Here is a 140,963-nt window from a genome sequence, read left to right as displayed (position 1 = left end):
TTTCTTGTAAGACAAGTTTGGTTAGAATGAACTCCCTTAGCTTTTGTCTGTCTGGGAAAGTATCTCTTCTTTATTTCTGAAAGACAGCATTGCTGGGGATATTATCTTTGATTGGCAGGGTTTTTTTCTTCCATATTTTGAATATACCATCCTACTCTTTCTTTGTCTATAAGATTTCTGCTGAGAAGTCTCTGCTAGCTGTATTGGAACTCACTTATATGTTATTTGTGTCTTTTCTCTTGCTGCTATCAAGATCCTCTCTTTGTTTTGGATTTTGACAGTTTGATTATAATATGTCTTAGCACATTCTTATTTTGATTGAATCTGATTAGAAACCTTTGAGCTTCCTGTATCTGGATATATTTCTCTAGATTCGGAGAGTTTACCTCTATGATTTCTTTAAAACAAGCTCTCAGCTCTTTTATCTTACTCTTTAGTTCCTTTGACTAGAATATTTGCTGTTTTGATGTCCCAGAAATCCCATAAGCTTTTCCATTCTGTTTTATTCTTTTTCTCCTAGAACTGCATAATGTCAAGTACTCTGTCTTAGAGTTCACAGATTCTTTCTTCTGCTTCATCAAGTCTATGACCTATTGCTCTCTGTTGCATTTTTCATTTCATTCACTATATTTTTCACTTCTGGAATTTTGTTTGAATCTTTAAAATTATTTTAGTCTTTGTATTACATTTTTCATTCCAATCACTTGTTTTCCTCACTTCATTGCATTGATTCTCTGTTGCACTTTGCTGAGCTTCCTTAAAATAATTATTTTGAATTATTTGTCAAGCAGTTTATGCATTTTCATTTCTTTAGGGTCAGTCATTGACCCTTTATTTTGTTCATTTGTGATGTCATGTTTTCCTGATTACCACTATTTTTTTTTAGATGAAGCTTTGATCATGTCACCCAGGCTGGAGTGCAGCGGTGTGATCTTGGCTCACTGCAACCTCTGCCTCCCCAGTTCAAGTGATTCTCCTGCCTTAGCCTCCCAAGTAGCTGCAATTACAGGTGTAAGCCACCATGCCCAGATAATTTTTGTATTTTTAGTAAAGACAGGGTTTTGCCATCTTGGCCGGGATGGTCACAAACTCCTGACCTCAGGTGAGCAACCTACCTCAGCCTCCCAAAGTGTTGGGATTACTGGCATGAGCCACCATGTACAACTTTTTCTTGATTATTCTTAATCCTTGTAATCATGTGTTGATGTGTTTGCATTTGAAGTATGTGCTTATTATAGTCTTCACAAATTGGCTTTTTTTGAGAAAGTTCTAAGCAGACACCCTGCTAGAGTGTAGCAGAAGCCCAGGACAGATGCAGCTGGCATAGCAGGCTTCTGCCCTGCCAGAAATCTAGGTCCCACTGTGGCTGGTGCAGCTTTGCCTAAAGCCTGGGGCCTGCTGTGGTTGGTGTAGTGCTGGGGCACATGAGAAGCCTGAGGCCACTGAGGGCTCCCTGCTGCGAAGAGCTGTATGAAGCCCAGAACCACTAAAATTAGCCTGATGGTGATAAAGAGATTGAGTCTACCATGCAAGCCTGAAACCTGGGGTATTACAAACCTGACTGGTGCTGAGACTCATTCTGTAGGTAATGGTCTTGTGTAAAAGACTGTGGGGAGGGGCAGCCTTCATGGTACTGAATTTTTCAATGGTGGGTCCAGTGTTGGAGCCCAAGACAATGTCCTAAGTTCATTCTCTTGTCTTTCCTGTAAGTGGACAGTATCTCTGTGCTCTGCTGCTTGGAGTTGGGAAGGGGTGACACAGGTAATGCAAACTGCTGTTTGTACCCTCTATCCTCTTCAATGCATCTTTTCTTATTATTGTGCTACAACCAGGCACTGTGATCTCTTATCTATTTTTCTTAGCTCTTGTGAGGGTATTCTGTGGGTAGTTCTGTGTGGGTAGTTGTTCAAATTGATGTCTCTGTAGGGAGAAAATCACTGGAGAGTACTGCTCTACCATCTTGCTCCATCCTTCTTCTAAGTTGCACTTTTTATCACATAGTCATTACACTTATTCTTCCATCAGTATTTAGCATTGTAAATCAATACCTTTCAACTATTACTGGGCCTAAAACTGGGCCTAAAACTTACTTTAGGCACGTACTAGCAATGCCTCTTTCTGGGTTTCATACCCAAGGATGCCGATTCAGTGGGTTTGGGAGTATGCTCAGATATCTGATTTTTTTTTTCACTTTTTCATTAAGAAGATTTTTAAAATAAAGCTGGAAAAAAGTACTAAAAATACTTCTATATGTTCTACCTTAATCCAACAATTTGTTGGCATTTTGCAATATTTGCTTTATATCTCAACTTGTATGAATGAGCGTATATGTGTATTCACTACATAGTTTTGTATTGTTCAAACACATGAAAGTAAATTTCAAATATTGAGACATTTCGGCTTTAATACTCCAGTATGCATCTCCTACAAATAAGAATATCCTCCTATATAATAGGAATACTATAATCACTCCTAAGATAATTAACAATAATTCTAAAATATCATCTATATTTTGCATTTTTTTCTTTTGAGATGAAGTTTTGCTCTCGTTACCTAGGCTGGAGTGCAATGGCGTGATCTTGGCTCACTGCAACCTCCTCCTCCTGGGTTCAGGCAATTCTCCTGCCTCAGCCTCCTAAGTAGCTGGAATTACAGGCACGCACCACCATGCCCAGCTAATTTTTTTTTTTTTTGTATTTTTAGTAGAGACGGGGTTTCACCATGTTGACCAGGATGGTGTCGATCTCTTGACCTCGTGATCCACCCGCCTCGGCCTCCCAAAGTGCTGGGATTACAGGAGTGAGCCACCGTGCCTGGCCCATATTTTGCATTTTAACAGAAGGTTCTGGATCTAGTTGTCTGTCTAAGTACAGTGGAACAAGTTTCAGACATTATGATGGGACAATGGAGAAGATTTTGGGGGAGCAAGCAGCAGGTCTTATGAGACAACCCAAATAAGCCTCAAGTTAGTGCTGGGTTGATGTCACAAAGTACATCAGGCAAATAGCCTATCTTGCCACCGCACTTGACACACAGTCTAAACTAAGCCAGTTAGGTTATGTGGGTCCTAGGAGCCACTCCTACATGCTGATTTCAACTATAAGAAAAGGGAAATACTTTTTCTTGCCCTAGGAAACTTCAAAGAAAATCCTCCTGCCCTCATTTTTATAATAAAAAGTTGACTGGCGAATGTACAAAAAGGCATCTCTATAATTAACTACATAACCTGGTTTAAGTAATAAAGTTTACTTCAGTGTAAATGATCAATCAAATACTCCCCTCTGTGATTAAAGAGTTAAAATTGTGGCCCAGCGTCATGCTTCAGGGCAGCTGTAAGGAATAGAAATCATGGGAGTTGTAGTGTGATAATTCTGCATGTTCTCTAATATTGTCTTCATAAAATAGCATCAGCTGCTGCTGCATACGGTATAATTTTAATATGCTCTTTTAATATTTACAGTGTGCCTATAAAAGATTTCATGATGACAGCTGGTGGTTCCCGTGGTAATTAATAAATGGCAGTACAACTGTGATCAAATGGTTTCAGGAAAGACTCTCTCAGAATGCTGGCTTTCACAAATCCAGGCCTGGGTATGATTTCCGGGTAAAGGGTTTTCTAAACCTGAGGTTGATCCCATTTTATTATTTGCCTATGCGGTTTTGTAGAGTTTTATCTCCAGGTTCTTCCCAAACAGCAAAGAGGGGGAAAGGAGCCGATGGTGCAGTTTCTTCCAGTGTGTATGCTAGGCTACCTGGTAGTTATGGAGGTGGTCTTGACTGAAGAGCTTGATGAGGAAGAGCAGCTGGTAAGAAGGCATCACAAAGAAAAGGAGTTGCAAGCCAAAATTCAGGGTATGAAGAATGCTGTTCCCAAGAATGACAAGAAGAGGAAGCAACTCACTGAAGATGTGGCTAAGTTGGAAAAAGAAATGGAACAGAAACATAGAGAGAAACTGGAGCAATCAAAGCTGACTACTAAGGAGAATAAGATAGATTCTGTTGCTCTTAACATTCAAATTTGTACTTGAGAATCAGCCACCTTGGATATCAAAAGCACAAAAGAGACGGGGAAAAAAAGCTGCATTGGAAAAAGATAGCTGAAACTGAAATTGAAAACTTATCAGGAGCCAGACATATGGAAAGTGAAAAACTTGCTCAAATATTGGCAGCTAGACAGTTAGAAATTAAACAGATTCCATCTGATGGCCACTGTATGTATAGAGTCATTGGAAATCAATTGAAAGGACTGTGCTCTGGCTGTGGTTGCCTTAAGAAGTCAGACCGCTGAGTATATGCAAAGCCATGTAGAAGACTTTCCGCCATTTTTTTTTTTTTTTTTTTTTTTTTTTGAGACGGAGTTTCGCTCTTGTTACCTAGCCTGGACTGCAATGGCGCCATCTCGGCTCACCGCAACCTCTGCCTCCTGGGTTCAGGCAATTCTCCTGCCTCGCCTCCTGAGTAGCTGGAATTACCCCCATGAGCCACCGTGCCCAGCTAATTTTTTGTGTTTTTAGTAGAGACGGGGTTTCACCATGTTGACCAGGATGGTCTTGATCTCTTGACCTCGTGATCCACCCACCTCGGCCTCCCAAAGTGCTGGGATTACAGGCGTGAGCCACCACGCCTGGCGACTTTCTGCCATTTTTAACAAACCCTAATACAGGAGATATGTATACTCCAGAATAGTTTCAGAAGTACCGTGATGATATTGTAAACACAGCTGCATGGGAGGTCAGCTTGAGCTAAGAGCTCTGTTTCACATTTTTCAAGCACCAATAGACATAATACCAGCAGATTCTCCTCCCATTATAGTTGGAGAAGAATATTTAAAAAAAAACACACTCAGACTTGTATATATGAGACATGCATATGGCTTAGGAGAACATTATAATTCTGTTACACTCTGTTGGTAAACACAGCTACTGAAAATTGCAGCTAATTTATACAATGTACAATTATGTTTTAATACAGTGTGCTGAACTATTTCTATCAAGTGTTGGGTTGTTCTAAATGCTACTGAAAAATATAACTACCTTAAATCGGTTTTATGGCAAAGTTACTAACAGGTGCTTTTAGAAATGTGTCAGAGATAAACTTTATCCAGTGTCTTCTTAGCAGAATTTAAAAAACTTGTAAGTCCATTGTAGAGAACATCACTCATAGATCAAGATAGTACCCTATTTGCTGATACTTTCATTTATATAGGATCCTGGACATTCTGTTTCTGTTGGAACAAATTTTCAATGTTTTTAATTCTCCACTTTCTTCCTGTTACTAAAAACTTTCAAAATAACAATTTCATTGTAATTTGTCTTGAAGAAGTTTACCCAATATTGCTGGCATTGCAATAATGTAGTATGATGAAGGACAAATTAATTAATGCTTATAAAATGAACTAGATTGCAGTAACCATGGTACTGATGAGATTAATGCATTGAACCTTTACTATTAATATATGTAGCCTTATCAAAGCATAGCTTAAAAGCTTGCCTTAATAATTAAGAATTTAAAAATATTTATTTAGATGGGATTCAGTTGTTTAAAGAAGTGAGACAAATTCAAAGGTAAATAGACATTCTTTGTCAAACTTAAACCTCTAAAGAATTAGAGATTTGTTTTTTATTTGTGTATAACTTTAAAAAGACCTAATAGATTACTGTCTTTTTAATTCATTTAGTATTCTTGGTGTTTTTTTAAGCAATGGACTGGAGTTAGTATCATCATGTCTTAATTTCTCTCATAACTACACATCTTTTTTTTTGAGATGGAGTTTCGCTCTTGTTACCCAGGCTGGAGTGCAATGGCTCAATCTCGGCTCACTGCAACCTCCGCCTCCTGGGTTCAGGCAATTCTCCTGCCTCAGCCTCCCGAGTAGCTGGGATTACAGGCACGTGCCACCATGCCCAGCTAATTTTTTGTAATTTTAGTAGAGACGGGGTTTCGCTATGTTGACCAGGATGGTCTTGATCTGTTGACCTCGTGATCCCCCCGCCTTGGCCTCCCAAAGTGCTGGGATTACAGGCTTGAGCCACTGCGCCCAGCATAACTACACATTTTTATATTTCCTTGTATGTTTTCTACTTTGCTTTCCTTGAAGGAACAAGCATTTTGTGGCCTTTACCTTGGGCAATTTTAGTGAGTAGCAGTGTACAGGGTCTAAGGCCACATTTACTTCTTCCTCTTTTTTAATCCGTCTTACAAGATATCTCCCTTTTTGCTTCATTCTTTAGGATTTGAAGAAAACATTTGCCACTTGTTATTTTGTTAGCCTTATTAATGTCACCTTCCCTTTAACTCAAAGAGTTGAGAATTTTTATATTACACATTTGAAAAACGTTGAAAGCCACTGTTTTGGAAGCTAAGACTTGTATATAGTAGGTTTCTATGTGAATGGTTTATTTAGCTCAGATTGCAGGTTACTCACAACAGCATTCTTTTTTAGAGGTTATATATACAAATGTCTTTCATAATTTATGTAAGAAAGTATTAGGAAAGGCCGGGCGCGGTGGCTCAAGCCTGTAATCCCAGCACTTTGGGAGGCCGAGGCGGGTGGATCACGAGGTCAACAGATCGAGACCATCTTGGTCAACACGGTGAAACCCCGTCTCTACTAAAATTACGAAAAATTAGCTGGGCACGGTGGTGCGTGCCTGTAATCCCAGCTGCTCGGGAGGCTGAGGCAGGAGAATTGCCTGAACCCAGGAGGCGGAGATTGCGGTGAGCCGAGATCGCGCCATTGCACTCCAGCCTGGGTAGCAAGAGCGAAACTCCGTCTCAAAAAAAAAAAAAAAAAAAAGAAAGTATTAGGAAAATAAGACTTTTTTGATTAATGTATTTTTCCCAAATTAGAGACATAACTAGAAAGATTTAGCATCATTTATAATATTAAAATTTTTGCTCCATGACTACAACTAAATTTATAAGTAAATACTGGGTTTATAATATGAAAAATGGGGTGTCACTTTTTCTACACAGCCAGCAGGTAACAATGTGGGAAACCGGTAGGGTCATTGATAGCCAGTATGTACTTCCTGAAGGCTTTCCAGTTCAAAAGAGTACAAGCCATTCGCCTGCCAAACAAAATATATTCTGAAGGATGCTTGTTTTGTAACCCTTGATCTGAATTTCTCGGTGTCTGAAATTTATAGAAGAATGAAACTGTAAAACATTAAATGCTTTGGGTTTATTTTGAAGTAATCTATTACTTTAAAATCAAAACATCAGCATTAGGAAGTAATAAAACAAGATATTATGAAACTCAGTATTATAAGTGTTGTCTACATCTAAAGTATTATAAAATAACTTATTGGCAGTTTTATTCTTTTTTTCCTTACAAGATTTAGAATTTTTTTGGTTACATGTCTGTTTTTCATTTTTGCTATATTTTTTAGTGGCCAATGTGATTATGAACAAGATTTGTATAGTCAGCTTCTGTTCTTTCCTAAAACTTCAGATAAATATCATTTTAGCTATAACCTAAAAAAAGTGTTTAAATAAAATGGCAGATGCTAATTTTTTAAAAAGTGGGAAAGCAGAAGGAGAAGTGAGTAAGGAGGTTGTCTGTTAGAGCAGGTATGAGCTTGGGAGCGACTTTTTGTTTTTGTGGTGCAGTCATAGTGAAAGTTATTCCTTGACAAATAATATGTACGTGTGTGAGTTTGGTAAGTATTGCTATCCGACGCAGCATAGGGAGTTAGTAAATCTCACATGCGGTCAGTGTCTTCTAAGTAGTTGGTCAATCTTTTGCCATTGATTCCACTGAATTCCTTGATTGTGTTTGCTTGCCTCAGGCTATTCATCCCGACATTCTGAGCATGTGATGGTATTTTCTCAGGCATCTCTATTTGCTGTTGCATCATTTTTATCATCTAAGGCTGTGAACCACATTTTTATCATCTAAGGCTGAGGCTTCCCATGATGTGTCAAAAGGTGAAATTCCAGGTGGTCTAAATTTTCCTATTTATTAGGTGTAGATACAATGAACTCAAAGTAGATTTGTTGAATTATTATAGTATATTTGTAAACCAACAAAACTTAAATCTCCAAAGTGTTTTGGAGCCATAAAATATAGTAGAAAGCATTTTTTAAAAAATTACTTTTGGTACCAGGATTTTCCTTGAAGGACTTGGAGATTCATTTCTGTATTCAACATTCTCTTCACCTGAGTGGAGCAAAGAAGTACTGTTTCCTTCTTCCTTTTCATTTCCTTTCCCAGAGCTCAGCATTCTCCTCTTCCCTTTCACTTTCTGAGAGCTCAGCACTTCCCACTCTATGTGCACTGTAGCTGAGGGTAGCCATTATATTTAAAGTCTCAGCTTTCCTCCCCAGTCTTTCAAATTCTCCCTCCTGTGTACTCACTGGCTCTTGTTTTGCTACTGACTCTGAAGAATAAGTACCTATTCTCACAGCAAAGAGAATTCTCTTATTTGGACTCTTGATTCTACTGGTGCTCTTGCCCCATACTTTAACTCTTAATTCTAACTTGGATTTCTTCTCTTTTTATAATCTCAGAGATAACTCAGGCTTCCTCATTCTAAAACACAAACAGGAGACAATTAACATTTCAAAACCAGCTTCTTATAGCTATGCCTACTGTCTCTGTTTCTAAATAATCTCTCTTCTCAGTTTAAATTACCTAGTTATTAAAAATCTACTCTTGGGTTTTCCAGGAAAATCCTAGTCACTAAATCTAATGGTCTTTTCTCATGCCTTATGATCAACCTTTCTTCAGATTTTCAGATTCTTGACCATCCCCCTGCCTGTCCTCCACCAATTCCCTCCCCTCCCTGGACTTTTGCAAACCCTTCAGTATCAAACACCAGATATAGACCCCTCCTCCAAGGGCCTGCCAACCACAGGCCCTTGTGTTTCATTGTGTATTAATTCAACCAAACTACCGAATACCTATAATGGATATAGCATTGTGGGAAGTTATGGAAAGACAAATAAGACTGGATCTATTCTTTCATGGAGTGCACTGTCATACTGCAAGTTCAAGGTTGCAATATGGCTTCAGGGAATCTGTGCCAGTGGGAATAATCAAGAACATAAGAGCGGATTCTGTCACCAAGAAATGGGATGAAGTAAAAGAAAGGGAAGGGCAGAACCTTGAGAAACAACTATGGTACCTTTAAGGATCAGACAGAGAAAGAAATGATTCAGGAATCTCCTATGTTCCAGTTACTTTCAAGTCAATATATGCAGCCCTGCACTCTACTGGGCTCCAGAGCCATAATTTCTAGGAGCCCCACTGGACGCTTGTTATGAGGGCTTAAACGGGTGCAAAGCCTGTAGGACCAATCATGAAAAATAAAAGAGAGTACTGTTGTTCTTACACATGTCAGGTTAAGGTTCTCTGTCTCCCTTCCTCTAGGAGACTACTTCCTGTTTGTTTGCAAGGAAAATAAAAAATACCTACCAATCTCTTGGATGCTAAATCTTACTAGTTATATCTCTTGGATAGTGCCCCCCTTTTTTTAATCTGTTTGCCCCTCAAGTATATCTAAGTCTTCGTTAATAACTTAGGGATAAAGTTGTCACTTTGTACCCCAGATAAAGCAAAGGAAGTGGTTTTATCATTGTAAGTGGTTTTATCATTGGCCCACAATTTCTGCCACAGGAAGAGAAAATGATTTAAAAAAAAAAAAAAAGGATCAGAAGTCTTTGCCTTGACTGAGAAGTTATCAGGGACATCTCTGCAGAGGTGTGGCTGTAAGACCAAAGGCCATACATCTATCCTTGTTACTTTCATACATGAAGGGAAAAATCACAAATTAGGGGTCCAGGCTCTTTGGATGTATTCCTTAAAGGATCAGATTTAGTTTTGTTGTTTTTTTATTCTTGAGATGGAATCTTACTCTGTTGCCCAGGCTGGAGAGCAGTGGCATGATCTCAGCTTACTGCAATCTCCACCTACCAGGTTCAAGTAATTCTCCTGCCTCAGCTTCCTGAGTAGCTGGGACTACAGGCATGTGCCACCACACCTGGCCAACTTTTGCATTTTTTGTAGAGATGGGGTTTCAGCATATTGGCCAGGCTGGTCTCAAACTCCTGCCTTGGCCTCCCAAAGTGCTCGGATAACAGGCATGAGCCACCACACCCAGCCAGACATAGTTTTAGCTTTGTGCTCTAGTCTTTGTGGAATGATTTAGTTCTGTCAGTGGATTGCCAAGTAGCCACAGACAATATGTAATGAATGGACACAGCCATGCAACAATAAAATGTTATTTACACGGGCAGAGTGATGAGCGTGGTTAGGTTTGTTTTTATGGAAGAGTTCGTGAGTGATATTGTGCAAAATGGTTGGGGTGGGGACAATATTGGTGATAGGAAGACTACTGCTGTAGTACAGGTAAAAAATAATGACAACCTGAACTCAGTGCTGTAGGAATCCACACTTATGTTCTTAATTATTCCCGCTGTCAGAGATTCCCTGAAGCCATATTGCAACCTTAAACTTGCTTCCCTAGGTCAGTCGTAGAGGCCCACTTTATTTATCTATTTTGAGGACATTTGTTTCCTTTTTCCTGTTTTTTCTATAATAAACTTTCTCAACAAAAATCTCACTCAATCTGTGTCCTTCATGCAAAGAGGTTGGTACCATCAACATCTTCCTACTTTAAATATGTTATTTACATTTTGATAGGGAAGGACTTTTAAAATCATTTTTCTAGACCCATTTTACTTCCTTATTGTCTTGGGACTCTGTTCGTTCTATTTACTTAAATTAAGTTGTTGTAAATAGATTCTATTTCGAAATTTTTTTAGATAGCACCAGTTTCCCCTGCTTTCTACATCAATCCACATTTCTTTAAAGGATGAAGTATAAGAGTGACCCACTCAAAGCATTATTGCTTCCTCCCATATTGGAAGAGTCCCTGTGTGAACTTATGAGTCTCATTACTTGAAATGGCAAGTAATTTATTGTGCTATTGACACAACAAAGTCAAGGGAGAGTCTTCCTTGACTTTGAGTCCTGACAGTGGAAAACTTTCATCATCAAATCGGTGTTAAAACCTAGAGGATTATGCCTGTAGCCTAACAAACTCAGATTTATTGCCTTACAGGAAGAGATGTCACTCCTAGGCAAGAGGGAGGAAGGAGGTGTCTTTTGTAAATTGAACTTCTATTGAAGAATTTTGAAGAGCATCTAAGGGAAGCAGGAATCCATTTTGGATTGGTTGTTTGAGGTGGGACTAGGAAAAGAGAGATTTAACTAGGATTGGATGCTGTCATGAGGGTATGATGGCTGAGCAATTGGACATCTCTAGCAATAAATGAAAATAGCCAGCAGTCTGGGGCATCATTGGTAAGAAGTCAGCAATCACCCAAAGAGGGTGTTATTATGGCATTTTATAACTGCTGTATGACTTTGGCAGAAAGTGTTTCCTGTCAATTTTGCAGCTGGCTTTATCTGTGTCTGTCCTCCCTGTCTGATTAGTGGCAGGGCTTCTTTTCTCTTTTCAGTCCAAATTGATTCTCACTCTTTTAATCCAAAACAGATTTTAACTCTTTCAGCATCCCGGACTCGTAACTCATCAGAACATTCACTGGGATACATTTCCCTACTAGCACTTAACCAAGTGTAAAAATCTCAGGTTCATTATGATTTAATAGAAACTTCTAGAGCCAACATCAAACAATCCAAAGTTGAGGCCTCTAAAGCAATGTGGCCTCACTAAGAGGTTCCAATGTAGAATATTTACAATCTTTCCAGATGCCCTGCTACTCTACCTTTTGATAATGCCACTGTCCTCACTAATATAGTCTTTTCCAGCTTGGAGCGGGTCATCACCTTTCACTAAAAGTCTAAGGGCTCTTCACTGGGAATAGCATTGTTTTTGAGGCTCACCATACTTGGAATCTGTTCTACCTTTCTGGCCCTCTCTCTTTCCATATATCCTACCTTTGAGCCACACCAGAGGGATTCCTGCACTTTCATTTCTCTATGTTTTTGCTCATACTTTCCTTCCTCCTGAAATTTCTTTCCCTCCTTTCTGTCAATCAAAATCCTGTTCTCACTTGCCTTATACAAGAACCATTCTCTAAGAAGCCATCCTTGAACCATCCCGTTGAAACTAGTAGTTTCTTTATTAGCACTTCCATAGAACATTGCTTGTAACTCTGTTTAGCATTGCTACTGTTTTTCTCTCTTAAGCACACAGTGTTTTTTTTCTTTTAGTTTTCCTTGATATTTGGGGAAAAATGTTTATTTAACCCACTCTCTACATCCTAGGGATATTTCTTAGCCTGAAGTTCCTGGTGTCACTGTGATCCTTGGAAAACATAGGAAGATGGGGCAACTTGTGAAACTTCATATATATAAATATGTATGTTCATATATATATATACATACATATATATATTTGTGTGTGTGTACTTTGCTGCAGTCCACAATTGTGTGTGCGCACTTTGTTGCAGTCCACAGCTTTCATCAGATGCTTAAAGAGATGTGTAACCCCAAAGAGGTTAAGGACAACTTTTAGAATATTAGATTGTTGTGGCACAGGCACTCTGCCACTCAAACAGATGGGAGAGACAACTATAGGCAACCAAGAAATCATGAATGTGCATCAAATGTGGGTGCTTAAGGCATGGTACCCAGCTGGGCAGGTGGAGGATGCCATCCATCCAAAGCTGCCAAGGGCTATTAGCCAGTACTGATTAAACTCTGGACTGCACTGACTTTTGGAAATTGCACTAAAATCCAGATCCTCCCTAGTCACAGCACAGAAGCATAGAAGTTGGCTGTGTTTACCTTCATAAATGCCCTGACTGTGCCTTTGTTAGAAGCTTGGTTGGCAGTGGCAGCAATGCTACATGTCCTTTTCTACTTTTTCTACTTCCAGATAAATATTTGATTAATAATCACATTCAGTTTGTCACAGGCCCTATGAAGTAGATTAGAATTCTGGATGGAAAAAATGTGGTATGATCTATACTGTCTTTTCATAATATACCCAGTAAATAGAAAATCTCTTCAAAAGATTACCTGATGCCACATCTCCTTCACTCCCTTATTGTTACCCAGGTGTCTGAATATATGGGTTGCAATACAATATAACCAACACTTAGCATGAATGATAGAATTAGATGACTTGATCTTCAGTGTAAGGGATAGGCAGGCCTTTGATTATACTTCTGAAATGCCCAGGCTAAAAAGTTTCATGTTTTCAAGGATGTTTTCTCCTGTCTCTTCTATCCTTCTATTCCCTTCCTTGAAAATTCTCTGTGGAGTTGATTTGGCTGATAAAAGACAGGTTAACTTATTTTAAAAAGGGATTGAAAAATCCATACACCTCCAATTGTCATGTGCATTCATGGACCTGGCAACTAATTCTTATTTTGGCAGTTTTGAGATCACTTGTCACAAATTAGTCCCTCTCAAAGGGCTATCTGAAGAGAAAGAAAAATAATATGCAACTCAAGTAGCTGGATTTGGGTGGGGAGGGCAGATTCCACATTTAATATGCAATCGGGTAGGTGGATTCACGTGGGGGATTCCACATTTCCTCTTCCTTCAGAGTGATTCTTTATATGTAATATTTCCTTCTTTTCAAACAAAGTTACAAAACTTCTACATCAAATGATTTATGAAAAATAAAGGTAATTCTACCAAAAGCAATTGTAACTAGTGTTTCAACCTAGCTATGCATAAATGGGGGAGTGTATTTGTTAACCTGAGAGGCAATAAAACCTGTTTATAGGTAAATCAATTCCTACCACTGGGTTCTTTTGGGGATATTTAGTAATATGGGTCAGTAATTCTAAAACTTGAGTGTGTATTAGGATCACCTAAAAGGCTTGTTAGATCACGGATTGCTGGGCTACACCTAAACAGTTTCTACTACAGTAGATCTGGGGCGGGACCCGAGAATATGGATTTCTCATAAGTTGCCAGGTGATGCTGATGCTGCTGGTCTAGGGATCCCACTTTAATAACCACTAACCAAACTCTTTAAGGTTACAAGGTGTTTGTAATTAGTTGAGAAACCAGCCATAACATGTTTAAAAATCTCTAGCAATACAAGGTAATATAAGGTCCCAAACAAGCAACGATATGTGCTATCTGAGCACAGAGGTGAGAGAACTCTGGGTTGGCAAGATTTCCACTCTCAAATCTGGAGAGGGGTAAGATCATCAGAGAGCAGGGCAAACTGGTTGGAGCAAAGACTAGCCTAGCAATCCATGATCTAACAAGCCTTTTAGGTGATCCTAATATACACTCAAGTTTTAGAATTACTGACCCATATTACTAAATATCCCCAAAAGAACCCAGTGGTAGGAATTGATTTACCTATAAACAGGTTTTATTGCCTTTCAGGTTAACAAATACACTCCCCCATTTATGTGTAGCTAGGTTGAAAGACTAGTTACAATTGCTTTTGGTATAATTACCTTTATTTTTCATAAATCATTTGATGTAGTAGAAGTTTTGTAACTTTGTTTGAAAAAAAGGAAATATTACATATAAAGGTAGGGATGTGCCTGTGGAGGACTTTTAATCACATCTTATAAGGAGTACAGATTTTATACAACAGGTAATATTTCTTCCATCAACACACTGCCTGCTCCTGTGGCACGTGGGCACAAAGATCTAGCTCCACATTACTGCAAACGGTTTAACCTTCCTCAAACACTGCTCAGCTGGGGTGAGGTGCGAAAGTTAGTAGATCTCTGGTGGTGAAGATATCAGGTTAGACTGCGAGGTAGATTGCTTGCATCGCTGAGTCCAAAAGTTGACGGCTTTTGCAGGGATGGGCAACTTTTGGAGGTCTCTCAAAATATAAGAAAAGATTGTTTGGGTATGAATTTAGGTTGAGGACAGGAACAGGAAAAATCCTGGGCTGTCTGAGCAACTCCATAGAGGGTCTGAAGTGGACGAGACCGTCCACTACAGTGCAGGGCTTTCCATCTTTAAGGTGCACCCCTAGGAGTCGCCTGGTGACCTTGCTGAAGTGCAGCTACTGATTCCGCAGGCCTGAGACTGTGCATTTCTAAGATTGTGAGTTCCCAGAGGATGCTGATGCTGCAGACCGCGCTTTGAAGCAAGGTACCATGGGACATCCAGAACGCCAGCGGGGAGAGAGGCCTGCTGGCTACATTCCCTGAAGCAAGGATACTTGCAGTCTTTTCAGCTAAGGCCCCCATCCTGCCTCTCGGGAGAGGGGAGCAGTGAGGATATGGGGACAAAGAGAAGGACGGCTCGAACAGCGCTGGGGAGGGGCAGAGGCGCCCTTGCATGCCAGATGCGAGCGCTCAGGCCAGTGCGGTCAGACGGGGCCCACGGCTAGGGGCCGCGGCGCGATTGCAGGAGTTTCGGCCCTCAGCGGCTGCCATCGCGGCTCCGGGTAGCGAAGGGAGACGGCGACGGCAGCAGACGGTCCCTCCTCACGCGGGTGCGCGGGCATGCGGACACCCACTCGGCCGGTCCAGGCGCTAAGGCTCCCGGAAGCGGAAGGGGCGCGCGGCCCGGCCTGGGCGGCGGCGCCGGAGGAGGCGGAGGTGGCGCCGCAGGAGGAGGGGAAAGAGCTGCTGGCGGTCGCGAGAGCGGCGGCGGCGAGAGGCGAGCCAGCGGCTACGGTGAGTGTGCGGGCGCGGGGGCGAAGCGGCCGCCCCCACCCGCAGCCCCCGCTCCGCTCCGCCCCGCCCCCGCTCCGCCGGGCCAGCCCGCCGCTCCTCGGTGCCGGGCCGTCCTCACCTGTCCCTGCACACACCCCACACCTGCCCTGCTTGGAATCCGTCTCGCTGCCTCCCCACCCCGGGCCTGGCCTTTCTCAGAGCGTCTTCTGCTAGAGCTGGAGCCACCTGCTAAGTGCCCCTCCCTCAACTGGGGGTGGGGAGCTCCTGCTCGAGTCGAGACGAGAAGATGTTGGCTAGTTATGATTTAAAAAAAAAAATCTGTATCCTGAATGACTCGCCTGTAAACTACAGTTTGTCTCTCCGCACCCCCGCCTGGAGACCAGCACTGGGATCCCGGGTTCTCTGTCCTATTCCAGAGCTTTTCATTCATTCCAGACCTCTGGTGTGAAGCTGCAGACTAGCAGGAGGACAGTTTGCTCCTTTATTGACCTTCTCACTCCTCTCCTCTCGATTCAAAGAGGTTTACAGGAAAATGTCTTATGGATGATAGCAGTTTGCACTTGTTATTATTCACTATAATAGGTCGCTGGATTTTAACTGCAGAGACCATTTAAGTTATGGTCTTTTTCAAGCTCTATGTGGGTCACATTTTAAGATCCCTTGAGAGTCAGGCAGGATGTCAGTATCACCAGGGCTGAGAGGACATTACCAGTTATTACTTTGAAATACTGTAATATAGCAGTCCCTAAAAGTACAAGAGAAAAAAAAATCAAGGTCATTGTGGGCAGGTTATAAATTGTAATGTAAAGTTACAGTCTAAAATAAAGGCGACTAAAGATAATTAAGTGCAAGTTAAAAAGATGTGTTAAATAGATCCTCAGCCTACTATGCTAATATATGCACTTTAAAAATTTCACTGCTTTCCTTGTGGTAAAAATAATAACACCATTTGATGACTGTTTAGTATGCGCTATTCCTGGATTAGAAAGCTTTTGGTGTAATATTAAGTTTCTTCCAGCTCGTCAGATTTTACTTATTTTAAAGATACAATTCTAAGAGATGCTCTATTTTTCCTTAGTTGTGCCATCTCTTAAAAAGGCAAAAAGATATTTGAAGAATTGAGGTGAGAAATCAATTGGAAAGAAAGAGCCAAATGAGATTTGGTGTTGTGGAAGGAAAAACTAGATTCTAGTCCCATTTCTGTCACTATACAGTTGTGTGGTCGTGGGTAGGGCAGTGACCCATGTTATTTTCTCTGTACCATCAGGGAGTCAGACTAAATCCTTTAAGGCTTATTTTAGCTTTTCCATGCTTACTTGTCAAATATTCTGTTTCTGAATAATACACGACCCTTTAACGTGTTGAAGGTACGTTAAAAACATTTATGAAGTATTTGTAAAATTATATCAAAGTATAAATTAAGACTGGGCACGGTGGCTTACGCCTGTAATCCCAGCACTTTGGGAGGCTGAGGCGGGCAAATCTCGAGGTCAGGAGATCGAGATCATCCTGGCCAACATGGTGAACCTCATCTCTACTAAAAATACAAAAATTAGCTGGGCCTGATGGCGCGCGCCTGTAGTCCCAGCTACTTGGGAGGCGGAGGCAGGAGAATCATTTGAACCCGGGAGGTGGAGGTTGCAGTGAGCTGAGATCGCGCCACCTCACTCCAGCCTGGCGACAGAGCGAGACTGTCTCAAAAAAAAAAAAAAAAATTATATATATATATATATATATATGTTAAAATGTATAATTCCATAATTGTTTTGGTGTGGTACTGTTCTAGAATTCATCATTTTCGATGGAAACAGTTATATTAGATCCTTTCACACTGTTGAGATTTCTGTTAGCATACTTGAGAAGCTGTAGTTTGAATAGAGCATCATTTAAAGAAAATGAGGACTGTGTCACTTTTGCCTATGAGGTGCTTTGTTTAATAAGAGAAATCTAAGCATTTAAAAATGCATACACGTAATCATCAGCTTAACAGGTAGTTCTGAGACAAGAATTAATTAATGAATCATAACATTTTTACTTGTTTGCCTACTGCCTCATGTCTTTAATTCGTAATGACCGATTCAGAACTTGTGGAAAAGCGCATGAATAAAACAATGCCGTGGTTTAGTGAAGAAACTGCTTGAGAAGTTTAGTAATGTCTCCATGGAGCTTTTTTTTTTCTGGAATTGTAATTGAATGTGAGTCAATGAAAACTTTTTTCAGCATAGAAGGCAACACAGTGGCACTATCAGTACTACCCAGCAAAATAGGAAAGGCAGAGAAGAGGCTGTTTTAATTGCCAAGAGGTTGTTCCCTAAATGCAGTTTTACTTTTATATTAAGGAATGTAACATTTTATGTTGTTTTAGTAAAACATTAGGGCTCAGATTCAACTTTTCAGATGTACTAGGTACAGTAGGCAATTTAGCATCTAGTAGAATGAGTGCTTAAATAACTTAGTAAAGTGAAAAATTTAGGTGAAATTGCAGAATTGAAAAACAGTTGTTTTTATTGTTGAAATAGTGATTTAAGAATTCTTGATAAATGGAATCAGACTAGTTTAAAAAGCATATTTTCATAGGTATGTGAATCATTGCTGTGGTCATTGATAGCTCCCTCCCTGAACAAAAATACCTTAGTATGATGGTAGTTTTTTTATTTGTTTCACTTTTTAGATCTATCCTGGGCAAAGTTGTGACATTTTGAAGTTTGCCTTCTGCCTTTAAGGCCTCTTTTTCCTCTGTGCTATTTTCGCTTACTGTAGATTAACCTTCTTCCCCATTTCAGAGACTCTCTTTACCTATCTGTTGCACGTTCTACAAAAGGGCAGGTTGGGTTAAATTGGTATTTTTCCATTCACTGATGAATTTCATTTTAATTCTAATGTAAAATGCTGAAGTGTGCTGTCACCAAGGCTTCTGATTTTAAGCCTTTTATCTGTAATTACAGAATGAAGAACTTTTTCACTTACTGCAGGATTTTCAGCTTCAGCAAGCAGGTGAGGAGAGAGTTTTCTTGTGGTCTTAGTGTTCTTAAATCATGTCTGTTTTGGTAAAGCCTGGTGTGAAGGAAATCTAATTTAGTATACTATTCCACCCTCTCCCCCCACCAATCTCTCTTGGTGCAGTGGGTACTAGAAGGTAAGTAGCAGGCTTCCCTTCCTTCTGGGAAGAACTTACTCGATTTTTTCATATCCAGGAAAAACCTGGGCATCTTCATTTCTGGCTTTACTGTATCTGAAGGTTTTCCCTTGTGCTGATTTTGGAACAAAAGTTACCTGTTGCTGCCTGTCCCTATCCTACTTTTAATTTTGCCCTTTTAGTCCCTTTTCCAACTCCTACTTCCCTGAATGAAAATTCCCGCAGAGACATTGTGTACTGACTGAAACAGTATTTGGTGGTCTTTAATTCGTATGGTCCCACACCTCCCAAGTTATTTCTACTTTTTCTTAGAAGATTCTGATGACGTGAGCTCAAGACAGGGAGAATGGAAACTGAGGTGGCAGTGAGCTGTGATTGTAGCACTGTACTCCGGCCTGGACAACATAGTAAGACCCTGTCTCAGACAAACACACACAGAACAAAACAGTGCCCCAGTTATCTACTTTCTCTTAAGTTAAAACAAGTTAATGCAAGTAGGGAAAAATAAATGTAAATGCCTGTATTCGCAGTACTAGTAGTATTAGTACTGCTAATGTAGGATAGTTTTAACAGTATTACTAATAATACTGCAGTGTAGTACTACTAATACAGACATATACATTTAATTTTCACTCATGAGAATGGTACACACAAAAACAAATTTATGAGAAGAGCAACAGCTTATGCTCAGTTTTGCCCACAATGTAATTTAAAGACTTAGTCTACAGAGTGGATTCTTGAAACCATTGATGGTGCATATATGTTATGCTTTGACATTTTGTCCACCCACATTTTTACACAGTCTTCCTGAAAAACTCAGCAATTGAATTTTCTGCTTGCATTACACATTCTTCATTAGCTTCTGAAATCAAGTACTGATTTTCTTTCACACTTTTTTCCTTTGCTCACCAATCCTGCTTTTAGTTGAAAGTGATTTGGTTTAGGGGCTTTAGTTCAGTCATTCTATTTTAGATCAAGTCTCTATTTTTGGTTTTCCGCTTAATGTAGCCCCCCAGCCAAGATTTAGAAATAACAGCTTCCCTATGGTAGTATGATACTAGCTGTAGGACTATAATAGTTGACTTTTTTTTAAAACTAATTCTCAGATTTTAACTTTAGAAAAGTAGATAACTGGGTCATTTTTTGTTGTTCTTGTGTTTTTTTGTTTGTTTGTTTGAGATAGGGTCTCACTCTGTTGCCCAGGCTAGAGTGTAGTGCAATCACAGTTCACTGCAGCCTTGGTCTCCATCTCTCTGGCTTAAGTGATCCTCCTACCTCAGGCTCCCAAGTAGCTGGGACTACAGGCATGTATCACTACACCCGACTGGTTTTCTGTTTGTTTGTTTTGTTTTGTTTTGAGATGATCTTGCTCTGTTGCCCAGGCTGGAGTGCAGTGGTGCAATCTCAGCTCACTGCAAACTCTGCCTCCCGGCTTCAAATGATTCTTTTGTCTCAGCCTCTGGAGTAGCTAGGATTACAGGTGCCCACAATCATGCCTGGCTAATTTTTGTATTTTTAGTAGAAATGGGGTTTCACCATGTTGGCCAGGTTGGTCTCAAACTCCTGATCCTCCCGCCTCAGCCTCTCACAGTGCTGGGATTACAGCATGAGCCACTGCACCCAGCCCCTGTTAGTTTGTTTTGTAACTAGAGACTAGGTCTGACTATGTTGTCCAGGCTGATTTGGATTTCCTTAGCTCAAGCAATCCTACCCTCACTCAACCCCCCGAAGTGTTATGATTAGAGGCATGAGTAGGCCCTGGGGTATTGGTAAATTGTACCATTACTTTAAATGATTGGGATCCAGAGACATTGTTTTATTCCGGAGTTTGTAAAACCAGAAGTAAAACTTATCTTTCACTTTCCCTTCCTCTCTTCTCTCCTTGACTTCCCTGTAAAGTTAGCATTTTGGAGGTGCTACTTTGCCAGGCAATTTCTCATTTAAGTGTGACAGCAACTGTGCAAGTTGACATTTTTATCTCCATTTTACAGATGGTCAAACTGAAGCTTGAAAAGAAACATAAGCTTGGAAAGTGAATAAGAGTCTGCATCATAATTTGCACATTATTCTCTTTTAACATCTGTAGAAGATTATTTTTTTAATATGTTGATAATGAATATGTGATATTTAAAAAATTGAGTTCCTAATTGGTAATGAGAACCTGATTTTTATGAAGAATTACTTAACTGCCACACTTGACCAGTTTTCAAAGTAGAATGATATCAGAAGTCAAAAACTTTTATAAATATGTTTAAAGGTATACAGTTGTAACTGCTTTCTAAATTCATTTTTAGCTGTAATTAATAAGTTTGAAATTTTATATATTCATCTAATAAGCATTTCCTCTCGACACTGTGGAAAAAAAATATTTGGTGTGTTTGAAAGCTTAGCTTGTAAATTATTGATTGTGTTCTTTCAGGCATAGCAATATTAAAAATATTTAAAGACATTTTATAGTTCTGAAACTTTGGAATTGTTTGGTTATTCAAATTTTTTGAATGTTTAGGCCCAGCATTACCTTTTTATTTTGTTTTTGAGACCGGGCCTTGCTCTGGCACCCAGGCTGGAGTTCAGTAGTGCAATGATGTCTGCTTATTGTAGCTTCCGCCTTCTGGGTTCAAGCTTCAAGCAATTCTTGTGCCTCAGCCTCGTGAGTAGCTGGGATTACAGGCAGGTGCCACTTTTGTATTTTTGGTACAGACAGGATTTTACCACATTGGCCAGGCTGGTCTCAAATTCCTGACCTCAGATGATCTGCGCACCTTGGCCTCCCAAAGTGCTGGGATTACAGGTGTGAGCCACCGTTCCTGGCCCAGCATTACTTTTGTTACCACATAAATGAGATTTGATTTCTCAGTGGTGATGGTGGTAGTGGTGGTGGAGGTGGTGTTGATCTAAATACTAATCTCATTTCAAAGCTGTGTCTGCAGTGTAGTTCTGATAACTCTAAATGTAATGTATTTTTTTTTTTTTTTTTTTAGATTTTAAGCCAGTGAGTAAATGGATTTGACTCATGGGTGATTGGCCTGTGCTGTTACCTACTAACGTTACTGACAGAAATTACTGTTTTGCTGAAAAAATTATGAAGCCACTCTCGAGTCATAGACTTAGCAGCATTATTGGTTTTTGGCCGTGTTTCAAAACGTTTTGTTGTACCACATTTAATTCTGTTTGAATTTTTTTTCTGAAAGAATTCATTTATTTTCCCTTGGGGTAGCACTCTTTAACTTTGTTTTTATTTTTTTTTACTTTTTTGAGATGGAGTCTTACCCTGTTGCTGAAGCTGGAGTGCAGTGGTGCAGTCTCTGCTCACTACAACCTCTGCCTCTTGGGTTCAAGTGATTCTTGTGCCTTAATCTCCCAAGTATCTGTGATTACAGGCATACCTCACCATGCCCAGCTTATTTTTGTATTTTTGAGGAGACAGGGTTTTGCCATGTTTGCCAGGCTGGTCTTGAATTCCTGACCTCAAGTAGTCCTCCTTCCTCGGTCTCCCAAAGTGCTGGGATTACAGGCATGAGTCATTGCACCTGCCTTTAACTTTGTAATTCTGTGTTTAGTCTCTAAGAAGCAAAGGTGCAGCCAAGGAGCCCACTTTAAATTAACTTAAAAAGTTAGAGTGGAAATAAAGTTCATTTGACAATCTTAACAATTGTGGACCGTAGAAAAGGTGACCCTGGGAGGAAATACAGGTTCCCTGCACCCTGCAAATGTATAAAGGAAACAGAAATGTAATGGTAATAATTTTGATGTATTTTTTACATCCTTAGTATGTAATAGTTTGCTGTTGCTGTGGTAACCAGCACACTTAACATACTTGTATCTCGTCCTTTGTTTTCTGTCTTAGAGAATGGTTTCACCCTTCACCCAGACCCTAAGTGTAAAACTTGGGAGCATAGAGTCTGCCCTTTGCTCCCAATTGATCACTAAGTCCTATCAGTTTTACTTAAGTTCTCCTAGATCTGCCCTTTTTCAGTGTGCCTCCTGTCTCAAGTGTTGCTACCCCACCCACTTAAACACACACACACACACACCCCATTCCCCTTATAAGTTACCATTTTAGGGGTGCTTACCCCATGTGTCCTCGTCATTTCTCACCAGTGTAACAGTCAGCCTACCTAGTTGCATGTAGTCAGTCTTAGTGCTTTATCAATCTGCCCAAATCCAGCCCTTAGATTGTGTCTGTTCTTTCTAAAATACAAATTTGATCATGGCATTTTACTGCCTAAAATCCCTCAGTGGTTTTCCACTGTGTTCAAGGTGAAATCCAAACTCATTGGCATGGTTTAACAGTATTTTTCAATCAGAGGATCTACCTATGGGTCATGAAATCAATTTAGTAGGCTGTCACCAGCATTATACATTTTTATTAAAGTAAAATAAACAGGTTGCAGTGGTACTCAACTGTAGTGCTAGCTACCCAGAAGGCTGAGGCTTGAGCCCAATGTGCTTTGCTCACACCTGGGAATAACCACTGCACTCCAGCCTGGGCAACATAGTGAGACCCAATCTAAAAAAAAAAAAAGTAAAATAAAATAGCAATATCAGTGTGTGTCATATGTAGTAAGGGTAAATATCACTTCGTTAAACTTTTTTAGTTATTTATATATATCTGTGTTTACTACTAATGTTATAAAATTTATTACTTAAGAGTTGGTTGTAGTCAAAAGGATGAATATCTGACCCTTTCTATATGCAGTGGTTCTTGTTATTTCAATTTACTTCAATTTTCTCTGCCTGCTTTTATGCCTTTGCTTATTCTGTTCTCTTGGTCAGAAGAGCCTCCAGTCTTCATCTAGCTAACTCACAGGCTTTATTGTCTTCAGGAATCTTTTCTGATGGCTATTTACTGTAAGAAATACATTTTGTATTCCATGAACCAATATCCCTATCGTATGAGATACAGTCTTTCCACCTTGCCCTCTGTCTTGTCTTACTGGTCTTGTCTGTTTGCTAGTTAGTCTCCACTGAAGATGGAGCCTCTCTTTTTCATCTATATCCTGTGTCAAAGCGTAGTATGTATAGTAGTTAAGAAGTGTTGATTGAATTAATAAAATAATGAGTCAGTATATGTTATATACAACACTTTACAGTATTATTTTTTAAAGCTTGAATTGTAGAAACTGACTTTTATGTTTGACTTTCTTAATGGTTTCATTATAGGAGGATTACTTTCTTAAAACATTTTAAATTAAAACTTCCGCATTAAGCTGTTTATCTTTGTTTCTGAATTGTGATTAGATATTTCTAGCAGAATCTGTTGTTATTTTGTGATTTGTGGTCAGTGAAGTGTGTGATGAAGCCCAGATACTGGACATATGATGATTATTTGATTTTATGGGAAGTGGGTGAATTTAAGAGAGACTGTCATATGTAATGGTAATCAGATGCATATTCTGAGGAGATGGATGGGATATGAAGGCACAGAATCAAATGGAGTTGAATTATTTTTTCTTATTTCTAAATTTAAGATGTTTGTAATTGGCATTTTCACAATTAGAATATTTAGTTGCTTATAATTTGTAATCTTTGTGAGAAATCATTATTTGTTAAACCATTAATAGGTTCTCATGGAGACCTGTTACTGAAGAGAGATCCATTTGGTGGGATATAGTTTAAAAAAGGAATGAATCAAGAGAAAATCTCTAAATGCAGGTACCAGAATTACAGCACATCTCAGTGAATTTGCAAGTGGTAAGTTTGCTTTTGATTTTACATGGTAATATAGTTTTGAATTATGTGCCATCATATCCTTGGAGTCCTATGCTTAGAAGCACTTAATTGTCAGTTAGCAAATGTAGTCACTTTATGTTTATTTAAAAGTTTTCATACTAAATTTTTACTAACCCTGTTTTCTTAAATAAGACTTTTTCCATAGAGAAAAATTATCTTTAAGTAATATGAGTTTTGTAAACATCTTTCCGAATCTTAAGTCTTATATGGCTTTACAGCGAGTCCTTCTGCACTTCATTTTTAAAAACAAGAATTTAAAAGCATTTACTATAAGGATAATTTATAGTGACAGACAGGTCTAAATTAAACATTTTGTTTGTAAGTTTAGTGTCTCTTAGGCTGTCTTTATTTTTCAGTTAATTGAAAAGAATTTAGAAGTACATGGTTGTTGATAAATTTACAAGATCACACAAATATTTGAAAGCCTTCCTTCTCGCTACTCCTTTCTCCCTCAGCCCACTGATAACAATTTGGCTGATCTACTTTCTTGTAGCCTTTTTTCTGCACTTTTGCAGAAATTACCTATGCATATACATTGCATATTTTTCTAACAAAAATGTAATATAACCTATTTTATAACTTGCTTCCCCCAATACTTCATTTTGAAAAATTTCAAACAGAAATATTCAAAGAATTTGATTATGTAACATCTGAGTACCTGCCACTTAAATTTTACCAAATTTCAGCACATACTCATCTATCTTTCTGTCTGTGTTGTTATTAATTTTGGGGATTCATTTCAAAGTAAATTGCAGACATCAGTATACTTCCCCTCTACATACTTCAGTATACATACTGCTAACTAGAGTTCAATATTGGTTTACAGTTACTTAAAGGTAAATTTACATACCATGACATCCAACAATCTTAAGTATACATTTGCTGAGTTTTGACAAATTCATAGACCTTTGTAACTCAGACTCTATTATCAGTAGAAACATATTTATTAGCACCACAGAGTGTTCCCTCATGCCTCTTTCTAGTCTTCCCTATCCCTGTCTCTCTCCAGAAACACTGGTTAAGATCTATTCCCTGTCCACGGCTAATGGATTTTGCCTACATCACTTGCTTTATTCACTCAACAGTATGTTGTGGGTAATTATATACAGATCTAAATCTGCCTTCTTTTCTGCCTTAAAAAAAATTGCAATAGCTTGGAAATAGTCTGCACTATCGGTACATTAGAATTTGTTTGATCATTCCCTTTTCTCTACATGGACATTTGGATTGTGCCATATTTTTGATTATAGAAAGTGCTGTATCCTTGTACATCCTTGTATGTATTTATACAGTCTCAGGAGTACTTTTATAGGTAATACTTAAAATAAAACTGCTGGGTAAAAGGGTTTTACGTTTTGATACATAATGCCAAATTGCTCTCCCAAGATGTTTGTGTCAGTTTCTATGCTCACCAGTAACATATGAGAGTGTCCTTTTTGCTGTGCACTCTCAATATTGGATATCATCTTCCTAAGTTTTTCAATACAATAATAAAAAATGTCCCTTGTTATTTAACATTTCTTAATCAGTAATGATTAGCCATTGGAATTTTTTTCCCTTTGTGAATTGCTTTTTTATATATTTATATTATATGCCTCTTGCTGGTCATGTGTTATAGTATTTTTTCCAGGAATGCTTTGTCTTTTAACTTTGCTTTTCATGTATTTTGGGCTTCAGATGTGTTAATTTTTATATGGACAGACATGGCCGATGGGTCTTCATTGTGAAGACCTTCTTATTCCAAGAATATAAAACCACTTGCTATTCTAATAGTTTTCCTTTTAATGAATTTAGAAGAAAAAGACAAATCATTGTGAACTGAGATGCCAGGAAAAATTTCAAATGGAGAATGAGATTCAAATTGGCCTTGAAGTCTGAGTCAGATTTAGATGGAGTAAGCAGAATGGTAGGGACATTTCAGACAGGAGGAATGAGTGATGGAATATGGTTGAACAGTAACGAGACCACTTGGGCTGAGGTGAAGAGTCATATAAAACTGTAAGTGTAGACATACATGTTTGGATGGATTTCTTGGTAATCATTTGGCTAATTGTTATGATTTTCTAAAATCTACATCTTGATGTTATAGTTTTCTGTCCAATAATAGTTTTCTGTCATTTTCACGTTGACTTGAATATTCTTCTTGAGGAGAATGTGTGGTGAAATACAGTTGCCTGAAAAGGCAAAAAATAGTGGTATTCCATTGGAATAAATTGAACATCATAAGTATTTACTGAGTCTAGTTTATTAGAGTTAAATTATATTTGTTTTTAAATATAATTTAATGTGGTAATTTACATCATTTAGTCACTGTAGTCAACTATAGTTACCAGATGGCAATCTTAAAAAATGTTGAAGTACCAGTATATCCACTAGTTACTTAATCAGAGTTTTGAGTTATGAGCTCACCATTTAATATACAAACTAGTATGTCTGAATCTCCTGCTAATGAAAGTATTTTATGAATGCTGTCCTTAAGAATGAGTAACAGCACCGTGTTCAGTTTGGTTGTTGCTCACGATGTGTAATAGTTTCTCTTCAGCCATAAGCCACGCCTGGTATATGTTAATTGAGTGGAGTGATCTTGCAACTCTTCCAGTTACGCATTTGTGGTTTGTCATCTGATTAGGAGCTCTTGGAAGATCACTGTTTTGTGTTCTACAACCCAGTTGAAAGGACTATGTGGCGCTAAGTTTTACCAATCAGGTATTTAAAAAATATATTAATCTTATTTGTTTGTTGTTTTATTTTTCTATCCTTTGCTCACTTTTCCTTGCAGATGCTTGCTCTTTTAGAGACTGTCATCTCTGTATCTTTACATCCAGGAAGAATGAACATATTTTAAACTATACTTTTCACTATGTAGTATATTTTATTGTGAGAGATCTCTTCTTGTGATAAAGAAGAATTTGTTATTCTCTAGTAGAGGAGAGTGAGAAATCTCTTCTAGTGATAAGGAAAAATTTGTTATTCTCTAGTAGAAGAGAATGAGAGATTTCTTCTAGTGATAAGGAAAAAATTGTTATTTTCTAGTAGAGGAGAATAAAAATAGAGTTAGAAAATGAGTATTTGATAATTTTGCTACTTGTTTTGCTGGCTCATGTACTTTTCTGTTTCTAATGTTAATAAATTTAGAAATAAGTAATGAAGTTACTCTCATATACTTAGTGAAATTTGTGTTCTGTTTTTATTCTTGAATAGAATTGAAACATTAAAAGAAAGAAAGGTACATAAAATTAATAATATCGAACATGTTGCGAGACAGAGCACTTGTCATTTCTTTTACCATTGACAAGACTAAAAAATTAACATTGTCTTAAATGTTTCTCTTTTCAGCTGTGTAGATAGCTTACCATTTGTATTTGAGATTCCTTTAATAAAATGACTCTTAGTAAATTAAATAGCATGCTTTATTCTCTCTGACTTTATTCATTTTAATGATACCGATCTGTCTTTTGATTTTTAAATTAAAAGATAAATAAATGACACTTTTTTAGTGACCTAGGCACTATTTCTGTTTTAAAATTCATACACAAGTTAGAAAGTGTCTGATTTAAACCATTGGGTGGTATTGCATTTGGGTTCTTGTTTTTGTTTTTTCCTGCTACTCCAATATTTGCAGGATCTAGGGATGAGAAAATGGGGGTATTCCTTTAAAATTAAGTATTCCTTAATCTCTTTTTTTGTTTGTTTCAGTAGCTTTATAGCTTTGAAGAACATTGGCAAGGCATCCAAAGGATGGTACACTGAGGCTTTTCAATTGGTGATGAATTATTCTTAGAATGAGGTAGACTGGGATATAGGCTGAAAATCTGGGAGTCACCCTTGACACTTTCCTCTGTAACACCTAATATCTAATCAACCAAAAAGACACACTGGTTTGAGTCTAACAGTTGATTCTTTCTGCAAACCTAATTTTGGCTTTTGTCTCTTCTTAGCCTAACTTATCTCTGTCTTTAATTTTATCCTTCACACCAGAGCTTCAATAATTTATTCATAGTACACATTTTGTCTTGTTAATCCCCTGCATCAATAGCTTTCCATTGCCAAAGAATTCAGTCTTAGCATTCTAACATGGCATCTTTATGTCCTTCATGATACAGGCCCGTGTTTCTTACCACTTTCTCTTCACAGAAAGCTTTATGATTTGTGATGGGAGGTTGTAATACCTCCCACAATTTCTACTCTTGTATACCTCTTGCTCTTCCTTCTGTTTGCAGTATTGTTGTCACTTGTTACTGCTTGGATAAATTTTACTAACTTTCTAAGACTGATCTCAGGTTTCACCTCTTAGAGGAAGTCTTACTAGAATCCTCATTAAACTAGTCCCATCTTCTGTGCCCTTACTAACCTTTTGTCCGCAAATCTGGAACTTACCACATTAAAACTTTTTTCTGATTCTTTTTCGTCTTTGACTGTTCCTTTAAGCAAAGACCATGTCTTCTTCATTGTATCTGCAGTGTCTGGAAGTGATGGGTATATAGTGGAGGCTCAGTGAATATTTGTTGAACTAAGTACCTTCTACTCATTGTGGTAACGTTGAAGTGTTAGTGAAACACATGGGTCAGTGGTTCCTAGAAACCAGTCAGCTGTTACCAGACTCTTGCAGAGCATTTTATATTTTATTGTTTTTTGAGCTTTATGAAGAATCACGATTCAGTAGATGTAGAATGGGGTCTGGGGACATGTATTTTTCAAAAGCTCTCAAGGTATTTTCGGTTTTCTTACAGGCTAGAGAACCATTGTCCTAGTTTATTATTATACCATTATATTTTATGTAAAAGGTGCCCCCTAGACCTTATACAGCAATTTATTATTTAAGCCTTGGAAGTTATATCTACCAAAGTATGGATGTATTTTAAGTCACTGTTTTGGTACCCTGTATATATAAGTATCTTAACTTTTTAAGTGTCTCATTGAGAGATCCGTTGGCATATTGTTAACTCTCAGCTAAAAACAGCTTTATTTAAACAGGAGTCTTCTTGAATTGATCATAATGAGATTTGTTGGGCTTCATTCTATGAATTTTAATATTTTTCACGATTTGTAATTACTTTTCACTTTTTATTCTAATTTTTCCAAATACTTTAAAATGTCGTATTGTAGTTTAAAGTCCACAAATCGGAAGTATATAGCTCAGTAAATGTTTACATATGTATATACCCATAAAGTACCACTGGGGTCAAAATATGGAACATTTTCCAACCCCTCAAAGGTTCTCTCATGTTCCTTTTCAGTTAATATATACCCCCGTCACTACAAGATAACCACTATTTTGACTGGTGTGATTAAAGCTGCTAAAAATTTTTGTACCTAATCTTTTAGTGGACTGGGTTAAGGACAAACTTGTGTTTTAAATTCAGTAGATGATTCCAGTTTATACCCGTGATAGCAATTCATAATGAAACACTGAAATTATTTGAAACTTATGATAAAATTTGAATATCTTGAAACTTCTCTGTTTTCCCAAATATTTACTGTAAAAATATATATACAAAGAAATATCAATAAACATATCAGCTATATGAAGAAAATATCAAATATGCAAAGAAAACTTAATGTCATTTTATAAGAGTTGCCAGAAATACAGTTTTTAGTCAGATATTTCTATGTAAGTAATTGTTTTCTTTGTTCCTTCTCCTTAGGATCATCCTTTCTTGTGGGTTAGCAGGCAGTTGTAAGATTGCAAAATGGGTCTCCGGATTCACTTTGTTGTTGACCCACATGGTTGGTGCTGCATGGGTTTGATTGTCTTTGTTTGGTTGTACAATATTGTTATAATTCCCAAAATTGTCCTCTTTCCTCACTATGAAGAAGGACATATTCCAGGCGTATTAATAATAAGTAAGTTTCTAGATCTTTATTTTCTTGTATAATTATTTTTCTCATTGTAAATGTTTTTGGAGTGTAGTGCCACTATGATAACCATCCTTTTAATATATTTAATATTTTAGCAGTGCTGTCAGTATTCAGTTATTTACAAATTTATGGACTTAGAAAAATAATGGCCTTTATAGATTTGTAATTAGATAAAAGTGATATCTCCATATTTAACTGGAAAGTATGTAAAGACCATTTTGTTAAAAATAGAAAACTGACACAGTAATGATAACTTATATGTCTATGTGTATTTTTAATATTGCAGTTTTGTACTTAATTACAAATGTTGACTTTTTAAAAATAGAGAATAGTATACATTACTGAGAAGTGAGAATTTCATGATAAGGAAAATATTGATGATGAAGTCTGTTATGATAACACTTTGAACTCTGGATGGTTATTAGCCAATTGGTGATGGCTTGCTTATGATTAAAATAATCAAATTGAAATTATATATTTTGCATGTACATGGCAGTTACAATTTTCATGTACATTACCTCATTTTGACCTCACACGAACTGTGGGAAATTCAGTCTGTTATACAAATGATAAAACTTACCAGTACTATGCAGTCAGTCCTGGATTGAGCACTCAGACTGTTTCCTTTTACATGTACAGTGTATTGCTTTTTATCCCCCCAGCAGAATTCCTCTATTCCTATTATTTAAAAATGTGGGATTATGGTGGCCATGTCTATTTTCCCTTATTATTTTTGCTATTAATTTTAAAATTTAAAAGTTTCTAAGTCTTCATTATCAAATTAATTATTTGAAGATCCATCAAAAGAAACAGATGAACAACACTAATTCAGAGTAATATTGAAGATAACCAATTAGTTAATGAAGAAGTTTAATTGTAGAATTTAAAATGGTGTTTTGATCCTTTCAAATATAGAACATGTAGTAATTAAAAGTGAGCCTACATAAGTCTGTGTTATTAAAGAATCTGATTTATAAAAAGTTTATGTTATCATGCAAAATAATAATTAAAATTAGTAATAATAATTAAAATTAGGACTATTTAAGATAGTCCTCTTGGCAGTATTATTTGGTGAGTGAAATCAATTAATTTATTTTTTAATCTTTAGAAAATGAATTCTCCTGATAGTGTTTATTAAAATATACATTTTAAACTTTAAATATGATTGTTGATAAAATGTTTTGAAGGGTAAGTGAACTAATTTATTTAATTAATTTATTTTAAAGTATTCTATGGCATTGCCATATTCTGTCTGGTTGCCTTAGTGAGGGCCTCAATAACTGATCCAGGAAGACTCCCTGAGAACCCCAAGATCCCACATGGAGGTATGGTACTCTGCATTTATCAGTTTTGCTGATTCCAGAATTATTGTCTTTATTTACATATTTTATTGCTTTTAATATACATTGGTTATATATGTCATCTAACACCACTTTATTTGCTTGTATGTGTCTTTTCCAAACTTCTCTACTTAAAATTGCAACCCTGTTCCCCCTGTACCCCTGTGGTTATACCACATCCATCTTTTGGCTTTCTTTTCAGTTTACTTGTTTATTTGTTTGTCTTCCTCCTCCCATTCTAGATCTCCATAAGCTCTGTGAGAGTGTAGTTTTTTTTGTTTTTGTTTTCTTCATTTACTCACTGTTATAGCCCTCGTGTCCAGAGAGCCTCTGTCATTTAAGATGTTCAGTACATATTTGTTGATTGATAAATGATTATCTGAGAAGTTATATTTTAATTTTATAAAGGAATTTTCTTGATGGTGACACTTATGTCATATTATAAACACAATATTGCTTAGAATAGATATTTGTAGTATTAAGGATACTATTGTCTGTATTCTTCCAAGTTCTAACAATTAATGAAAAAATTGGCAAGGATTCTAGTTTCAGTTGAAGGTGATTTTTGATTACTCTTGCATAATAACTATTCAGATGTAAAAAATGAATTAAAAATGTATTGCTTGTTGTATTACTTACTGGGTATATATAGTACAGCCTTATTTATCTTCATTCCTGAGGCTCACTTTTTGATTGTTTGCTATATAAGCTTTGAGAACTCTCTGAACTTTCTTTTAGTAAGAAATGTGTACGTCTGTGTAGTACATTAAAGAACCAAAATACTTTTTATAGTAAGTTAGTAGCTTCCAACTTGCTGCATATTAGAACTACCTGGGGAACTTCAAAAAACCTAAGTGTCCAGGTCATACCCCATTTAGTTAAATTTAGAATATCTGGGGCATAAGAACCAAGTATCAATATTTTTGAAAGATCTCAGGTGATTCTAATGTGTAGCAAAGTTTGGGAACCAGTGAAGTAATTTCTTATGAAATTAGATTAAGTGACAGGTTACTTATGAAGCCTTCTCTGAATTCTGATAGTTGCTTTTTGAGACCCATCATTTAGAGGCTTAGCTGGCTTTGAAAATTCAGAGATTAAATGGGAATATTACACTGATGTTTATATTGCTGTAGAAGTTTTTGAACACTACATTAAATATTAGTTTTTATTAATGTATAGCGTCAGTAGGACTGTCATTAGAAGTTGGTGTATGTATATGTGTTTTGCAGTGGGACAGGTGGGGAGGGTGGCACTCTGCAATCTGTATAGAATCACTTTTCTTCCCACCTGGCTTAGCCAAAACCTCTCTAAAATATTGTATACATGTGTTATCTACTTCAATTTTAAAATCCAGTGGCCCATGAAAATCAAAGAAACGGGTATTTTCTAACTTGAAGACCCGTTTCTGATGAACTCTTTAGTTTGCAGTGGTGAAAGAATGAAATGCCTACATGTTCCAGACACTGAAAATCAATGAGAGGGGCCAGGTAGGAAGTATTTCATATTAAAAATTTCATACCTTATCTGAAAGTAGTAGTCTCTACTCAGGTATAGCAGAATTATCATGCAGCTAGATTATTAGCTCTTAAAATCGTAAAGAGAACAGAGGGAGTCCCAATTTTTATGAAAAAATTTGTGATAAAAACAAAGATCCTAGAAACTAATTTAAAATATTAAGAATATTGTATGTACCACAAAAATTATATCTTTAGACCTAATTGAGTCCACATGTAACAACAATGTTGTCTTTAATGTCTAGACTGTAGTGATATACGACACCCTGGCATCTTGCTGTTTGGATATCTGCATTATATCTTGTTTCAGTTGACATGTGACCTGTTTTTCTTCCCTGAGTCCAAAAAACTTCCCATTCACTCCATTGACAAAAATACACTTACTTATCATATTTTACTGTTTCTCCAAAATCTTCAGATATCACATATTACATGATCCTTGTGATAATTGTATGAGGTAGGTAGTCAGGAGAACAGATTGTCCTTCCTGGATTAAACAGCTGGTTGTTGATGTGAGACCCAGCCCAGAGACTTAGAACCTTGTTTCCATCATCTTGTTACCATGGATCTATATACCGATTGATAATTTTAGCTTTTTATTTTGAATCTAGGGAAAATTTAAGTCATTATGTACTTTTTGTGCTGGTTACCTGATTCTTTTGTAAATATGATTTTAATTTAGTAAAAAAAAAAATACAAAATTTTAACACTGAAAAATAATATTAAATGCCTAGAGAGTTGAAACTATAGAATAGTGACATTTATTTAGGAATATTTGAAGGTTGAACAATTTCATTTAATTCTTCAGAAAAGGAAACTTAAAGCCCTAATACTTTGGTGATTTTAACTGTTTTTTAAATTGAATTACTCTGAAATATTTTCCATGCTTTTCTGCTTTTTTAAAACAATGATTTTAATATACATGTGACCCCTAAATATATGAGGCAATTTGAATATAAGGAAATGTTCCATTTTCCCATGAAAAGATTCCCAGAATTTGACTTTATAAGCTTTCAAGCATGTAGATGAAACCGTCAAATGAAATATCACAACTTTGTTTATATTATTTAAATTACTCACATGTGTATTTGAAATTAAAAAACATAAAATATAAGCACCTCGAGTTAGAAATATTTTTATCACTTTCATATTTTGTGAAATTTCATTCAGGCTCTTAACTATGTTTAAAAATGTTTTATTGAGTATAATTTACATTCCATATAATTTACCCAGTTAGAGTGTACAATTCTGTGCGTTTTAGTATACCCACAGTTGTGTAACCATCACTGTAATCAACTTTAGAACATTTTAATCAAGGTTTTCACTTGCATGTTCAACGTCAGTGTTTTTGTCATTACTAGAGCCATTTTTTTGTCATAGCGTTCCAGAGGAAATTCTTTGAAGTTGAAAAAAATGCATCATGTTTTGATGCAGTCTCTTGGAAAATTTACCCCAAGCTATAAGGATGCCTGTACTCAGTGATCAGGGTCATGTATTCATGCATAGTTTTGGTTTTATCCTCCCTCTTATATTGCTTTTTAAATGTGATCTTTGAGAGACTTATTGACACTTATTTCCTACATTGACAACTGATTCTTGTCAGGGAATCTCTGTTATGACTCAAACTTTATGTTGATTTAGGTAATTTTTTTTTCTCCTCAAAGCATTACTTTGGATTTTAAATAGATTAATTGGGAGAAGACCCCTTAAAATGTGAATCTTTTAAAAGACTCAAGTAGAGTGTGATTCCTTCCTTTCTGAGGGTTAAGCAAAACCAAACTAAGCATTGCATTATATTCATTCGACCATTTACAGCATTAATAAATATCCAGGGTAAACAAAATGATGCTGCTTACTCACTTTTTTTCATTATGCTTTATATTTTGATTTCTCTGTCCCTTAAAAATGTATCTGTTAGCTGTTAATATTTCTACAGCTATCATAAATTTTCAGTTGAATTCTTTTTCTCATAGGCTTTTATTTTATATCATTACATGAATAGCACAAAAATCATCAGATATCAGAATGTATCAATCACCAAGATCCTGTGTGAGCATGAGTAAAGGGAGGAAAGGGAAATGACCAAGAAAGACTTTAGAGATATGTAGGTTATGTTAAAATGGCTGGTTTTTTTTTTCTTGCTACATAAGGCAAAAACACCTTCTAGATGATCAATTAAATTCCTAGATTTTTTTACAATAGTGATTTCTCTTTTGTTCCTTAAACATATAGGGATGTACGTATTCGTATAGGTTTGTGAAACTGAGTTTTTACAGGTATTTCTCAATTTAGATACTTACATGGTATCTTCATGTTATCAAAGGAATGACTGAAGTTCTTTCTTTAAATTAGTTTATGGTCCAGACCATAGATTAGCAAATTAGCAAATAAATTCTTCTTAAGACCTGTAGTAAATATTTTCAGCTTTATGGGCCGTATAGTCTCTGTCACAACTACTCAGCTCTGCCATTGAAACACAAAAGCAGCCGTAGATGATATGTAAGTGATGGGCACATTAAACTTTGTTTATGGACACAGAAATTTGAAATTCATATGATTTTTACATGTCACACATTATTTTCAATAATTTAAAATTGTAAAAATTATTCTTAGCTCATAATGGTTCATACAGAAACAGGGGGTAGACTGGATTTGCCTGCAGACTGTAGTTTTTATCTGTGGTCTAGATTGCAAAATTAGAGGCTTTCTCTGACTATAACCAAGTGCTCTCTTTTCTGAGGATACATTTTAGATATAAAGTGAAGAATTTATTCTGTACGATATTATATGTTGATTTCTCAGAAATTACCAATAATGAACATACCATGTTTATGTTTTGAGGGGGCTGATAAAAACAAAGTTTGCATACTGCCTTTTAATGAAAATTGGCTCATTGTGGAGAGCCTCCTTTATGTCTATATTCCTTGCAGTGTGTAAATTCAAAGTTTTAACACTGGAATGTTTGGGAGCATTGAGTAAGTGGGGGAGTGGGATATGATATGTTTGTGACATTGTAATATGCTACATATTAAGTAAGTTTTGATTACACTTGCAGGTAAATAATACTAGTTTAACTGTATGTAAATTAAGCTTTAATATGGTTGCTCTCACATTTATTTTCATTAAAATAAATGAAAAAGGATTTTCTTTTACAACGAGATTTCAAGTGTAAGAAAGAATTTCTCAGTTTTCATATTATTGGAACAATTAATTTGATATAGGTTTTATTCATATTTTGTTTCTTCAGAGATATCCATAGTGGGAGTATTTTCCCAACGCTTCACTGTGTGAAAGTCCAACATGTTGATGTTGTTCCTGACCATTAAACTAAAATAATGGAGTTCAAATAGAGAATCTTTTTAGAAAATTGAATACCATCTACTATTATCTTTTATTTTATTTAGACTCTTTCATTTTTTGATTTTTAGACGTTTCATACATCGGCAAGCATTTAGTGACTACCTACTGTGTGCTAGGGTCCCATTCTTCATATGCTAATACTTACTCTGAATGTAGGAGTTAGGTTAATCTTATTATGGCCATACTTTTAATGAGGTTATGGGATAGTATCAACACAGAAGATGAAAATTAAAAGAATTTTGTAAAAGTAAAATTCCTTTCCAACATGTTTAAAAGATACATTTTTGTATAATAAGGCAATTGTCTTTTCTAGATTGCTGAGTCTTCCATAGTTTTCATGGATCTGATTAGGACAATTTTTAATGGAAACAAAAGCCTTTTCTCTTATGTAAACTTTGTGCTTTTAGCACGTAACTCAATTGTGTGCTCTTTCACCACAGATTAGTGGGAATTGCTACTTGGTGGTAGTTGGGTGTTTTGTAAAGAACCTCCTTTATTTTCATTAAAAATAGTAGTCATCTTACAACATTTTTTCTGACAACCTCCCAAACCCATATGATATCCTTATCTAACCTGTCCCATACATATTCTTAAATGAATTACTGATATTTTAAAAAATTAAATGATTTAAGGAAAGTGTATGTGGAGGGGTGTGCTATCTCTGTTTTTCAAATGAGTTTATAGGATTGATTTCAGCTTACTAATCAACTGAAACCAGGGTCAGCATTATTTCTTCTTTAGAGCCTTTAAAAATAAAATTTATAGAAATCAATTTGTTTAAATAAAATTGTTTTAGTATAATAATTTGGTTGGGCTTCAGGGTTTTGTCATTGGATTTTATTTACATTCTCACAGTATACCCAGAATACAAACACATTATTAATAGTGTTTTATTTTTATAGTCTTTTAAATTAGGAACATACAAAATAAGACATATATAGAATAGAACAGCAACATTTATGGCAAACACGTTTACACTGAAGGCTTAGAATAAGAAAAATCTCTTAGATTCCCATAAAATCTTCTAAACAATTGTTGCTAAATGTCTGCATTACCTACTTGCCTTCATTAAATGGATTTTAATTTTCTTCTCTAGAAAGGGAGTTCTGGGAATTATGTAACAAGTGTAATTTGATGAGACCAAAGCGTTCCCATCACTGCAGCCGCTGCGGCCACTGTGTGAGGAGAATGGATCATCACTGTCCGTGGTAAGAATAATTCACTTCTAGCAAAAAAAAAAAAGCGAGATTGGTAATTTAAATCTTATGACTTTAACAACTTTGAACAAAAGGAATGATAAAGTTATACAGGTTTACAGTATCTTAATAAGGATATCTTTATTTAAATTATATGGTTTTATCAACTCCCAAAGTAATTTTTCCATAGAAATCCTATTTTTTGTAGCAGAGAGATTTTTAACAAAAAAACTAAGAATTAACATGCTACCTAATATGCAAAAGGATTAAGGTGATTGTTTTAAATGAGACGATATATATAAAACATTTAGTGCAATATCTGACACGTAAGAAGTACTTAAATGGTAACTATTTCTAATTGTAATAAACCATGTACATCCAAATGTTTGTATCTCCTTTTCATTTGTTTAATTAATAACACATATCAGATAACTTGATAACTTCCTCCTTACCCCTTAAAGCTTTTTAAGCATTATGTATTGGATACAGCTACTGTCATTATGTACATGTTGGAAGTATGTGAGTGGTAATTAACTGATTCTGCAGAACTGCCTAGAGTTTTGGTCAATAGGGGGCTCTCTTGTAATATTTAAAGAAAATGCTCAGTTGAGAAATAGAATTTTTGAAAACAAATGCCATGTGAATTCTGTATTGTATCTCATTTTAAAGCTGTCACAAAAATCTGTGAACAAGATATTGTATTTAATTCTGTTTTCTTAGCATTGGCTCTCTGTATAAATATTTAAACTGGTATAATGTAGAATTTTACAAATATATCTGTACACATATATGTAGTATTTATATTTGTATACACATACATGCATATATGCAAATTTAACTACATAGTGGGCCTCTTAATTTATAATTGCATTTATTTAAAATTAACTCAAGTAGAATTTAGCTTTTTCTAATGTTAGTTAATTTAGAGTTTTCCTTATTTTTGGTAACTTATTTTGATACCACTAATTAATCAGCAAACTTTGAGTGGAAATTAGTTTTTTTGCATAGAGTGATTATTTAAATAGAAGATAATTTCCTGAAATAGGAAAAAATAGAGCATTTTAGATAAAAGCACTTTGTAACTACATAAAAATTAAAAAATTTTCTAAATCTGTCAACAAGATGGAATAGTATATGACGTGTAGTTGATACTCAGAAATGTGCCTTGAATCTAAACATATTCCCAAGTAATTTTCTAAAGCTCAGTGATCTGATATTTGCTATCACAATGAATGGATTTAAGAAAAGTTAGGTGAAACATGCTTTTGGATAATTCCTAATCATACAGAAAAGTTCAGTTTTTAAGCACTTTTTATAGTAGTGTTTCTTACTAACTAAAATATAAATGTTTATGATACAAGTGGATATTGATGCTTTTTTCCCAAAAGAATGCAGTAGTTTAAGATTAAAAAAATAATCAACTAGGAAAAACTCACTTATTGGTGACCAAATATGGTGCTGTTTAACCTTAATTCTAACCTTGGGATGATTTCTGTTTCTAGGCCTCTTGCTTCCATAGTTTTAGTCAAGTTTTCAGAAGTTGGTAGCAGTGAGGGGGAAGTAGAAAGGACTGCAGGATCAGAAAGGAGGGTAGACAAGGGACCTAAAGAGATTCAGGAATATTTATGATTGAATTTCCTGATAGAGCACTGCTGAAATGTTCAGAGAGAGGGGAAATGTACAGTGAAAATTGGAAGCAAGGAAAATTTTTGATGTTTTCAGAAATTGCATTACTTAACTGCCTGACACAGTTTTAGGTTTGGAGATCAATTTTCACATTGCCTTAAGGTTTTCTGGAGTCTCACTCTGTTGCTGCCCAGGCTGAAGTGCAGTGGTGCAATCTCAACCTCTGCTGCACTGCAACCTCTGCCTCCTGGCCTCTGGTTTTCCTGCCTTAGCCTTCCAAGTAGCTGAGATTACAGGCACATGCACCATGCCCGGCTAATTTTTGTATTTTTAGTAGAGATGGGGTTCCACCATGTTGGTTGTGCTGGTCTTGAACTCTCAAACTCAGGTGATCCGCCCCCCTCAACCTCAAAGTGCTGGGATTACAGGCATGAGCCACTGCATCTAGCCTGATCATTCTAAGTAGTTTAAATGTTACAAAAAGAACTCATATTGATTGAGGACCTTAATGCTTGCTAAAGCTGTTCTGATTAAGAAGAATGCTGTGATCACAGACATTTTTTCTCAAACTTCCTGGGGACAGGAAGGATGGAATAAGGATAAGTCATCTTTCAATCAACAGGTATTGAAGAGCATTTCTGAGTGTATATTAATACATAAGCACACTTCTTTTATAGTCTTGCTTGCAAATAACAAAGTGCAGTAGATTTTCGTTTACAAAGCATGCACTCCTAAGTCTAAGAAATGCCTCTCTGAGGTTTTTCAGTTCAGTTCTGTATTTAACTTTAAAAATGGTTTAATGACAAGTTAAAAAGAACAACTTAAATTAGGACTGAAACATGTTACATCATTCCTTTTTCAGTGACAGTATAATACTATTTTGAAGTGAAAACATTTGTGCAAAGTAATTTATAGTTTTGATCAAGGGTTTTTTTTGCTGGAATTTTAGGATACTTTGACAATTTGGATACAATAAATTTGGAGTAATAAAATATTCAGCTTTAAATAGCCGTGAAAATTTTTGATTATAACATTAATCATCTTTCCTAGTTCGGGTTCACTGTTATATTGCTGGAAGTATAACTCTATGTATCTGTAAATAGTTTTGAATATATTTTTATTTTCAGCAACCAGGGATAGATTTTTAAAATGAAAAAAGAAAAAGGTGAATGCTTAGCAGTTATGCCAGAGTGGCAAGTTTCAGCTGTTTTGCTTCAGTTCATTCAGCTTGCTTTCCACAGCTAGAATGCCGTAAAGGAAGAGCAATATATAGGGAAGCAGGATTCTTGCTCTCCTGGCCCCTGTCTCTTCTTACTATACATCCTCTGACTAGAGGCTTAACCCCTTTGTTCCTGTTTCCATGTCAGTGACACAGGAGGCTACTGTATGCTCTTCCTGTCTCGCTGAGTTATGAGTTGAAGGAGGATAACATGTGGACATCCTTTGTGAAGTGCTTTACGTATATAAAATGGTGTATTTATACTTTGCATAGTTTGTTTTGACCTTTGAGTGGCCTTAGCATATCTTCATGAAGTTAAGCATATGTGATATTATTTGTTTTTATTTTAGTCTTACTGATCCTGCGGCAAACTTATTGAAATTTAAAATAGTTTCTTTTTCATTTTTTTTTCTTTAGGATTAACAATTGTGTTGGTGAAGATAATCATTGGCTCTTTCTGCAGTTGTGTTTCTACACTGAACTTCTTACTTGCTACGCACTGATGTTTTCTTTCTGCCACTATTACTATTTTCTCCCACTAAAAAAGCGTAATTTGGTAAGAAATGTTTATATCCACTAACAGAGCACTAATATTAGCATACAGTTATTAATATGTGGTTCTTTTAAGTACAAAAGATTGGAAACAAAACAACAAAACCCTCAAATTGGTGACTTTTGAATTATATTGGGAGTGAGAAAGTGGTCCCTAGTCTGAAATGTCCTTTTAATGAAATTCATTTATGATTATTTATTAGTGTTGAGTGGCTTTCTTTAGAAAGCAACACATTGGATCTTTTAATATATGTGTCTTGGTTTAAAAATATCTAAAATAATTAAAAACAAAGATGAAATATTCTTTTTTCAGGAATAAAAATGTAGGATTTAATTTTAAAAGCTAACCAAATAGTTATGTTCTTAAGAAAGAGAACTTTTTTTCTCCCTGACTTTCAACAGTAATGATAAGATGAATTTGCAGGATGCTTTAAAAGTTATCCATATATATACCATTTGAGGCAGTACCTTCCCACTTGTAGAGGAACTGCAATAGCTGTTATGACTTGCACAAAATAGTGGTGATGATGATGATAGCAGCAGTTAGAATTTTTAATTCATTGTCAATATTGTGCTATGGATATCTCATTTTAATTCTCACTTTAGTTCCATCCATATATATATCTAGTGCCCAATATATAAGGTAAGACTAATACATAAGGTATTGAAGGCATAAAGCTAGGAAGTGATTATTCAACTGGATTTAGTTATAGAGCTGGGATTTGAATTGGATCTTGTATGGTTTTTGACTGTCATTTTTTCTATTTTATTTGGACTTGGATTGTTTTTTTTTTTTTAAAAAAAAACTGTGTGTGGGAGGGGGATGCAGACAGACAGACAAAGTGTGCAAGTACTCATGAGGATGCAAGGTAAGGAGAAAAAGAGGAAAGAAAGAATAAAACCCTTGATGGTGAAGCAAATTTTTCTTTCCTGTTTATACAAGTTTATACTTTTTAAATCTTTTATATTATAAAAAATAAATTTATTGGAGGTACATACAATTAAATTTTGGAATAAAGGAGAGAGGGAGAAAATGACTAAGGTATTTGGATCTTTTTAGTATACCTGATCATTTGCTATCACTGCTTGGGTGTATATATTAGGGGGGCCTTATGGTGAATATGCTCATTATATTTAGCTTGAGCAATTAAAATTAGAGACTAATAACTGCAAAAAGTTCAAAGAGGGGAATTTTAAATTGAGATGTTTGACATTTCACACTGAGAATATAATGCATGCTAGTGTTATAGTTGTAGAAATGTTTCATCTTATTTATAGATAAACTTCTGATATAATTGGCATTAAAGTTAGATCATGTAAAAGAATATACATATTCTCTAGAGTAATCTATTTCAAATAATTGAGCCTAATAAGAAAAGCATTAAAATAAAATTTCTCAGTAGAATTAAGGTAATTTTTTTTAAGTGGCAGAGAAGGAGAATTTAGTGGTGTAAATGAAAAACTAATAGAGGCTGTCTGAGAGGTAATAAATGCATTGCGGTATCATGCAGATTGGCAAACTGTGGACCTTGGTTTAAATTCAGCCGTCTGCCTGTTTTTTTACTGGAAAACAGCTACTCTCTTTTGTGTATATATTGTCTATAGCTACTTTTGTTCTATAATAGCAGAATTGAATAGTTGTGGCAGAGACTATGGTCTTTAAAGCCTAAAATATTAACTGCCTGGCTCCTTACAGTAACTTTGCCAGCCTCATGTAGTGGAAAAATTTTGTCTTTGTAAACAGACATACATACCTATTAAAAGCCTGCTTTTTCTTATTAAATGTATCAGCTTTGACACATTGTTTAAACTCTCTGATTTATAATTTTCTTCTTCTGAAAATGTGAATAATAATATTAAATGAGATAATGTATGTCAACTTACCTGGCATATAATAGACATTCAATTTATTCTACATTTGATTTTAGTGAAAGCTCTCAGAGGGAGGAAACAATTTTTCTTTGGCTTATTAATTTTTGTGAAAATTTTAGAGACCATTTTACAGTAACCATTTATTACTAGAAGACTGATGACCAACTAAGGAAATTCTGGTAATCAAATGAAGGATTAAGGTGTTTGAAATTACAACTAATTTTATTCCCCAAATGAAAGGTAGAAACTGGAGAAATAAATCGCAGTCACCTTTTTTAAAACTGGGAAATGGAGAAATGGATTATCAAATATAGGTTATATTTGAATATATATACTATATATATATATATATGTAAAACGTGCATAACAAATGTTGGAAAAAGATCAGTGTAGTAAATGTTTATTAAGAGATTAAAAATATCGAGAAGAAAGTATATAAAAAGTGAGTATGAAAAGTGGGTTTTGAAAAGTCAAACCAGATTTTCCTTAGAGCAACCAATTGTAGATATAATGCAGGTGATTTTTAAAATAAAAATCATAATAATGTGTTAGTAGCATTTTACCAAATGAGAATCAAATGATTATGTTGGTTGTAAGAAAGCTAGGAATAAAGCAGTTCTAGGAATCTGACAAAGTTATTTATGTCTAGTAGTGCTGAGCAGAAATTGTTCTCTTAGCCCAAGTCTTATAAGTTTCCTTGTATCAAGTGAGGTACTTTCATAAGTACCACCATATTAGCAGTAATGAAATGAAAAATCAGAGGTTATGAAATTTCCAAGATCACTTTGTTTCCTATTGAGGAATCGGGTAATTTTTAGTTTTGTGATATATTATCTCAGTAATTAATATATATTATCAAGTTAGGTGTATGGAGAGAAGAGCTTTACCACAGTATTTCCCATCATAAAAAAAGACAGTTTTGTTAGACAAATTTAAATACATAAAATGGAATGTTTATTAGCAGTGTTCTAACTACTTAATAGAGTAAAGCTAAATACTAGGACCAGAATTATAACTAAACTTGGAGAAAGTATTTTATAATCTATGTAGCTCTAAATATTCCAATGATCTGAAGCAAGTGAATGTTCAGTAGTTACTTAGTATACATTGAAATGAATTCTAGTCATTTAATTGATTTAGAAGTTGAGAACATGAAGCTGTATTAGTGACACATACAAACTTAGTTATATCTTCTTGGTGAATTGACTCTTGTATCATTATAAAATATGCCTCTTTATTCTTAATAATGATTCTTGCCTTAAATTTTATTTTCTGTTATTAGTTTAGCTATATCAGTTATCTTTTAATTAGTGTTTTCATGGTATGTCTTTTTCTGTCTTCAATACTTTCAACCTTTTTTGGTTACTGTGTCTTATATGTGTCTTATAGACAGTGGATACTTCATCATTAAAAACATATTTGTCTTTTAATATGAAATATTTAGTAAATTTTTGACTGGTATTTTGTCATCTTCCTATTTATTTACTATTTGACTTCATCTCTTCTGTGGTCCCATTTTTCTTCATTTCTTGCCTGTTTTGGAATTTCTAATTTAAAAATTTTTCCAATTTTCTATTTTTAATGACTTTTACTTTTACTCTTTTTATAGTTTGCCCCAAAGTGAAAACATTGTTCTCTGATTTTTTTTGAAGTCTAATGTAAGTTAATACTTTACCGTTGTGCACCTAATGAAAGCAGTGGCTTTGGAACACCCTTTATCATCATCATTTTTGGCATTGTGGGGTAGAAAGTAGATGCAGAACAAAATCACATGGTAACAAGACTTTATCATTGTTGCAAATACAGTATGTGTTATATATGTTATGTGTTACTGATAGTCATTATTTATTTTGAGTTATCTACTTAGGTGCTTTTTCTAGTCCTCCTTATGTCTGAGCCTCCTCAAGGCTTATTTTAGAGCAAGTCTGTTGGAACAAATTCTCTCAGTGTTAGTTCCCTGAAGATGTTTTTGTTTCTCCTTCATTTTTGAAGCATTTATGGTTTGTCACAGAATTGTAGATTGGTTGTTACTTTTGTTTAGTTTTTAAAAGACATTATTCCATTGTCTTATGGTTTCCATCATTTCTATTGCAAAATCAGTTGTTGGTCTTACTGTTACTCCAATGAAATGTGTGTTTTTCTTTGGCTGCTTTTATTTTTTATTTTTTTTGGTCTTTATATTTTAGCAGTTATTCTGTGATTCTATGATGTGCTTATTTTCTTTGCATTTTTTTCTGTTGGAGAGTTTATGTAACTTTGAATCTGTGGCCTGATGTCATTCTTAAGTTTTGGAAGTTTCTTGGCCTTTATTACTTCAAATATTACCTCTGCTCAATTTTTTTTCTCCTGCAGTTCTGGGATTCTGCTTACATGTACATGAGTTCTCATTGTGCTGCATATGTTTGGAATTTATTTCTTCACCTTCCTTTTTTATTCCCCCACTCTGCTTCATTCTAGATATTTCCTATCCAGAGGTTTACTCATCAGCTCTTCTGCCATGTCTATTGTACCCTTAAATCCTTCTTAATTCAGTTATATTTTTCACTTTTAGAATTTCCATTTGAGACTTTCTTTCATTGATAATTTCTTTGGTGAAATCATCCATTTTGTCATCTTTTTTTGAACATTTTTTAATACATTATTTTAATGTCTATGTTTGGTAACTTCAATTTTGAGATCCCCTTATGGGTCTGTTTCTGTTGACCTTTTTCCCTGTCAATTTCCAGATATTTGGTCCTGTCTTCTGACATGCTTAAGTTAGAATACTGAGTGTTTTATGTGACGAATTGTAGAAAATGTGTTTGATGTGTTCTTTTCTCGATTTGATTTACTCTTTTTTTTTTTTATAAGATATAAAAGAAGGCTTATTTTAATCCAATGAGGGGTTTATATAACAAATATTTCTAATGCTAAATAACAGAACATTGGTCTTAATCCAGAAGTTCTTGGGAAGATGCTGTTTATTGCATTTATTGGTATTTTGAAAGGAATCTTGATTGCTGGGTTTGTCTTTGTGAAAGACTGGTTTCAATGTGCCTTTATTCCAATAGTATAGTCTTTTGGGGTCTCAGCTGAAAAACTGAGGTGTGTATTGTGGAATGTGCCCTACAGTTACTGTTTTCCTGCCCTTGGAGGTTTTGTAGGATATTCTGAGTCTCCACTTCTACTTGGTCTTTCATGCAATACTGTGTGTGAATTGGGCAAGTACGTTCAGGTAAAGAGCAGTACAGAATATATGGCTCACCTTAATGCCTGTCTACTTTCTCTGAGATTTTGGCTTTGTAAGTTCTGGAAAGTTTGGCCAGTTGCCAGTATCTTCAAACAGCTGTGTATTTATTAATTAATTGGATTTTATCTGGCTTTTCATAGTGTTCTTGGTGTGAGGGTTGGTTTCATACAAACTATTTCCTCATAGGTGTCAATGGCAATAGCATTTTCTTTAAAAATTTCTTCCCAGGTGGTTTTAATCATTGCTGCCTAATTGAATAACTCCAGGAGGCAACACTCACATCATAGTCTATGTAAATACTATCCTGTGGAGTTGTGCAGTGCAGGACTTCTGTGGCCATAAGGTTTGAGAACTGCTGTACTGTAGGGAATGAGATTCATGGTAGACTTTATAGGTGAGATAGAGATGAACTAAATCAGGAGATGAAGGAAGTAATTGCTGGGCAAAAAGCAAAAGGCCTGAGGGTGTAACTGGAATAACTGGTTTTAAGGGCAAATCTGTTGTAAAATTTCAACTGTATAACAAACTCTGTAAAGCTAAATAATAAAATAATGTTCTTACCTTAGCAGTTCTTTTGTAAATGATATTTACTGTGTTTTTTCATAAATGTAGAAAAAATTTGTCTACAGCCATACCCACTCTGAACGTGCCCAATCTCATCTGATCTCAGAAGCTAAGCAGTGTTGAGCCTGGATAGTACTTGGATGGGAAAAAATTTACCAATAATTTCAGAACCAAAGTCATCATTATTACCGTTGACATTAAAAAAAAATAATGTTTTATGGTAGAATCTTTCTCCAGAAATTCCTGCCCCATCAGTATTTTTTGCAATCTTTTCCTGTTTCTTTCATTTTTCTCTGAAACAAACAAAAATCTATATCCAGCTCTTGATTATGTGTATAAAACTATGTATATATAAAGATGGTATCAGTAACCTTATTCATTCATCTTATCCTTTCTAATATTCAGGATGTGGAAAAGATCCCCAAAGTTCTCTATCTTTGGATATTACATGAATGATTATTATACATAATTTTTGTGAGAGTAATGATGCAGTTAAAGCATGCCCTCTTTTGACCCTGTCTTCTGTCAGCTAGACTGAAGGAAAGCTGTAGTCTGCTTTTTCTTTCTACCCTTTCAGGTAGATAGGTGGCAGCATAGTATCTTTTCTAGCCCATCTTTAAATTCCAAAGCTGAAAGGAATTGTCTGGGTTGGAAAAGAAAGTGTTAACTTTCTTGTTTTTCTTTTCTTGTTTTTTAAGATGAAGTGTTTATTCATTAAACAAACAAACAAACGAAAATGAGTTGCCCTTTGACCATTGCTGTAATGGCACTTAACCTGTATTCAGTAGAAAACTGGTACATTGTGGATTATGCTCATGCTCATGGTAAAGACAGTTGAGAGAAAGCAGTTTGTTCACAAATTCTGGGAAATGAACAGATTGGGAGCCTGATTTTCTTCCATTTCTCTCTTCTCCTCGCCTTCTGTTTTCAGGAGAGCTCTTTCTGAGCTGGATTATTTTAATTTCTTTGCAAGTGCCCCATTGTTTTTTATAGTAACTTAATGCTTTTTAGATTTCTTCTTAATCTTTACTTTTAAAATATTCTTTTATCATGGACATTCAAAGATTTATGTGTTTTTACCATGTGAAGTTTTGAGGAAATATTTGAATTTATCCTTTGTTGAGGGAAGGAAGGACTAAGACGTGCAGGAGATAAGGAATTTATAGTTTATCATGAATCAATGCCCAAATTTAGGATTTATTTTTTAAGCCATAGATATTGATTTATATTCTGAGTCTTATACTAAAAAAAGGCCTATGAACCTAAAAAGAATTAGTATTTACTATCTTCTTCAAAAATAGTAACTAAAAAATCCCAAAATTCTCAAAGTGTAAAAAATACGTATCTAGGAAAATTGCAGAAACTGAGTAATAGTTTTGTTTTCTAAATAAATGGAGATACATTAAACATTTTTGTTAGAATTCTAAAATCAATGAAGATTATAAACTTTGAGATGTTTGGAGAAGTTTTTCAGATGTTAGACATTAAATTAGTTTGCATCATTAGCATTTATCATTCCAGTATAATGTTGAATTTTACTTAAAATCCTTCTTGAAACTAATGTTTCATTTAAATATTTATTGGCATGAAAATCATTGTCTAGGTTCTAAAACCTGTAGATTGGGAATGATTTGGCATTTTAAGTGAATAAAATAGATGGATATTGAAGAAAATGAACTTTCATTTTTGACCAAGGTCCAATTTGACTTTTTCACTTTACTTTACTTTAAATGCTTATAAGCTGATGCCTAGTCATTATCAAATTATAATAATGTATTTCATTTTACTGCATACTGGTTATTTACCAAAACCAATACTAGAAAATTACAGCTTTTTAATTAAATATGAAGGAAAGTACCACTATATTTAAAGAGTATACCTTCTTAAATTTATTGTATGTTTATCCATGAATATTTTGTTGGTCAAGTGTTTTTATTTTTATATTATTCTGGATTTGTAAATTACTTGTATTAGTAGAAAATGTCTACTTATTTGAAGTATTCGTGAAAGGATAAATAGTATGGGTGCCATCTTAGAGATACATTAACTGAAATTCAGAGACGTTCAATACCTTCTGCAATCACAAAATTACCACTTGGCAGAGCTGTGGTTTGGGCCCATGTCCCTAAGTCATGTTCTTGCTATTACTGTATCCTATTCAAGCTTCTATTCAATACTATTTTTTGCATTTTTTCCTCAAATTTTTTAGCAATATTATTGTAGGATTAAAAAGTATGAAATATATTTTAAAATACTAAACTTCATAATATCTACTCTTCAGAGAAAAAACTCAGTGAATCTCTTGACTGGTAGATTAATCTTGACTGTTTTCATTTTTCATTGAGGCAGTCTGTTATATCTTATAAAGGCATCATAGTGGGTTAAAAATATTTTTTTAAATATGTACCTGCTGGAAATTGGATATAGGCAATGTTTACTGTTTCTCTACATGAGAATATACAAGCTTTTTTTAAAAAATAAATAATTTGTGGCTATTAATGTCAGATTATACAGCTAGTCTTTGATGACATACCACTTTAATTCTAAAATTATGTCTTTTAGCTTCTTTTTAGATGAAGTGTATTCAGATAATTTCTAATTATTGTATACTCATTTTTATGTGAAGGGAAAAAGCATACTAACTGCATTTAAGGCTATGAGAGCAGTGGGTGACAGAAGGGGAAGAGAGGAGAGAGAATTTCAATAAAGGAAATGCTGCCAAAATTCAGAAGAGGAAAATAAATAATGTTAGTAGCCTAGCCAGCTCTTCTGCTAGGAAGATACATTATTATTATTCCAATTGGCTGATATCTAATAGTGTTGCTAGGGATTTGATGTCAGCACTGTGCCTCAGAATTATTTGCCTAGGCTTTTGGCTAACAAGAAACAGAAATAGCCAGAAGACTTGGCTGCAGGTAGCTTTGAATATTGGTAAATCTTTTCATAATTTATTTTAGTCTTTTCCTATAATCAGTTTTAAAGTAGCCTGAGTACTTCTGCTATTTAAAAAAATATTGTAGGCTTAATAGTAACTTTTGTTTTCTTAATATCTAGAAGGGTCATTTCACTGAAGAATGGGAAAAAATTTCTGAAATATACATTTAGCTTTTTAGATTTTTGGAAAGAATAGCCAAGAGTCAAGAATAGCCAAGAGTTTTGTGGAATTAAAATTGATATAAGATGAAAATTATTTTAATGCTAATATAAAAGTAATTTGGCTTTTTTGTTCCTGTTTTCTGAGATGCTTGTAGATATATTATTCCTTAGTAACATTTCACTTTGCTTGAAAAGCATAATGTCAGATATACCATTTATATTTATAAAGAAATAAGAATATTATTCTAACAATTGCCAGTTTCATTTGTCAGTGTATCTCTATGCTTTTAGTGAGAGATGGAACACAGAAACCTTATAATAAATCTTAATCCTGTCCTACAATACCAGGTTGACTGAAAATATGTCCTCACTAAACATGTTTCCTTAGTCAATTGTAAATATTATAGCATTTAACATAATTTCTCTGTAAGACTGTTTCAGTTACTGTGAATGTAAATGGTTAAAACCTGGCAGCAGTTTTATTGTCTTACTCTTCTTTTACTTTTACCAAACACTGTAGCACTGCATTAAATGGTAAATATAGTAAGGAAATGTGTTATCCTGTTCTGTTATTGGATTGCCCCAACTTTTCTAAAATTTTTACTGCTAAAATATGGTCAGGCAGACAAAATAATGTTTCTGGAATACTTCACCCTCAGCCATGAACCTGACATTCAGATGCTAGTGAAATTCGCTTTGCAAGACCGTTGCATACATACATATGTGTACCAGAATTTAACAGATAATTCTGAACACTCACTGAAGGCGATTAGGGAGGTATAAATATTTTTTTCACATATCAATTGCCATTAGGATGTTATAAGACTGAAAAAAGTACATTTTATCTGAGGGCTGGGTTGGGGAGTGTGGAAGGGTTTTATGTAGAATAAGCTTGTAACTTCCTTGCCTTTGCTCTAGAATACAATAAACTTAAGGTGAGGCTCATTCCAGAAAGTGCTCATAATCATACAGATATCGTAGGATTTTATTTTAGGATTAAATTAAGATTGCTTATTTTAATGTCAGAGTATTTGCCTTATGAACCTACCCTCAGCATGTAAAGTTGGTTATTTAGTTGGTTTGAAAATTCGTATCTGTATGCTTTAGATATCTCAGATATGATCTGAACTATTTCTGTTCTTTTTATTTTTTAATTGTATGACCTATACTGCCTCCAGATGTTTCTGTTGTTGAACAAAAGAGAAAAACAAAATCCTTTACCAGTGGGTACAATGCTTCTCAATGGGGAGGTTGACTTTGCCCACCACAAAACATTTGGTAATATCTGGAGATGTTTTTGGTTGTTACAACTAGGGAAGTGCTACTAGCATCTAGTGGGTGGAGGCCAGGGATTCTGCTAAATGTCCTGCAATTCACAAGACAGTTCCCTGCAACAAAGTATTATCCAGCTGATTGTCAGTAGTGCTGAGGTTGAGAAACTCTTCAGTAGGAGGAATGTCACAAAGACTACTCTTTACTTTTCAGAGTAGTCTCATAAAAACACAGAAAACTACTTATAAACCATTGTTTATAAATAAAAATTGCTTCAAACTGATTGATAGGAAAATTGTCATTTATATATATAAAATTTTATTTGTAAAACATGTTATCCTAGCATTTTGGGAGGCTGAGGCAGGCAGATCACGACGAGGTCAGGAGATGGAAATTATCCTGGCCAACATGGTGAAACCCCGTCTCTATTAAAAATTCAAAAAAAATTAGCTGGGTATGGTGGTGCATACCTGTAGTCCCAGCTACTTGGGAGGCTGAGGCAAGAGAATCACTTGAATCTGGGAGGTGGAGGTTGCAGTGAGCTTCAGGCTGCACTCCCACCTGGTGTCAGAGCAAGACTCCATCTCAAAAAAAAAAAAAATCTGAAGAACATTTATTCAGTCTTTCAGTACATATTATTGAACTACTGTGTTCACTTCCCCTTTGTCTAGGCTCTGAAACAAAGTTCTTGTGTTTAAGGAGCTTACATTCTGATTAGAGAAAACAGGCAACAAACAAATATATGGTAAACAACGTAAGCATTATGATGTATAATAAAGCAGTGTACAGGGATGGATATAGTCAAGGAAGAACTTTCTCATAGTGACATTTGAACAGAGACCTGGAACTCAAGCAAGTCACTGTTGACATTTGTAAGGAAACAGTAAGGAGACCAGTGTATCTTGAGTGGAGTGAGTTAGGGTCAGAGCAATAGGAGATGATGAGAATAGTAAGGGCTGTGATTGGACTGGAGACTTTGTTTTATTAAGATAGTTAGTGGTTGGGATTTTGTAAGCTGTTAGAGGGTTTTGAGCCATTACACAATCTCATTTACATTTTAGGAGGAAAAAAAACCCTGATTGCTATGAAGAATAAAGTGAGGGACAAGGATAATATGCAAGAAGAGCAGCTACCAGGCCATTAGAATACAGTGCAAACATGAAAAAATTATAGTAGTGGAGGAAGCGTTTAGAAGTGGTCTATTATAGTTTGAAGAGCTAATAGAATTTGGTGATAATTTGGATATGGGCTATGAGATAGAATGTGAAAAGTAAAGGATATTTCCAAGACTTCACAGCCCAAACAACTGGAAGAATGGAGAGACCAGATACTGAGAGGCGAGCGTGAGGAAGAATAGGTTCTGGGAAGAAGTTAGAGATTTTGGTTTTACACATGTTTACTCTACCTATTTGACATCCAGGGGGAGATGTTAACTTAGCAGCTAGATATAAAAATCTGGATTTCTTTTTTTTTTTTTTTTTTTTTGAGACGGAGTTTTGCTCTCGTTACCCAGGCTGGAGTGCAATGGCGTGATCTCGGCTCACTGCAACCTCCGCCTACCGGGTTCAGGCAATTCTCCTGCTTCAGCCTCCTGAGTGGCTGGGATCACAGGCACGCACCACCATGCCCAGCTAATTTTCTGTATTTTTAGTAGAGACGGGGTTTCACCATGTTGACCAGGATGGTCTCGATCTCCTGACCTCGTGATCCACCCGCCTCCGCCTCCCAAAGTGCTGGGATTACAGGCTTGAACCACTGCGCCCGGACAAAAATCTGGATTTCAATGGGGTGGTCTGAGCTAGATAAATAAATTTGGGAGCTTTGATGGTATTTAAAGACATGAAAACTAACTGGAGGTTTTCTAGAAAGTAATTATGAATAGAAAGAATAGTTCTGAAGACCAAACTCTAGGTACTCTTCAGTTTTTGAAGTTAGAAAGATGAAAGGAACAAGAAAGGTAACTAAGACTAGACTGCAGCCAGTGAAACAGGAGGAGAATGGTGGTGAGAGAGGGTCAAGAAAGTTGGTCGTAAATTGAAGGAGAATTTATTATGATGGGCTGTGGAATATAAGCAAGTAGGGAGCTGAATGTATTGAGGGAAGCCAATGAAATGGTGGTTGGACCAAGGAATTGGAGGTCCCATTGAGGTTGAGAATTAGTTAGCATTGACAGTCTACAGGGAGTTAGCTCAAAAGAAAGCATGTAGTATTCATAAGGTGACATACTTGAAATTGTAATTATGTTGCGAGTTACAGTTATTATAAATGGTGAGGTATAGTATATAGTCTTAGAATTTGAATTGAGATTAGGATAGAAGATAAGATGATAGGAAGAAATGAACTCAAGGAATTCCCAGATCAAGTATTTAATTATCTGCTAGATCTTAAATAGCCAAATCTGACTCTTCTTTTCCTTTAGCTTGCATTAAGAGATGGTGCCCCACTACTGCCTAGTTTTGCAACATTAAAAACAATTTAAATTATATAATTCTAAAAGATTACCAGATAGAAGTATAGGAATATTATTAATATCTCATGGGAGTGACCCTCTCCTCTGCTGATTTGTGTGTAAGGACATAACTATGTTTATGTACATGTTGCCTATATGTTTCTTTTTCTGTGTTTATCGCTGTTATTATATGTGTGAAACAGTTCTTGTAGACATTATTCTCTGTCTCTTCATATGTTGAGGGAACAGACAGTTCTTTGTCCAACTTTCTTCGTTTTCATTCGTTCATTTAATAAATATTGGTTGAGCTGGAACTGATTCTACGTTCCAGGGACTCATCATTGAACAAGACAGGCGAAGGTCCCCATCTTCAAGAAACTTGCAAACTGCTAAGACAGTTAAACAAGAAATAGATTCATATCAGTTGGAGACAAATACTGTGAAAAAAAATATGGCAAGGAAATAGGGAATACTTGGATTCTTTGTAATTTGGTCAAGGAAAAAGTATCTGATAAGGCCATATTTAAGTAGAAACCTGAAGAAAGTGAGGGGAGTATGTGTGTGGTTGTCTGGGGAAAGAGTTTTCTTGGAAGAACAAATACAGCAGTCCCAATTTCGGAGTTTGCAGATATGTCTGAGAAATAGCAAGGAGGTTAGTGTAGTTGGAGGTGAGCCAGGAAGAAAGTAGTAGATGAGATCATAGAGCTGGTCTGACTCTTCCTCTCTTTTTTCCTGTCTCTCACATCCTTTTCTGTGTCTTATTTGACACATTTTTGTTTCTCTTTTTATAGGCCATTTATGACTTTTATATTTTATATGTATTTTAAGAGTTTAGTTCTAAAATTAATAAAAGTATTTGTATATTCTGTATTTCACTATCACAACTTTTTGTACCTTTTGTATTGTAAAATGTAATACACACATGGAGGAGTGCATGAAAATAAAAAGTTAAGTGAATCATCCTGATTCTTTTGGGCAACATTTGGAAGATTTAGATATAGTTTATTTTTGTTGTTATGAATATTGCTATATATATTTGTAATATTGAACATAAAGCCACTCATTGTGTTAATGGACATTTACATTGTTTCTAGTTTTTGGAAATTGTAAATAATAGCATTGTAAGCAGCCTTATTCATTCCTCTTGCTGCACATGTGCATATGTTTCACAATGTATAGCTGGAAGTGCTGGTGTTCAAAGATTAAGTGTATGTTCCTTTAGATATTGTTTTCCAGAATAGTTGTACCAATTTAAACTTCTACTAGTAGAGTATATACATTCAGATTGCCTCATATGCTTTGTAATACTTGTTCAAGTCTTCTAACATTAGCTTTAACAAGTATTAAGTCTTCTTAACATTTTGGTGTTTATGAGCACTACTTCATTGTGTTTTTAACTTACATTTCTCTGATGACTAATGGTACTGAGCTCCTTTTCATATATTTACTGACTATATGACCTGCGTATTTGGAGAAGTGGTGCCTGTTTAAGTATTTTGCCCATTTGACACTCTCTTGGTAATTGTAGGATGTTTTAGATTAGTCTTTTTTGGGTATGTGTTGGAAACATCTTTCACTCTTTGGTTTATCTTTTCACTCTCTTAATGGTATTTTTTGGTAAACAGAGGTTTTAAATTTTAATGTACTCCACCTTATCAACTTTTTCATTTTTGAGTATTGTTTTTTGGGTTTAACTTATAAAATACTTTTTTATCCTAAAACCAATGTAATTCTCCTTTGTTATCATCTAGGCACTGTATTTTTCTGTCTTTGACATTTCTACCTGGAATTGATTTTTTTTATTCTTGTGAGAGAGAAGTCAGGGTTTCAGTTTTTCACGGATGAATAGTCAATTGACTTAGCACCATTTATTGGAAAGATAATTATTTCCCATTTGTTCTGTAGTGCCATCTTTCTTATAATCATGATTCATGTGTGTGTGTGTGTGTGTGTGTGTGTGTGTGTGTGTTTCTGTTTCTAGTCGGTTGATCTAGTCTCTCCTTGTGGAGAGATAATACCACACTGTCATTATAACTATAGTTTTATAATAAATGCTATTATCCAGCAGAGCAGTAATTTTTAACCTTTTTTTTTTTTAATTCCCATTGGCCTCCTATGGAAATTTTCTCCTCTCACCACTCTCATGAAGTTAAATACTAAGGAACAAGATTTTGTCAGATAAGATTGACTTGTCTAGGGCCATAAACCATAGCAATAGCTTAGACTTCTTTTCTCCCTCTAAGAACCGGTTTTCTCCCACTTGAGATCAAAACTTGTCCTATCGAGAATAATGCAGTAGAACAGATCTTCTTACCTGATTTGTTTATATGAGTGTCATGGTATTCTTTGTGTTTGTTTTCTCCTATGAAATATAGAAACAGCTTAGCAATTTCTACATACTAAAGCAAAATAAAAAATTCCAGTAGAGTACATAGTATGTACTGTGTATATAGTATGTATGCACATACTGTATATATAGTATGTATGTACATATTGTGTATATAGTATGTACATACATTACTGGTGGGAGACCTTTTATTAGGATTGTATTAATTCTGTAGATCAGTTTTATATAGTTGACATCTTTATTGAGTTTCCCGGTCTGCAAACATGGTATAGCTTCAAGAGAAGAATTGCTTTAAGAAGAAGTTAGAAACATATGTATTTCTAATGATTAGTAAAAACTTTTCTGCAAAGAGTATTACAGGTTTACTATTGAGTTCTCACTTTATCAAACATGTAAGGAGACAATAATATCTATCTTACATAAATTCTTTCAAAACAGAAAAAGAGGGGATACTCCTCAGCTCATTTTAACTGTATAGTATGTCTTAGATTCCTAACCTCTCAATGAAAATAAAAGAAAAAAAGAAAATTTAGACTAATCTGATTATGAACAAAAGAAAATTTAGACTAACAAAATTTAGATTATGAAGATAGAGGAATAACTTTTAAACAAATATTAGCAAACTTAGTTTGGTTGTATATGAGCAACCTGACCAAGTTGAGTTTATCCTAGGAATGAAAGGTTGTTTTTGCACTAGAAAATCAGTCAGTATATTTTATCACATTAACAGATTAGGAAAAAAAATTCAAATGAACATCTCATTGTGTGAAGACAAAGATAAAATTCAGCATTTATTCATGTTACACACTCTTAGTAAACTAGAACTTAGGAGAACTTTCTTAATCAGATAAATGGTCTTTGTCCCCCTACCCTCCTGAACAAAAAAACAGAGTATCAACCAACTGTAGTATGCTAAGACGAAATGTTGACTTCTTCCCTCCAGGTTTGGGGTACAAGGCATTGATGCCCACTATCACCATTGTTACTATTTAACATAGCACTAGAAATTCTAGCCAGTGCAGTAAGACGAGAAAGAAAGAAAAGGTACAACTGCTAAATGAAATAAAATTGTCATTACACATAGATGGTATAATTGTGTAAATGATTTAGCTATAGATTCTTTGGGTTTTTAGGAAAGTATAAAAAAAGTGACTATGAAACAATATTTAAAAAAATCAGTTCTGTTTTTATATGCTCACAAACCTTTAGACAATGAAATTAATAGCAAATGCCATTTATAATAGAATCAAAAACCAGGAAATTACTGAATTAAATCTGACAAAGAAAGTGCAAGGCTTTTAGGAGAATTTTAATGAAAGATAATGGAGAGAATATATTATATGTGAATGTATGCCTGAGTATGCGTTGTAACTTGAAAATCTATCTTTAAAAGTTTTATGCAAATATAATTATCTGGAATAATCAAGACATTCTTGTAAAAGAATAAGATCGGATGACATGGCCTCCCAGGTATTGGAACTTTTTACAAAGCCGCAATAACTAAGACTATTGTCACTGTTACAGGGAGAAACAAATAAACCAAGGGAATAGAGTAGAGATTCCATGCATGTATGGATACTTGCTCTCAGATCACTGAAGAAATGACACCTTTTAAAAAATCATTCTGGAACAGTTGAATATTCATATATGAAAAGTAAATTCAGATCTCTATTTTTTACTGTGCACAAAAAATTAAATAATAATTCTATGTGAATTAGTGACCTAAATGTGAAAGGCAAAACTTATAAAACTTTTAAAAGGCTTTACAAGATAATATAGGAGAATGCCATTATTACTTTAGCATCAGGAAAGATTTCTTAAATGGGATATAAAAAGCACTAAAGGAAAAGATTGATACATTGGACTACTTAAAATTAAGACTTGAGTTTATAAAAAGGTGCCATAAAGAGAGTGAACAGGTAGTCTCAGAGCAGCAGAAGATATTTGCAATATGCAACTGAAACATAGCCATATCCAAAATGTATGAAGAATAGTTAGTAACCTTTATTTTGGATTAGGGTAAGGGAGAGCTAGCAATGGGGAAGGAATATATAGGAGCCTCTACTTTGTTTCAGATGTTCTAATTCTTGAGAGGATAGTGTTATTTTTCTTTTCTTTCTTTCTTTTTTTGAGACAGAGTCTCACTCTGTTGCCCAAGCTGGAGTGCAGTGGCACAATCTCAGCTCACTACAACCTCCGCCTCCCAGGTTCAAGTGATCCTCCTGCCTCAGCCACCCTAGTAGCTGGGACTGCAGGATGTGCCACCATGCCCAGCTAAGTTTTGTATTTTTTTTTTTTTTTTTAGTAGTGACAGAGTTTCACCAGGTTGGCCAGGCTGGTCTTGAACTCCTGATCTTAGGTGATCCACCCGCCTCGGCTTCCCAAAGTGCTGGGATTACAAATGTGAGCCACTGTGCCCGGCCCAGTGTTACTTTTCTTTAAACTGAACATATGATTTATGAATTTATCTGCATGTAAGCACATTTCTTAACAAAAATGGAAGAAATGTAAACAACAAATACATTTATTGATTATATTAGTTTGCTAGGCCTGCCTTAACAAAATTTAACAAACTGGGTTGCTTAAACAACAGAAATTCACTTTCTCACATTCTGGAGGCTACAATGCCAAGATCAGGATGTCAGCAAGTTTGTTTTATCCTGACACATCTGTCTTTGGCTTGCAGATAACCACCTTCTCTCTGTCCTCACATAGTCTTTCCTCTGGGGACATCCCTGGTGTCTTTAGTGTGTCCAAATTTCCTCCTCTTATAAGGACACCAGTCGGATTTCAATAGTGCCCATTCTAAGGGCTTCATTTTATTTTAGTCACTGCTTTAAAGGCCTTGTTTCCAACTACAGTCACATTCTGAGGTATAGGGGTTAGGGCTTCACCATATGAATTTTGGGGACCCATAACACTGATTATGTAGTAAAGATCTGGGATAGCAAATGGGTTCCTGTGATTTGGATAAAAATTTTAAAGCCAATTTTTGGATTCAAAAAGTGTTAAATCTAAAAAAATCTAAGACAGAAGTAAAGATGTACTCTAGAGAACAGTGTTAAGTGACTCAAAATATGGATTTAGTGCTGATGATGTTAATTATGCATGTGTGAACTTGGAATACAGTTGTTTTTTTGAAAATGTAAAAGTGATAAAAAGCAATTTCTAGATTAAAGTTTTTTACTACTGTATTTTACATAAATACTTTAAATATAAATGTATACCCAAATGAATAAATGTAATATTATAAGTAGATCTTTTAGTCTCATCTCCATCCTTGACATTTATAAATTGTCGTTGGCCAAAAATTATTTTAAAATCTTTTCACTGGGAGAGGAGTGGTTGGATTTTAGTTGGTCATAGATGGTAATTTTAGTACAGTAAGCTCTGCTATAATGCAATATGTGCATTCCTAAAAATCGCTTCACTCTGTAAAACCATGGATTAAAACCACAGGGTTTACTCAGGGAAGGGGGGCACAGCACTCAGAAACTTTGTCTGTGATGCTTAAGAGGATAGGAACTTAATAAAAACAGCAGCAGTCTTTTATAAATGTTAAATGATTAAGAAATCATACTATGATAAACATGGCACTTTACCTCAAAAAAGACCTGGAGTTTTCTTATGGAAGTGAGCATCAGGAAGGTTGCAGAATGTGAATTATCGTCAAGTGATGGAAGGGGAGGGTCTGTGAAATTGGAGGGAAAGTTGTAATAGTAGATGTGAGTGGGTGTGGCTCATAGCATGGAAAATAAACTGAGGTGGCTGGTAGATGGTTGATGGGTGAGTGTGTTTTGTATATTCCTGCATATTTTGGTTCATCTGGATATAATTTTTTTGTGTTTAGGATTTTTTTCACAGACAAAATCATGCATAAGAAACAATTATTGCTATGGTCAAACTGATGTTTAATGTATCAATTATATTGAAACAAATATGTGTTTTTAAATAGCATTAATGTAAAATTTAATTAATTTTTTATATCATCCACAGGCCTATCATTTAGGTTTTATATGTTTTATAACCATTCTGAATTGGGTTCTTTTTACTGAAGTTTTGAAATTATTGCCTAATATTTGTCCGCTACATAATGTTTTAAGTGTCTTGCTGAATTCTAAGTTTCTCTAGACTAATGAATAAGTAATGTGGATGTGGAATCAGATTTTTACCTAAGTATACACACAGAAAAGTAATAGTTCTTTTGTCTCAAGCAAGCATACTATCCTCTGGTGGCCTTCCTATTTTTGAAGTTGCTATTAAGATACTTTAATCCTTACCATGAATCAGTATAAAAGAAAGCATGTAGATGGTTGTGTTTGGGTGTCCTTCTCATCCACGTGGTGCTTTTATTTTCTGTGGTTGTTTTATTCCACATCTTAGCAAGAGCAGGTTTCCAGGAGAAGTCTCAGTTCTCTAGTTTTCTCTCCTTCCTCTAGTGTGATTGGTTGGTAACAGTGAGAGTGAATGAAATGCTTCTCGTTTTCCTGTCCTCCTACCACAGTATCTTTGGTTTACTTTCAGGACTGTCATTTTCAATCTCTGAGCCAGAAGACCTGCCTTTCACTCACAGCATTTCAATTCCTCCCTTCAATCTAGGCATTCTTTTATGTTTCTACAGTACTCTGCATGCATCGCTGTTATAGAATAGATCATATTGCTTTGGAGTTTTGCAAAATTGGGCTCTCTTTCTAAATAACCTCCGTACTTCTTAAGGCATGGACCATATTTTTATCATTTATACATTTCTGTTGTATAACACAGTGCTTGACAGTGGTGGTTGGATGACTGGATGGAAGAATGAATGAAGTAGGCTTGAAGAGAACTGTTCTTATGATCCTGTTATATATGATTTACCTTCATTTTGACTATGTTAATAATTTCTAGATCTCTTGGTCACTTGAACTTTAATAATATGAATCATGCTTGTGTATGCAAACTTTTTAGCAGAAAAATAATAAAATTCATTTTGTAGACCAAAGATTGTACAGCCATCTGTGTTTTGTTTTGGGTTTCTTTTTCTTTTCTTTTTTTTCTTTTTGGCTAAAATACGTTCAAAAAACAAACAAGGCTAACTTGCAATTCTAAGAGGAGTTTTAATGCAATAAAGGAGTAAATTTCTATATTTTTCAGCTTGCTATTGTAAATTAAAATACCTATTTTTGAAATTTTCAAGTATTTATACATTGATTTAAATAGAACAAGTTTAAAAGAGGAGAGATATTTCTTTTAAGAAATAAGGAAGATGTGTTATGGCTCAATTCTTGATTATTATTGCAACTGTAAGCAATATAAGCAACTCTGAATTGTTTTTAAGGTTTTCTTTTTATTTTCCTTTATAGGACCTCTTTGTTGTTAGACATGAATTGGCCATAATGAGACTAGCTGCCTTTATGGGCATTACTATGTTAGTTGGAATAACTGGACTTTTTTACACTCAACTAATTGGCATCATCACAGTAAGTATATTTTTAATGTAAAGTAACATTTATGAATATATTACCTAATTCTGAATGTAATTCTAAAAGTTATAGGAAGTTTAGAAATCAAAGGAGAAAATTACCCATGCTTTTTAATACTTTCATATGACTGTGCAATTTTAAAGTAGTTATAATCAGGTACAAAGTACATATAATTTTCTATCCTGTTTTTAAAAATTAACAAAATAGTATTTTTATATGACTGTAGGCATCATATTTGTAGTTTTTATTGATACACAATGTATTACATATTTATGGGGTACATAGGAATATTTGTTACATGCGTATAATATATAATGATCAAATCAGTGTTTGGAGTCTCCATCACCTTGAGTATTTATCATTTCTATATGTAATGAACATTTCAAGTCCTCTTGACTAGTTACTTTAAAATATACACTGTTGCTGACTGTAGTCACCCCACTGTGCTACTAAGCATTATAACTTATTTCTTCTAACTGTATGTTTATAACCATTACCTATATTCTCTTCATCCCCTGTTTCTACCCATGCCCCCTTCCCAGCCTCTGGTATCTATCATTCAGTTCTTGACCTCCCTGAGATCAGCTTTTTTGGCTCCCACACATGAGTGATAAAATATTGTATTTGTCCTTCTGTGTCCGGTTTGTTTCACTTAACATAATGACCTCCAGTTCCATCCATGTGGCTGCAAATGACAGAATTTCATTCTTTTTATGGCTGATACTATTATTCCATTGTGTATATGTACCAATTTTAAAAAATCCATTCATCTGTTGATAGAAACTCAAGTGATTTCATTTCCTTGCTATTGTGAGTAGTGCTGTGATAAACATGTAAGTGCAGGTATCCCTTTGATAATACTGATTTTTTTCTTTCCTTTGGATAAATACCCATTAGTGGATTGCTGGATCTTACAGTAGTTCTATTTTTAGTTATTTGAGACTTCTCAGTATTGTTTTCCTTAGTGATTTTACTAATTTACATTCCCACCAACAGTGTACAAGTTCTCTTTTCTCTGCATGTTTGCCAGCATCTGTTACTTTTTGTCCTTTTAATAAAAGCTGTTCTAACTTAGGAAAGATGATTTCTTATTGTGGTTTTGACTTGCATTTCCCTGTTGATTGATGATGGTGAGTACTTTTCATATACCTGTTGGCTGTGTATATATCTTCTTTTGAAATATGTTATTCATATCCTTTGCCCACTTCTTAATGGTATCTTTTTTTTATTGTTAAGTTGAATCCTTGTATATTCTGGACATTGTCCCATGTCAAGCAAATAGTTTACAAGTGTTTTCTCTTATTCTACAGGTTGTCTCTTCCTTCTGTTGATTGTTTACAGCTTTTTAATTTAATAAAGTCCCATTTGTCTGTATTTGTTGTCAGCACTTTGAGGTCTTAACCCTAAAATTTTCATCTAGACCAATGTCCTGAAATATTTTTCCTAAGTTTTATTCTAGTACTTTGGCAGTTGTAGGTTTTATGTTTAAGTCTTTAATATATCTTGAGTTGGTTTCTGTATATGGTGAGAGATGGGGTCCAGTTTCATTCTTCATTTTTATGCATATGGATATCCAATTTTCCCAGCACTTCCCATTTATTGAAAAGACTGTTCTTTTGCCAGTGTATGTTCTTGATGCCTTTGTCAAAAATCAGTTGGCTATAAATATGTGAATTTATTTCTAGATTCTCTATTCTGTTCCCTTGGTCTATGTGTCTGCTTTTATACCAACACCATGCTGTTGTGGTTACTATAGCCTCATAATATATTTTGAAGTCAGGCAATGTGATGCCTCCAGCATTGTCCTTTTTGCTTAAGATTGCTTTGACTATTCGGGCCCTTTTTTGACTTTATACAAATTTTAGGATTATTTTCTCTAACTGTGAAAAATGATGTTGGTACCTTGATAATGATTACATTGAATCTGTAGATTGCTCTGGGGAGTGTGGTCATTTAACAATAATAATTCTTCTGATCCATGATCATGGTATATCTTTCCTTAATTTGTCTCCTCCTTTAATTTCTTTCATGAGTGCTTTGCAGTTTTCCTTATAGGGATCTTTTACCTCCTTGGTTAAATTTATTCTTACAGTGTTGTTTTTGGAGCTATTGTAAATGGGATTGTGTTTTTTATTTCTTTCTCAGCTGGTTTATTATTGGTGTATAGAAACACTACCGATTTACTGATTTTTGTATGCTGATTTTGTATCCTGTGACTTTACTGAATTTATCAGATTGAAGAGCTTTTTGGTAGAGCCTTTAGGTTTTTCTTGATATAAGATAATATCATCAACACAAAAGGCATAGGTGGCCTTTATTATGTTGTAGTACATTTCTTCTAAGTTTGTTGTGAGTTCCAATTCCTTCCTCTTCAATTTTTTGAAATAGTTTGAAGAGAATTGGTGTTAGTTCTACTTAATTTAAAATTTGGTGGAATTGGCAGTGAAGCTCTCCGGGTCCTGAACTTTTGTTTGTTGGGAGACTTTTTATTACTACTTTGATATTATTACTTTTTATTGGTTTGTGCAAGTTTTCTGTTTCTACACAATTCAATCTTGGCAGGTGTATGTGTCCAGGAATTATCTTTTACTCTACGTCTTTCAGTTTGTTGATATATGTTTGTTGGTAGTAATCTTTGATGATCTTTTGTATATCAATGGTATCAGCTGTAATGTCTCCTTTTTCATTTCTAATTTTATTTACATGGGTATACTTTCTTCTTAATTAGTCTTGTTTATTTATTCACTTGTTTGTCTTTTCAAAACACCAACTTTTTGTCTTGTTGCTTCTTTGCATATTTTTTAAGTCTCTTTTTCTTTTACTTCTGATCTGATCTTTGTTATTTCTTCTACTAGTTTTGGGTTTGATTTGTTCTTGCTTTTATGGTTCCTTGAAGTGCATTGTTAGACTATTTACTTGATTATCTTTCTACTGTTTTGATACACTAACTTATTACTGTAAATTTCCCTCCTAGCATTGCTTTTGTTGTAGTCTGTAGGTTTTGGTATGTTTTGTTTTCATTTGCTTCCAGAAAGTGTTTGATTTCCTACTCAGTTTCTTCCTTGACTCAATGGTTGTTCAGAAACATGTTACTTAACTTCCATTATTTGTATAGTTTCCAAAGTTCCTCTTGTTATAGATTTTTAGTTTTATTTCACTGTGGTTTGAGAAGATACTTGATACAATTTATATATTTTTTTCATGTTATTTGAGACTTGTTATTTGTCCTAACCTATGGTCTGTCTTGGAAAATGTTCCATTTGCTGATGAGAACAATGTGTATTCCGCAGCTGTTGGATGAAATGTTTCGTAAATATCTGTTAGGTCCAGTTGGTCTAGAGAGCAGTTTAAATCTGATGTTTCTTTGTTAACTTTTTCACTGGATCTGTCTAAAGCTGAGAATCTTGTGTCCAAGTCCTCAACTATTATTTTATTAGAGCCTATCTTTCCCTTTAAATCTAAAAGTTGGTTTATATATCTGAGTACTCTGGTGTTGGGTGCATATTTAGAGTTGTTATATCTTCTTGCTGAATTGATCCCACTATCATATAATGGCCTTCTTCATCACTTCTTACTATTTTTAACTTACAGTCTGTATATCTGATATAAGTATAGCTAACTATTCCAGCTTACTTTTGGTTTCTGTTTGCATGGAGTATCTTTTTCTGTCCCTTTACTTTTAGTCTATGTGTGTTTTTACAGGTAAGATGAGTGTCTTGTAGGCAGCATATTGTTGTGTTATGTTTGTTTGTTTTAATCCATTCAGAAAGTCTATATGTTTTAAATGCGGAATTTAATCCATTTTCTAAAGATTATTATTGATATGTGAGAGCTTACTCCTGTCATTTTATTGATTTCTGATTGTTTTATATATCCTTTGTAACTTTTTCTCTCTTTCATTGTTTATCATTGTGGTTTGGTGGTTTTCTTTAATGGTAACATTAGAGTTCTTCCTCTTCCTTATTTGTGTGTTGGCTCCACCAATGGGTCTTAAATTTATTTATTTATTTATTTTTGAGACAAAGTCTCGATCTGTCGTTAGGCGCCAGGCTAGAGTGCAGTGGGTTGATCTCGGCTCACTGCAACCTCTGCCTCCGGGGTTCAAGCAGTTCTCCTGCCTCAGCCTCCTAGGTAGCTGGGACTACAGGCACCTGCCACCATGCCTAGCTAATTTTTGTATTTTTAGTAGAGACAGGGTTTCACCATGGATGGTCTTGATCTCTTGACCTCATGATCTACCCACCTTGGCCTCCCAAAGTACTGGGATTACAGGTAATGAGCCACTGCGCCTGGCCTTAAATTTATTTTTTATTAAAAAAAAATTGAGATAGAGTCTTGCTGTGTTGCCTAGGCTAGAGTGCAGTGGTGTTATCTTGGCTCACTGCAACCTCTATCTCTCAGGTTCAAGCAATTCTTGTGCCTCAGCCTCCCAAGAGTGGGATTTATACTTCCCTGTGTTTTTATGATGGTAGCCATCATCCTTTTGTTTCCAAGTATAGGACTCTCTTAAGCATTTCTTATAGGACCAGTCTAGTGGTGATAAAGTCCCTCAGCTTTTGCTTGCTATCACCTGCCTTTTTCTTTTATTTATGAAGGATAATTTTGCTGGAAATAATATTTTTGTCTGAAGGTGTTTTTTTTTCTGCACTTTGAATAATTATCCCATTTACTCCTGGCCTATACAGTTTCTCCCGAGAAATCCACTGTTAGTCTGATGGAGATTCCCTTATATGTGACTTGATGCTTTTTTTCTTGCTGTTATTACAGTTCTCTCTTTGTCTTTGACTTTTGATAGTTTGATTGTGATGTACCAGAGGAGACCTTTTTGCATTGTATCTGTTTGGGGATCCCTTAGCTTCCTATACCTAGATGTCTAGATCATTTGCTAGACTTGAGAAGTTTTCAGCTGTTATATCCTTAAGTAGATTTTGTAGGTTTTTTGTTTTCCCTTCTTCTTCTGGGACACTAAAAATTATTTGGTCACTTTATGGTGTTCAATATGTCATGTAGGCTTTTATTTTTTAAATGTTTTTTTTCTTTTTTTTCTGGGTTATTTGAAAATACCTGTCTTCAAGTCATGAAATTCTTCTCCTTGATTTGTTCTGTTATTGAGACTTTGAAATGTAGTTTATACTTCATTTAATGAATTCTTCAGTTTCTGTTTGGTACTTTTTTATATGTATTTGTTTAGTAAATTTCTCATTCAGAGCTGGAATTGTTTTTCTGATTGCTTCATATTTTCTGTTTCATCTTTATCTCTCAGTGAGCTTCTTTAATATTATTTTGAATTATTTTTCTTGGATTTCATAGATTTCTTTTTGATTGTAATGTTTTATTGGAGAATTACTCTGTTTCTTTAGAGTGCCATATTTCCTTGCTTTTTTATGTTTCTGTGTCCTTATGTTGGTATCTGTGCATTTGTTGTAACAGATGTTTCTTCTAATTGTTTGAATTTACTTTTGTAGGAGAGGACTTTTTCCTGAAGATGTATCTGTTGTGTTGGTGAGGTAGGGCCCTCCGGTTTTGATTCTGGGAATGTGCAGTATTATGGTTGCTGTATGATTTCTTTGGCTGTAAACAGCATCAGTGGTATCTGTGATTTCCTCAGTGGTTGTTAGTGGATGCTGTAGTGAAATTTTGCTAGGGACTAGGTTGCCAGGTTGGCCTGTTCCTGGTGCTTAGTGGTGGCAGCAGCAGGTGGGCCGGTTTTTGGGCACCAGGGTGGCATTGGCATTGCTGTTAGCAGGTCCATGCAGACCGATTATTGAGCCTTTTGGTGGCTTGGGTTCAGGTGCAGATAGTGGCAGTAATGAGCTGGGCAGGTGGACAGGTTCTCGGGTCCTGGGAAATGGGCATGTCTTGGGTGATGGCAACAGTATTGGTAGAACAAACCTCTGGCTCCTAAGTGGTTTGCACAGGTGTTAACAGTATCAGCGATGGGCTGGGTGGGCCACCCCTCAGACCCTCAGGTGACATGTGTGGGTGCCAGCTATGGTGGTAGTAGCAGCAGGCTGGGTGGGCCTGACCTCAGGCCCATGAGAGGAATGTTCAGGTGCAAATAATAGTGGACTGGGCTGAGGGTGGTTCCCAGGCTCCTGGACAGTGTGCTTGGGTACTGGAGTTTGGGGATGGACAGACCTAGCCTCAGGTTCCCTGGTGGTACATTCACCCGCTGGCTGTGGTAGGCAGTGGTGAGGTCATCTCCAGGCCCAAGGCAAAATATTTGGGTGGGGCTAATATCCACTGCAGCCCTGCTACTGGATTGCTTTCAGTGGCTGCAGCTGTATGCAGTGGGCTGGGGATTGCACACTTTGCTTGTACTTCAGCCTGGCAGTGCCACCCCTCAGTGGCTGCTGTGGGCAGGGGTTTGTCCATGTGAAAATGCACCCTGGATTTGCTGCTTTTTTTATGCTTATTGTCAGCAGGGTTTTTGCCAATGGTTTATGCTTCAGCCCTGGTGGTAGCAGCCATTCTCCAGTGGCTATGGGCAGGGAATATCAGTGGGGCTCCAGAAATGTGGAGGTGCAGGGGCTGTTGGACACTCCCTGGCAGGATACAGTCTGTTGGGGCTGGAATCTTAATATGATACCTTCCTGAAGCTGCTTAGGGCTCAAAGGCTGTGTAGGACCCAGTATGAGCTTCCTCTCTGGAGCAGTGCCTTCATGCATTCTCCAGGCAGCTCCCTATAATTAGTCTTGAGATTTGAGAGGGTCTAGGGGCTTTCCTCTAGCTAGGATGCAGGAGTCTGCAGTGGAAATGTTGGCCATTGGGGGTCACTCACTTACCGTTTTCCTGCACTGGGGAGCTTTTCCATGCTCCCAGCCAGTTCTGGCTAACCAGGCTGCCTTGCTTTCCTCTCAGTCCTTGCTTTAGGATGGTGTTTCCAGTCATTTATCTGTTGAATTCCAGTGTTCTCTCTTAGATGACATATTTTATGTGTGATTATCTACTCACTGTTGTGGTTCTTCTTTGTGAAGGAGGTGAGTACCAGATGTTTCTAGTCAGCTATCTTGAATACCACCTACAAGTTTTTGGTGGACATAACATTTTCATTCCTCTGGGGTATATAGAAGTGGAATTGCTGAGTCTAATGGAAACTGCATTTAACTTTTAAAGAATTGCCACTGTTTAGATTCTAAAGTTGCCGTGCCATTTTGCATTCCCACTAGCAGTATTTGAGGGTTGATTCCTCTACAGCCTTGGTGACAATCGTTATTACCTGTCTTTAAAAGTAAATGGTTGCCATCCTAGTGGTTTTGAAGTAGTACCTCCTGATGGTGTTAATTTGCATTTCTCTGATGAACTAATGAGGTTGAGTATCTTTTCATATGCTTTTTGTCGATTGCATATCTTCTTTGAAAGAAGATAGAAGATAGAAAGATTTGTGTATCTTCTTTGAAAGAAGTCCTTTGACCATGTTTTAATTGGGTTGCCATTTTACTGTTGAGTTAGAAAAGTTATTTATATATTTTAGATATAAGTCCCTTTTCAGATATATAATTTGCAAATATGTGATTTGCAAATATTCTCACATTCTCTTAGTTATATTTTCACTTTATTAATAGTGTCTTTTGAAGCACAAAAGTTTGTACTTTTTATTGTCTCAATTTATCTATTTTTTTTTGATAATGTATGCTTTTTGTGTCACATCTAAGATATCATTGCCTTATCAAAGGTCAACAAAATTCACTCCAGCATTTTCTTCTAAGGGTTTTATTGTTTTAGCTCTTACATTTAGTAATGTGATTCATTTTGAGTTAATTTTTGAACATAGTGTGAAGTAGGAGTGCATCTTCATTCGTTTACATGTAGATATCTAGTTGTCTCAGCCCGTTTCTTGAAAAGACAATTCTTTCTGCCATTGAATAGTGTTGACACCTTTGTTGAAAATTAATTGGTTGTTTTCTGGACTCTTAACTCTGTTTTATCTATATATCTATCTTTATGACAGAGATATCTTTATGTCAGTACCACACTTTCTTAATGATTGTTGCTTGATAGTAGTTTTGATTCATTTTTCGTGCTTTTTTTTTTTTTTACTGAAAATGCAGGAGTGAATTTTGTTGACCTTTGATAAGGCAATGGTATCTTAGATGTGACACAAAAAGCATACAGTATGAAAGAAAAAAAATGGATAAATTGAGACAATAAAAAGTACAAACTTTTGTACTTCAAAAGACACTATTAATAAAGTGAAAATATAACTAAGAGAATGTGAGAATATATTCAGTAAGAAACATTTAATTTAAATATGTATGCCATACAGGCATACTTGTTGTATTGCACTTTGTAGATAGTGTTTTTTTTTGTTTTATTTGAGACTGAGTTTTGCTCTTGTTGCCCAGGCTGGAGTGCAATGGCACAATCTTGGCTCACCACAACCTCCGTCTCCTGGGTTCAAGTGATTCTCCTGCCTCAGCCACCCAAGTAGCTGGGATTACAGGCATGTGCCACCATGCCCAGCTAATTTTTTGTATTTTTAGTAGAGACGGGGTTTCACCATGTTGGCCAGGAGGTGGGTGGATCACGAGGTCAAGAGATAGTGTTGTTTTTTTTAAAACTAGTTGAAGGTTTATGGCAACCATGCATTAAGTAGGTTTTTCAGTACAATATTCCCAACAGTGTGTGCTCACCTGTTGTTTCTGTGCCACAGTTTGGTAATTCTCATAGTATTTCAGACGTGTTCATGATTATTATATCTGTTACGATCTATGTTCAGTGATCTTTGATGTTACTATTGTAATTATTTTGGTGCACCACAAACTGCACCCATATAAATGGTGAACTTATTGGTAAATGTTGTGCATGTTCTGACTGCTGCATTCACTAGCCCTTCCTCTCTCTTTATTCTTTGGGCTTTGCTATTCCCTAAGATACAATAATATTGAAATTAGGCCAAATAACAACCCTGTGGTGGCCTCTAAGTATTCAAATTAAAAGACAAGTTGCATGTCTCATTTTAAATCAAAAGGTACAAATAATTAAAACTGCATGAGAGAAGCATATCAAAAGCTTAGATAGGCCAAAAACTAGACCTCTTGTGCCAAATAGCCAAGTTGTGAATGTAAAGGAAAAGTTTTTGAAGGAAATTTAAAATGCTACTTCAGAGAACATACAAATGATAGAAAGCGAAGCTGCCTTATTGTTGATATGGAGAAAGTTTTGGTGGTCTGGTTAGAAGATCACACAAGCCACAACATTCCATTAAACCAAGCCTAATTCAGAGTAAGGCCCTGACTCTCTCTTCAGTTTTATGAAGGCTGAGAAAAGTGAGGAAGCTGAAGAAGAAAAGTCAGAAGCTAGCAGAAATTTATTCTTAAGGCTCAAGGAAATAAGACATTTCCGTAACATAAAAAATGCAAGGTGAAGCAGCAAGTGCTGATGTAGAAGTTGCAGCAAATTATCCAAAAGATCTAAGATAATTAATGAAGGCGACTACCTAAAACCACAGATGTTCAGTGTATACAAAACAGCCTTCTATTGGAAGAAGATGCCATGTAGGACTTTTGTAGCTACAGAGGAAAAGTCAATGCCTGGCTTCAAACCTTCAAAGGACAGGACAGGCTGACTTTCTTGTTAGGGGCTAATACAACTGGTGAATGTAAGTTGAAGCCAGTGCTCATTTGCCATTCCAAAAATCCTAGGCTCTTAAGAGTTATGCTAAATCTACTCTGCCTTTGCCCTAGAAATGGAAAAACAAAGCCCAAGTGACCGCCACATCTGTCTACAGCCTGGTTTGCTGAATATTTTAAGTCCACTTTTGAGACCTACACAGAAAAATGTTTCTTTCATAATATTTCACAATGTACCAAGTCACTCAAGAGTTCTTATGAAGATATACAAGGAGATTAATGTTGTTTTCATGCCTGCTACATCTGTTCTGCATGCCATGGATCAAAGAGTAATAATTTCAATTTTTAAGTCTTATTATTTAAGAAATACATTTCACCGGCTATAGCTGCCATAGATAGTGATTCCTCTGATGGATCTGGAGAAAGTACACTGAAAACCTTCTGGAAAAGATTTACCATTCTTGATGCCAGTAAGAACATTTTTGATTTGTGGGAGGGGACCAAAATAGCAATATGAACAGGAGCTTGGAAAAAGCTGATTCCAAACTTCATAGCTAACTTTGAAGGGTTCCAGTGTTCAGTGCAGGGGATAACTACAGATGTGTGAGAAATAGTATTAGAAGTAGAGCCTGAAGATGTGACTGAATTGCTACAATCTCATGATCAATGTTGAATGAATGAGAAGTTGCTTCTTATGGAAGAGCACAAAATGTGGTGTTTTGAGATGGAGTTTACTCCTAATGAAGATACTGTGAACATTATTGAAATGACAACAAAGGATTTCTAAGGGTAGATAAACTTAGTTGGTAAAGCAGTGGCAGTGTTTGAGAGGACTGACTCCAGATTTTTGAACAAAGTCCTACTATGGGTAAAGTGCTATCAAACAGCATCGCATGCTACAGAGAAATCTTACGTGAAAGGAAGAGTCAGCCCATGCAGCAAACTTTATTGATTTAATTGTGGCAGCCACCCCAGCCTTAAGCAGCCACCACCCTGGCCAGTCAGAATCCATCCACTTGGAGGCGAGACCCTCCACCAGCAAAAAGATTGCATCTCCCTGAAGATTCAAATGATCATTAGCATTTTTTAGCAATAATGTACTTTTAATTGAAGGTCGATATATACATTGTGTTTTAGAGATAATGCTGTTGTACGTGTATTAGACTAGAATATAGCATAAACATAACTTTTTTTTTTTTTTGAGATGGAGTTTCGCTCTTGTTACCCAGGCTGGAGTGCAATGGCGCGATCTCGGCTCACTGCAACCTCCGCCTCCTGGGTTCAGGCAATTCTCCTGCCTCAGCCTCCTGAGTAGCTGGGATTACAGGCACGTGCCACCATGCCCAGCTAATTTTTTTTTTTGTATTTTTAGTAGAGACGGAGAGAAACATAACTTTTATATGCAGCGAGAAATCGAAACATTTTTGTTACTGGCTTTATTTCAGTACTCATTTCATTGTACAGAACGAAACCTGCAATATCTTTGAGGTATTTCTGTAAGTTATTTATGGTTTTTGTATATAAGATTTGATTCTGACTCTCTTCTATCAACATGTTAATTCTCAAATTGCAAGGTTTTTTTTCTGTAATATAGAAAACATTACATTTTATTAAGATAGATTGAGTTATGATGTGATATTTCTAAAACTGAATAGAAACCACATTTGTTAAATAATGCTCACTCCAAAACTTTCATCTGTTTCTGCATATACATGTAGTTCCCTCTCAGAACACTGTGTCAGACATTGCTGATATCTACAAAAATTATACATCTGTGAAATATTCAAAAAGAGCTAAGTATTAAAGAGAAAGCAAAAGGGAGGATATATTTGTTGTCTTAACCTTTAGTCACTTTACTTTCTCTTGAATACAAGTACTTTTTAGAATTACAATAAATTTTTAAGTCTCTTTAACTGGGATTTCATAGTGAACTTCAAGCATTACCCTTTTTGGATTAAAAAAAAATTAAAAAGGGTTTCCAGAATTTATTCCTCCTCACATTGGTCTTTGAGTCTTGATTATTTAAAAGTATAATGCATTCAGTGTTTAATTTTAAATCTAATGATTTATTAGCATTTAAATAAAATAGTTTTTTATGTTTTAATAAAGTTAAAATATAGATTATGCTTACTTTGTAAAATACATTTGCTGTTTTGTGATAAAATTAAGATTACCAACAAGAAATTTTATATTTGGACATATTTTTGTCATAATTTGAATCCATGGATCTCTCTTTACAGTGTTAAAGAAGTGATGAATTTCTTGGGTAGCATAAGAAAGAAGTGGGAGAAGGAATCACAGTAAATTTAATCCTTCCATTGCAGTCTTACTTTTCCCCTACTCTTGCACATTAAATATCTTCGAGGCATTTTGGGAAACTACTGGTACAGATATCGTTTCATTACATAAACTATTTTATTGCATAACTTGAATATAGACCAACTAGACATCAAACAAACAAAATAAGTGCTCTCTTTGGAGTTTAGCTTGAGGTTTCAGGAAACCAGCATATCAGTTTTCAGTAACTTTTTTTTTTTTTACCATTATTCATTTTTCCTTGGAATAAATAAATCATTTATCTCATGTATAGGAAGAAAAAAAATCTCATCTTCCTATTGATAGCAGGAAGGATAATCATAGCAGTGATAATCTGATGTCATTTTAGACCTAACAAGAGTAGATTATCTGTGACCCAGATAAAATAATTAGAAATTACTTTAACTTAAAAATAGTGGATTTCTAATCTCATTTTCAAGGTTAAAAGATTTCAACACAACCAGATGTTTCCATTAAATAGACTAATCTGAAGCCCAATTCAAAAGGATTACCTGTGATCATTTTTCAATTTAATTTTAAAAAGGATTTAAATGGCATTCTTTTTTATTAAGGGGAACAGGTTAGTCAAATTATTTTTTAGACTTCAGGCTGTGTAGCCTGTTTTTTCTTCTTTTTTGCTGTTTCTGAATGAAGTGGATAGTGATGGTGTTATTAATGTAATTGATGTTGTCTGAATTATTGAGCAGTACTTCACACACAGCCAACAATAATATCCATTCTGATGACCACCAGTACTAATAGTGCTGAGTGATTGTATTCGTCATGTTTTCAGTCACTGGGCTTGGAGAGAGTTAATCAAGAAGTGCTGTAACAGCTGGTACAGCACATTCTGGTGAGGTTCTGACAGTGAGCTATTGTGTACCATGACACCGCTCTGACAGTTTATCTAAATTTTATATACAAGCATTTTTGTTTTCTAGGCTCTGTGGAGTTTATATAATAGTGTAAGCTTTTGATGATGTCTCTGGAGCTTTTCTCAGTTGTGGTGAGGTTGGGGGTAGAGTGAGACAGATGTATTTAGTTGCAATTTTGTAAAAGACTAAATTCTCAAAAAAAAATAGTGATTTTTGCATTTGGTTTCACAGGTACTATCATTGGATTCTATTTGAATTACTAAAGATACCTTAAATCAAAGCTTTTCAAATTAAGAGGAAAATATTTCTCCCATGAATACTGGCTCATACTGAACTCACAAAGTTAATATTTACCTAAATACTGGAGAAATCACAAATGCAGGGGTGACAATTTTAAATAGGTTACCTTATGCAGTGAAAAGTATCTTATGTTCAAAATGTTAAATCAGTTTAAAGAAGACTATCTACATCATTAATAAAGATATCATTTTACTAATCAATTTGTTGACTTACTTGCCTTTTAATCTGTACACAGAAATGTAGTCCTGAAATTATTAATCCCTATAGTTAAATTTTGCCTGGTATTCTGCCCAATCATTGTGAATTAGCAGATTCAGTACACTCTTTATAAAAATTAGATTTCATCTACTCAACTCCAGGTCAGCATTGCAGACATGAAAATCATTGCTAATTATGCTGACCCCAGCTCACTTAGCCTTCTTATAAAGGGAACTCTCTATATCATTTTTATTTTCCTCTTTGAGTTTTTGCTTAACAGAAACAAAATAAATGTATTTCTAATATAATATTTCTAATTGTAATATTATATGAAAGATTTTATAGCTTTTTTAAAACCTAGAAAGTTGACTAAAATTTAAAATGTCCCTTTTTTAAAACATGCTTTTAACATCATATAGTAAAATTGGGTATAATTTTTTTTAGAATTTTGTATATAATAAAGAAGTTTATAGAAACTAGCTTCCCCCTTCCCAAAAATATTTGTTTAAATACTAAGTTACATTACATAATTGTATGAAATACTGTTTTAAAATAGAATTATTAAAATGTATTGTGATAATTGTGATGTGTGGAATGAATTGGACTACTCTTTATCATACATATGTTCCTGTTTATAATTTCTCTCTGCTCAGTGTAATAAAGTGCATGGATGTATTTTTGATAAAAGTAATTAAAAACATCTTTTTTTATAATTTTTTTCAGTAGGATAGTGCATTTACATTTTCTTAAATCACTACTAATTACTTGAGTGATTAAATAGATGCCTAAAAAATGTTGGTAAGGAAACTAAACATTTATGGATTTTCCTTTTACTTGCAATTTTCCCTAAATATTCATTTATTATTTTTGATCTGAATCTACACAAATATTTAATCTGACAGTAAAATATCATAGAATTGCAGGAAGCAGTAAATCTTATATTTATGGTTTGCTTATATTTTGTCACAATAATTTATGTACATTTTATTGATATATTATTATTCCCTGAATCTCAGCCAAAGGGGCATATTAAATGCCCATCTTTTTTCTACTGATAACTAAAAATCTTATCAAAGTAAAATTTTGGTGTTAAAAATGTAAGAGTAGTTAAATTTGAGTTTTGATTATAAACAGTTTTCAGCTGTTCCAAATATTCTAATTAGTGCAAGACTTATTTATACAATACATTATTGTGTATAATTTTTCTTGCTGGCTTCCTCTCTATATTCCTATATAATTATTTCTTGTATACTTGAATACTTTTACTAGACTGTAAGCTCCATAATGCTAAGGACTGTCATAGTAGATACTTAGTAAATTTTTGATAGATGGATAAATGAATAAATAAATCATGGTTTATGCATTTAGGACTTGTTTTTTCAACTGGATTATAAACTCTTAGAGGGCATAGAATTTTATACATGTAGTCTCTTGTCCCTATTATTTTATTTTTCATTATAAAACCACTTGTTTGTTTAAACATAATTTTGAAAGTTACATTTTGAGGTAATTGAGATATTTATTTCCAAGCCTTCTCAGAAAGTAGGTAGTAGGCAATATCAGTAAAATCTAGGAGTACCATTTATTTAGGAGCTATAAGGGGTTTTGACATTATTAACTCATTTAATCCCCTCAAAAACCTATGAGGTAAGCATTATTATTTGGAAACTGAGGTCTAGAGTTTTAGCAATTTTCTTTAGGTTATACAGTCAGAAAGTAGTGTGATGAAGAGAAATGTAGGAATGAAGAGAAATGTAGGGATTATTTTGGAAAGAGATTTTCAGTGGCTATAAATGTAAGATCTGTTGCCTTCTCACTTTTGTTCTATGAATGATTAGATGTTTATGTGAACTTTAGACCCCTAATAAAAGACGTAGCTGGTCTTTTGTTGGAAATGGGTGCTTTAAGAACCATTCATTTCAAATGAGGAAAGTAGTTCTGACTTAAAAGGAAGAGAGAGCGAGATGAGATTAACAGGACATTTTCCTCTTTTGATTGAAAACAAAACTAAAAATAAGGAATCATGCTGTTTCTGTTCATGTCCAATTAGTTTAGTGCTGAAAATTTACATTAAGTTGACCATTTTTTACCATATATGCTGCTAAGTGCTATGGAAAAATTTAAATTTAAATGAGCTACTGTTCAGAGGTGCTAAGAAGTGAAATGAACGTCTTTCTTAGAATTAAAAGAAATTAGTAACATATAAAGCAGGCAAATCTCTAAATGTGAAAAACTTACCTGAGTAGTGTTTTTAATCTTTAATTTTTAATTGACATATAATAATTATACATATTTATGAGGTACAATGTGATGTTTCAATATATGTATACGTAATATAATGATCAAATCAGTAATTAACTTATCCGTCATCTCAAACATTTATCATTTCTTTGTGGTGAGAACATTCAAAATCCTCTCTTCAAGCTATTCTGAGATATACAGTACATTCTTGTTGACTGTAATCCCACTGCTGTACAAGAGAACACCACAATTTATTACTCCTTTCTAATTGTAACTTTGTACCCATTGACCATCCTCTTACCCATCCTTCACTTCTTTCTACCCTCCCCAGTCTCTGCCAAGTACTGTTCTATTCATACTTCTATGAGATCAACTTTCTTAAGATTCTCTATATGAGTAAGAACAGTCAGCATTTGTCATTCTGTAACTGGCTTGTTTCATTTATCCATGTGATTGCAAATGATCATATTTTCATTCTTTTTTATGGCCGATTAATATTCCATTATGTATATATATCGTATTTACTTTATCTACTCATCTGCTGTTAGTTACAGATTGATTCCATGGCTTGGCTATTGCGAAGAGTGCTGTAATCAATATGGGAGTCTGACATACTGATTTTATTCCTTTGGCTATGCAGTTGTCCCTCACTCTCCATGGGATTGATTTCTGGACTCCACAGGGATGTCAGAATCCACTTATGCTCCTGTTTTTTATGTGAAATGATGTAGTATTTGAATATAACCTATGGACATCTTCCCTTATGCTTTAAATCATCTCTAGATTATTTATAATACCTAATACAATGTAAATACTATGCAAATAGTTGTTAAATATTATTTTTATTTGTATTATTATTGTTTTAAAAATTGTTTTTCTTAAAATATTTGTGATCCATGGTTGATTGAATCACAGCTATAGAACCCACAAATATGGAGGGCTGATTGTGTACCCAGTACTCTAATTGTTGGATCATATGGTAGTTTAATTTTCTGAGGTGTCTCCATACTGTTTTTTATAATGGCTGTATGTATCCACATCTTCCCCAAGAGTGTGTAAGCGTTCACTTTTCTCCACATCCTTGCCAACACTTACCATTTGTATTTTTTATAATAGCCATTCTAACTGGGATTATGTGATTTCTCATTGTGGTTTTGATTTACATTTCTCTAATATCTAGCAGTGTTGAACATTTTCTCATATACTGGTTGGTCATTTGTATAATCTTTTCTCTATTTTAGAATCAGATTTTTCTTTTTTTGCTATTGTTTGAGTTTCTTACGTATTCTGGGTATTAACCCCTTGTCAGATATATGGTTGCAGAGATTTTCTTCCATTATTTAGGTTGATTTTTTACTGTATTTTTTTTTTTTCTAAGAGACAGGATTTCACTCCATCGCCTAGGCTGGAGTGCAGTGGCATGATCATAGTTCACTGCAGTCTTGAACTTCTGGGCTCAAGCAAACCTCCCACCTAAGTCCCCCAAGTAGCTAGGACTACAGGCACATGCCACCCTGCCATCCCTGCTAATTTTTAAAGTTTTTGTTTATTTGTTTGTTTTGTAGAGACAGGTTCTCACTATATTGCCTGGGTTGGGCTTGAACACCTAGCCCCAAGCAATCCACCAAAGTCCTGGAATTACAGTCATGAGCCCCCACACCCAGCCATTCACTGTGTTGTTTCCTTGGCTGTGCAGAGCTTTTTTGTTTAATGTAATCTCGTTTGTCTATTTTTGCTTTTGTTACCTTTGCTTTTTATGTCTTATCTAAAAAATCCTTATCCAGGCAATGTCATAAAGCATTTCATCTGTGTTTTCTTCCAGTAGTTTCATAGGTTCAGGTCTTACATTGAAGTTTTTGATCTATTTTCAGTAAATTTTTAAAATATAGAATAGTGTTTTAAACTAGGTTAAATCACCATAGAGTCATTGGTTAGCTATATATAGCAGACTTAGAAGCATCAACAAGACCTATAATAATAAAGAATGCAGGTGATAATTGAGGTTAGATTGAACTGTCTTTAAGGAGGCTAATGAAAAGAATATTCTTACTTTCATCAGGTCTGTGGTTTGGCAGGTCTAGAAACTCCATTTTGAAATTGTTTGCAGGGTTAAACAGGCCCAGAGGCAATGGCTCTTATTTCCAGACTCAAAAGAGATAGTCAAGATAGTCATATAACAGATTGTTTATTCCTGTATGTGCAATTGTCAGGTGTGCCAAAGGACTCTTCAGCACATTCTTTTTCCTGTATAACAACATATGTGGCAAAGTGTTGCTTGGTGAGAATGAACTCAAAACAGGATGAGTTAGTTGGATGGATTGTATCATCAAGCTGTCTATGCCAAGAGGACTGGGTTCTCAGGTCTGTTTACCAGGAAACCGCTGGTGATAAATTCTGGCTCTTTATCCTGCACCCGCAACCTCCCATTTTTCTAACATCAGGCCAGTAGATATCTCTCTCCCTTTCTCTTACGAACCTTTTCTCCCATTCCAGGTATAATCTTATTAGTTAGGGTACAGTTTTTTTTTAATAGTCAACATAATTTTTTAGACTAGACCTAAAAAATAAAAATAATTTCTTAGGTGAGATCACCCATCAGAAGATAAAATATTAGGTAAACTAGGTAGGGCCTGTATTTCTGTATGTCTTGCTGTTTCTAGTTCATTATTTTTTTTAAAAACTTCCAGTTTTTAAAATAATAAATTATTCTTAAATATCTCTTAGTTATAGACTGATGAAAGTCTTAGATGTTCTGATCATTAGACTGTAATCAAGGCATAAATATTTCTCTATAAATGAAGTGTTCTCATCGACAACACATGGTGGAAATGTTATTCCTGGACAAGTGAATTTCTCTGGAATGCTGAGTTTTACATATCACTAAGAACTTATACTTTGTATTTAAACTCCTTAAGGATAATAGTTATCATATTGGTCCTTTTATGATGGGCACTAACCATGTTGAGTCTTCGGTATTGAATGAAGTTATCTGCACCAAAATATTTTAATTATTTTAGTGTTTTTTAAAATGCCAAAAGTATATTAAACTTAATTTGACATTTGAGGATAAAGTGTTTTTTTCGTATTCTTGCTGGTAGTAACCCCTGTTCTCTTCTAGTTTGATGTTTCTGTCCTACTTGTGGATTTGATAACTTAACTTATATTGCTCTGGGTGTGTTACGTGTAAGCACCAGTGCAAAAACTTGATGACATGTTCGGTTGCTGAAATACAAATTGTACTTATAACAGTATTCTGGATAGCGTTTCAGAGAGATGAGCATTTGCCATTTCCAGAGGAAAAATATAGCCTATTGTGGCCAGCCTCACAAATCCTACTCCTAAAATAATGGTAAATATCACATTGTTTGAAAGAATAACCATGCTTATGATGATTTAGTAGATGGTCTTCTAGTTATTTCCTGAAACAGATTTGGGGAAGGTATCAAAAACATTTGAAAATAAAAGCCTTTTCTGTATGAAATCTAAATCTGAAATCTTTAAAGTTGACTTTTCTAATGCCACAAATAAATCTCTCAGGATTATAAGGAAGTTGCAGTTTCTGCATAGTAAAAATTTCCCTTAATTTTAGCTGATGATAGTTGTCGGACCTTTTATTTGCCTTATATGCCATGGAATAGTTTCTAGTTTTTAAGTGTTGCCCACAACTGTGATCTTAGGCCATTCACATACCTTTCGTAATAGCATTTCTATTTCATCTTTCTCTTTGACTTCTGTTTCATCTTTTTCTTTGCACAAGCTGTTTCAATTGCTCTGGAACAACATGTCACCACCAAAACTCTAAGAAACCACTAAAATGATTTCATTTACTTCCTTTACAGCTGTGGAACTTGAGGCCCAAATTTCCTCTAAGACCCTAATCAGTGTTATATGTTTATAGACTGTGTTTTCATAAAGTCACACATTTTGAGGAAATTACAACAGAGCTGAGAAAGGTTAATTATTAATAGAATTATCATTGGATACCATGAATTATAATGTTTGATAGAAAAACTAATATAGAATATATAGCTAATCTATAGCTTTAAAAAAATTCCTGGAAAATCTGTAAATGAAACTGTGTTATTGGTTACTAGTTATCTTAAAAGTAGATCCATTTTCTCTAATTTCTTCTTATATAGGCTAACTAGTTATGCAACTATTCATAATGAGAATTTAATATGATGAGCTATTTAACGTCTCTAAAGAGTTGTTTTTGAGTGAAGGTGCTGTTTATTGGCATCATGCAAAAAAAGTTTTACAGCCAAGTAAGTTCTTGGGATTTTACTTGTAGCTGCAAGTGTTTGTATGAATAGTACTGCTTAATAAGTTCACCAGTGTATGAGCAAAGTGTTTAGGTAAAGGGATAAAAAGATAACTTCTCCAACTTTTGGTATGTTTGAATGAATATACTCTTTTGCACTGTTTCAAAGAATATTTAAAATACAAATAAATTTCTAAAAATAAGATTGTATAATTTGTGTTTTTATTATTTGGCTATTATCATAACGGTTTGCCAATCTAATGATCAGTCTTCTGACAACAGAAATTAAACCAGCATTTCTAGAAAGCAGTCTTTTGTTTGTTGAAATGTTTTTCTTATGTATTTGCATTAGAGCCTTATAGAAAGCATACAATTAGGGAATTGCATTATTATGAAAAAAGTTATTTTTCTGCTAAAAAAGAACTCTGGTCAGCTTAGTTTTCAGAGTAATAGATGCTGTAATATGGCAAATTCATAGATTGCTTTATTGAGTTTTGTTGTTGTTTACAGAAATCTAGAACCCGTAGCACTCTTCGACTCTTAGGCAGTTTTCAGTTCATTAGTTTATTTCAGATGTCATTTTTATATTTATTTTTAATGCGTATTCATTGACACTTAAGTTGAAAGTAGACTGTAGACTTTCAAATGAATTGTCAAGAAAGCAAATGTATTAAAAGGTTATATTTTAATGAAGTGCTACTCCCACAGTTTTTGTGAGGTTTTTGTATTTTAAACAGTACTAACCAAATCTTTTTTTTTTTTTTTGCATAATGTTGATTTTGTTTTTCCAAGGGGATTCCAGCAATGTGTGAAAGATAATTTAAATTTTATAATACTCATATATAAATGGTTTAAATGTTTAGAATAATCTCAGAATAACATTAAAAACATCATAGAATAGATATAGAATAAAGACAATAACTTTGTTATATCTGAAAATAATTTTTTGTTTTTGATAGGATACAACATCTATTGAAAAGATGTCAAACTGTTGTGAAGATATGTAAGTATAAAACTGAAATGTGTGGTATTCTTATTTAAAAATAAGACATATTTGAGAAATATGTGCATATTGTAGAAAGATAATATAATGATGGCTTTTTCTTGTTGCCTTGTCTGAGGCCCGTGCTAGACGAGCATACCCCAGTCTTACAGTAGGGGTCTTCCAGCCATGATAGTTTTCACACTAAAATGCTGTTCATTCTTTTGCCTTGTCTAACTAAAGTAAGTTAAATTATTTGTCCTGAAAGTACATCAAAAGAGATTTGCTACTGTGTTGTTGACACACATTCTGTTAATCCTGAGATTCTCCTCTGCTTCAAAAGTTTTGCTAGGTTGATTGACGACAGAGATACAATATCTGTTATCCAGAGTTAAAACTCAGCTGCATGCCATAATGAAAGAAAAGCTGTGTTTATGATGCTGGGACACAATTCATCAGAGTCCAGTAATGGATCCCCAGCCAACCTGTATTGTTTTAGCTGACTGAAGTGCACCATGGGAGTGCTGTCTTTCACTAATAATGCTGTCTTCTGTAGATCGAGGCCCCGAAAGCCATGGCAGCAGACCTTCTCAGAAGTTTTTGGCACTCGTTGGAAGATCCTGTGGTTCATTCCTTTCAGGCAGAGGCAACCACTGCGAGTTCCCTACCACTTTGCCAATCATGTCTAAACAGATGGATGGTGGGCACAGATGGGTCCTCCATGCTGGAAATGCGTTACAGGTTTTATGATAATAGAACTATGACAGTCTTCAAGTCAATTAAAATCCACCCACCAATCATAGGCATCATAATGTGCCCCAGGCTTTATTTTAATAGTGATCTTGATCCTGTTGTGGGACTAATACAAGATCTATATTTAAGTTTTAAAGCATGTTTACTTTCAAATTAGCTTTCCACAGGGATTTCTTTAAATGCTTTTGTTATTAAACTCAAAAGGCAGTGCTTGGGATGAAATAATGGTACATAATTTCTTTTAGTACTGACAATGTTACAGATTCTAATTTATGGTAAATTTCAGATGTTAATTTAAAATTTTCACTTTTAAACAGTACTAACCAAATCTGAATTTAATTTTTCAAGTTTTACAAAAGCTGATACACCTTCTTATAGTATAGATAAATTTTCTTTTTCAAATCCAATTTTAAATAACCTTTCCTTTTATGTATGCTGCAACATTTTTAAAAAATGCAGCAGCAAAGGAGTGAGCAACAGCAACAAAAAAGGGCAGTGATTTCCTAGGAGTGGCTAATGTTTTCTTCTTTTTTTCTTCACCAAAACCAAAATAAAAGTACCACTGAAGTAAAACACCCAACTACCTACCTGACTGTAAAGGAAACGTTAAAACTTTTTTCACAATAATTTTTCCATTTTCATCATTGCTGTTGTAATTATTGATTGTGATTAGAATATTTGCCCCCAGGAGAACTCCTGACCAGTGGGCATGTATTCCTGTTTTACCCTAAGATTTTAATGAGCAAAAAGGGGAGAGAATTTGCAATAACTTCACAATTACCTTTTCTAGTGCAGTTACGTTAGGATGCATATGTTTTTAAAATGCTAGTATAATTAGATAATATATAATGTACAGTATAAAGAGGAATATTGTGCTTTTGAAAAGAGTATACTTTTTACTTTTATTTATGTACTAATAGATGTAAAATTCCACATTGAAGGTTTATATATAGATATTGACCAACTCATATAGAAATTTTATTTATAAGAAGCTACTACTAAAAGAAGTTACTAATTTTTGTGTACTTATAATCACCTAAATTAAAATTAAATTTTAATTGTTTGGCTATAATTTGCATTGAGAGATTAGCTAATGTTAGGAAGTGACCCTAAAATAAAAAAATATAATGATCTGGGTTTATCATTATCCTTGCACAAATTTATATTACTAATAGTGTTGTTCTTTTGCAAGGCATAGAACATTTGTATGAAAAGACATTTAGTATGCTTTGAAAAAACTCAGCTTTTAATTTTTTTTCCATTAGAATACTGCAAAACTCATATATCTTTTAAAAGAATTTATGTGCTCACAGTCTTTCCCTTGAAGAGAAGATTGAAAAAGTCTGCTGTTGATGAACCATGCTAATATTTTCCTTTTAGTTAGTCTTGGAAGTAAGGAATAATACCTGGGAAATAATTAAACAGAAGGTTACCATTGTCAGCCAGTTGGCTGTACTGTGGTTAGTTCTTTCAGAAATTGTAAATATCTTATAAAATATTCTGAAATAATAGAGTAAGTCCTTCTCAGAGATGTTAATATTATGTTTTTCATGTTCTAATTAGAATACTTTATTACTTAAAAACTCAGAAGTGGCAGATGAACGTATTTATTGGTACTTAAAAAAGATGTAGTGAATTAAATAGAAGAAATATATTTATAAAGCTTCATGAAACACAAAATTAGAATGTTCATGTCAGGCAAATGGGTTGCATTTTGTGCGAGCTAATTGACCACATTTGGCTTGGTGACAGAACTGTTTATAAGGAAGTAATATATAGATAATGGAAGTAGATGTCAGTTGAATGCCTTATATTGTATGCATTCCTTTCAAATAAGGACCTTAAGAAAACAACAGAGCCAATGAACATCCCCTAAAGATCTCTGTGGCTGATTTATACTTTATGTGGTAGCAGTAGGTACACTGAAAGGTACTGGGTGGCATCTCTTTCATACTCTGATGATTTGTATTCTTATTTTTCCTAGATTTACCACTTCTAGGGTATATTCTTTACTCTTTTCCTCTTTACCTTCCCTCGTCCTGATCCCTCTGTACTCAATAACTTTAAATTATTGGACTACAAACGAATACACTAGAAAAGCATATGCTTATTTTATTTGAATGGCAGAAATGCTATCAGTATATTTACATAAGAATGTATATTAAAGTATATCTATATATACTTACTATGTAACTGTCAGTATTCCCAGGTTTGCATACCTAACCCTCCTGTGGGTTTTGTTAATTAATTCTTGTTAGACTACTAGAGAGAAACCAACTGGCAGTTTCCTAAGTATCTACCAGTGTTCTTTCTGCGCCCTCTTTTGGCTAATTGGTGTAATTATACTGGCACTAGAGATTTACTGCCCTTTAAGTAAATAAATAGTATAGCCACATTCTGAATATATCAAAAGTACAAACTTAGGAAGAGTGTATGTATAAAAATGTAAAATTTTATGAAAGTGAACATGTTGTTTTTATATTTCTAGTTCTTAAGAATGTGATGACTACTTTGCTTCATTTATGTATATTCTCATTAAATTCTTGTTATCGATCAGTCACAAATTTATATCAGATTAGGATAAACTAAGCCGTTTCATATATTTTATTTTAAACCTGATTTTGGCAGAGTAATTCCTTAGAATAGGAAAAGGTGTTACCTTTACCAATTTATTACAAAATAGAAATTTCTTGTAGCTACAAAAACAACCAAGCATCTACTGTGTTTTAATGAATAGCTAAAAAACTATATTTAGGGTTTTTTTTTTACTCAGTTTTGAAATGAATTGTTTTTACTGGCTCTATTGCCTTAAAATAACACAGAAATTAATGATTCTTTGTATACTTTTCCTTTTCTGTTTTTTTTTTTAACTTTCCCAGAGTTATATCTATAGTTTTAGTAATCAACTTATTATGTATTCTGGAAAACTATGAAAACAACTAAAGGTGTTGGACATTAGAAAATAATTGTGAGCGGTGAGATTACTGATGTAATATGTATGTTGGACTGAAGTATTTCTTTATAAACATTCTGTTTAATTTTAAGCAAAATGTATGTTAAAGGATGCTCTACATTAGTAGAGTCATTATTGGGCTTCAGGAAATAGAAGGTTTTTACTATAAGTTACTATACTATAAGTTACACCTCCTGAACAGTCATATTTGTCATTGTTTTCTGCAAACAAAAATATTTATGGCCTTTGCATAGGCTTAAGATTTTAGGCAAAAATGGACTCAGTTCAGGACCCCTCAACCAGTAGGCATTCAGTTAGAGAGCTGTTGGTACTTTGTAACCCAGATTTATAGTTTAAAAATACCAAGTTAGCTGATGTTCCATTATAATAAAAGTGCTATTTTGCTTAAGAGTTGTATTGAAAATATTCGTGCTTAACATAAGAAATAGCTATTTTAAATTGTAGTTAGCATATTAACCTCTTTTTCAGAAAAACAGTAGTTTATTTTAGTATTAATAAAATGGAGAACATAATATGTAATGTTCAGTATAACAGCTGAGTTAAAACGCCTGTCAGAATTAACATCAGTATGTTTTTGCCAATGCATAGAGGCATTTTTCTCTAAGTATGGTGGCTAATGATAACTATTCTTCGTTAGACATTCAAGTCACTTCCTTAACAAGTAACTAGTTGGCAATATGTTTCACTCCAAAGGGTGTATTAATTCTGAATGCTAATCATGAAGACTTAGGACAACACTTCCAACCAAGAAGTGTGAACTGATTTAGATTATGGCCACACAATTTTATGTGTGTTTGAGTGTTTTCATGGGGCAGTTTGAGGGTTTTCACGTGTATTGCTATAAAATCACAATGTATCAAGCTCTGGTTTAATATGCCGTTCATATTAATTAACAGAGCTGCTAGTCTCTCTCTGGAGCTTGCTCTAGTCTCTGCTTCTCTTGTGCTTCCTGTGACAATAGATTACTTAGCTCAAGTTTACCAAATTTAATAACCTGTAGTTACTTTATTAAATACGTTTCTGAGATGACCTCTAATATACATAGATATATCTAGAATTCGTTTGATAAAATTCACACATACTAACATTAAGTGGTTTGCTAATAGATAGAAATGTTAGATTTTCACACAACTCTACTACTACTGCTTTAAAAAATACATAAGTATTGGTAAATGTAGCTAATAAGCCGTGTACATTTAATGTGTTCTACTTGCTAGTATTATTAACTGTATAATTAATGAATGTGTTATTTAATGCCCGTTTGTTAACTTTTATTCTACAAATTATCCTCTGAATTTATCTATAAATCACAAATTTCATTGTGCTCTATAGACATTCTCAGTTGAATTCTAGAATATTCTACAGTACCATGTGAGAAAGTATTAGAACCAACTTGCTTGAAGTATTTTGAACCAATGTTGTAATTCTATATATTAATCAGTATTTAGCATTTCTGCTGCTTTTGAGGTGATGATGGTTTAACTTCAGGAAAGTGACATTTCTCTGACTTCTTTATCACTGTGCAGTTTTTAACAACAAAACTTACTACATCTTTGTTAGTTCTTCAGAGGTTGCAATACTGCCTGCTAATTTGAAACCGAAATAACAGTGATATTTTAAAAGTCATTGATATTACTGATATTTTCCAGTATCATTATTTTTTTACTATGATGAAGTTATTTTTGCCTTCTCTACCCTAGAGAATAGGTACAAATGAGTAGTGAGCATCTAAAAACTTACTAAGATGGAGAGAAGGCTGGATGGTGCATGAATAATCACCATCGCAGCAACAGAGTTGACTGGAGCCAGTTTCTGACATCAGAAGATCTCTTTGCTGTAATTATTTTAGCCTTATCTCTTATTTATACCGTTTTTACTGGAAGAGTTGTTAGTGCATATAAATATTTAGTTTGAATTATTTAACTTAAGGAATTTATATTGCTGTTTCTCTTCAGTTGGTCAGATGCCTTTGAGAAATATTTTACTTTTAAATATCATAATTGTGTAGAGTGTGTTAACATGAAGTGTTAAAAATAATGTTGAAAATGTAGCAATTTAATGCAGAGGAGAAATGAATAGGTTGCCCAAAGTTTGAAAAAACTGGCACCTTTTCTGGAAATCTCTTATTGCAAAGAAAAGATACTGAGTGTATAGAAAATTTTGTCAGTGGAGGAAAAATAAACAATATGCATATAAGGGTGGCTTTCACTTTAACATTTGAGATATTTTGGAGTTCTTGATACTTTTAAAGTCTCCATTTCTATTGGTATTTTGAATATCTGTAACATGTAATGTCATGCTTACAACAGTTCAACACTGATTGTTTTGGTATTGATAGCTTTACATGTAAACAAAGATGTGGACAAATAGCTTAACAAATTTGTGGGCTTTTTTGTAGCTTTGCCTGCCTGTTTGACTAAATACAAGGTTTAATTGTTTGCAGGCTGTTAACTAAAAAGAAACCTTATCTGCATATTGCAAGCTATATATTCTTGCCAGTATCCTTTGGATGATATTTTAACCTACTGGTGCCTGAAGTTAGTGTCTTACAACCTCAACAACTCTAAAACATCCTGGTGCTATTCACTTTAGCATTGAATGACATTTTAAATTCCTGTACCAAAGAGTTAATTTTCTTTTTGGTTGAATGAGTTTTCTTCTCACATCATTGTGTGTTTATAAAGTAGAATTTAATGTTACTAAGAACAGTTTGATTAACAAATCTTATTTTTTGCATGCTGCTGTGACAATTTAATGGATTTTAAATGTTTCTTATTTGGCCTTTTTTCAGTTAGGCATGTATGGATTTTAATTTTGTATTTTAATATAGCTTGGCTACTTTCAAAGGTAGTTTGATAGGCTGAAATTACAAAAGATTATTGAAGCACTTTTCACAAGTTTTTTATTTCTGCAACAATAAAAAAGTAAGAACTCTAATATTATTTATGTAAATGAACAGTATAGCTTATTGGGCACTTTAGTGAATACCAAAACAAAATACTAAAGTGAAGAGTTAAGGGTTCATTCTGATTACAGATCAAGAATTCAGCATATGTGTGTGTGTGTATAATCTTTAGTGGCTTTAAAGAATACTGTTGCCATTTGTCTACTTTGCAAATAAAGTAAAATAACACCCTTAAAATATAGGTATGTGTACATATATATACATATATATGTGTATAGATATATAGAGAGAGACATACGGAGAGACAGAGAGAGAGAGATGCTTTCCCAAGAGGAAATATATACCTTGATTTAAGCAAAACTGATAACAGAATATTGAACTTTATGAAAAGAGTCTGGATATTGTTATTCACTTTACATAGAAAGTTAGAGTAAGATTACTTTTACAACTAATTTTGCTTAGTAGTTTACTTTACGAAAATGAAAAGCACCCTTTAAGTGTACTTGTAATTTAAAGTACTTTTGTCCAAATGTAATACTGCTATGTATACTATTTTGGTTCCAAATTTTTCCCTTTAAAACTCTCAAAACACTCTGTGTCCTTACAACTACAGCTAAAATGGTTAGTGATTCTGGCAAGAAGGTGACAGTGTGTGTATTAGAAAAGTAGACAATCACATTTGAATATATTTCACATTATTGTTAGTCAGCTAAAATCAACCTCTCCTTGACTGTAGATACAATATGTGGTTTTGCAGTGAATTCTGAATGGAAAAAAAGAATCAAGTCTTAAATTTATGTGAAATGTGGCTTCAGGTCATTTGAACGATATGTAGAAATCTCGATGAACATATCATTAGAGGTGAAGGCAAAATTTGTTTGAAAGCCTAATGAGATGAAGCAACATTGTCTCTCTCTAATCTGCCAACAATATTCCCTAGATTGTGTTGCTACTATATTGATTCTGAGTAATTTGGCTTGTTTATGCATGATTTAAATGCATGTGGCTGTATGCAGTAATTTTTCAAGTTACTGGGTAGTAGAAAATTCACTTCTATTCACTGTCTCCCAGAGATGAACATTTAAAAGAAAAAAAATTCTACTTTACTATGTGTAAGAATAAAGCAACGAAATGATACAAAAGTAAAAAAAAAAAAATTCACCATATCAGAGATACTCAGACAAGTGAATTGCAAATCTAACATGAGGGGACAAAGATAGGCTCTTGCAAGGACGGAGCACACGTGGATCATGCTGTCTGAGCTCACTTTGTGTCCCTGGAATTAGTCTTTTTTGTATATGATCTGACTGGCAAGTTTAATGAATAGTCAAAATTTTGTGTTATTTTGAGGCTCCTAAAATTGCGTGTGAACCCCAAGTTCTGTCTAGCATTATATTTCTAAAATACTTTTATTTTAATAGTGGTATGTTCCAAGTGCCATATGATGATCTTGTTTTTAAATTTGTCAGGCATTTTTTTATTCAATGCATAATATGTATAGATCTGAGTGCTGTTTTCTTGCATTGTTTGTTATTTTTTACCTTGTCTTTCCCCTAAGAGAATGTAAAGAAAATCTTCACCAACATTTCTAGTGCTAATGGTAATTAGGAAAATAGTAGTTGAGAGATATAAGAATAGATTGAGAAGAGGGAGTAAAATGGGTGAAAATGACAAGTGGGAACCATGTAGCCGAGATGTATTTGTTTAAATGAAAAGTCTACACTGGTTCTTAATACGAAAAACAAACCGTGTATCTACCTTAAGAACAATGTGTTTTTAATTTATTGTAGTGATTTAGTTTTATTCATGTAATATTTCAATTTTCTTTGCAGATTGTTTTTAATTTAAATTGTGAAATTTTTACTTCTCAAAATGTATTACGTACTGTATTTTTTGAAATCTTATTTTTAAATAAATATTTTTTAAAAACATAGGACTGTTTTTCTCCATTACCTTTTTATTTAAGAAAATCAACCCAAATTCTAGATTTCAGTACTACCAATGTAATTGGACACTTTAAAAAATTTTATACAATGTGGATAATTATTCATGATTACTAGCCTTGGAATGTTGTTCTACCATAATCCCAAAATTTATTAAGTATTCAAAAAGAACTAGATGTACCTAGTAGGGTTGGAATTGACAAACACAGTATTTCTAGTTAGGCATATTTATCTTAGAGATATGTTGAGACCCAGATGGCTGGATTTAGTTACCCAATTTTTTTAACATTTATTCTGTTGTATAGAAGTATTTTTTCTTAGGGAAATAATTTACATACAGTAAAATCCAGAGACTTTGTTTATACCTAGGAACTATTTTAGATCTGGGAATATTGAATTAAAGCCTTTGTTCCTATGAAGTTATATTCTAGTAGCTTTTTGTTGGCACATTTTCTTTAAGCCTAAACTAAATGCTTTACTTGTAGGAAGTCACAAAGAAGTAAACATGAGTTGGCCAAAAAAGAAAAAAAAAAAAATCATTAGCTCTGAAAAGAAAATCAGCAGGTCTTACAAACAGTAAATTAGTAGAAACTGCCCTGAGATTGAAAAACAGGGGTTTAACTGTATTTTTAAAATTCTTTTTAAAATTTTTATCACCAGAAAAGTAATTTTGCAAAATATTCTAGATTAGTGGATAAATTAATTTGCTAAATTTGCAGGTAGAACTATAAATTTTGCTTTATTGGTAAGTCAAAGCAGATTTGTTAGGAAGTTTGCCTTCTGACAAACTTTTAAGGGTTATAAATCTTTAATCTTGTTTTTTTTTGCAATTTCCTTTGTTTTGATTCTAAGTAGCATTTATAATAATGCTTTCTTAGTGATTATATGTTACAGTAGTTCTCAAACTTTTTGGTGACTCCTTTACATTCATAAAATTCATTGTAGGCCCCAAAGAATTTTTGCTTATGTAAGTTGTATTTATCTGTATTTATTGTATTAGAAAATAAAACTGATCAGGACCTAGAAGAATTTGGGGGGAAAAAAAGGAAAAAAATTAAATAGCAGCTAATTCATTTAAACATAAAACTCATTACATGTTAACATTAATAACAAATATTTTTATTTAGAAACCCATGATTTTACATTGCTGCAGAGCTTTCATAGCTGCCTTCGTAGAAGTAGTTTGGGTCTCATACTGCTGCATTACACTAGTTGAATTGTTATTTTGTTAGAAGTATCTGGAGAAGTCTAGTCTTATGCCAATAATGTAGTTGGGAAAAGCAGTAGTATTCTAATAATCTTTTCAAGTAACTAGATATTCTACTCTGGAACTACACAAAAACTCAAGGGATGGTTTCTTAAAGTTTAGTTAGTTACAATGTGGAGTTAGAAACAATACCAGGAAACTTTTCATATTCTTAAAATTCACTGGTCTCTTTTTCATTTTGGAAAGTTCTTTTAGCCATACAAAATAAATTCATTAATATTACCACTGACTTGTCAGAAAAGTAAGTATTAGAAGGCAGTTAGGCTCATGATGACAGATAATATTTTTCACAATACGAATTTTCATGTGAATACTTGAATTTTATGACTGGCAACCACATACTGTCAGTAGTTGTCTTGAAGTGACAGATTACCTTCACTTATTTTTGAGAAGATGCTTGCCAAATACCCAAGTCTGAAAAAGTGTGGTTTGTTAGTCATTCCTTCAAATATAAAATGGTGTTTCATGAAAAGAAGTGGCTAGTTCAGCTTGCAACTCAAATAGTCACACAAGTTCTTTTCTTTAGTTGTACACAATCTCTGGAATTCACCTGACGTACTTTATGTGTACTTCCATTTTGTCAAACAGAATATTTAAAATGTGCTCAAGAACAAGCTTTAGTAAAATTAATGTTTTTTACTGTTTCATCAGTATTATTACTAAGTGAAAAATGGCTTGTCACTTTTTTTTTAATCTAAAGTGTGTTTTTATCTAGTTAATTTGGCTCTGTTTGGGGAGGAAAACAATGGGAGAAGTTAGAACCACATACATTTGAGACTAGATTCATTTACTCTGACAAGTGAAAAGAAACATCCACTGCATAAAAATAATTTGTATCTGCATATTCCAGCAGATACAAATTTTGAACATTTAAAATATGTATCCTTTACAGATTCACACCTACTTAGCCTTGTTATAAAGAAGCAAAAGTAAAAATACATGATAGTATTATAAGAGTGCAGAATCATTTGAGAAGCTGCCAGATACTGTAGATGAACAAATGCATACAAATGCTGCTCTAGGCTGACCAATTACCCATATGAGCAGCAATTATATTAGCGTGCAAGGGCAATTGGAGGGAAAATTGGACCCTGTGGACATTCAGCTGAGCAAACAGTACTGAGGAAGGATAGAGGATATGTGTTAGTTTGGAAAAAAACAAAGCTAACTTAAAAAAATATTTGTATCAGTCACAGCACATTCTTTGTATGTCCTCTGGATGACTAGTATTTTCAAATTAGGCCCCTTCTCCGAACAAGAAAGCACCTCTGCTTAAAGATCAAACACCATAAAAATAGCAATGTGTTTTGCATTTTTTAAAAAGCCAGACAATTGAGGAAATTAGGACCTTGAAATAATACAATTCCAAGCACTCAGATGGTACTGTAGATATGCATTTGAGTGTGTTTTTAGTAGTAAGTTTAATTGTAGCATAGTTTGGCTGATATTTATCCTTCTTAGTATTGAAATTTACAACTTTAAAAATTTAGATGTGTTCTTTCCTTCCCAAAAGTAGCTATGGGCCATAACTGAATGTTTGAGTACCTAATATGAGCTGGAGGTTTTACAGTTCCACATTGAAACTACGAGTGAGTAATCCTAGATGAAGTCATGCCCAACAAGTTAATGAAATTTGTTGTATAGCCTGTGTCAGCTTTGTAACTGTAGACCAGATATCCTCATTATGTTAAACAGGTTCATATTTTAATGCTATCTAGAAGTAACCAATATCAGGGATTTTTGGTGGTCTATACTTGTAACTTGATGTCTGTCTTTAAGAGAATTCTTCAGTGTTCAAAAGCATTTATTCTCATCGTGGAAAAGTACCCACAGTGTGGAAAATACTGATCCAGTCAGTACAGTACTGTGCTGTGAAGTGCTCTAATTTTTGTCATTTACTTTTCATGGGCGTTTTTTACATTTGAAAGTCTCCAATAATTTGGGTGATCACTGTTGTAGGAAGCTTTTCAGTGATCCCCATTTTCTGGTATTCAGACCCTTGTAGAATCTTCTTTTCCCTCCTCAGAGATGAACACTTTTAAATATGGCATATAACATTCTGATACGTTTCATACTTTATGTAAACATGAAAACTATTTTGTTTGATCAGTTTTTAAAATTTATATAAACCCTCCTACAACAGCCCTGATCTGTCTTTGCACTCCAACCAACATATATATCATTTCTTCTTCCCCCACATCCTCACTAACCCTTGATAACATTATATATAATGGATTTTTCCAATTTGTTATTGATCTATATTTTTGCATCATTTGCCAATCCAATCATTTGCCAGGAATCTAATGTAATTTTCTGGAAAAAGTCTTTGTAAATATCAAGAGAAAAAGTGAATAAAAACATGACTCTAAGAACTCAATAATTCATGAAGGATATATTTTCTTAAAAAGACAAGGGATGTGTCAACATCTCAGAGAATAAATAGGAATAAAAAATTATGCTCTTATGAGGTAGCCAGAGATAAACCACATTAAACAATACTTAGAGTTTGACCCTTACTCTAAGGTTCAGGGTCCACTTGATTATATTTGTTCCTTAATAAAGAGTAGTAATTCAATTTTTTTATCTTTCACAGGTAGAATTAATTTTGTAAAGTCCTTGTAAAACTAAGTATTGCCTTTTGAGACTGTATTTTTATATTTTGTCTAGCAAACCAAGATTAACTCAATAATTTATATATCATATGTGGGTGAATTAATGAGCTTTGGTTGCATTTATGTAAAAGTAGTTGAATCTGAATCTTTCACGTTACAGATGTGCTTGTTACTGGGTTTTCACAGGAGTAAAACCCACAATGCGGAAAAATGTCACAGCAATTTTTAGTTTAGTACATTTTTTCATATCTGATTTGCAGTGTCATTTGTGTCCTTGAAGTATAGCATATATTTAATTCTTCTAGTGGTTATGTTAAAAATTTTCGAAGCATTTACCCATATTTTTCTAATTGTAATATTCATGTAATATTCATTTAAGAAATGGTATTTGCTAGTATCCCCTCCCATTTGAAATAATAAATTCTCGTGCTATGTTTTTTAGCTCCATCAGGTCATTTATGTTCTTCTCTAAGTTGGTTATTCTAGTTAGCAATTCCTCTAACCTTTTTTTTTTTCAAGGTTCTTAGTTTCCTTCCATTGGGTTAAAACATACTTCTTTAGCTTGGAGGAGTTTGTTATTACCCACCTTCTGAAGCCTACTTCTGTCAATTCATCAAACTCATTCTTTGTCGAGTTTTGTTCCCTTGCTGGTGAGGAGTTGGAATCCTTTGAAAGAGAAGAGGCATTCTGATTTTTGGAATTTTCAGCCTTTTTGCACTGGTTTTTCTTTGTGGATTTATCTACCTTTGGTCTTTGTGGATTTATCTACCTTTGGTCTTTGATGTTGATGAGCTTCAGATGGGGTTTTTGTGTGAATGTCCTTTTTGTTGATGTTGATGCTATTCCTTTCTGTTTGTTAGTTTTCCTTCTAACAGGCTTCTCTGCTGCAGATCTGCTGGAGTTTGCTGGAAGTCCACTCCAGACCCATCTGCCTGGGTATCACCAGCAGAGGCTGTAGAACAGCAAATAATGCTGCCTGTTCCTTCCTCTGGAAGCTTTGTTCCAGAGGGACACCAACCAGATGCCAGCTGGAGCTCTCCTGTATGAGGTGCCTGTCAACCCCTGCTGGCAGATGTCTTGCCATCAGGAGGCATGGGGGGTCAGGGACCCACTTGAGGAGGCAATCTTTCCCTTTACAGAGCTTGAGCACTGTGCTGGGAGATCTGCTGCTCTCTTCAGAGCCAGCAGACAGGGACATTTAAGTCTGCTGAAATTGTGCCCACAACTGCCCATTCCCCCAGGTGCTCTGTCCCAGGGAGATAGGAGTTTTATCTATGAGCTTCTGACTGGGGCTGCTGCCTTTCTTTCAGAGATGCCCTGCCCAGAAAGGAGGAATCTAGAGAGGCAGCCTGGCTATGGCAGCTTTGCAGCACTGTGGTGGGCTCCATCCAGTGTGAACTTCCCAGTGGCTTTGTTTACACTGTGAGCAGAAAATGCCTACTGAAGCTTCAGTAATGGCGGACACCCCTCCCACACCAAGCTCGAGCATATCAAGTCAACTTCAGATTACTGTGCTGGTGGTGAGAATTTCAAGCCAGTAGTCCTAGCTTGCTGGGCTTCGTTGGGGTGGGATCTTCCGAGCTAGACCACTTGGTTCCCTGGCTTCAGCCCCCTTTCCAGGGGAGTGAATGATTCTATGTCATTGGTGTTCCAGGCGCCACTGGGGTATGAAAAAAAAAACCTCCTGCTGCTAGCTCAGTGTCTGCCCAAACAGCCACCCACTTTTGTGCTTGAAATGCAGGGCCCTGGTGGCGTAGGAACCCGATGGAATCTCCTGGTCTGTGGGTTGTGAAGACCATGGGGAAAGCATAGTATCTGGGGTGGAATGCACCATCCCTCACGGCACAATCCTTCACAGCTTCCCTTGGCTAGGGGAGGGAGTTCCCCAACTGCTTGTGCTTCCCAGGTGAGACAGTGCTCCATCCTGCTTCTGCTCACTCTCTGTGGGTTACACCCACTGTCTAACCAGTCCCAGTGAGATGAGCTGGGTATCTCGGTTGGAAATGCAGAAATTACCCATCTTCTCTGTTGATCTCACTGGGAGCTGAAGACTGGAGTTGTTCCTATTTGGCCATCTTGCCAGCTCCATAAAGGCACTTTTTACATGGCAGCAGCAAGGGAGAATCATGTTCTTTTTTTATGTTTATCTGTTTGTTAAATTTCTTACTCAGGGATGGGTGAGGTGACTCACGTCTATAATTCTAGCACTTTGGGAAGCCAAGGTGGGAGGATTGCTTGAGCTCAGGAGTTTGAGACCAGCCTGGGTGACATGGTGAAACCATGTCTCTACAAAAAAAAAAAAAAGAAAGAAAAAATTAGCCAGGCATGGGACCATGTGCTTGTGGTCCCAGCTACTAGGGAGGCTGGGGTGGGAGGATCACCTGTGCTGGGACAGTTTGAGGCTGCAGTGTGAGCCATGATTGTGCTACTGCACTCTAGCTGGGGTGACAGAGTGAGATCCTGTCTTAAAAGTAAATAAAAACATTAAATAAATTGTTCATTCAGATTATGAATTGTTTTTCTAAATTTTGTATAGTTTGTCTTCTGTTATATTTCACTGAGCTTCTTTAATATCATTGTTCTGCATTTTTACCAGGCATTTCATATATTTTTTGTTGTTGTTGGAATCTTTTGGTGGAGAATCATTGTGTTCTTTTGAAGTGTCACATTTCCCTGCTTTTTCATGTTTCTTGTGTCCTTACCTTGGTATCTGCACATCTCATGTAATAGTTGCTTCTTCCTTTTTTCTGGATTGGCTTTCATAGGGAAAGACTTTTTCCTATAGATGTATCTGTAGTGTTGGTTGAGTAGAGCACTTTGGTTTTGATTCTGACTGGGCGCAGTAGTGTAGTTGTATTTTTTCTGTGGGTGTAATCAGCATCAGTAGTGTCCGTGAGTTCACAGTGGCTTAGGCAATCGTTGTTAGTGAAGGGTGTGGTGAGGCTTTGCTGGAGATGAGGACACCAGGAGGGCTAGTACTCAGTCAACAGTGGTAGTTGCAGTTGGCCAGGTATGTTGGCCCTTGGGCCTTTGGACAGCATAAATGGACACTGTAGTAGTAGGTCTAGGTGGACTAATCCTTGAGCCTCCAGGCAGCTTGCTCTGGGCTGGTTGTGGAGGCAGTGGGTCAGATGGGTCGGTGGGCCCTTGGACCTTTGGTCAGTATGTATGGCTTTGATGATGCCAGTAGTGGTGGTGGGCCAACCCTCAGGCCCCCAAGCAGCATGTATGGGCGTCAGCTGTGGTGGCAGTGAGCTGGGCAGGCAAGTTCTCTGGCCCCCAAGTTGTTTGGAGAGGGAGGGAATGTTAGTGGTGGTGGGTAGAGCGGGTCAGTTCTCAGGTACCCAGATGACATGTCTGGGTATTGGCAGGCTGGATGGGTCTGTCTTTAGGCCCCAAGAAGGTAGGCACAGGTGGTGGTGGTGGTGGGCAGAGCAGGCCTGTTGTCAGGGCCCATGTTGCTGTGTGTGACTGCCAGGTGTGGCAGGTAGGGCAGATCAATTCTCAGGCTCTTAGATGGATAGAGGCAGCAGTGGCAGTGGTGGGACAGAACTGACCTCAGACCCCTGGATATATGCACGTGCCAGCAGTGAGGGCTGAGACAGACCTGTTCTCAGGCCCCTGTGTGGCACTGGGGCAAGCTGGTCCCTAGGTTCCCTGAAAGCACATGCAGGTATGCAGCGACTCTGCTGCTAGGGAAGGGACTTGGTTGCTGTCAGTGGCAGTGGCCCAAGGCCAGCTGCTCTCAGACTCTGAGGAGTGTGTGCTCAGCTCCCTTTGCCCCAGAGCACCCTCTCTGGTGCACTGCACTGTCTGTTCCCTGGGATGTAGGACACTGCTTGGGCTAGAGTGCTGGGTACCCAGCCACACTGCTGAGTCTAGCCACCATTGTGCTGCTGCAGTCCTCTTGGTGGATGTGGTAGAATGCAGCAAGGCTCCAGGGATGTGGAAGATGCAGGAGGGTGTTGGGCCCCAGGGAAGACTGTAGTCTGGTGAGAGCTGAGCTCTCAAATGGTGCCCTGCTATAGTTGCTTGAGTCTCAGGGAGTGTGTGGGACCCATCCAAAACAAACTCCCTCTCTGAAAATGCTATCGCATGGACTCCAGGCATTTCCCTATACTAGTCTCAGGGCCTGCGAGGGCTTAGGGGCTCTTCCTGGGCTAAGATTGCAAGAGGCTGCAGTGGAAAAGTGAACTACAGGGGGATTTCTCACTTACCTTTTCCCTTAACTGGAATGTTTCTCTTGGCTATGAGCCTATCTCAACCAGGCTGGCTACTTCACTTCTCTCTCCTATGTCTCAGAAGTTCTGACACTACCTTACTGAATTCCAGTGTTCTCTCTAAGGCACTCTATTCAATGTGTGATCATCTACTCACTGTTTTGGTCCTTTCTGGAGGAGACAAGAGCCTCTAGAGCTAGGTACCTCTAGCCACCAGCCAGTAATTTATTTTACTAGGAATTCTGGGATATTTTGTTCTCTGTTTTTTGGGTTTTGTTTTTTTTGTTTTTTTGTTTTTTTTTCAGAATTCTTTGCTTTTTCTTAATCAGACAGTTCCAATGCAATTTCCCGGAATGAAGCAATAGACAAAGGAAGTCTTCCTGTCTGAATCCAAGCATTTGTTGGTCAAGTTCTTGCTAGTTTTCTTATTTTCTCAGGGGCGAGGACCAGGAGGTGGTACCAGATCTTAGTCCCCACTGTTCTTCCCAGAAGGACCAGTGCATACTCTCACTGTTCTGCTCTTGGAGAGGAAGCCTATCATACACAAAAGCTGTGTGTGTGTATGTGGGAGGTTTTCTAGGGACACCACCTATTCCCAGCTACCTGTCCTCACCTTACACACACTTCTTCAGGGCACTGGGCCCCATCTCATCATACAAACACCTTAGGGGCTTTCGTGAGGTGCAGCCTCAGGTTGCCACTGAAGAATGATGCTGCATCTACCACTGCTACAGAAGGAGTAGGTGAAAAGACATTGGGGTCATATGCATTTTGCTGTTCCATTTTGTTGCTAGGCCAAATTCCATTGTTACCAATCCTCAATTTGTTATCTATTCATTTACTATAAATATTTGGGTTGCTTTCCATTTTTTCTACTATATATAAAACTTCCCTGAGCATTCATATACAAGTCTTTGTAAAGACATGTTTTCATTTCCCTTGGATAAATGCCTTACAGTAGAATTACTGGGTTGAATGGTAGGTTTGTTTGATTTAATAAGAAACTGACAGATTTTCCATGATCATGCCATTTTACGCTCCCACCAGCAATATATGAGTGTTCCAGTTGCTCCATGTCTTTTCCAGCACTTGGCATAGGTCTTTTTAAGTTTAAGCCACTCTAGTATATCTAGTTGTGATTTTAATTTACATTTGCCTGATGGCTAATGATGTTGAACACCTTTCATGTGCATATTGACTAATCTTGTATTTTCTTTTTTTGGAGATGTCTTTTCTCTATTTTTCCTTGTGGTATTTGCAGCCAATGGAGATGTCCTTTCAAATCTTTTGACCATTATTAATTGGGTTGTCTTCTTACTGAGTCAAAAGGGTTTGTTATATATCCTGCATACCATTCCTTTGTCAGATGTATTTATATTTTCTTCCTGTTTGTTACTTGCATGCTTTAAAATTCACCTATTGTATTATGCACAATTGAATATTTTTAGTAAATATATAGTTGTACAACCTTCACCAAAATTGAGTTTTAGAACATTTCCATCATCTTATAAAGACCCCTTTACCCAGGCAACCACTGATATGCTTTTATTCTGTATAGATTTTATTTTTCTAGGCAGTTACTGTAAGTGGAATCATACAATATGTAGTTTTTTTTATCTCTTTTCACTTAGTGTAACGTGTTTGAGGTTAATCTATGTTGTATCATGTGTCAGTAATCTATGCCTTTATATTGTTGAACAGAACTCCATCTTATGAATATGCCATATTTTGCTTATTCATTTATCAGTTTATGAACATATGGATTGCTTTCGGTTTTGGGCTATTATGAGTAACGCTGCTTTGAATTTACATAAAAGTGTGTAGACATATGCTTTATTTATGTGGGGTAGGCACCTAAAAGTGGAAATCTACATTGAATGTTATATTTATATTTAACTTTTAAACTAGTTTTAAAGGTGTATGTAACATTTTACCTGCCTACTAGAAATGTGTGAGGGTTTCAGTTTTCCACATCTGCACTAATAACTTACTAACTTTTTGATTATAGCCATCCTAGTGAATTTCTAGTAGTATTTCATTGTGGTTTTAATTTTAAATTCTCAAATGGCTAATAATGTTGGACATATTTTTATGTGTATGTTTATTAACCATTTGGTATCTTCTCTGATAAACTGTCTATTCAAATTTTTTGCCCATTTGTTAAATTGTTTACTTATTATTACAAGAATTATATGTTCTGCATACAAAGGCTTTATCAGATATATGATTTGCAAATATTTTCTTTTGGTTTGTGGCTTGTCTTTTCATTTTCTTAATGATGTCCTTTGAAGTACAAAATTTTTGATTTTGATGAATTCCAATTTATCATTTTTAAAAGTGGTCATGATTTTGATATTATATAAGAGCTCTGCGTAACCCAAGGTCATGCAGGTTTCATCTAGAAGTTTCATAGTTTAGAGTTTACATTTATATCTTCTGGGATCCATTTTGAGTTAATTTTTATGTATACTGTGAAGTGAGGGTCTTAGTTTTCTTTGTTTTGTTACATGTAGGTAATCCAATTCTGTTAGTACTATCGGCTGAAAAGACTGTCTTTTCCCATTGAATTGTTTTGGCAAATTTATTGATAATCAATTGATCATAAATTTAATACTTATTTCTAGTATTTGAATTATGTTCCATTGTCCTTATCCTTATATCAGTACCACTCTGAGCTTTATATTAAGTTTTGAGATAAGGTAGTATAAATCCTCCAGCTTTGTTCTTTTCTTCCAAAATTATTTTACCTATTCTAGGTCCTTTGTATTTTCATATGAATTTTAGGATTATTTGATCCTAATTGGTGCCACTTACCATGCCCATTGCACCATGTCCAGGTCACAGTAGGAACTTTCTACATCTGAAAAAAAAAGCTTTTCCGTGGAACTGGGGTTTTTATTCTCCAGGTTTTCAAATATCTTACGTAGCAACTTTTGAAAGCTTCCTCTATTTGCTTGAGGGCTGTCCATTTCTTAGATGCTGCTCTGTGGGTTCCTCGGTGCCTGTGCTGAATTGACCAGGAAAAGTTCAGAAACTGGGCCCTGTGCATAACTGTCTCCAAGCCAGGAACAGGGTGTATCCCCTTCTGCTCCCAGTTAATGGCTCAGTGAGCTCTTCCCTCTTAGTGGCTCAGGATCTCTGAGGAGACCAGATGGTCTAGAAGCACCTGCATCTCACCCTGGGACACTGCCATGCACCATTTTCCATCCTGGGTCATCTCTCTTGAATCTCCAGAACAGTGTTCATTATGAGGACCCAGTGGCAGTGGTTGGGCTGGACCAGCATGTGGCAGAGCTGTAGCTTAACCAGGGACATGTCCAGAAGTGACTGTCATTGCAGATTATAGGAAAGGACAGTCTTAAAGCTGACCAGGGTGCCTTTCATGTCTTCCTTGTCAACGAATTTCCTTTTCGGTCCTTGAGCAAACATTGTGTTGTGTGTCATGAGGTTGCCTGCCCAGCCCACTGTCTCCATCTCACTCACTGCCACTGAGTAGGGAGTGACATCTGGCCAGCACAGTGTGGGGAAGATCTATTCAGATTTTTTATTTCTTGTTAAGCCTACTTTGGAAATTTATGCCTTTTTGCTAGGAATTTGTCTGTTTTGTGCATGTTATCTAATATGTTGACATAAAGTTGTTCATAGTAGTCCCTTAAAATCCTTGCAATTTTTGTTGTGTCAATAGTGATGTCCTCTCTTTAATTCCTAATTTTGGCAATCTGTTCTCTTTTTTTGTTTTGTTTAGTTAGTGTAATTAAAGATTTGTCAATTCTGTTGATCTGTTTAAAGACAAACTTTTGTCTTGATTTTCTTTATTATTGTCATTTTCTGTTTCCTTTATTTGTACTATAATTTCTAATTTTCACTCTTTCTTTTTTTTCTACTTGCTTTGAGTTTAGTTTTTGAGATAGTCACTTAAGGTATTGGATTGAAAGCTTTATTTTTTCTAACATAGATTTTAAAAGCTATAACTTGACTTTCCTTCACTACTTTAGCTGTGCCACATAAATATGTTGTGTTCTTTCTTATTCAATTAAAACTGTCTTAATTTCCCATTTGATGCATTCTTTGATCAAGGATTGTTTAGAAGTATGTTGTCTGATTTCCAAATGTGGAGATTTTTCAAATTTGTTTCTGGTGTTGATTTTTAATTTAATTTTATTGTGGCTGGAAAACACACTTTGTATGAGTTTAGTCATTTTAATATATTAGGATTTATTTTATAGATTAGCATATGATGTATCTTGAGCAATTTTTCATATGTGTTTGAGAAGTATGATAGTAGTTCTGATAGTAGTAGTTTACAGCATTCTGTAAATGTCAGTTAGGACAGTTGGTTGACATGTTTGTTGAAGTCTTCTGTAGCCCCACTGCTTTCCTATTTAGGTTTTCTATTATTGAGAATGGAGTATTGAAATCTTGAAATATTGTCAAATTGTTATTTCTTCTTTTAATTCTTTCAGGTTTTGCTTTATGTATTTTAGAGCACTGTTGTTAGGTGTGTATAGATTTATTATTGCTATATGGTCCTGACAGTATACTGTACTGTTGGGTTTATAACAGAGAATACATGTACAAGTCAATATCACTTAAAAAGATCCTTCGTTAAGTGGTAAATATATATAAATATATATATTTTAAAAGAGAAAGAGGAAGGAAGGAAATGGAATTATATAGAAGCAAAGTTACTGTATTTTACTGAATTAAATAAGTATAATCCAGAATAGACTGTGATTAGTTACAATGGACATTCTAATTGTTACACTAACTACTAAGAAAATAAGCCAATAAAATATGCTTACAATCAATAGAGTAATTAAAATGGTACACTAAAAATAGTTGTTTAATAAAAAAGGCAGGCAGGAAGGAACAGAGAAAATGTAAGACACAGAAAACAAATAGTATTATGGCATGCAGACATCCAATTGTACTAATAATACTTTAATGTAAATGGAGTAAAAACCTCAACAAAAAGGGAAACATTTTCAGACTGTATAAAAAGAAAGATCCAACTATTAGCTGTCTGTAAGATAAAATTTAGATTCAGACATAAATAGGATGAAAATAAGAAAATTTAAAAACTACACATCATGCAAGCAGTAATCATAAGAGGTAGAATAGCTACCTTTATAACAGGCAAAATAGATTATAGGCTAAGAATTATTACTGGAGATAGAAGAATATTTTATAATGACAAGAGATATACTGAAATGTTATAACTTAATATCAAACATACATATATATATATGGCACTTTGGGTTCTGGGGTACATGTGCAGAACATGCAGGATTGTTGCATAGGTACCTACATGGCAATGTGGTTTGTTGCCTCCATCCCTCCATCACCTATATCTGGCATTTCTCCCCATGTTATCCCTCTCCAAATCCCTACCTCTGCTGTCCCTCCCTTTTCCTCCCCACAGCAGATCCCAGTGTGTGATGCTCCCCTCCCTGTGTCCATGTGTTCTCATTGTTCAACACCCACCTATGAGTGAGAACATGTGGTGTTTGATTTTCTGTTCTTGTGTCAGTTTGCTGAGAATGATGGTTTCCAGATTCATCCATGTCCCTACAAAGGACACAAACTCATTGTTTTTTATGGCTGCGTAGTATCCATGGTGTTTATGTGCCACATTTTTTTTGTCCAGTCTATCATCGATGTGCATTTGGGTTGGTTCCAGGTCTTTGCTATTGTAAATAGTGCTACAGTGAACATACGTGTGCGTGTGTCTTTATAATAGAAAGAATTATAATCCTTTGGATATATATATCCAGTAATAGGATTGCTGGGTCAAATGGAATTTCTATTTCTAGGTCCTTGAGGAATCACCACACTGTCTTCCACAGTGGTTGAACTAATTGACACTCCCACCAACAGTGTAAAAGTGTTCCTATTTCTCTACATTCTCTCCAGCATCTGTTGTCTCCAGATTTTTTGATGATTGCCATTCTAACTGGTGTGAGATGGTATCTCAATGTGGTTTTGATTTGCATTTCTCTAATAACTAGTGATGATGAGCATTTTTTCATATGTTTGTTGACCTCATAAATGTCTTCTTTTGAAAAGTCTGTTCATATCCTTCACCCACTTCTGAATGGGTTTGTTTGTTTTTTTTCTTGTACATCTGTTTTACTTCTTTGTAGATTCTGGATATTAGCCCTTTGTCAGATAGGTAGATTGCAAAAATTTTTTCCCATTTTGTTGACTGCTGGTTCACTCTAATGATCATTTGTTTTGCTGTACAGAAGTTTTGGAGTTTAATTAGATCCCATTTGTCTATTTTGGCTTTTGTTGCCAATACTTTTGTGTTTTAATCATGAAGTCCTTGCCTGTGCCTATGTCCTGAATGGTTTTGCCTAGGTTTTCTTCTAGGGTTTTTACAGTGTTAGGTCTTATGTTTAAATCTTTAATCTATCTGGAATTAATTTTAGTGTAAGGTGTCAGGAAGGGATCCAGTTTCTGCTTTCTGCACATGGCTAGCCAGTTTTCCCAACACCCTTTATTAAACAAGGAATCCTTTTCCCATTACTTGTTTTTGTCAGGTTTGTCAAAGATCACATGGTTGTAGATGTGTGACGTTGCCTCCAAGGCCTCTATTCTGTTACATTAGTTTATAACTCTGTTTTGGTACCAGTACCATGCTGTTTTGATTACTGTAGTCTTATGGTATAGTTTGAAGTCAGGTAGCATGATGCCTCCAGCTTTGTTCTTTTTGCTTAGAATTATCTTGGCTATGCAGGCTCTCTTTTGGTTTCATATAAAGTCTAAGGTGGTTTTTTCCAGTTCTGTGAAAAAGGTCATTGGTAGCTTGATGGGGATGGCATGGAATCTATAAATTACTTTGGGCAGTATGGACATTTTTAAAATATTGATTCTTCCTAACCATGAGCATGGAATGTTTTTCCATCTCTTATTTCCTTGAGCAGTGGTTTGTAGTTCTCCTTGGAGAGGTCCTTTACATCCTTTGTTAGTTGTATTCCTAGGTATTTTATTCTCTTTGTAGCAATTGTGAATGGCAGTTCGTTATTGATTTGGCTCTCTTTAAGTGTGTTATTGGTGTACAGGAATGCTTGTGATTTCTGCATATTTATTTGGTATCCTGAGACTTTGCTGAAGTTGCTTATCAGTTTAAGGAGATTTGGGCTGAGGCGATGTGGCCTTCTAAATATATAATCATGTCGTCTGAAAATAGAGACAATTTGACTTTCCCCTTTCCTCACTGAATACTTTTTATTTCTTTTTCTTGCCTGATTGCTCTGGCTAGAACTCCAATACTATATTGAATAGGAGTGGTAAGAGAGGACATCCTTGTCTAGTGCCAGATTTCAAAGGGAACACTTCTAGTTTTTGCCCATTAAGTATGATATTGGCTGTTGGTTTGTCGTAAATAGCTTTTATTATTTTGAGATACGTTCCATCGATACCTAGTTTATTGAGAGATTTTAGCATAAAGGGCTGTTGAATTTTGTCAAAGGCCTTCTCTGCATCGATTGAGATAATCGTGTGGTTTCTGTCTTTGGTTCTGTTTATGTGGTGAATTATGTTTATAGACTTGCATATGTTGAACCAGCCGTGCATTCCAGGGATGAAGCCTACTTGATCGTGATGGATAAGCTTTTTGATGTGCTGTTGCAATCAGTTTGCCAGTATTTTATTGAAGATTTTTGAGTCTATGTTCATCATGGATATTGGGCTGAAGTTTTCTTTTCTTGTTGAGTCTCTGCTGGATTGGTATCAGGATGATGTTGGTCTCATGAAATGATTTGGGAAGGATTCCTTCTTTTTGGATTATTTGGAATAGTTTCAGAAGGAATGGTACCAGCTTCTCCTTGTATGTCTGGAAGAATTTGGATGTGAACCCACCTGGACCTGAGCTTTTTTTGGTTGGTGGGCTATTAATTGCTGCCTCAACTTCAGCCCTTGTTATTGGTGTATTCAGGGTTTCAACTTCTTCCTGGATTAGGCTTGGGAGGGTGCAAGTGTCCAGGAAGTTATCCATTTCTTCCAGGTTTACTGGTTTATGTGCATAGAATTGTTTGTAGTAATCTCTGTTGGTAGTTTGTATTTCTGTGCAATCTGTGGTGATATCCCCTTTATCATTTTTTATTGCATCTATTTGATTTGTCTCTCTTTTCTTCTTAGATAGACCACTAATCTGACTAGTGATCTGTTTTGTTGATCTTTTTGAAAAACCAGCTCCTGGATTTATTGATTTTTTTAAGGGTTTTTTGTGTCTCTGTCTCCTTCAGTTCTACTTTGATCTTAGTTATTTCTTGTCTTCTGCTAGCTTTTGAATTTTTTTGATCTTGCTACTCCAGCTCTTTCAATTTTGATGATAGGGTGTTGATTTTAGGTCTTTCTTTGGTTCTCATGTGAGCATTTATTGCTATAAATTTTCCTCTAGACTCTGCTTTAAATATGTCCCAGAGATTCTGGTTCGTTGTGTCTCTATTCTCGTTGGTTTTGAAGAACATCTTTATTTCTGCCTTCATTTCATTGTTTATCAACATTCAGGAGCCAGTTATTCAGTTTCCATGAAGTTGTGTAGTTCTGAGTTAGTTTCTTAATCTTGAATTCTAATTTGATTACACTGTGGTCTGAGAGATTGTTATGATTTTCATTCTTTTGCATTTGCTGAAGAGTGATTTACTTCCAATTATGTGGTCAATTTTAGAGCAGGTGTGATGTGGTGCTGAGAAGGATGTATGTTCTGTGGATTTGGGGTGGAGACTTCTGTAGAGGTCTATTAGGTTTGCTTGGTCCGGATCTGAGTTCAAGTCCTGGATATTCTTATTGATTTTCTGTCTCATTGGTCTGTATAATATTGACAGTGGAGTGTTAAAGTATCCCACTGTTATTGTGTGGTTGTCTAAGTCTCTTTGTAGGTCGTTATGAACTTGCTTTATATATCTGGGTGCTCCTGTATTGGGTGGGTATGTATTTGGGATTGTTAGCTCTTCTTGTTGCATTGATCCTTTTACCATTATGTAATGTCCTTCTTTGTCTCTTTTGATCTTTGTGGGTTTAAAGTGTGTTTTATCAGAGACTAGGATTAAAACTGTTTTTTTTTTTTTTTTTTGCTCTCCATTTGCTTGGTAACTCTTCCTCCATCCCTTTATTTTGAGCCTATGTGTGGCCTTGCATGTGAGATGGGTTTCCTGGATAAAGCACACTGATAATTTTTGACTTTTTATCCAATTTACCAGTCTGTGTTTTTGATTGGGGCATTTAGCCCATTTACATTTAAGGTTAATATTGTTATGTGTAAATTTGATTCTGCCATTTTGATGCTAGCTGGTTGTTTTGCTCATTAGTTGATGCAGTTTCTTCATTGTGTTGATGCTCTTTACCATTTGGTACATTTTTGAGGTGGCTGGTACTGGTTTTTGCTTTCTATGTTTAGTGCTTCTTTCAGGAGCTCTTGTAAGGCAGGCCTGGTGGTGAGGAAATCTCTCAGCAATTGCTTGTTCATAAAGGATTTTATTTCTTCTTTGCTTTTGAAGCTTAATTTGGCTAGATATGAAATTCCAGGTTGAAAGTTCTTTTCTCTAAGGATGTTGAATATTGGCCCCCACTCCCTTCTGGCTTGTAGGGTTTCTGCTGAGAGATCCACTGTGAGTCTGATGGGCTTCCCTTTGTGGGTGATCAGACCTTTCTCTCTGGCTGCCCTAAGCATTTTTTCCTTCATTTCAACCCTGGTAAATCTGACGATTATGTGCCTTGGAGTTGCTCTTCTTGAGGAGTATCTTTGTGGTGTTTTCTGTATTTCCTGGACTTGAATATTGGCCTGCCTTGCTAGGTTCAGGAAGTTCTCCTGGATAATATCCTGAAGAGTGTTTTCTAGCTTGGATTCATTCTCTCCATCACACTCAGGTACACCTATCAAACATAGATTAGGTCTTTTCATGTAATCCCATATTTCTTGTAAGCTTTGTTCATTTCTTTCACTCTTTTTTCTCTAATCTTGCTTTCTCATTGTATTTCATTGAGTTGATCTTCAATCTCTGATATCCTTTCTTCTGCTTGGTCTATTTGGCTATTGAAACTTATGTATGCTTCTTGAAGTTCTCATGTTGTGTTTTTCAGCTCCGTCAGGTCATTTATATTCTTCTCTAAACTGTTTATTCTCGTTCACATTTCATCAAACCTTTTTTAAGGTTTTTTTGTTTCTTTTCATTGGGTTAGAACATGTTCTTTTAGCTCAGAGAAGTTTGTTATTACCCACCTTCTGAAGCCTGTTCCTGTCAATTCATCAGACTCATTCTCCATCCAGCTTTGTTCCCTTGCTATTGAGGAGTTGTGATCTCTTGGAGGAGAGGTATTCTGATTTTGGGTGTTTTCATCCTTTTTGCTCTGGTTTCTTCCCATCTTTGTGGTTTTATCTACCTGTGGTCTTTGTAGTTGGTGGCTTTTGGATGGGATCTCTGAGTGGACGTCCTTTTTGTTGTTGATGATGTTATTTCTTTCGTTTTTTTAGTTTTCCTTCTAACAGGCCCCTCTGCTGTAGGACTGCTAGAAGTCCACTTCAGAACCTGCTTGCCTGGGGAGCACCTGTGGTGGCTGCAGAACAGTAAGGGTTTCGACCAGTTTCTTTTGCTGTTATCTTCATCCTAGAAGGATACCTGACAGATGTCAGCCTGAGCTGTCCTTTATTAGGTGTCTCTTTGGATATACAGGGGTCAGGGAGCTGCTTGAGGAGACAGTGTGACTCTTATAGGAGCTCAAGTGCTGAGCTTTGAGCTCCATTGTTTCATTCAAGCTGCTGGGCAGGTCCATTTAAGTCTGTTGCAGCAGCACTATAACTGCCTTTTTTCCCAGGTGTTCTGTCCTGGGAAGGTGGGGCTTTATTTATAAGTTCCTGAGGTGCTGCTGCCTTTTTTCAGAGATGTCCTGTCCAGGTAGGAGGTAATATCAGTAACTTCGATTGTTTCATGAAGTATTTTTGTCAGTGAAATTGACTTTTATTTTCTTGCAGTTTTCATGATGGACAAAATAATTACTAGTACAGATTGATGTTGTGTCTCAATTTGTATGAAGGGATTATGCACCACAGTTTTAGAACTGCTGACGTAAGCCATTTACATTTTGTATAATTATCATTATAGTTGTGTGTGTGCGTGTGTTTTATTTTGTTGTTTTTTGAGATGTACTTCTGCACTGTCACCTGGGCTGGAGTGCAATGGTGTGATCTTGGTTCACTACAACCTCTGCCTCCTGAGTTCATGCAGTTTTCCTGCCTCAGTCTCCCAAGTAGCTGGGATTACAGGTGCACATCACCACAACCAGCTAATTTTTGTATTTTTAGTAGAGATCGGGTTTCACTGTGTTGTCCAGATTGGTCTCAAACTTCTGACCTCGTGGTCTGCCCACCTCAGCCTCCCAAAGTGCTGTGATTACAGGCATGAGCCACCATGCCTGGCCCATAGTTGTGTTTAAATCTGTCATCTTGCTATTTGTTTACTGTTTGTCCCATGTCTGCTGCTATCACAAAATACCTGAGACTGGATAATATATAAAGAACAGAAATATGTATTTATAGTTCTGAAGGCTGGAAAGTCCAAGATCAAGGCTCTTTCAGATTCAGCGTTTGGTGATGACTTTCTGGTTGCATTCTTAATGCCAAAGGGGGCAGACAATATGCCCCATCATGGCAGAAGGGACAAAAGTGCTAAAAGGGACCGAATTTACTCCCTCAATCCTCTAATAAGGCACTTATCCTTTCCTGAGGGCAGGTCCCTCATGACCTAATAATCTCCTGAAAGTCACACCTCTTAATACTATTATGTTGGGGATCATATATCAACATGAATTTTGGAAGGGACAGAAACATTCAAATTATAGCATTTTATCTGTTCTTTGTTCCCCTTTCCTACCTTTTTTAGAGTAACTCAGTATTTTCCTTTACCCCATTTTATTCCCACTACTGGTTTATTAGCTATGCCTCTTTAATTTCTGATGATTTCTCTTAGAATTACATACAGTATGCCATATCACAGTCCACCTTTAGATGTTACTATGCTACTTCAAGTATAATGTAAAAACACACAAAATTTTGCTTCTATTTCCTTCTTTGTCCTGGTGCATATTGTTGTCATATATTTTTCTGATATGTGTGTTATAAACTTCCTGATACATTGTTATTATTTTTCTTTTGCTGGTCAGTTATCTTTTTAAAAAATTTAAAAGTAGGAAAAATATCTTTCAAATTTCCCCATATGTTTATCATTTCTGGTGCTCTTCATTCCTTTTGTAGATCCTAGTTTTTATGTAGCATCTTTATCCTTCTGTCTGAGAATTTCCTTTTACATTTCTTGTGATTCAGGCTTGCTGATGATAAATTTGTTCAGCATCTGTTTGTCTGAAAAATTTTTCTTTCACCCTCATTTCTGAAGGATATTTTTGTTGAATATAGAATTTGAGGTTGGTGGAGTTTGTCCCCTCCCCACATTCAGCCCCTTCCATTCTATTATTTTTTGGTATTTATATTTTCTGGTGAGAAGTCTGTGAAATTTTTTTCTTTTATTCAATATGTCATTTTTCTCCATTTTTAAAATAGTCCCATTATCTCTGGTTTTCAGTAGTTTTAAGTATGATGTGTCTTGATGTGGTTTTCATTGTGATTATCTACTTGAGTTTAAATTTTTGAGTCTATTATTTTCATTAGATTTCGGAAACTTTGGTCATTGTAACTTCAAATATTTTGTTCAATTCCTTACTTCTAAACACATGTAATATCACTTGGTATTGTCCCCTAGGTTACTAAGGCTCAGTTTATATTTTTCAGGGGTTATTTTTTCTGTCTTTCTGTTTGAATAGATTCTATTTCTGTATTTCATGTTCACTATCTTTTCTTCTGCAGTGTTTAATCTGCTGCTAACCCTGCTGCTAACCCTGCTGCTAACTGTGAAATTTTCATTTTATATATTGTACTTTTCATCTCCAGCAGTCATATTTAGTTTTTCTTTATATCATTCATTTCTCTTTTAATTATATACATGTTTCTCTTTTAATACTTAAACATGGTTATAACAGCTGTGTTTTAAGCTCCTTGTCTGTTAATTCCATCATCTGTCATTTTTGCATCTGCTTTTATTGACTAACTTTCTTCCTCATCATGGTTGCATATCCTTGCTTCTTCCCATATTTAGTCAAGTTTGGTTGGATGCTGGATTTTTAAAATTTGGCATTCTGGAGTGATGGCTTTTATTGCTTTTCTTTAAAAGTATTGCACTTTGTTCTGATAGTTGAGTTACTTGCAAATCAACTTGATCATTCTGAGAATTGTTTTTAACTTTTGTTGAAAAGGCTATGCTACTTCAAGTATAATGTAACTTAGTTCTAGTTTTATCCTAGAACTAAGTCATGTGTTCAGTTTGAATGTCCCCAGCCCTGTGTGAGCTCTGAAAATTGTTCAGCTCCCAATTTTTTTGTTCAGCTATGGGGTCTCATCCTACACAGGTGTGGCTCTGTATTCAACAACAATATGGGAGATATGATGATTTCTGAAGCTTTTGCTCTGCACAGTACCTTCCTTCATGGTATTGTGCCCTGAAAACTCCAAGCTATGCCTCTTCAATTCAGTACTACTATGCTCTGCTTGGATTCCCCTCTTTATACAACAGTCTACAAAATGACTGCAAGCAGAAATCCAAGAGACTTTCAGGAGTCACCTCATTTATTTTCCTTTTTTCAGGGATCATAGTAGTACTGCACTGCCTGTCAGCCAGTGTGTGAGAATGGTTGTTTCATACACTTTGCCCAATTCTTTTATTGTTACAGGAGGCTTCATTACTTTTGAAACTGTAATGCAGTTGCAGTTGCCTCTTCCTTTCTTCACTATGTGCATCTCTGGCAGTTTGAGCCTAGAGAGACTATGGAGAAGTCCAATGACTTGAGAGCATTACTGTTGAGGCTCATTCATTTACCTCTACCCCTGTGCTTTATGAATGTCTGCTACAGGTGTCGTACAGCATCACAGCTGCATCTCCAATTTATGAGTCAGATTTTTGTTTGGAATTTGCATTGTATTACCTGCTTGGTTGCAACAAGATGAGGAGGACTATTGTAGGACAAATTTGTTTTTATATAGCAATTTCCCATGGGTCACAAGGGATAGTTCCCCATTTTCCTTGTTGATATCGACTTGATCATCTGAGTCAGTGGGCTCATTGTGGAAACATATGAAATCCTTTATGCTTTTTCTCAGGCTGCTTCTGTTGCATGAAATAAAGCCAGAGTTGATTGTGAATTGAAGCCTCTGTAGCTGCTTAAAAAGATCTTGTTCCATCAGCCTTATAACTATGCATCATCATCATTACCTCCACCAACATTGTCTATATTTTATTGAGGAATCCCAACCCACTGGAGCAAAGATACAGCTTTTTTTGTAAATAATTGTGGCCTGTTAACTCCCATTTGCACTACCAGATGATGGCTCCCTTAATGACAGTTTGCCAAGATTCTGTAATGTTTTTTAGTCACTTTTGTTTATCAAAACATTTATGCTGGTATTTAATGTGATGAGAGTTTTTTTGTGATGAGAGTTTCGCTCTTGTTGCCTGGGCTGGAGTACAGTGGCATGATCTTGGCTCCTTGCAACCTTCGCCTCCCAGGTTCAAGTGATTCTCCTGCCTCAGCCTACCAAGTAGTTGGGATTACAGGCACCCGCCACCATGCCCAGCTAATTTTTTATTTTTAGTAGAGATGGAGTTTCACCAAGTTCGCCAGGCTGGTCTCAAACTCCTGACCTCAGGTGATCCACCTGCCTCTGCCTCCCTAAGTACCAGGATTGCAGGTGTGAGCCACCGTGCCCAGCCTTATTTTAATCTTTTCTATAGTTTGAAGCTCTACTTTCACCCCTACACCTAAGTCAGGCTAGGGTTGAGATTCCAGAGCTCCTTTCTCATCCATAGATTCAAGTAGGAAAGGGGAAGAGGCCAAAGGACAAGAGCCACGTTCTTCCCTGTTGGTTGTTCCTGCTGCTCTTGCCAGCACTAGCTGGTTGTTGACATCTTATGTTTGGTTAGTTTTCTCTTATTGGTCTTTAATAGTCTCTCTGGAGAACCCTGGGAGAGACAAAAGATACTCCAATGATTCCTTGATTTGAGGGATCAGGCTTCCACTTTACCTCTTTCCTTTGACTCCAGTGAAAGACAGTCTACCCAGCAATGTCTTGTAGCTGGTATGCTTTTGCATGGTAGGTGAGGTTCTTTATTGAGGTATAGGTGAAATGAAAAATGTTGAGCCACCCCTAGGTGTTTTCCACCCAACTCATGGAAAACTGTATTCTTTCTGTGACATCAGTGAAAATATAAGCAGCTTCTCAGCCACCTCTCTCAACTCCACCATCTCTTCCTCGCTCATTTCTCAAAGACCAAACAATACAACAAATACTCAACAGCCCTGGTGTCTTACCAGCTTTCAAAGGAAAGATGACAATCTCTTGGTTAATGAAAAGTGAGGGGTTTTGGGAACCTACAAGACTTAGCTAGAATTTCTTTTAGGGTCTTTCTCCCTTAGCTTTGGAGAGAAGAAACATCAGGTATCCTCCCCATGCAAAGGGGTGGCTATAGTCTCTTTTTATGAATATTCAGTCACAGGCAACATGACTTTGCCAGTTCTTCCTTTATTTTAGTAGAATGGCTGGGGTTGGAGTTGGGGAAGATGGAAACCGGCACCTTGCAGTAAACCTAGAACATTTTGTGCCATCACTTTATGCACGTGCTGTAATTCCAGGAAAATGGGGAAAATCCTGTTTTGTAATAACCATGAAACTATACTACTAGTAGCTGGCATTTACTGAGTACTTGTTAAGTGCCATGCATGGTACTGAGAGCCCTACAGGCATTACCTTCTCAGATCCTCAGGACTCTGAATCATCCCTTATTATCTCTATTTCATGGGTGAGAAAATTAAGGTCACTTGGCTATTCCGTAGTAGAGCCAGAATTCAAACATGGAGTCTGTATTTTTAGGCACTGGTGGTGTTTCTCCCCCTAGAGTATGCATTTGGGGCATTGATACTATTGAGTTTCCATCTTTAAGTGCATCTTCACAGATACCAGTTGGAGGAACTGGAGAGGGCACACTGTGGCTGCGAGACAGAAGCCATTCTCAGCCAGGAGTCTCATTTTCTCCTCGGAGTCGCTAACATCAGGATTCTGTGTGATTTGACCATAAATAATAAATGTGGTTTAGTAGAGGTTAATAAAATGCTTGTTGAATTACTGCCAACTTTATTCTAGGTCCTCGTTTCTTTGGTTGTTCTCTTAGGGACTAACTGCCTCTCTGGGAATTAATTTCCCAATGTGGGTTTGAATTAATTCCCCCAGGCCACAGAATTGTAATATGGAAGAGATCATTCAGCAAATGGCACCCAGCTTTTCTCACTCCGGTTTGCCAAAGACACTGTGAGGCTTTGTTTGAACACAGGCAACAGTACTGGACGGCAGATGTTTACAAATACCATTTGTTTAATTGCTTAGGCACTTTATAATATATTTTTCTCTTAAGCTGTGGAAAACACATCCTTCATAAGCTTTAAATGAGAGTGTAACTTTGGACTGCCATTCTGGCTGCCTTTTTTCCTTGTGCATTGGTCCAGACAGATGGAGTGAACAAAAAGAAGAGCAAGGGGAAACTGTTGGCAGTTACCCTCAACTTTGCCTCTTTGTAGCAGCAAGCAGCAATATAGAAATGAATACCCTTTCCATTTTTGCTCCCCCCGCCCCGACCAAGGAGAAAACAACACTGAAACCAGCAGAAAAGCCCTCACAGTCATCCAGCTGAACAGACAGTCAAGGAGGGGGATCGTGTGGTGGCAGCCCTCTAACATTACATCTTACAGCATCTATAATCTGTTTCTGAATTCTGTGAATTTTGCAGGGACCTGAAATGGCCTTTTTGGCTGGTACAAGCACTAGTAGAAGGTTTCTGAGGGCACAATAAGCATGCCCAAGGTGGCCTTTCACTCTGTGCACAGTGACCTCAGTCCCTTACATGTGGTGCAGAGCGCCTATTTCACCTTGAGGGGATGCAGGCATGTGGTAAGTTGCTCTAGATTTCAGATGCTTTCATGTTTCTAGGGAAGCCCGCAACAGGAAATCCTAAAGGTGCAGAACCACGTTTAGAAACAAATTGTGGTCACAGACCACAGACTCTTTTTACTCTAGCATCAGCATGCCAAGCTTTAGGGCCATTCTCTTCCACCCTTACAGCTTTTCCACTGTTGCTTCTGAAAGTACCCACAGCCAGACCTCACTGGGAGAATTTGATTCAGTAGGGCTTGATGGCAAATGGGAATTTGCATCCATATATCAATCCATACACAATTTAGACATTCAGCTATATTCAACTAATTCACTGCATTAGTGCTTTTTGAAATATGTCACTAAATATATCCTTTGTATGTAACAGCCACAAGAAAGTTCTCTAGAACTAAAATTCCAACCCTGGCTCTGCCACTTATTAGCTGTGTGACCCTGGACAATACACTTATAAACTCTCTGTGCCTTATTTTTATAATGTCTGATATGGGGGAAGTGGTATCTACCTCATTGGGCAGTTTGGAGATTAGATGAATTGTCACATGTGAAATGCTTAGGATGCAGCGATCCCTCAGTACATTGTTATGATTTGTCTATAGAGGAAAGAAAAAAATGGCCATACATTTGCTTCGGGGTTTGTTTTGTTGGATTCACATAGAAAAACAGAGAAAATTGCCTTGCTCTACATCTGGCCATTACATAGCAAGAGGCTTCGGAGCACCCTGGAATGCCAGTATATTTTTCCCCTTTAATTCTTGCTTTGATTGATCTCTCTCCTTTAAAAAACAAACTTTCTTATACAACCCAGATTTTATAAAACATTTTTATTTTCAAATCAAAATGTATTTAAAAATAAAAAGTAAATCTACAGGGACTGTTTTGGCTTCTCCAGGAGTCAGTCTAAGAGCAGAAGAGGCACCAATCCTCCTGTGACAAATATACACTTATTCTAAGCAAATACCCTTAGCATTTTTAGTTTTACTAGCTTCAGCAAATATTTGTTAAATATATACTAGATGTGAGGCACTTTTGGGAAAAAGAGGAAATAATAGAAATCTAATATTTATGGAGCAGCTGTTTTACGCCAAATACTATAGTAAGAATTTCATAATCACCCTGTTTAACATCTGCAATGGATGTGGTTAACTAGATATTTTACAGATAAAAACCCTAAGACTCAGAGTTTGTTGCCCTGACATTCATAAAATCAAGGGCTCTCCTCTTTCCACTGTGCCATACCCTCTCAGAAGATTCAAAGATAAAGATGGAACAAAGTCTGACCTAATGATGGTGTTTTATATTTGCATCGTATTTTGTGGTTTGTAACAGCATGCATGTCTACAGTCTGCATTCTGATTGGGATGTAGATCCCAGAACTGCTTCCCTATCTGTATCACAGCCTATGTTTACAGATTTGATCACACTATGTTTGTAGGGACCTTGATGCTATGGGAGCGCTTTTACATTACTTCACATGTTTATCCTAACAATCTTATGAGGGAATTGATGGCATTCCTAGTGACGGCAATATTTAGTAAGCATTTACCATGTGCCAGGCACTATGCTAAGAGTTTTCCACATTGTCTCATTTAATGCTTAGCAGAGATAGTAGATCCTTTTCACATCTCTGTTTTATAGATAAGGCCACTACTGGCATTATTGCAGTGCAAAAATCAAAACTCACATCCAAGTCTATCTCCCTCCAAATCCCCAAATCTTAATCACTGTTATACTATATTATGTGCATCTAATTAATTAAGTGACCAAGGTTCAAAGGGGTTATGGGCTTGCCCTAAGTATGACAGTTAGACTGGGACTCAAGCCCCCATCTTCTGATGACACACTTCTGATTAATAAAGCACAGAAACATCAATACTAAAAGGCAGAATAGGAAACAAAATAGAAAAAATAGCAGGTGTGTGGTCCAGTGAAATCGGGAAAGGCTTATGAAGAAAGTGAGCTGGACCTAATAGGATGAATAAGATTTCCAGAAATAGATATAACCATGATGGATATTTCAGATGAATGGAAGAGGCTTAGCAAAATGAGAAGACAGGGAGAGTTCAGAAACAATAAATACGCTAGTGTTAATTTACCACAATATGAGGTGTACATAGGGTGTTGGGACATGAGTCTAGAAAGCTGTGTGTGCTTCTGTGCAAGTCCGAAGTAGTAGCTCCTACACTGATGGAGAATGGGAGGCATTGAATGTTTTTGAGCAAGGATTGTGTCATGGTCAAACCCACACTTTAAACAATTTTAAAAATTGTTTTACATTTTTTAAATGATACATAATCATTGTTCATATTCACAGGGTATGAGTAATGTTTTAATGCATGCAATATGTAATGATCAAATTGGGATAATTAGCATATCCATCACCTCAAACATTTATCACATTTTTGTGTTGGGAACACTTTAACTCTTCTAGCTATTTTGAAATATACAATAAATTATTATTAACTGTAGTCAGTCTACTGTGCTATCTAACACTAGAACTGATTTCTTCCATCTAACTGTATGTTTGTATTCTTTTTTTTTTAATTTTCTTTTTTTTATTGCATTTTAGGTTTTGGGGTACATGTGCAGATCATGCAAGTGCACAGGTACACACGGCAGTGTGTTTTGCTGCCGTCTTCTCCTTCACCCACATTTGGCATTTCTCCCCAGGCTATCCCTCCCCCCTTCCCCCCCAGCTGTCCCTCCCCTATTCCCCCCAGTAGACCTCAGTGTGTAGTACTCCCTTCCCTGTGTGTATGTTTGTATTCTTTAACCAACCTCTCTTCATCCCTCTTTGTTCATTCTTCTCAGCCTCTAGTATCCATCATCCTACTCCATACCTCATTGAGATCAACGTTTTTAGCTTCCACATATGAGTTAGAACATACAATATTTGTCTTTCTGTGCCTGGCTTATTTCACTTAACAAAATGGTCTCCAGGTCCATTCATCTTGCTGCAAACGACAGGCAGGATTTCATTTTTTTTATGGCTGAACGGTATTCCATGGTGTGTAAATACCATATTTTCTTATCCATTCATTCATTTATGTACACTTAGGTTGATACCATATCATGGATATTGTGAATAATGCTGTAGTAAATACACATTTACACATATGTACACGTATGTATTTGATATACTTGTTTTCTTTGAAAAAATACATAGTAGTGTCATTGCTGGATTCATTTTCTGAGACACCTCTATATTGTTTTCAATAATGACTGTACTAATTTACATTCCCACTAATGGTGTATAAGAGTTCCCTTTTCTCCACATCCTCATCAGCCTTCGTTAGTTTTTATCTTTTTGATGGTAGCCATTCTGAGGTAAGATGATGTCTCACTATGGTTTTGATTTTTATTTCCTTAATGATTCAGGATGTTGAGCACTTTTTTAATATACCTCTTGGCCATTTGTATGTCTTCTTTTGAGAAATATTTATTCAAATCCTTTGACCACTTCTTAATGTGATTATTTGGTTATTTGCTGTTGAGTTGTTTGAATTCTTTGTATATTCTGGATGTTAGTCCTTTTTTGGATGAATAGTTTATAAATATTTTCTCCCATTTGACAGCTTCTCTCTTCAATCCGTGATTGTTTCCTTTGCTGTGCAGAATCTTTTTAGTCCAACATAGTCCTTTTTGTATATTTTCATTTTTGTTCCCTGTGCTTTTAAAGTCCTGGCTATAAAATCTTTGCCTAGACCAGTGTCCTGAAGCATTTCCCAAATGTGTTCTTCTAGTTGTTTTATAGTTTCAGATCTTACATTTAAGTATTTAATTCAGTTACCAGTGTTTTGAACTTTCCCTTGTAGAAGTTTTTCACCTCCTTAATTGAATTCATTCCTCAATATTTTAGGGGTGGGGAGTAACTATTGTAGATGGGACAGCTCCATGTCATTTTCAGCCAGGTTGTATTTGTTATACATAAATGCTACTGAATTTTATGTGTTGATTTTGTATTCTGTAACTTGACTGAATTCATTTATCAGTTCTAAGAGTTTTTTGGTAGAGTCTTTATGTTTTTCTATGTAAAATCATGTTTTCTGCAAAGAGGGATAGTTTACTTCTTCTTTTCCAGTTTGGATGCCTTTTATTACTTTCTCTAGCCTGACTCCTCTGGCTAGGGCTTCCAGAACTATTGAATAATAGTGGTGAAAATAAACATCCTTGTCTTGTTCCAGTCCTTAGAGGAAAGGCTGACAGCGTCTGCCCATTCAGTATGATGTTAGCTGTTGGTTTGTCATATATGTCCTTTATTATGTTGAGATATGTTCCTTTTATTCTTAACTTTTAAAAATTTTTTATTGTGATGTTAAGTTTTATCAAATACTTTTTCTGTATCTATTGATATGATCATATTGTTTGTGACATTCATTCTGTTGATGTGCTATATCACATTCATTGCTTTATGTATATTGAATCATACTTATATCTCAGAAATAAATTCCACTTGATCATGATATATTATCTTTCTGATGAGTTGTTGGATTTAGCTTGCTTATATTTTGTTGAGGATTTTTACATTTATTTTCACCAGGCATCTTGGCCTGTAGTTTTCTTTTCTTTTTTTCTTTTTGTATCTTTCTCTGGTTTTGGTATCAGGATAATTCTGGCTTCATAGAATAAGACAGGAAGAATTCTTTTACCTTCACCTTTTGAAATACTTTGAGAAGAACTGGTATTCTTCTTTATGAGTTTGGTAGAATTCAGCAATAAGGTCATCCAGTCCTGGGCTTTTCTTTGTGTGGAGACTTTATTGCTGACTCTGTCTCGTTATGGGTTATTGATCTGTTCAGATTTTCTGTTTCTTCCTGGTTCAATCTTGGTAGGTTGTATGTGCCCCGGAGCTTATCTGTTTCCTCTAGGTTTTCTAATTTGTTAGTGTGTATTAATAATTACTCATGACAGTCTCTAATGATCATTTGTAGTCCAATGCCTCATTTTTCATTTATGATTTACATCTTCTCTTTTTTCTTGGTTAGTCTTGTTAGTAGTTTTTCAATTTTGTTCATCTTTTCAAATAATCAAACTTTGTGTTGTTAATCGTTTGTATTGTTTTTAAGTCTCCATTTCATTTACTTCTGCACTAATCTTTGTTATCTCTTTTCTTCTCCTAACTTTGGTTTTGGCTTGTTCCTGCTTTTCTAGTTCTTTAAGGTTGTTTATTTGAAATTGCTAGGTTGTTTATTTGAAATCTTCCCACTTTTCTGATATAGGAATTCATTGCTGTAAAATTCTCTCTTGGCATTGCTTTTGCCGTATCATGGGTTTTGTTATGCTGTGTTTTCATTTTCATTTGTTTCAATAATTTTTTTGATTTCCTCCTTAATTTCTTCCTTAACCTAGTGGTCTTTCATAGCCATGTTGTTAAATCTTAATGTATTTGTACAATTTCCAGACTTCCTCTTGTTATTGATTTTTAGTTTTGTTTCATCGTAGTGTATGAAAATACTTGAGCTAGGCACAGTGGCTCATGCCTGTAATCCCAGCACTTTGGGAGGCTAAAGTGGGCAGATCACCTGAAATTTGGAGTTTAAGATGAACCTGGACAACATAGTGAAACCCCGTCTCTACTAAAAATACAAAAATTAGCTGGACATGGTGGTGCATGCCTGTAATCCCAACTACTCCAGAAGCTGAGACAGAAGTATCATCTGAGCTTGGAAGACGGAAGTTGCAGTGAGCTGAGATCTCACCCCTGCAATCAAGCCTGGACAACAGAGTGAGACTCTGTCTCAAAAACAGACACAAAAACCTTGATATGATTTTGATTTTAAAAGTTTTTTGAGCCTTGTTTTGTGCCCAAACATGTCCTAGAGAATGTTCCATGTGTTTATGAGAAGAATGTGTTTCCTGCCACTATTAGATGAAATGTTCTATAATTATCTATTAGTTCCATTTGGTCTAAAGTTCAGTTTAAATCCAGTATTTCTTTGTTCATTTTCTGTGTAGATTATCTGTCCAATGCTGACAGTGAGGTGTTGAATTTCTCAACTTTTACTATATTTGCATCCATCTCTGCCTTTAGATCTAATAATATTTGCTTTATATATCTGGGTGCTCTGGCTTGCATACATTTATATTTTAAATTATTATATTAAATTGATACCTTTATCATTATATAATAAACTTCTTTGTCACTCTATGGTTTTTGATTTACAGCCTGTTTTTATCTAAGTATAGCTACTTTTGCTGGCTTGTGGATTCCATTTGCATGGAATATCTTTTTCAGTCCTTTCATTTTCAGTCTATATGTATCTTTAAAAGTGAAGTGAGTTTTTGTATAAGTAGCATATAGTTAGGATGTTTTTTAATCCATTTATCCAGTCTGTATCTTCTAAGTAGAAAATTTAATCTGTTTTTATTTAAGGCTATTATTGATAGGTGAGGATTTATTCCTGTCACTTTATAAATTGTTTTCTGGGTGTTTTGTATATCCCTTGTTCCTTTTTTTCTCTCATATGTTTATCATTGTAGTTTGGTGGTTTTCTGTAGTGGTGAAGTTTGACTTCCTTCTACTTCTCATTTGTGTCTTCTCTACCAGTGAGATTTATATGTTCATATGTTTTTATGAAGGTAGAGATTATCTTTCGCTTCCAAATATAGGACTCACTTAAGCACTTCTTATAGGGCTGTTCTAGTCATGATGAATTTCTCAGTTTGCTTGTCTGAGAAACTTTATGGTTGACCGTTTTTTTTCCTTTCAACACTGTGAAAACATCATCCCGTTTTCTTCTGGCCTGTAAAATTTTTGCTGAGAAATCTACTGTTAGTATAATGAGGACTCCCTTATATGTGTCTTGATGCTTATCTCTTCCCATTTTTAGAATCTTCTCTTTGTCTCACTTTTGACAGTTTGACTATAATGTGCTTTGGAGAAGTCCTTTAAATGTATTTAGGGATTCTTTTGCTTTTTGTATCTGAACATCTAGATCTCTTGAAAGACTTGGGAAATTTTAAGATATTATTTTATTAAATATGTTTTCTATGCCTTTGGCCACCTCTCCTTTTTCTAGAACACTCAGAATTCAAGTATTTGTTTGCATTATAGGCTCCCATATGTCATTGTTGGCTTTCTTCATTTTTTTTTCTGACTCTGTTCTTCAAAAGACCTGTCTTCAAGTTCAGACATTCTTTCTTCTGCTTGATCTAGTCCATTGTCAAAGCACTGAATTGTATTTTGTATTTCATTAATTTAATTGTTCAGTTCCAGGATTTCTATTTGGTTCTTTGCTATGATATCTACCTCTTTATGGAATTTCTCATTCAGATCATGAATTACTTTTCTGATTTTTTGGTATTATTTACTTGTGTTCTCTTGTATCTCACTTATCTTCCTTAATATCATTATTTTGAATTCTTTTCTGAGCATTTCTCAAATTTCCTTTTCTTTCAGATCTGTTAATGGAGACTTACTGGGTTCTTTTGGAGGTTTCGTGTTTCCCTGTGTGTGTGTGTGATTACATAAAATCTATGCATTTGATGTGACAGTAGCTTCTTTTCATTTTATGGACTGGCTTTTGTAGGGGAAGATTTTTTCCACACATACACACACACACACACACACACACACATGAAAAAAATCAACACTGTATATATAGTGTTGGTTTGGTTGGGTGCTTTGGCTTTGACTGACTCTGAGTGGACTCTGAGTGTAGTTTCTGTATGATTTCTCTGGCTGTAATCAGTATCAGTTATGTCTATGAGTTCCTCAGTGGTCTAGACTGCAATTATTTATGGATGCTCTGGTGAAGCTGTGCTAGGGACAAGGGTGCCAGGGAGGCTAAACCTTGGGTGCTCGTGGGCTAAACCATGAGCACTGGTGGTGGTAGGTGGTGTGATTCAATCTGTAGGAGACTGGATAGTGCACTTGAATGCTTGTGGAAGTGGGTGGAGTGGGCCTGTTCTCAGGCTCCTGGTTGGTGCATATGGGTGCTGGCAGTGTTGGATGGAGCAGGTCCATTCCCAGGTCCCTAGATAACACACATATGTGCTAGTGGCAGTTTTGGGAGGGTGACTTCAGATCCCTCTGATGGATGGTTTGTGCAAGCACCAGCTGTAGTGGGCAGGGCAGATCAATTCCCAGGCCCTTGGACAGTGCACTGAGGCATAGATGTTAGTGGTAGTGGGCAGGGCAAGCTTGCTCTCAGCACTCAGATGACACATGCAGTCACTGGCAGTAGTGGCCATGGGTGGGGCAAGCATGTCCTCATCCACCGAATGTTGTGCACAGGTTGGCAGGGCGCAGGTTGATCCCCAGGCCCCTGGATGACATCATAAACACTGGCAGTAGTGGGCAGCACAGGCCTCCACTCAGGCCCCAAAATGGTGTGTGCAGGTGCAGGTGCAGGTGCAGCGAATGGGGCAGGTTGATCCCCAAACCATGAATGATGTGAGCAGGCACCAGCATAAACCACAATTTAAGAATATTCTTGTGGCAGGAAACACTGAGACTAGGAGCTCACTGCAATGATCTTTGGGATAGAAGGAAAATATAAACCCATGTGGGAAATGTAGAAGGGGAAAATTCAGATAATAAACAATATAGAATTAGCAATACCTCACAACTGTCTAGATGTTTGGGGCCAGAAAGAGCAAGATATCAAATATCATTTATGTTTGAGCCTAGATCCCTAAAAAAAATTCTGTTGTCACAAACGAAAATAGGAAATTTAGGATTATGAGTTAATTCAAATGAAGAGATAATGATCTCATTTTGGAATAAGACACTTTGAAGTGAAGCCACTTATTAAGATTGAAGTACATCAGCCACGAGTGAAAAACAATGCAACCAAATATACAGTTAGGGGAGGCATTCAGAGGAAGGTGATGGTGGCTTAGGCTATCAAGGAAGCAGGCATGTAAAGAGAAAAGTCAAGACACAACTTTTGAGCATTTTTATATTTAGAGGACAAGAAGGTGATAGGGAGTTCTTAAAGGAGGTAAGGAAGTAAAAAAAGGAATGACTAACGTTAAGAAATATGACAGATAGTCGAGGAAGTTGAAGTCAGAGCAGAAAATTTAAGAGCAAGTTTGATTTCAGAGTGATTGTGAGCAGATAGGGGTTGGCATTAGGGAAACCAAGAAAGCAAAGGATTAAGAAGGGGAGTGAGCTAGACCAGGCAGAACGAATGGGCTGGTAACTCTCACAGGAAATCTGCCGGTAAAACTCTCATCAAGACACAAGATCAATTTAATCCCATTTTGCAGTGTCAAATGGCATACTGTATACAAGTCAAAGCGCATATATGCTGTGTTAATATACAAATCTGTATTTTTAGAAGATTTGGAGAAAGTGAAAAGTATTGAAAGTCAACATGAGAGATTTCTAAGGCAGTTCTTCTAAAGAAGATGAATGAAAAACTACAATGTCACAGGATGGAAATGAACTTGCAACTTAAGAAAAAAAAATCACAATTTTGGCTTTGATACAACATTCCACTAGTAATTAGAGGAGAGAAAACTATAGCTTCTGAGACAAAAAAAAAATTCCTTAAGTTGTTTCTAATCTAGACACCAAGTTTCTGGGACTAGGTATTAATGAACCTGGCTACACAGGGCCCTTATCTTGTAAATAAAAAGACAGTGTCCTCATGGTGACCCAGTGTTCATAGTTCGCTTATTAAATGATTCATTTCAAAGCGTACATTGCTTCCAACAGATTACAATGAAAGGACAACAGTCTTTTGTTTTTCATTATTATTATTTTTTTTTAAGCTGAGATCTCTGTAACATGTTACAGTGTTGGCCAGATTAAAATGAGTCTTTTTGTAACAGTCAATACTGGAATATTTGAAGAGGATACACAAACTTCCAATTCTTCATAGGTGTGATAACTTTATCACGTACCTTTGGTTAAAACCAGATTTTGCAAAGAATAGACTCAGATTCCAGATCATTCATACTTACCTCTGAGTTCAAAACATGCACACACATACACACAGAGAGAGAGAGAGAGAGAGAGAGAGAAGGAGAGAGAGAGAGAGAGAAGCTAAAATAGTACACTTAGTTAGAGAACCTATGCTTAGTTCTCTTTTGGAGGTAGCAAGACCTTCCCTTCCTGGGCGATATGGAAGTCTCATTGTTTTATGATTTTGACATGTGGCTGCCTTTAGATGAGTTTGTCTTTCTTGCTGTACATAGTCAAGAATCAGGAAATGAATAAAATGCTCTTTGCTCACTTGCGTGTTCTCTCTACTTCAGTCCCTTATAAATCGAGAGTCCTGTTTGCTGTGCTCTTGTGTTCTCTTTATTTAGATAAGTATAGAATGTGAAAGTTACCTCATTATTTTTAATGTTATTGTTTAAAAATTATAGAAAATCAAGAAAGAAAAAGATTATCTATATCTTCATCCTAAGAGAGACCACAGTCTTTATTTTAATGTATTTCCATCCAGTCTTTTTTTGTTATGCACATTCATTACATAATTGTACTCATAGTCTAATACAACTTTGCATTCTTTTTCACTTCAATTTCTATCTAAAGCACACATTCACTCTCCATGCCTCATCCTAGAGACTGATACAAAGATTTTCTACGTTGTCAAGAAGGCTGACTGGGAGACTGATATTTACCAATTCACTCTTGAGGGAAACACTGTGGGTGGTTGGACTTTAATCCAACTGTAGCCTGGTTACATTTCTTCTAGTCCCTTAAAACAAAGAGGGTGTATCACCCTTGAAAAGGCCTACTTATCTGTTTTCAACAATATGCTAGTTCTTTCATCTTCCAGAAATCTGAAAAGAATTTATATTATGGTATATAAAGGGTATAAATGTAATTACAATGTAAGATGACAGCCAGGAGTGGTAGCTCATGCCAATAATTCCAGCACTTTGGGAGGCTGAGGCAGGCAGATTACTTGAGTCCAGAAGTTCAAGACCAGCCTGGGTAACATGGCAAACCCTGTCTCTACAAAAAGTTAGCTGGGTGTGGTCGTCTGCCCCTGTAGTCCCAGCTACTCGGAAGGCTGAGACAGGAGAACCGATTGAGCCAGGAAGGTCAAGGCTGCAGTGAGCCATGATTATGCCTCTGTACTCCAGCCAGGGTAGTAGAGTGAGACCCTGTGTCTCTAATGCCTGATTACTGACTTATTATTGTATGCTCACTAAAAACAAGGTTGGAACTGGGATGACCACTCACTTCAGCAATAGCCAGAATCATGCCATGGGTTTTATAGTTTTGAATGAGGATGGAAAATAAGATTAGAATTTCTATTTTTCGTCAATTGGCAGTGGTTGTACTGAATAGAAATCTCGGTGTGTTTCAGTAAGAAAGAGTGTCATGATCATTTAGCAGTTGATCTCCTGTTTCAGACACAAGGAGAAATTTCCAGCACACATGCCTAAGATTTACCATCTTTTTAGACAAATATTTATTTAAAGCCTACTATATGTCATGTACTTTGTTTACATTACACAATATATTCCTTATAGCAATATGAGAAAACAGATACCATTTTCTCACATGGGCAGTGCAGGAGAGCATAAGTGAGGTGCTGACTCAAACTTAGAAATTAGGAAAATAAAATTATTTCAGAGCATAAAGCTGTGAAATCAACATGTAAACTCAGATTGTCAGAATAACTCCCAGAATAGCAAACGTTGCCAATAACCATATTTAATGTGTAAGCATATTTTAAAGAAAGATTGTCAACAAGAGGAAGATATCATTGATAATAGAAGCTTAGAAAATAAGAATATAAGGTGTCACTGAATCCGGTGTTGGCTGTACATTCCCAGCAGAGCTGTTCAGCTTCTTATATTCAGCAAACATTTATTGAATGTCTCCTGTGGGCCATGCATTGTGCTGGATGCTGGTCATATGAACAAGGCTGGAGTATTTCCTCCCATTTATTTCTTCAGTCTTTTCTCCTTCAACCTATATGCTCCCATTGTATTTCAAACCTATAATCATGAATATTCTGGAACTAAGATGTGGAAGGAAGGAGGGGAAGATGTGATGCAGGGGAATTGCTTCATTCTAAAAAATATATATATACACACACTTTATTGTACTTTAGGTTCTGGGGTACATGTCAGAACATGCAGGATTGTTGCATAGGTGCCCACATGGCAATTTGGTTTGCTGCCTCCTTCCTCCCATCACCTATATCTGGCATTTCTCCCCATGTTATCCCTCCCCAACCTCCCTACCCCCAGGTGTCCCTCCCCTATTCCCCCCCAATGGAGCCCAGTGTGTGATGCTCCCCTCCCTGTGTCCACGTGTTCTCATTGTTCAACATCTGCCTATGAGTGAGAACATTCAGTATTTGATTTTCTGTTCTTGTGTCAGTTTGCTGAGAATGATGGTTTCCAGATTCATCCATGTCCCTACAAAGGACACAAACCCATTTTTTATGGCTGCATAGTATTCCATGGTGTTTATGTACCACATTTTCCTTGTCCAATCTATCATCGATGGGCATTTGCGTTGGTTCCAGGTCTTTGCTATTGTAAACAGTGCTGCAGTGAACATACATGTGCACGTGTCTTTATAATAGAACAATTTATAATCCTTTGGATATATACCCAGTAATGGGTTGCTGGGTCAAATAGAATTTCTGTTTCTAGGTCCTCGAGGAATTGCCACACTGTCTTCCACAATGGTTGAACTAATTTACACTCCCACCGACAGTGTAAAAGTGTTCCTATTTCTCCACATCCTCTCCAGCATCTGTTGTGTCCAAATTTTTTAATGGTCACCATTCTAACTGGCGTGAGATGGTATCTCAATGTGGTTTTGATTTGCATTTCTCTCATGACCAGTGATGATGAACACTTTTTCATATGTTTATTGGATTAATATATGTCTTCTTTTGAAAAGTGTGTGTTCATATCCTTTGCCCACTTATGAATGGTTTGTTTGTTTTCTTATAAATCTGTTTTCATTCTTTGTAGATTCTGGATATTAGCCCTTTGTCAGATGGGTAGATTGCAAAAATTTTTTTCACATTCTATTGTTTGCCAGTTCACTCTAATGATAGTTTGATTTGCTGTACAGAAGCTCTGGAGTTTAATTAGATCCCACTTATCTATTTTGGCTTTTGTTGCCAATGCTTTTGGTGTTTGGTCATGAAGTCCTTGCCTATTCCTATGTCCTGAATGGTTTTTATGGTATTAGGTCTTATGTTTAAATCTTTAATCCATCTGGAGTTAATTTTAGTGTAAGGTGTCAGGAAAGGGCCCAGTTTCTGCTCTCTGCACATGGCTAGCCAGTTATCCCAACACCATTTATTAAACAAGGAATCCCTTCCCCATTGCTTGTTTTTGTCAGGTTTGTCAAAGATCAGATGGTTGTAGATGTGTGGCATTGCCTCCGAGGCCTCTATTCTGTTCCATTGGTCTATATTTCTGTTTTGGTACCAGTACCTTTTGATTATTGTAGTCTTATAGTATAGTTTGAAGTCAGGTAGTGTGATGCCTCCAGCTTTGTTCTTTTTGCTTAGAATTGTCTTGGCTATATGAATTGCTCCATTTTTATTCTTCTCAGTTCCTGTCAGAGAACACTTCAAATTCTTATTCTAACATTTTGGAGTTTGATTCCCAAGCTTGTAAAATATTTAGGTTTTTACTTATAAATGCATACGATGAGTTTGTCTCCATTTAAATTCAAATTCAAGATTAAAAGAGTCATGGGTCAGTCTTGTATTTTAAATTTTTGAACCTAAAATCTGGGAAAGAAATGGTATTTTAAAAAATTTAACTAAATAATTAGCAGCTTCATAACATGTATTTTTGTCATTGACCCCAGCATCACTCATGCTCATTATGAAATGTTTTCATCACTTCATTTAAAGCAATTTCTAGATCAGGCACAGTGATTCACACCTGTAATCCCAGCACTTTGGGAGGCTGAGGGGGTCAGATCACCTGACGTCAGGTGTTCGAGACCAGCCTGGCCAACATGATGTCTGTCTCTACTAAAAATACAAAAATTAGCCAGGTACTTGTAATCCCAGCTACTCAGGAGGCCGAGGCAGGAGAATCATCTGAGCCTGTGAGGCTGAGGTTACAATGAGCCGAGATCTCGCCACTGCAGTCAAGCCTGGGCGATGAGAGCAAAATTCCATCTCAAAAAAAAAAAAAAATTCTAACTTGGAGCTTTAGAATTGGCTTAAGTTAAACTTCTGGTTTTTGGATGAACTGATTTCCCTAGTTTTAGAATGCTGTTTATTTAAATGATAAACTGAATATGATTGGCATTAACTCCACTATAAACAAAGCAAATGATGCTTGTATCTAACTATCCAGAGATCCAAAGCAACAAATGGATGGGCAGAAGGAATCACAAGTGAAAAATCTAGATTCAATTCTATTTTTAAAATGAAAAATTTCTATATTAAAAACATCAAAGCCTTCCTCCCTCTTTCCGCCCTCCTTCCTTCCTCTCTCTCTCTTTCTCATTTTGAATAATGTGCTGGTGTGATTTTTTTTTAAAAAAAACAGGCTTCCATTTACCCTAATTTCTTCACTTATTTCTTTTCAATTTGGATACGCTTCTGTAAGGTGACTTAAAATCTTTTCAGGAACAAGGCTGATTATAAACAGAGAAATGTAAAATAAATAGAAAACAAAGACCCTAAATAAAGGGAGAAAATTTTGCCTTTTGAATTGGCTGCAATTTTCTTTCCACTCCCTGCTGCCCCATCTCAGGCATATGTAGGAAACATCTTCAGAATGTCTAGCACCAAATTAAGATTTAGTACTGACTGCAAAGAGCTTAAAGCCCAGTAAGAAAGACAGACAATTAAACAAAATAAAATATAGATAAAGTATAGTTAAAGGCTATGTCATGAATGCTTTCTCATCAATGTGTTAACTTATGCACGTTTCAATGAGCTAGTCCTATGAACACAATTATGTAAAAACACATACAGGCGAGCCATAGACTTGCTGGGGAGACAAAGTCGGCAACAAAGAGAGAAGATTTAAGTAGATTTTGTTTATTTAAAAAGTTGTTCTTGCAAAGTTATGCAGCCAACCTCCATTCTCTCCTCCTTAGAGTCCCACTACATAGAGACAACGATTTCCAGCACTTTTAGGTTTTAATGCTGCTAGCAGTATTTTTCTAAATAAGATGCCTATAATGCTATTTCTTGATCTTTTTTCAAAGGTAATTATTGTGTATTGACTTGTCTCTATGAAAAACATGGACTTCGCTTTCTTATTACCGGACCTCCACTACCTACTGCCATTGAGGGCGGGGTTTGGTTTGTTGTTACAGCAGAGGCTGTGCTCCAAGGTCTCATGACCTTGGGCAGATTGTTCCTGTATAAAGCTGCCTGATAGCTCTGTATGGAAGGGCTAGGCCTGTTGACTGGAGGTTCCTCTATAGTTTTCACCTGATTCACACTATGGGGGAATCAGGCAGTTATTCTGGGATTTTACTGTCCAGCTCAAAAATGTCAATATTTTCAGGTCTTCTCTCTCGAGCTGGTTTTTTTCCCTCCCCTCCCCTCTTTTTTTTCTTTTCATTTCATTTTTTTGAGATGGAGTCTCATTCTGTTGTCCAGGCTGGAGTACAGTGGTGCTGTCTCAGCTCACTGCAACCTCTGCCTCCCAGGTTCAAGCGGTTCTCCCATCTCAGCCCCCCAGTAGCTGGGACTACAGGCACATGCCACTATGCCCAGCTAATTTTTGTATTTTTAGTAGAAATGGGGTTTTACCATGTTGGCCAGGCTGATCTCAAACTCCTGGCCTCAAGTGATTGCGGCCTCAGCCTCCCAAAGTGTTGGGATTACAGGCGTGAGAAACCTCACCTGGCTAGGCTGGTTAATTTTCCCAAAGAGAAATCTTACAGTCTCTTGCTTGGAAGGTATATGTCTAGTTGTCAGCTTTCCCAGAACCAAGCTGGGCATGCAGATAGGAATTTCACTTTCCAGTGTGTAGAATTCTCCTTTATCTCAGTGTTTTCAGAATGCCACCCCATCCTGAGCTGTCGATGCTCTTTCCAAGTGCAGGGTTCCTCAGGGTTAATCTCTCCAGGCTTCTGGGTGAAGGATATTCACATGATTGTGTGAGGAGATTGAGCAGATCTAGGGGTGTCAATCACTTCTTATACGTTCAACAAATCCTTCTGTTTTCATACCACCCATCCCTGCCTTCCTAGGCATCCAGTACTCCTAATTTCTGAGTCCTCTGGGTTCTATGATGAGATTCACCTTATGCCTTGCTCCCCCACACCTGCAGGTACTCAGCCTTTTTTGGTCTGCTAAGTTGGATATCACATATCTGCTTTGCACATCCCAAAGTTTTGTTGAAATATTTTATCGCCTGTCTTATTCTCTTCTCTCTGCCCTTGTGGGTTTATGAATGTTTATAAAAAATTTTTCCTTTTATATCGTTTTCCTAAGTTTCTGTGAGGTAGAAGAATGCATCTTCAATTTGCCTTTTGGAACTTGGAATCATAAGTTAGATTTTAAAGGACAATTTAAGGATGAAGAGGCATGGTGGAATGAAAAGGGCATTTTAGTTCAAGGAAATAGCAAGTCCAAAAATGTAGATCTCTATAAGGATCTGGCACCACATTTAGGAAATAGGGATTGTAGTTTGGCCGAAGCATGGGGTATAATGGCAAGGGGGACTCTAAGGAAAGCAGACAACGCTGTTGCAGAACAGCTCAAATTCTTTTCCTCTCTCCATGCATGCTCATTGTAATGTGACTTTGCAGCTTTTTCCATCAAGAAGAAGAGTTTATTCCCCAACCCCTGGAATCTGGGCTGGACTTGTGATGACTTTGGCCAATAGGATATAGCAGTTTGATTATATACAGTTCCAGCTAGATCACAAGGGGCCTTGCATCTTGAACTTGCTATTTTGGAACCTGCCTAGCTGCCACTAGAACAAGCTCACCTCAGTTGCTGGGAGTTAGAGACATATGACCCAGTCATTCCCCATTGCCCCGAGAGTCAGACAGACCCAGAGCCGTCACTTGGCTGACTTGTAGTTGACCACACATATGTGGGAGCCCAGTTGAGAGAAGAAAAAACACCCAGCTGAGTTACTAACCCACATAATTATGAGCTAAATATGTGGTGGTGAAGTGGCTACGTTTTGGGGCTGATTGTTACTCAACTGGCGCTAACCAATCTCGTCCTCAAATAGAAATTTAAAGAGGCATTGTGGAGCCAAGAAAATAATACTGGTTAAAACAACATGTTCAGATTCAGGTCCTTCCTTTGCTACCAACCAGTTGTGTGTCCTTGGGCAAGTCACTTAATCTCAGCCTCACCATCTGTGAGTTAAAGGCACTGGGAGGTGGATCAGATAAGTGGTTTTCAAGCTTCTTTGCGTATGTGAACCCTCTAGGAGCTTGTTAAAAATAATCCTTTTGCCCTCAATCCTATAAATCTGAAAAATCCATAATTTCCTTTATTTCCCTGGTGATTCTGCTACAGCTAGGCCAGCATGCACACTAGACCCCAGTGGTTGACAGCTGCGAGAGCTTCCAGGTCCCTTCGGGTCAATAATTCTGTGAGCTTAAGTCCCTTTTCCGTGGCTTTTGCTGTGGCTTTAGATGTTTTTTTCTGCCTCTACCATGGTGCCAGGATTTCTTTCTCAAAATGTCCTTCCCTGCCTGCCTCCTACCACTGGGGCTGGATCACTTTCCACCTCCCAGCTCTCCCTGCCCACCCCAACCCCACAGGCTCAGACTCTGGCTTTAATACCAGTCGTGTAACTTAGTAGATAGTTCTGCTTTTACCACTCATTTCACATCCACTTCTTAGCTCAATAAGAACTTTTTTGGTTGTTAAAGAAAAGGGCATTCTATCTGGGCATTATCCCTCAATCTTAAAGGGAAACCACTGATTCCATAGCCTTTTGGATTCTCCAATAATCAACTGCACGTTTCCAGTATCCTTTGGCAACCTTGTGTAGGGGTTATACCTTGTTCAATCTGCTGTTTTCTTACATTCTCAGAACCAGTTTTTCTAAAAGACCTTAGTCTTCTGTCCTTGGCATCGCTTGTTTCCATCTGGAATGCTCCTCCCTTAGGACCAGGTTTTCCCAGCTAGAGTTTCTCCTTGGTTACAGCTTTACCGTGAATAACAGTAGTGCCATCTCTCAAATCAGATACAAAGCATTAGTCAAAGCCTTACTGTCTATTTTCCAGCCATGTGTGTGTGTGTGTGATATGGGGCAGGGGTGAGAAGATGGAATATTTTTCATAAACTGCATCCATATTGTATAACCCCTCCTCATCCCTTAAAAAAATTGTCTTGGGACATCAGACAAAAGCTATAAGGCAGATGGCAAAACCTAAGTAGTTCCCAGCCTTTGGACAGTGGGTGGGGTTTGTAAGAGGCAGGCCTCCTGGGAGCTGGAGAGTGCCAGGCTCAGGGAGATGAAAGAGACACCCTTTGTTGTTGCTGGGTGACCTGAAAGTTTGACCCTGTCTGGCACTAAACACACCAGTCTCTTTGGATTCCCCTCTGCACTGGGGGAGTCAGCTCCTCCCAGCTACAGTAATTAGCAAATCTGGACAATTTGCAGAAAGGTTTTAAGTCCTATTTAGGATTTAAAAACCAGCAGGGGTCAATAAAGTTAATTTAACTTTTTTATTGTAAAGCTAGGGTGATTTATGAGATAGTGCACATTCAGCATAATGTGCTCAGGAGTGTGCAGCCACTTACTCTGAACTCAGCCAGCATCGATCAAAGAAATAACCTGTTAACGATGTCTTTCCTTTTCACCATAATCTTATCTCAATAAAAGTAGCCTTTTCATACTTAAAACTAAAGCAAACTCGGTTTTCTCATTGTCTGGCCATGAGTGAAGCTTCCTTCTCTCTCATTGGATGAAGCCTTGCTAAAGCCTGCAGATGAACCAGCTTGGTGGCCAATCAGATTGTTGCCTTTCAAGGGGCCTCATGCCTCTCTTGGTATGACCTGCGGATTCTGTAAGCTCAGCAGCAGGAGGTCCTGTGGGCTCTGCTCTATAATGGGAGGACTGTATTTTACACAGGGCTGGGCACCTGCTGGCAGGGTGACCCAGGACAGTTCTTTTAGCCTCCCTTCCTCTCATGTGTGTTTCTTATTGACATAGAAGGGTGTAGCACCGATGGTCTCAGAGCTGTTTCAGCTCCAGCATTTGTGAAGTGAATACACTTCTGATTTTCCCACCACTCCAGTCCTCCAACAGCTGGTGAGACTGAGAACCCTGTGAGATCATCTACAGGGCTCTTGCCTGACTGATAGAGTTGGGTTTGGTTCCCCTGCCCTCTGACCAGTCCTGGTACCATTGCTCACTTCAGAGGGAAACACTGAGACCTTTTGTTTTTTAATTCATAAGACTCAACACTAAGTAACATTAATTTGTTCATATTCCAAATGCCAGCATGAGCTTTGGGATATGTTTTCTTATTTGCTCTTTACCTGAATTAGAAATCAGGACAAAGTTTAGCATTTTTGTTAGAAAAGGAAAGTAACATGTAGCATCTCTAAGTCACTTGACCAGAGTCATGTGGCTAGTGTTGGTGACATTGCACTAAAAATATAGAGCTTTGGCTCCCTCACTGGAGCCCTTGATGCCACACTCCATCACTTCAAAAATGAAGCCACTCCTGAGAGGTGGCACCCCATTTCTACCTGTGTTTTCAGTCTTTCCTGCACAGATATTTCCCAGGACTTGGTGTGTGGTAATTATAAGTTATTGTAACTGCTTATTTATTTTCAAATTTCTTTTTTAACGAATTGGGTTTGGAAGAGGTGGAGAACTTGAAAATCTCTGCAAAATGAACATGGTCATTCACACATCGCGCCACATCTATTCTCTGGACAAATGCAGGGCTGACTTGGTGCTAGACTAGGTGCCAGGAACACAATGTAAATCAGACCCAAGGGCTTGATGACCAGGAAGGGAGTAGATGAATCCATAGCATTCCTAAGCTAGGGTCAGAACTAGCTACCTCACACAGTAGCTACAGGCTTTGGGACCATAAATGCATTCATTCCTAGGATCTATTTCCTCAGTCTTACTCTCTCATTTATCCAAACACCAGAAAGGAAATTAGTTGAGAATGTCAGAACTGTCCTGGATTCTCCAAGGTAGCATAGTTCAAAGGCAATATAATTTGAGCCACATATATAATTTAAAATTTTCTAGCAGTCACATTTTTAAAAAATAACAAGCAGTGGTAAAATTAATTGTGTATGTTCTTTAGTTTAATATACCTCAAATGTTATGATTTCAACATGTAATCAATGCAAAAATTATTTATGACATTTTAACCTTTTTTTTTGGTACTTAGTCTTTGAAATATAGTGTGTGTTTTAAACCTTCAACACATCTCAATTCAGAGCAGCCACATTTCAGGTCTGCAGTAGCTGCTGCTAGCTGGTGCTGCTGTATTGGACAGGGCTCTGCACTGGAGTCACCTCAGGACAGGCAGTGAAGCCTTGGGGCATGGCTTTGTAATTACTTGTGCATCCCAGCAGGGTACCAGGCCCAACTGGGCAGGGGCCTCCTGGTCTCCTGCTCCGTGTTTTCAGGGAGAGCTTGCATCCTCCCTCCTGTGCAGGGCTGATCAGCAGCAGGGAGAACCCTCCCCTCCCCCAGGTCCCAGCTCTGGCAGGCCTCCTTTCCTTGCTGTGAAACATGACCGCTGGTCAAGCCAGGCCTGCTGGTCTGCCTGGGAGCAGGCCCCCTGTTTGCAGCTCTCATGAATTGCTCTTTCTTTTCCATGGAGCACAAAAACCATTTTCCTGACTCCTTTTACTCCTATTGCAGCATTACAACGGCCTGCAGAGGGAAGGTACACAAGGCTCCCTTTGTTTCTTGGCTTGGAGTCGTACAATGTACCTGCTTTAGATAAAAGTCTTACCCTGCAAAGCCACATTTTTTTTTGGCCCTTTTCTTCCTTTCCCATTTTTACAGAGCCAACAATCAAACCTTCACTTTCAACATTTAACCTTATAAAATATGAGCAGGTCTCAACTTTGAAGGTGGATTTGAGAGTTTCCCAGCACCCTGCCCAGGGTTTGGCTTTCTGAGAAGAAGGCTATGAACTGGGCATTGGTTCTGAAGCCTCCAGAAATCCCTTTATGATGCCCCCTGATAATCTGGTGACCTTATGTTGCCCTCTGTTTCTCACTACAGCCATTTCCAGACTTCAGGGGGAGATACCTTTTCCAGAAATGGATTGGATGAAACTGTGGTGCAGTTAGGCAGACCTCACAGAGAACTGGCGTAAATGGACAGGAGTCAATGCCATCTCTGAGGACAGTCACTGCCAAGCAGTGCAGCCGCCTGTCTTACCTCACCCACCCCACCTCAGAGAGCCCGCTCCCAGGAGAGTATGTATAATGTGGCCCTTCGGATCACAGGCAACTTTGTTATTTTATTTTAAAGATAGAAACCTTCCATTCACAGTGTAGCAGGACAGTTGCAAACTCAATCAGAAGATTTTGTGACATCGTCTTAGGTACACCTTAAAAAAAACACTGAAAAGAAAGCAGTTCCCTGGAGGGTACATACACAATGGCTTTTCAGAGGCTCCTTAAATGGTCCCAGGACTTAGGATACTTTTAGTATTAGAACCTTTATTTTGGGGAGAGCCTTGGTTCAATTGCAACTAGTTTTCTTTTGAGGAAAATAATGTTTGTTACCCCTTTCCTTCTCTTCCTCCCATTTGCTTTGCTCCAGGCTTTGCCTTCTCTAGGAGTTTGCTGTAAAGCAAACTTGTCCAACCTGTGGCCTGTGAACCACATGTGGCCCAGTTCAGTGTGGCCCAGTACAAATTCATAACTTTCTTGATACATGATGAGTTTTATTTTTGTGATTTTTTTTGTTTCAACTCATCAGCTATTGTTAGTATTAATGTGTTTTATGTGTGGCCCAAGACAGTTTTTCTTCTTCCAATGTGGCCCAAAGAGGCCAAAAAATTGGACACCTGTGCTGTAGAGAAACCATGTTCAAGTTGTGAGCATGTATTGAGCACCCATGATTTATCTCCCAGAAGTCTAAGCCCTAGGATGCAGGGAGGCCCAAGAATTGCCCTGCCCTCCAAGCACTGACAGGCAGTTAGAGTGGGTGAAATCATTATTTATACTTTTCAACAGTCACTATCCCCTGAATCTCTCAGTTAGGGGTTAGTAAACTAGACTGAGGCCAAGTGTGGCCAGTGGCCTATTTAGTTTTGTTTTGTTTTAAATTGTGTTGAAATACACATAACATAAACATATCATCTCAACCATTTTTAAGTGTATAATTCAATAGTGTTAAGTATATTCACGTTGTTGTAAAACCAACCTCCAGAACTCTTTTCATCTTGAAAACTGAAACTCATTAAAAAAACAACCCATCTTCCTTCCCCCCAGCCCCGGCAACTGCCACTCTACTTTCTGTTTCTATGATTTTGACTACTCGAGGTACTCCTATACATGGAATCATGCATCACTTGTCTTTTTGTGGCTAGCTTACTTCACTTAATATAATGTCCTCAAAATTGCACCCATGCTATAGCATGTGCCAGGATTTCCTTTCTTTTTAAGGGCTACAATGACAGAGTTCATATGGGCTGTGAAGTCTAAAATTTACGGTGTAGTTCTTTACAGAAAAAAAAGTTGGCAAATTGCTTCAGATAAGCAAGAATTGGTTATATAAATTCCCTTATCTTCTTGTTTAAAATGAATAGACCATATACATAATAACAGCTTGCACACAGTTTTACAGATGATAACTTTCACACACGTTGCTGCACTGTGCCATGGTATGGTATTTAAAGATGAGGAAACTGAGACTTGGATTCCTGTTCCTAGCCAGCTCCCATTCTCATGGCATGGGGAAGTGGTTTGAAGTAATTTCTGCTCTCCTCAGACTCCCTTATTTTAAAACCATTCCCTACTTTTCAGAAACGACCTTGCAGAAAGTGTAGCATGGGGCAGAATTCCTTCAAGCTTCTTCCCCAACTAAATTTACCTTTGTATTAGTCTGTTCTCACACTGCTATAAGGACATACCTGAGACTAGGTAATTTATAAAGGAAAGAGGTTCAGTTCATTCACAGTTCTGCAGGGCTGGGGAGGCCTTAGGAAATTTACAATTGTGGCGGAAGGGGAAGCAAAAAACATGTCCTTCTTCTCATGGTGGCAGCAAGGAGAAGTGCAGAGAGAAGCAATGAAACAGCACCTTATAAAATCTCATGAGAACTCACTCACTACCATGACAACAGCATGGAGGTAACTGCCCAGATGATTCAATTACCTCCCACCAGGGTCCTCCCATGACACATGGGGATTATGGGAACTATAGTACAAGTTGAGATTTGGGTGGGGACACAGCCAAACCGTATTAAACTGCTTCTGTCCTTGCTTTCTGTCTCAGAGGGACTACTCTCTCCATCTGAGCTTGGGGTCCCTTCTCATCCCACTTTCCCTAGAAGTTCCCTCAGCCATCCTCTTTTCTTATGTGATCAGTCTTTCTATTTTCTGAGTCATTGGCCTCTGCTTTCAAACAATGCTGCTTCTCTGAATATATCTATAGCTATCTGAACACATAGATGGGACACATATAAATATTTTCATGTAATAGTATATGTCTGTTGTCTAGCTATTGATTATCATCTCTCTTTTTCTATCTGTCTATTATCTATCTATCTATCTATCTATCTATCTATCTATCTATCTATCTATTCTTTCCAACCTGCCTTTCCTGCAAGTTACCATTTTCTATTAGGACTTTAATTATTTTATTTATTTTCATGGCAAGTGACAGAAAAAGCAACCTGAATGAATTTAAGTCCCAAGAGGGATTGGTAGGATGGACCTCAGGGTGGCTCAGAGAGCTGAAATGAAAGCCAAAAAAGCAGCCAGGCTTCAGGAAAGTGGCTGAGCATGGCTCAGGCCCCTGAGGGGCTCCAGAGGATGCCCTGTCTCTGTATTATACTTCTCTGCTTTTCCCTTCATCTGCCATGGCTTCAGTGGTGACACTCTCTCCTAGTTCTCCTGTTTCTCTGCTGATATTTCATTGTCTTCTTTGGCCTTTTCCCTACTGATTATTTCTTTAAAATGTTTATCCCCCAGGCCAAGACTTTGCTCTGATTCACACCATACATTTCAAATGGGCATTGTGATGGCCTCCTGAGCCATCACCAATATAAACCTGGGACTCTGGCTGGGCCTGATGGCTCACACCTGTAATCCCAGCACTTTAGGAGGCCAAGGCAGGTGGATCACCTGAGGTCAGGAGTTCGAGACCAGCCTGGCTAACATGGTGAAACCCCATTTCTTTTTTTTTTTTTCCAGCCAAGCAGCAGCTTTATTAGTGGCGCTGGGTTCTCCCCATACCTTACAGTGTGCTTGGAAGCATTCCGGAGGGTTTCCATGGAACTGCCTCCCTGCACTCGGGACAACATTGTAGCATCAACACTGGGATGATATAAATAAAGCTTTGGTGTGTAGGTTTGCAGGAGAGAGTACAGGTTAACACTGTGATACGAAAACTTCAGACAACACGAGCTCTCAATGTGAATTGGGTTTCTGGCCAAGGGGGTAACTTCTAAGTGACTGGACACTGGGCCTGTTGCCATGGCTACTTGGGGCCCCGGCGGCAGGAGGAGGGTGTCTAGGGCTGGGGCTCCGCGTGGCCCTGTCGTTTCGCCTTCATCTGCAGGTACCGCCCTTTGCCTTCCTCAAAGCGCTTCTTCTCGTCCTCGGTCTCAGGCACAAGCTGGGGCACGGGCAGCGACCTGCCCTCCTGGCTCAGCGACACGTAGGTGAAGAAGGCACTGGCGGCCCGGTAGCGCTTCTGCGAGCTGTCCACAACAGGGTCGGCGTCCACCAAGACCTCGATCTCCATGGACTTATTCTCGTGAAGGTCATTCGTCCTGAGATGGTGATGACGAAGCCTTTTCTGATCTTGTCGTGAAAATTAATGGCGTCCACGGAAGCTGTGACGATGTTGGTCTTGCAGTGGCGTGCAGCCACGATCCCGGCGACCTCGTCCATGAGCTTCATGGTCACACCTCCATGGACGAAGCCGTGTAGGGTACAGTCTGAAGGCCCCACCAGGTGAATCAAGCTGGACTGGCTGTAGCTGACAGTGTTCGGCTCTGGGTTGAGGACTGGCTGGACAATGTCCCCGTTCCTCC

General features: G+C 36.3%; 1 protein-coding gene and 2 pseudogenes across 7 annotated transcripts in view; 2 read left to right on the top strand and 1 right to left on the bottom strand.

Moving 5' to 3' along the window:
* Window positions 1–3,761: 3,761 nt before the first annotated feature.
* LOC100398643 (deubiquitinase OTUD6B-like) lies at window positions 3,762–4,939 on the top strand (annotated as a pseudogene).
* A 19,341-nt stretch (window positions 4,940–24,280) lies between these two features.
* On the top strand, window positions 24,281–90,718 carry ZDHHC21 (zDHHC palmitoyltransferase 21). 6 transcript variants are annotated; one of them, XR_004744894.3, is made up of 10 exons: window positions 24,281–24,412; window positions 27,081–27,157; window positions 30,097–30,295; window positions 31,537–31,635; window positions 37,621–37,732; window positions 40,983–41,121; window positions 61,289–61,405; window positions 80,172–80,259; window positions 82,131–82,174; window positions 82,710–86,268. XR_004744894.3 is itself a non-coding variant. In XM_035305961.3 (9 exons), exons 3-9 carry the CDS (start codon window positions 30,142–30,144, stop codon window positions 82,840–82,842), a joined length of 798 nt encoding a protein of 265 aa, XP_035161852.1. In that variant the 5' UTR covers window positions 24,281–24,412; window positions 27,081–27,157; window positions 30,097–30,141; the 3' UTR covers window positions 82,843–90,718. The 6 variants fall into 6 exon arrangements, 5 of the variants coding, with proteins under 5 accessions (XP_035161852.1, XP_017829143.1, XP_078225464.1 ...); XM_035305961.3 differs by lacking the exon at window positions 80,172–80,259 and having other exon boundaries at window positions 82,710–90,718; XM_017973654.4 differs by lacking the exon at window positions 80,172–80,259 and having other exon boundaries at window positions 27,051–27,157; window positions 82,710–90,718.
* Window positions 90,719–140,350: 49,632 nt separating this feature from the next.
* Window positions 140,351–140,963, bottom strand: part of LOC100409427 (cytosolic acyl coenzyme A thioester hydrolase pseudogene) — a 1,180-nt pseudogene continuing 567 nt past the window's right edge. Inside the window, exon 1 of the transcript XR_013534248.1 lies at window positions 140,351–140,963. This exon is cut by the window's right edge and continues 567 nt beyond it. The product of XR_013534248.1 is annotated as a cytosolic acyl coenzyme A thioester hydrolase pseudogene (transcript).

This window comes from Callithrix jacchus, chromosome 1 (assembly GCF_049354715.1).
Source record: "Callithrix jacchus isolate 240 chromosome 1, calJac240_pri, whole genome shotgun sequence".
NCBI lineage: Eukaryota > Metazoa > Chordata > Mammalia > Primates > Cebidae > Callithrix > Callithrix jacchus.
This window is presented reverse-complemented; position numbering and strand designations above follow the sequence as displayed.

What these genes read in the sequence shown, in the direction of transcription:
- ZDHHC21 (XM_078369338.1), top strand. Translation starts at nt 30,142, where the DNA reads ATGGGTCTCCGGATTCACTTTGTTGTTGACCCACATGGTTGGTGCTGC. An exon ending in TCCAGGCGTATTAATAATAA is followed by an intron (nt 30,296 to 31,536) that starts GTAAGTTTCTAG and finishes TTTATTTTAAAG; the next exon opens with TATTCTATGGCATTGCCATA. An exon ending in TCAAACTGTTGTGAAGATAT is followed by an intron (nt 82,175 to 82,709) that starts GTAAGTATAAAA and finishes TGTCTTCTGTAG; the next exon opens with ATCGAGGCCCCGAAAGCCAT.